At 45.4% G+C, this 144179-nt stretch overlaps 1 protein-coding gene across 2 annotated transcripts; it reads right to left on the reverse strand.

Moving 5' to 3' along the window:
• Nucleotides 1-39076: 39076 nt before the first annotated feature.
• On the reverse strand, nucleotides 39077-108809 carry SYT10 (synaptotagmin 10). 2 transcript variants are annotated; one of them, XM_084811719.1, is made up of 7 exons: nucleotides 108674-108809; nucleotides 89241-89601; nucleotides 64670-65234; nucleotides 50028-50148; nucleotides 46494-46665; nucleotides 42175-42304; nucleotides 39077-39148 (listed from the first exon to the last, which is right to left on the reverse strand). In XM_084811719.1, exons 1-7 carry the CDS (start codon nucleotides 108807-108809, stop codon nucleotides 39077-39079), a joined length of 1557 nt encoding a protein of 518 aa, XP_084667845.1. The 2 variants fall into 2 exon arrangements, with proteins under 2 accessions (XP_084667845.1, XP_084667844.1); XM_084811718.1 differs by having other exon boundaries at nucleotides 108659-108809.
• Between the last annotated feature and the right edge of the window lie 35370 nt (nucleotides 108810-144179).

Below are 144179 nucleotides of genomic sequence, written 5' to 3' on the forward strand. Positions count from 1 at the left end.
CAGCTGTCAACCAGGAATCCACAAGCAGGGCATGAGTGCAACAGCACCCTCCCACCCATGTTCCCCAGCAACTGGTGTACATAGGCTCACTGCCTCTGGTACTGGAGGTGGCACATAGCCATCAAGACTGGTAGCCATTGATAGCCTTTTCCTCCAGGAATTTGTCCAGCCCCCTTTTAAAGCCATCCACATTGGTGGCCATCACTACATCCCATGGTAGCGAATTCCATAGTTTAACTCTGCGCTGTGTGAAGAAGTCCTTCCTTTTATCTGTTCTGTATCTCCCTCCAATCAGCTTCATAGGATGACCCCGGGTTCTAGTATTTTGAGAGAGGGAGAAAAATGTCTCCCTATCCACATTCTCTGAACCATGCACCACTGGGAACATTTGGGAAAGAGACCCATGTGGGACAGGGAAACAATATGTTTTTTTTTCCACACCAGCTCTGCTGTGGGCTATGATTTACCTCTTCTTCCAGGTCCAATGTAAATTCTTACAGGCTTACCGGAAGGAAGTGCAGATGACCCGCATGCACTGAAAGAATATGCGAGGGGCATAATGGGGCTATGTAGGATCCACCCCTCTCTATGTGTTTGGATGATTGGCCCAGAGTCTGCCCTTGTGTGGAGTAGTTCTATGTAGATACATCAGTATGTATGTAGATCTCTGTCACATGTGGAATGAATGTGCAGGTAGTGTGTGTGTGTGTGTGTGTGTGTGTTAGTGGCCACTGAGTGCAGGGGTTGGGGCTAGCCCCCATGACCCTGTGGCACTCCTCACGCATGTATGTGTGTATGGGAGTGGGTCATCCGGACCCCCTGTAGGATTATATGGCTTCCCAAAACATTTCTGGAATAAAATGTTTCCAGTCCAGTTCACAAAATGTGAATGCAATTCTCCAGCAGGATTGACATGGGAATTCTTGTACCATCTCTAGATTTTCATTCTCATTTCCTATCTAAACATTCTATTTGTGCCCTGCTGAGTGATAGTATCCTCTTAAACGTGTTCAATATGAGTACAACGAATGTGTGGTGGGAGTGAGGAATGGCATTGCAACAGGCTCCACTCCTGACCTGTGCACATTCATTTGAACATCAGAAAAGAGTACAAGTATGTGCACTTTGGCTCTCTTCAGATGTTCAAATGATTGTGTATACGTCAAGATTATGGCCACCGTAACCTTGCTTGTTGTGCGTTTCTCATTTCCCAATTCAATGCCTGCAAGTGACTCAAGAAACAGAATGTTACAAATGGGGGTGAGGAAGAAATGAATCAAAGATGTGTTACCTCTTTTGCACCCACCCCACTTCAACTAAAATTTAACTTCATGTCAGGAGACAAAATGATTGTGTGTGTGTGTGTGTGTGATGTCTTCCCCAAATTCCTGACCACAATCCAGGGTTTAGCGTTGAAAAGATGGGGAGGTGGAATTAAGAGAAGCAATTTCAGGGAGCTGGAAGAATGCCAAGAAGCAAGGAACTTTACCCCAATCTACCATCATCCATGAACATTCATAGTCTTTTCCTAGTTTCTGAATAAGCACCAAATGCAAATGAAAAGGTAGCATTGTATTTTACAAGGAGATATTCATTTCTGTAACTTGTTTTAGAGATCTGTTCATTTGCTCACATTTCAAAATACTCACACCATTCAAAGAACACTTCTTTTCACATTCTAGGGGCACAAGGAATAAACTGCTGATTTTTAAAGCTGTGTTGCTTTTATTAAATTTAAATAATGTGAAGCAACACAGAACAGTGAAGGGAATTATTCTGACTGTTGCTGTAACCAAGCATTTCTACAGAAGATGGATGACAAAACTCATTGAATTTTCTTTCCAAGCAAAGCAGGTGCAGAAAATGTATCTGCACTTTTGTGCTCCTGCCCTAGGACCATTTGATTTATATATCGGTCTCAGCAAACCCCCTGCTAGTGAATCACAGGGGTAATCACATAGTGCCGGCGACTAATTGAATTCTGAAACACAAGGTAACGCAGAGCAAGATGACATTATTTTAACCCTTATTGGCTGCAGCTGGTACTCAGTCAGAGTTGTAAGCTAACCTACTATCAGCTACTACTTTGAAAGCTTTTGTATTGATGAAGTGATAGGCTCCTTTCTAGTGATTGGGCTAGTTACAGCTTCCCATGGAGCCTGCTTTCTTTTAACAATCGTGCACACTTTGAAGAAGCTCTTTGTGGAAGCCCTTGTTGACCCCTGAGGGATGACGCAAAATTAAGAAACAAAGTGAACCTTTGCTCAGTACAAACAGAATCTCCTCTCATCATGTCTGAGCCCAGATACTTTCCTTTTCTATTTTTATAGCTCCTCAGTTTGCTGCTTACTCTGGAGACATCAAACCATTTTTTCACAAGAAAAGCTCCTTGACAGGAGATACAAAGCCAAAAATGTACTAAGAATTTGTAATGCCCACTGACATTTGTGTGATTTTCCATTGTGAGCGGAGATGGGGAATTAAAGAGACTGACACAGGTTCTTGGGTTCAAATTGGGCCACATTTATTGATAAAATCTGCAAAGGGAAAAAACAGGATGGGCAACTCAACTGGGGCAGCCCTAGTTGTCCCTGAAATGGGTGAAAACATTCAAAGCCTGTGTGGTGGCATGTCATCTCACCACCCCACAGGGCTACCTCTTTTGGGGGAGGTAGACCTTCCCCTATCACCCCCACCTGTGCCACATAACACCAGGTAGATGAGGTGAGTTGGCCTCCCAGGTAACCCTTATCCCCCTGATGGGCCACGAAACCCATAGCGGGAGGCCCTCAGACATCACCTGTCACAATAACTGTGCCACTGAATGCTCACTGCCCTGATTCTCATCCCTAATGCCCATCCTAACAGCCACAGGGAGTGACAAACCTACTGCTTAGTCAAACTCCCCTCACCTGCGCTGAATTACTTTCCACAGTCCCCTTTGCAGATCCCACAGAAATATATCATTCCCTAAGTCAGACAGGTGCACCCCGTCTTGTCTATAGAGCTCCCCCTGCATCCGTGAAATATCGGGATGAGAAATAAACCCATCTCCCTGCTGGGATAGCCTCAGAGCTATTTCCCTGTTAACCTTCTGCCAAGCCCTTTCTCACTGGCAGCAGCTGGTCCTCTATTTCACTCTGGGAAGCAAACTGGTAGCCGAAGGCTCTTCCACCACATACTGTGTCAGCCCCACACTTAACTGTTGGCAAACCAGGGAAGTCCAAGCTGGCACCACAGCTTGACCTGGGAACTCTCTGCCCGGCCCCACCGTGCGTCAGCTGAATGTTGGCACCATCTGCGTCCACAGTGGCTCCTCAGTTCGACCTGGAAGCCCTCTGTCTGGCCCATTTCATTTCTGTCAAACAATGGAATGTTGGCACACTGGCTGAGTCAAAGCTGGCTCCACAGCTTGACGTGGACATGCCCTGTCTGGCCCAAACATAGTGCTGTGCCTGTGTGCGCGCACATGTATTGGTTCCCAACAATCCAATGATCCAAGGGACGTAAACCAACCACTGATCTTGAACACTACTTAATGTTGCATATTTATTGCCCTGGGAGTGAGTGACTGCATGTATAAATTGAAAGGCCTTGGAGCACCACCTGTCCCCACCTGCACTTTGTCATGTAGAAATGAAGCGAGATCGCCGAGGAGGCGGTCCAGGCATGAAAAGAATGCAAAGGCTCCAAGGCTTCCCACCTCCCAGGTCACCCCCATGATCACCAAATGAATACTTTAGTTAAGGGGGGAACCATTGTGAAAAAAAGGGGGGGCTTTCCCCCGCCCCATAACACAAATGGAAGCCACCACAGCCTCCACTGAGCCCAACTCTATCACCTGTATTGGCAAAAAGGACACTCTTACACCTGGACCCCACAGGTTGATCCTGGGCCGACAGAGCTGATATGCATGACCTGTTGAGAGAACTGAATATCCCAACTAGAAGGCCCATTTATACACAGTGTCCATACTGCCACCACTATGAAGAAAGATTGTTGTTGTTGTTTATTCGTTCAGTCGCTTCCGACTCTTCGTGACTTCATGGACCAGCCCACGCCAGAGCTTCCTGTCAGCCGTCGCCACCTCCAGCTCCCCCAAGGTCGAGTCTGTCACCACCAGAATATCATCCATCCACCTTGCCCTTGGTCGGCCCCTCTTCCTTTTGCCTTCCACTTTCCCTAGCATCAGCATCTTCTCCAGGGTGTCCTGTCTTCTCATTATGTGGCCAATGTACTTCAGTTTTGCCTTTCATATCATTCCCTCAAGTGAGCAGTCTGGCTTTATTTCCTGGAGTATGGACTGGTTTAATCTTCTTGCAGTCCAAGGCACTCTCAGTATTTTCCTCCAGCACCACAGTTCAAAAGCATCTATCTTCCTTTGCTCAGCCTTCCTTATGGTCCAGCTCTCGCAGCCATAGGTTACTACGGGGAATATTAAGAAAGATAGACCTCCCCAAAGAAAACTGTCAATAATGCAGCAGGGGATAATTTAGGGATGGTGGAGAATTCTGCCACGGACTCCAATGAGGCCGGATTCTTTAGAATCCTCTGGAGTCCATGGCAGAACGGAAAACTTACCTCTGCCTCCCCATGGAATCCTCTTCAGCTAGATCCTCTGGCTCTGAATTGCCAGCGATATGGCTGCCATGCTGTATCGCTGGCTGAAGGGACTGATTGGATGCAAATGGCATCCAGGATGTCATTTGCAGCCGTAAAGGCCTTAGTTTAAGGTAAATGCAGCCATTTGCTTCCATGCTTTTCATTAACGCGATAGGCTATGCAAATATTTGTGTAGCCTATCATGTTAATGAAAAGCATGGACGCAAATGGTGTCCAGGACGCCATTTGCTGCCACATTCAGTAGTCTCCTTCAGCCAGTGATACAGCATGGCAGCCATATCACTGGCACTTCGGAGCTGGCCGGCGGCTCCATGGAATTGCTGCGGAACGGAGCCAGCCAAAGAGGATTCCAGGGGGAGGAACAGATTGCCTCCCCCCACCTACGGACCCCGCCGCAAATAGCGTTGCCCTTATTTTCGCCGTAGTCTACGTAATCTTTACGTAGACTACAGTGACCAAATAAGGAACGGGAATGGCGGCTCCCTATGGGGGCCGCCATTAGCCGTACGCGCTTTTTTTTTTTTTATGTCATCCGTGATAGGCTACGTGACGATTTACGTAGCCTATCACGGCTGACTTTGCAAATCTAGCCGTGATAGGCTACGTTAATCGTCACGTAGCCTATCACGGGGGCATTTTTTTTTTTTTTTTTACTTTTCTTGGAATGGCGGCGGCGGCAGCCGGTCGAAAGACCGGCTGCCGCCCCCACCCCTGTCGAAGCTCTGCTGAACCGCCGCTGCGACCCGCCACCAGGAGCGACATTCGGGAAAGGTAAGTCCCATCCCGGGTGGGGTGCGGGGTGCGGGGGGGTGTGCGGAGAATTTCTCCCCGAAACTACTTCGGGGGGCCGAATACGTTGGCACTCGGCCCCCCGAAGTTTCGGCGAGAAATTCTCTGACACCCCTAATCCAAAAGGGGGTTGCACTGAGGGCTGCCGGACCCACAGATGTGGAGAAAAATGGGGTGGGGGGACATGGGTATCCTCAATAAAATAATCAGCCCAGATACCGGCCAAAGTCTGTAGGGTGCCCTGGACCCTAATCTCTGTGGTGTATGTCAAGCTGCTCTCAGACTTGACCAGAAGACAAATGCAGCCAGCTCTCTGCCCATATTCTAGGGTGGGAGTCCTACACCCCAGGAATGGATGAGAGACCATAACGTTAAAGTACAAAGATGGCCACAACCACCACAGTGAGCATCAGAGAACCTCTGGCATGTTATCTGGAAGTGCCAGCACCCAGGGAGCCCCTTGTACCATAACATTTGTGGCTGACTATGCCACAAAAACGCCAGCACTGGAGTTGCCCCGGTCCGTTACATGCTGCATGAAAAACCAGATATTGTGCAGGAGGCAGTAAAACTAAAAGCTATAACCAGAGCCAAAATTTCCAGATTGAGGGAGGACTGTTATAAGGACAGGAATAAAGGCCTTCTCTTCACATGCAAAAGAATTAAGCATTAGGCATTAAATTGGCCCATATAAGTGCTGCCATGTATAGCAGAAGGTCTAGTGAATGGGATCCCAAAAGATAAGAGGGCCAACCCTTGGGCCTGCCACTCCACACACAATGAACCTGTTAATTGACCCTAAAGCCCAGACCCCCAATGGCATCAGAGTATATTTGCAGCTCCTCCTTGATGAGCTACTCATGTTTCCAGAAAGGAAACACTGGCAAGCTCTGGAAAATTGAGGCCCAAACAGAAATCCTCTCTCAGAGTGGGAAAACCCCCCTAACTCAATGGTGCAGGAGTCAAAGCCCTGGTGTGGCACAGCACAGCCTCCACAGAAAGGCCAGCATGGGACAACAGCCCTGCAGGCCAAATAAGGAGTCCGCCACTTCCCAAAGGGCACGAAGTGAGACATTACGAAAGTGCCTGGTCACCAAGATCTTCTCTTTCAATGCCTGGACCTCATCCCTTGGGATTTTATGGCACTGACTAATGGAGTCCAGCACAATCACAGGGACATTAAGATGGTTGACGGGTCTTTGGTCATCTGATCAGGAAGGATATTCCAGTTCCTTGGTCACTGTTCTGAACATTTAGATTAAATGAGAGGATTGGGCAGCAACCCCCAGGACTCATAACAGAAAAACTCACCTGAATTATGGACCATACTCTGCATGCCCATCCTGTCTCTCACCCCCATTCAAAAAGGTGCCCCCTGCTGAGTCAAAAGGATCATAGCTCAATCTGCGTCCCCATGGGTGCCCTTTAGGCACTATCTCGTAGGAAGATACTCTCGGATTCAGAGCGGCCAAGGCCGCAAATGTGCCAGCCTTCCTGCCCCCATTTATCCATACTAAGGCCCTGCAACCCTTAAACTTGGGGGCTGCTGGGAGAAGAATATAATCCGCTTCCTATTGAGCCTTCCCAGTACAATAAGCACACCTGGGTGCGGGAAACCTGTAAACAGAGACCCCCAGCAGTGGTGGGATACCCTTGAATGAAGGGGTCAAAGGCCAATGCAATCCCTCTACAGAAAGTCCCTAGGAGAATACCAAGTAGCCCATGTACGACACAATCTTGTGTCTCATCCTATCCTGTCTACCATCCTCTGGCCTGTATTATCCTTCAACATCTCTTCACAGAAAGGGGGAGAAGTACATCTACCAACTCAACCCCCCTCCCCGCAACTTCTCTGGCAGCTGGCAGTAGATTAGCATCACATAGGTGGTAGTAACAACAATTGGAATTGCACTTTTATCAACCTTAACATATCGGACATCCTTCCCTAAGGTCGAGTGGGAGTGGGCCAGTGGGCCAGGGCACACCCGCTAGGGATGTACGAAAGGCACTTACCTTTCGGGGATTATGCTGATGGTGCGGGGGGAGGCATTCTGTCCCTCCCCCCGGATTCCTCGCCGGGGGGGGAGGCGCTCCGTTCCTCCCCCCTCCCTGGAATCCTGGCTGGCCGGCTGTGCTTCGCAGCGATTCTGCAGAGCCGCCGGCCAGCTCCGCCAGCAGCTGGACATCCGGCTGCTGGCTAGCAGGGACGCAAATGGCGGCAGCCATAGCTGCTGCCATTTGCGTCCCTGCAGTCAGCCGTGATAGGCTACGTAAATGTTTACGTAGCCTATCACGGCTGATTAAAAAAACAAACAAAACAATGCGTGTACGCAAATGGCGGCGGCCATGGCCGCCACCATTTGCATCCCTTATTTTGGCACATCTTAGTCTACATAAACATTTACGTAGACTAAGACAGTGAAAATAAGGGGAACGCAAATAGCGTAGCGTCTACGCTATTTGCGTTCCCCTTATTTTCGCCGTCTTAGTCTACGTAAATGTTTACGTAGACTAAGACGTGCCAAAATAAGGAACGCAAATGGTGGCGGCCATGGCTGCCGCCATTTGCGTACGCACATTTTTTTTTTTTTAAAGTCAGCCGTGATAGGCTACATAAAGATTTACGTAGCCTATCACGGTGTTTTTTTAAAATCTAGCCGTGATAGGCTACATAAATCTTTACGTAGGCTATCAGGTTTTGTTTTTTTTAAAACCTGGAAATGGTGGCAGTGGCAGCTGGTCGGAAGACCGGCTGCCGCAGCCGCAGCAGCCGCCACCGAACCGCCGCCGGAGCCGCCGCCGCCAGGAAGATCCGCCCCAGGTAAGTCCCGTCCCGGGGGGGGTGGCGGGGGGGTGGCGGGCCAGTCCGCCACCGATTTCGGGGGGCCGAATGCACTGGCATTTGGCATCCCCGAGATCTGTGGCGGAACTTTTGTACATCCCTAACACCCGCACCTGCTATACCACTGCCCCATGACATGTGCCCTGGTGGAGCACAGGCTGCCTCAGTCCCAGGTCATGTAAGAACATGACCCTTCTCACCTCAATCCTGAGTTACTGTGGCAATGGCATAAATAGCCTGGCATGGGTCTGCCACTGCAGACACCTGGGAGATGGCTGGTGTAGAGAGGGGAAGTCGATCCTGCAGGTACTAACACTGAAGTTGACAATACTAGGGAAGTATAAAACTAATGCACAGAATGGCTTGATACTGAAGGAACTGGGACCAAGGCCCAGACCGAGCCGTGCTGGAAGAAACTTCAGGACAGCCAGAGCTGAGATACCTGCAACCAGGTAGGTGGCATCACCCCTCTCATTGGAGCCTGTGGTGTCGTAGGCGTAGCGCTTTCCTTAACTGGGAGGGCTGGCCCTGAACACAGAAATAGGATCGGAGGCATAAGATGTTTTGACGGCATCTAGACGCACTGCAGAAGAAGGCAATGATGTATGCTGGGACTGCCACCAAGCTTGTTTAGGCCGCCAAGTGTAGGCAACGGACCTGATCCCGTGGACATGGGAGAGGCAAGCCCTTTGTCTTTCTAAACTGCCTGAGGCATGCAAGGATTGAAACGAAATCAGGACCCGCCTCCTACTCAGAGGAGGAGTCGCGCCTTCCTTGTGGCTTATTAACTGTAGGGCATGGTGTCTACCCTTTCCTTTCTTGCCCCCTTGTTGAAAATAAAAATGGGAAGGTGCCTTATAGTGTGTCAGACCATTTGGGACCGTCTAGCCCAGTACTGTCAACACTGCCTGGCAGCAGTGGCTCTCCAGAGTTTTGGGCAAGAATTTTTTCCATCCATACCTGGAGAAGCCGGGGATTGAACCTGGGACCTTCTTCATGCAAAGCAGGGGCTCTACCAGAGAGCCATGGCCCCTCCCCTAGCTGCTTGAGATAAATTTCCTTGGCCTGTAGATAGTGATGTATGAAAGTCACTTAACTTTCGCGGATTATGTTTATGGTTGGGGGGGAGGCGTTCCGTCCCTCCCCCCGGAATCCTTGCCGGGGGGGGAGGCGCTCTGTTCCCCCCCCCCCCGGAATCCTGGACAGCCGGCTGTGCTCCACAGGGATTCTGCGGAGCCGCCAGCCAGCTCCGCCAGCAGCCAGACATCTGGCTGCTGGCTAGCAGGGACGCAAATGGCGGCAGCTGTAGCCGCTGCCGTTTGCGTCCCTGCAGTCAGCCACTAAGACGGCAAAAATAAGGGGAACACATATAGCGTAGCGGATGCTACGCTATTTGTGTTCCCCTTATTTTCACCATCTTAGTCTATGTAAATGTTTACATAGACTAAGATGTGCCAAAATAAGGAACGCAAATGGCGGCGGCCATGGCCGCCACCATGTGTGTACGCGCGTTGTTGTTGTTGTTTTTTTTAAGTCAGCCGTGATACGTAGCCTATCACGTTTTTTTTTTTTAACCTAGCTATGATGGGCTACGTAAATCTTTACGTAGCCTATCACATCTTTTTTTTTAAACTGGAAATGGTGGCGGCAGCAGCCAGTCAGAAGACCGGCTGCCGCAGCCGCTGCCGCCGCACTGCCACCAGAGCCGCCGCCAGAGCCGCCTCCACCAGGAAGATCCTCCCCAGGTAAGTCTCGTCCCAGGGGGGCTGCGGGGGCAGGCCGTTCCGCCACTGATTTCGGGGGCCTGAATGCACTGGCATTCAGTCTCCCCGAGATCCGTGGCGGAATTTTCATACATCCCTACCTGTAAACTGTCAGGCTGTTGGAGGGAACAGGGCGCCATTTGGGCGCAGGGCTCAGAAGCCCCAGAAATCTAAAATGCAAAGCTCACAGCACCCAGTATTTCCATGCAGTCTCCCATCCAGGTGGCAACTCAGCCCAACCCTGCTTAGCCTCAAAGATCAGAAAATATATATAAATGGGAGTCTTGGTGGTTGCCCTTCCAAAAACAGACCTGACCCTGCTTAGCTTCAGTCAGGCAGCAGCCTCAAGTTCCTTCAGACTATGCTCTTCAATCTGGAAAGAATCCCTAAATTCAAAGCTGCCCCGCTGCTGAAAGGAGACCTTTCATGTAAGTCTGAAAAAGGAGGGGGCAGGAGAACCCTGGGGGGTGGGAATGGGGGAAACAACCCTTTGAATTGTCCCTCCCTGCCTCCCCGGAGCCCCCACCAAACCTTGGGCCAGCCAGCCCTAGTAGCATAAACTTTGTTCCTGGTGCTCACTTGTGATGCGCAGCCTCCTGCCACCGATAAAGCTGTTGCCCCTCAGAGTGGGAAAACCTCCTCCCCTGGCATTTGGAGCACTGCCGCGGCTGAAACCAGCCTATTCCCGTCCTGAGGGGAGGTGCACTGTTGAAAACCTCCACGCCTCCCATTTGGCCGCCACTGCCATGCCACTCTCCTCAGGGCTGCGCCGACACACAGCCCTCAGGCCGAGAGGCCTGAGATGGAATGTTTGTGACCACTAGCACGCCCGCAGCTGCTGCCGCGCTGGAAATCTCACGGCCCCACAGCCTCCCTGTGAGGGAAAGCCCGGGCTGGACGCAAGAGCCGGCCAGGCCGTGAGCCCTGGGATCACTGGAGTGGGCATAATCCAGGCCGCCCAGAGCCTGAGGGCAATAAAATCGGCCACCATCTGCCACCGCGGCAGCCGTGGCGGCAAGAAACCTTGGCCGCTCAGCGTCTGGGCCAGGAGAAGCCGCCGCCGCCCTCCAAACGCAGCAGCAGCTGAAGGAGAGAACAGCCGATTGCTGCCTGTCAGATGCAGCCACTCCCACTCAAAGGAGGGAAGGCCATTGTCGATAGACTCTCCAGGGCGAGGGTCGCCGCTGCCCATGTTCCTCCAGCTCCAGAAGCACGTGGCACCCACTCTGCAGCCAGCTGTGAATCAGAGAGGCATCAGGGAGTGGTGTGGAGAGCTTAAGACAGCTCTCCACCCCCTCCCATCTCAGGTGACTCCACCACAGATGACAGCCAAGCATGTCATCTCACCCAACCTGCCCGCAACAGCCCACCCAGAGGCCAAGCAAGCTGGACTCGGGATGTGGCATATCTGGCGAGGATCAGAAGTTGCATTTTAAAGGATCTGTACTGTTGCATCCAGGACAGGAAATCTCCCAAGAAAACATGCCCCAATACAAGAAAGACATTGGGGTCCTCTTCAGAGAAAGCCACGCTCACATTTTTGTGCATGGTTTGAAAATTGAATGCCACTTGATGCTGCAGTATTGCTGAAGCTAAGCAGCTGTGAAGGTGATCAATTCCTTAGATTGAAGACTATTGGAAGTGCCCCATTCCACCCCATAAGAGTGTGATTTAACAAAAATAAATAAATTATATTAAATATATATATTAAGGTTGTTCCTTCATGCCTATCTGAATGGCAGGGGACTTTTGATGGTTCAGACTTAAGAATATAAGGACAGCCCTGCTGAATCAGACCAAAGGCCTATCTAGGGATGTCAGAGAATTTCGCCTGGATTTTAAATGGGCTTGAATTCTGACAAATCCGGTCTGCGGAATCCTCCTCAGAACGGGGCAGCCAGGTCGACCCGGACCGGATCTTACATGGACCCATTTTTTTTTCCTCTGCCAAAGGGTGGATTTTTCAAAAATAATTATGAAAATAAAAACATAAATCGGAAATGGAGGAAGAAAGGCCGCCAGCAGCTTTACCCTTTTTACAAGGCATTTTCTGGAGGCTTTCTTTCGCTGAGGTTGAGTCGTCCATGGAAATCCTCCATCTTTTCTTTTTATTGTCTGTAGAGGTGAGGTCAGATGAGGTCAGGTGACCAGAAGTTTCACGGGGAATCCCCGCAAAAAGGCTTTACTCTTATGGAGACTGAGGGCACACGGAAAGGATTTTTCAGCAGGAATGATGACAGTATTTACGTAAGTTCTGGAGCCATAAAAAAAAATGGGGGGGGGGGAATCCAGGGCAGGCAGATGGCAGAATGGAGTGGCCCTCAGTTCTGTGGCATCCTTGTAGAGTGGAGCCACTCCGTGAGGATTCCAGGGGGGAGGAATGGATCGCCTCCCCCCCTGCGGACTCCCCACCGGAACAGACGGTGGGGAATCCGTACACCCCTAGGCCTATCTAGTCCAGTACCTTGTTTCCCACAGTTGATAACCAGATGCCTCTGGGAAGCCCACATGCAGCACATGAGCGCTCTAGCACTCTCCCACTTTTATTGTCCTATAGTTGGTATTCAGAAGCATGCTGAAGATTGTGTATAGCCACCATGACTAATAGTCATGGATAGCTGTATCCTCCATGAACTTGCCTAATCCCCATTTTATTTATTACATTTATTTATTTATTACATTTATTTATTTATTACATTTATTTATTTATTAATTACCTTTATTTATTACATTTCTCTCCCATCCTTTTTTCCTCCTTAAGGAACCCAAGGTGGCATACATAATCCTCCTCTCCATTTTATCCTCACAACAACAACCCTGTGAGGTGGGTTGGGCTGAGAGTCTGTGACTGGCCCAAAATCACCTAGTGAACTTCCATGGCTGAGTGAGGACTAGAACTTGAATCTTCCAACTCCCAGTCCAACACTCTAGCCACTACACCATACTGGCTCTCTTAGATGACTTTTAAAGTCATCTAAGCAGATGGCCACCATCATCGCATCGTATGGCGGTGAATTGCATAAGTTAACTATGCACTCTTAGGAAGTAATTCCTTTTATCTGTCCAGAATCTCCTCCTATTCAACTTTGTTGAATGACTGTGGTTTCCAGCGTTAATGACAGAGGAAGGAAAACATCTGTCTCTACTTAGGGATGTATGAAAGTGACTTACCTTTCATGGATTATGTTGATGGTGGGGGGGGAGGCGTTCCATCCCTCCCCCCAGAATCCTGGCCGGGGGGGAGGTGCTCCGTTCCTCCCCCCGGAATCCTCGAACGGCCGGCTGTGCTCTGTGGCAGCTCCGCGGAGCAGCCGGCCAGGCACGGCACGGCCAGGCCAGAGCCATCCGGAGCTGGATTTCTGGCCGCAGAGGGCTCTGGGTAAAAAAAAGAAAAACAAAAAACAAAAAAGAACCGCGTATGCAAATGGTGGTGGCTACGGCCACCGCCATTTGTGTTCCTTCTTTTTGGCCGTCTTAATCTACGTAAATATTTATGTAGACTATGACGGCGAATATCAAGGGGAACGCAAATAGTGTAGCGGGCGCTATTTGCATCCCTTTTTCATTCACCGTTTTAGCCTACGTAAATCTTTACGTAGGCTAAAACGGCAAATCAAAAGGGGACGCAAATAGTGCCCACTATGCTATTTGCATTCCCCTTGATTTTTGCTGTCATAGTCTAGGTAAATATTTACGTAGATTAAGATGGGAAAAAGAAGGAACGCAAATGGTGGTGGCCGTAGCCGCCGCCATTTGTGTACGTGGTGTTTTTTTTTTAAACCCACCCCCAACCATGATAGGCTACGTAAAGATTTACGTAGCCTATCATGTCTCCCCCCCCCCCCCCCCAAGCCTGGAAATGGCAGCAATGGCAGCCGGTCGGAAGACCGCCTGCTGCCGCCGCTGCCAGAGCTGCCGCCTCCTGGAAGATCTGCCCCAGGTAAGTCTCGTCCCGGGGGGGGATCTGTGGGGGGGGGGTGGCAGGCCATTCCGCCACAGATTTCGGGGGGCCGAATGCACTGGCATTCAGCCTCACCAAGATCCGTGGCGGAATTCTCTGACATCCCTATCTCTACCCACTTCCTCCACACCATGCATAATATTGGCAAGTACATTACTTGCATATTTGTTTGCTTGTTTGTTTAACCTCTCATTGCTGGATCTTCAGTGGAAGATTACTTTCAGCCAAATGTGTGAACCACTCCCATTGTGTTGTCTGAGCTGACTCTAGTAAATGGCAATTCGCCTGTAAGTTCGCCTGTTAATTCACACACACAATTTATTACTTGCATTAACACATCAGTGAGCCTATAGATGGGCACCAGCTCTTAGAGGTATGGATTGGAAGGAGCAGCTGGAATAGAGACAATGCTCTCCCCATGTCAGAATCAGTTAAAGCAACAACTCCATTGCTGTGGGCTGCTATAATCACGCTGGGAAATCATTGTGGCTAAAAGGCCATCTATAAATAAAAACGTATAAATCTTTAAGTAAATCAATATGTTTTTTGAACCGATGTATGTTGTAGACAGACATTGGCTCAGCTACATTGTGAGGCGGGTTATATGTGGAAGTGACAATTTCTATGCTATTTTGACCAACTGCCATATGTTATCTGTGTTTATTTTTACTTTGACTTGTGGAGAAGGACATCTCTATTATATAATGAGTGAATGGTGAAACTAGTGTATCTTATTCATCTCAATATACTGGTCCCAAGGGATGCAGACTCCTCTTTCTCCTGGAGAGGGGCACAGCAGTTGTTGCACCTAATTTTTTCGCAGCAAACTGAATCATCCATTTATCCACAGCAGTATGAATTCCTACAATAGACCTCTAAAGTAAATTGCATTTTGTTTCTTAAGTGGACAGTTTGATAAGAGCAGATTAATGTTGGTGTCACTGCAGATCAGAAACATGATTAGAATAGAAATCCAAAGCAATATATCAATGCTCTGTATTTAGGAACCTAATGAGCATAGTGTGGAGCAATGTATTGTACGTTTAAACAAATCACACACAAATTATGCATCTCTTTGGTTTTCGACATTCTGTTATGCCATCAGAAGAGTCAACAGCAGTAACTCAGCAGTCATTTTGCTTGGCTGCATCAGAAGCAGAGGTGAGGTGGCGCTGAGCTGCCCTCCATTTCCCTGGCTGGGATCAACTGCTATTTGTCTCTTCCCCATTCAGAACCATCTCCATCAGTGGCCATTTCACCTAGGGTGGTCAGGTGTCTGCTTTGACGGAGGACGTCTTCTGTTTGAAGGGTTGCACGAGGGCTGTCCTCTAATCTGAATGCATCCTCTGTTTGAATGGCTGTTCAGTCCATGTGAGGTTTAAAGATAAAGAACCATCAGACGGAAGAGCTGGGCTTTGAAGTTGCCCATCAGCACCACTTGGACAGCAGACTGAACAAGGCACACAGGTCACCTGGTCACAGTCTTTCACGCTACGGTGACGTATGCTGTATTTCTACATAAATTATAACAATTTCTAAATTTGAATCAATATACCCATAAACTAGCATAGACAATTTTATGCTAATCGGGCCCCTCTCTTGTGGTGATGCATTTTCCCTTTTTCGGTGATTCATAAGAGGCTATACTAATTCTACCAGGTCGTTATGTAAATGACAATATGGAAGTCTAATAGGCCCCTTCCAACCCTACTATTCTATGATTCTATGATAGTGTTGATACTCAAATATGCTTATTTTCCTCTTCCTTCCCCATTCCCCCCCCCCATCTCTTTCAACATGTCTTTTGGGGCCAAACTAGATGAGACACCATTCACGCAATTAGTAATTACATGAATGCAAATAGCAAGTGTGGGACCCCAGTCAGGATTGGGACCCTGGTGTGAGGGTAGGGGGCTTTTAATCTTTTGCCCCCAATCTGATCTCCATCTGGATTTGCCCATGTGTCTGCTATTTGAATTGGAATAAAAGCTCTCATATGATGCCATGGAAACTTTTCTTCCAGTGTAAGTAGCAGACGTGTCCCCTGCATCTGGATTGGGACTGTAGCAAGGGTTCAAGTCCCACTATCCCTAGCACCAGGGTCCCAATCTGGGTGCCCCCCCCCCCATGCCTGCAATTTAGTTTTAAAAAGCTACTCATGTAATTGTTAACTGGATGAATAGTGTCTCATCTATTTTGTCCCTTAGATTGTACACCATTATTTTAAAGTATAAACCACCTTGACTGCTTTGGAAGAAAGGTGGTGTAAATGTAGTAAATAAAGAAAATACCAGAGTGAATAAAAATACTTCTGAAATTAAAGTTACTTTTCTTTGCATGAAGATCAAAGCTGTGAGATGGCTGGTTTAAAACTAGAAAAGCCAGATTTAATTATCCTTTTCTCATGTTGTGAAATCCATTCTGACATCTCATTGCCTGCTTTCAGGCAAAATGTCTGTGCATTTTTTTGATAGTCAGACACCATTGCACTAACACACAGACACAAGCCATCACCCTAGCTTATATGCACACACTAATCATGGAAATGCATGCCAGGCCCAGGTCACACAGAACATTATCGGTGCTAAAACTAACCACTATTCTGTTCTTAGGATTCATTCACACACGCATGTGCATCGCTTGATGACTGGCAGCTGCACACGTGAACTAATGCCACTGGCAAATAATTGTGTTAGAAGTGAACGAGATAAAATGGAAGCTTTGTCTGTGGTGTTTGATCTATGACGGCTCAAGGAAGGTCGGAATAATACCCTAAAACTGAGCCTGCAGTTCTACATACTGAACACTGTGGGACATACTTCCAGCTCAATGTTTATAGAATTAAGCTGCATATCGCGACTAACAGAATACAGCAGGGGTGGGTAACTTGTGGCCCTTCAGATGTTGGACTGCAACTTCCATCAGCCTTGGGATGTACTGGTTACATAAAATACATTCCATTTGCGTTTTACAGATTGTCAGGCACCTTTCATTGATGGAAGCAGATATTTTTCAAGTTCATGAATTTGCGCAAATGTGAATTTGCACAAATTCACACATGCAAAAATGTGCAAATCCCCCTCAAAATGCATAAATCCCTCCAAAATGTCCATTTTCACACTTTAGCTTATGGGGTAAATGCAAATTTTTGGCCAGTGTTTTTGTATTTTTTGTTTTATCAAATTTGCACAAAATTCTGACAAGTAAAAAAAACACAAGGTCCACAAGTCCACCAAATCTGCATGACATGGGAAAAGCTGGTCCGCTGCAGAATCCACAGGTTGGATTCATAGAAGTCCAAACCCATCTGATTCCACCGTGAATTTCTCCAATATCCCTACATCAGCCCTGGCCAGCACAGCCAATAGTGAGGGATGATGGGAGTTGCAGGCAAACAACATCTGGAGAGCCGTAAACTTCCTACCCCTGGATTACAGTTTAAAAGCCATGAGAAACTGGCCATTTTAGAACTAACCAGATTAATATAGGCTGGCCCCTGGGGCATTAATAGTTTTGGTTACAGAACATTTGTGAAGATTCAGAAAAGTTATCTATTCATAGGAAGAAGGTTTCTATGTGCTGACATTATCACCATATGCATAGGCTTGCCTGAATTCACCTTATGCTGCTTGAATCCACTTTATTTGATGCATTTCATATCTCTGTAAATTAGCTTTGTTTGTCTTACTGTAGTTGTAATGGTTAGGTGGCCAGACTAGAACTTGGGAGACCCAGGTTCAGATCCCCACTCTAGCCATGGAGCTCACTCAGTCACCTGGACCTAGCCTGTGTCATGGGGCTGTTGTTAGAGGAGTCAGTGTGTTGTAGTGGTTAGAGGGTTTGACTGGGACTTGGGAGATCTGGGTTGTAGTCTTCACTCAGCCATGAAGCTCATGGTTGACTTTGGGCCAGTCATTGACTGTCAGCCTAACTACTTCATGGGGCTGTTGTGAGGATAAAATGAAGAAGAGGAGAAGGACCATGTAAGCCACCTTCAGTTCTTTGCAAGAGGAAAAATGGTGAGATATAAATGTAATAATACATTTTTTAAAAATAGGATAAAATGGGGATGGGAAACCATGCATACAGTCTTGAACTCCTTGAAGGAAAGGCAGGTTATAAAGGTAATACAAAATTCATGGTAGATTCTTCATTTGATCCTCCAAGATGAATAAGTTTGGCATCCTCACCCTTCACAATTGCTGAGGAGGACTTGGGCCAAAAATTATTTCCATGATTGATGGCTTATTTTTTTAAATGCTAGAAAGGATAGGTATATTTAGGTAGTGATCATTATTGTTCATTTAGTATGTTACGACCACAGAGATGACAATTTGATTTGTTTTATTTTTATTGTGTTTTTATGTTTAATATTCCTTCATTATTCTCTTTCCCTTTTTTTTTTATAATAGTTATGTTTAATAATGTTCACAAGCAAAATGTTTAAGCTAGTGGGTTTAAAAAATATATTTTGATTGCATTCTATGGAGACCTGTAAACATAATTAGATAGATAGATAGATAGATAGATTTGCTTTGAGATCTTTAGTGTCCTTAATAATTCTTATTAATATTTGTATCTTCTCTAATTACCAGATTTTAGTGAATGGTCCTTCTTAGCCACATTCTACATCTTTGTACTTACTATTTTCTATGATAAATAAATAACCAATCTTAAATGACTCAAAGAAATACAAGGTAGATAATTTTAGATCACTTTATTTCTTGTTCAAAATACATATGAAACAAATAGAATAAAATTCTATCAAATGTTTCTTGTTTTTTTTTAGATATAAAATTATCACAAACTGTACACTTCGTAACATGTCTTTGAGGTGTTGTCATTACATATTTTGATTTTTCTTTCAACTGACAAATAGATTTTCACACTTTCTAGATGATACATTGTAAAAATACAGAAACATGTTGTACATCTCTTCAAGGCTAGTGCAAAAAACAGTTACTATATCAGTAATAACAATTATATACTCTCAAGTTTCCACAAATGGCTGTTTAGCGCATACAAAAAGCCAGGGACATGTGTTGGGATGGGGTCGGGGACTGTGCTTAAAAAAATTATCTCTATCAAATGCAGAAGCCAAAGATACCGACATGAACATAAGTGCCAAATCACAAACTGCCTTGAAAAGTCACATAGTTAACACTGCATAAAGGGTACCAAACAAGACCCCATTCAGCCGACATCAAATAGCGAAGACTAGGCAGACAATTTGAAGAACAGTGTCATTCTTCATAGGCTACATTGACTTGGCTTTGTGACTTATCTTATTCCACAGATAGGCAGTTAAGTTGAGTTTGGGCTGTTTAGAGCCTGATACAGATGCACTTAAGAAAGTTAATGGCAAATCTGCCATTGGGAATAATGTCTGGACCAGCCTTGCTTCAGCTGTATTATAATAAAAGATGATTGTATGGGAGGAGGTCTAAATGGCACACAATTCAGCAAGTTTGAACTATATGCAAATCTATCATTCTCTGTGGGGAAGGGAATACTTTCCTGCAAAAGCAAGGCTTTGTGGGTAGTGTCTCTGGGCATATGCATCCATGCTAAAGGTGTTTGCATTTTTCCTAGAACCTCCCATTAGACCAGAGAACACGCCCAGATTTCCCTGGATACACCTGCAAATTGTGGCCATTGACTTTAAAGGTGAAAGGAAAATGGGGATCCAAATGTCTACTGAATCCATTGGAAGGATCTTTACTAATATCAATGGTGTACACAATAGACCTCTATAGTCTACAGTACGGACCGCATCAGGCTCTAATTTGTAACACAATAACTTTGTAACTTATTCTTAAAACTTTTTAAAAAGCGCATTCTTACACCTTTCAAGATTTCCAACAGTTAGCTATCCCTGATTGGTCCCCACCCTCTTTTTTGTATAGTTAACCCTTAAAATCACTTTTCTAAAAATAAGCATATATATAGATATATTCTGTCTCTCTCTGTGTATATGTAAAAACAACCCCCTCCCATCTCCGGTGAATAAAATATACTATCAAAAGCCAGACTCTGTCCACCTCATTCCCATGGAGTAGATTCCCTGAATACAATATTAGAAATAGAGGACAAGGGAGGTAATTATGCTTAAGAATCAGCAGATCTTTGGTACTCAGCTGCACTTATTGCCCTGTGTAGCTTAGCTGGTATGGCAACAGTCAGCTCTGTTCCTGCCAATGGGCAGAGGCATGCCCCTACCATACCCTAAAAAAGCGGATTGCCAAAGAAAATGGGTGACCCTGTGCTTAGTTGTCTGGGGCAATGAAATTCTGTTATGGTTGTGGTCTCATAATCTATTTGTTCTGGTCTTTAAAGAGCAGTTACAATTCCCCTTAAGGGACTTGGAATCCCATCTGCTGGACATGGACAGAAGATGAACAGCCCTATCCTTGGGGAATCTGCAAATGGGCAGAGTAGGACAAGCAGGGAAATTCCTAATCTTTTGACAAAGGGTGTTACTAGCATTTGATGTTTGCTACCCTTGGGTGACAAGAATGTAACAGGCCGCGAACCATGCGGAAAAGCTCCGCCGGACGACACTGAGACAAGCTTTACCAGTCTGCCCTCGGGTCTGGTGGTGCTGCTGCTGAATGCCAGGTCGGCCCAAAATAAGACCTCCCTCATCTATGATTTGATTGTGGATGAGGGGGATGACCTGGCATGTATTACTGAGACCTGGGTGGGGGAACTGGGAGGGGTCACTCTCTCCCAGCTGTGCCCTCCTGGGTACTCAGTGCAGCACCAACACCGACTTGAGGGTCGGGGAGGGGGGGTTGCCGTGGTCTATAGGAATTCAATCTCCCTCTCCAGGCTTCCTGCTCATTCGAGTGCAGATCTTGAGTGTCTGTACCTTGTGTTGGGTACCCGGGACAGATTAGGATTCTGTTGGTGTACCACCCACCCCGCTGCCCATCGGACTCCTTGCCTGAGCTGACGGAGGTGGTCTCGGACTTGGTGTTGAGGACCCCCAGGATGATGGTCCTGGGGGATCTCAACTTCCATGCAGAGGCCGCTGTATCCGGGGCGGCTCAGGACTTCATGGCCGCCATGACAACCATGGGGCTGTCCCAACATGTCATCGGCCCAACGCATATAAAAGGACACACGCTTGATCTGGTTTTCTCGACTGGGCAGGAGGATGGTGATCTGAAAGTAGAGGAATTAACATCTGTCCCTTTGTCATGGTCAGATCACTTCCTGCTGAGGTTTAGACTTCTGGCGGCCTTTCCCCTCTGCAAGGGTGGGGGACCTATTAAAATGGTCCGCCCCCAGAGATTAATGGATTCCGATGGATTCCAGAGGGCTCTGGGGGATTTTCCTGCTGGTATGGCTGGTGCTCCTGTCGAAGCCCAGGTCGCTCTGTGGAATGCAGAGAGGACTCGGGCGGTTGACACCATCGCACCCAAGTGCCCTCTCCCTCTGAGCAGAGCCCGGCCAGCTCCTTGGTATACACCTGAGCTGAGGGCAATGAAGCAAGAGGGGAGACGGCTAGAACGCAGGTGGAGGAAAACTTGTGCTGAGTCTGACCGAACTACTCTACTCTACTGCACAGGTAAGAACACAGGTAAGAGCCCACTATCGAGCCTACTGTGTGGCGGTGAGGGTGGCAAAGAGACAGTTCTTTTCCACCAGCATTGCATCCTCTCAGTGTCGTCCAGCGGAGCTTTTCCGAGTGGTTCGCGGCCTGTTACATTCTGGGCCAGGGAGAGAGACGGTGGAACCCTCGGTAGCACACTGTGACGAGTTTGCGCGGCACTTTGAGGATAAAGTCGCTCAGATTCGTCATGAATTGGACACCACTATTAATGCAGTTCCATTGGTAGAGGCGTTCAGAGCACCGTCTGGTCCAGTTTTATTGGATGAGTTTCAGTTACTGAGGCCTGAGGATGCGGACAAGGTGCTTGGCCAAGTCCGATCGACCACTTGTGTGCTTGACCCTTGCCCTTCATGGCTTATTAAATCAAACAAGGAGGGGTTGTCCGGCTGGGTCCAGGAGGTTGTAAATTCCTCCTTGAGAGAGGGAGTGGTGCCTGCTGCTTTAAAAGAGGCAGTAATTAGACCACTCCTGAAAAAGCCTAACCTGGACCCAGAGGATGCTAACTATAGGCCAGTGGCCAACATCCCGTTCCTGGGCAAGGTGCTTGACCAGGTGGTTGTAGGACAGCTCCAGGCACTGTTGAATGAAACGGATTATCTAGATCCATTTCAATCGGGCTTCAGGCCTGGTTTTGGAACGGAAACTGCCTTTGTCGCCCTGTGGGATGACCTCTGCCGGGAGAGGGACTGGGGGAGTGCGACCCTGTTGATTCTCCTGGACCTCTCAGCGGCTTTCGATACCATCGACCATGGTATCCTTCTGGATAGGTTGTCTGGGTTGGGAGTTGGAGGCACTGCACTACAGTGGTTCCGCTCCTACTTGGATGGCCGATTCCAGAAGGTGGTGCTGGGGGATTATTGCTCTGTGCCATGGCAATTGTGCCATGGGGTTCCACAGGGCTCTATTCTATCCCCCATGCTGTTTAACATCTACATGAAACCGCTGGGGGAGGTTATCCGGAGGTGTGGGCTGAGGTGCCATCAATATGCGGATGACACCCAGCTCTACCTCTCTTTCTCATCAAAACCAGGTGAGGCAGTGGCTGTTCTGAACCAGTGCCTGGGCACGGTAATGGACTGGATGAGGGCTAATAAACTGAAACTCAATCCAGACAAGACGGAGGTACTGTTAGTGGGTGGTTCGTCTGCCCGGCTAGGTGATATTCAACCTGTTCTGGAGGGGGTTGCACTCCCCCTAAAGGATCAGGTTCGTAGTTTGGGGGTGCTCTTGGATCCAGAACTGTCACTTGAGGCACAGGTGAACTCAGTGGCACGGAGCACTTTTTATCAGCTTAGGCTGGTATACCAACTACGCCCTTATCTGGACAGAGATAGCCTAGCTACAGTTATCCATGCTCTGATAACTTCCCGTCTGGATTACTGCAATGTGTTCTTACCTGTGCAGTAGAGTAGACAAGACGTTAGACAGAAAAACACTTGAGGGTTTTGTGTCTGTGCAGAAGGGTCCTGATCAAGAAACTCGGTGCTTTCAAGAGGCTCCCATTGTTAGCAGTGAAAGAAGGGTCTTGCTGAGCAAGTAGAGCTATTTCATACAACCAACTTAATAGCTTCTATAGCTGACAATGGGAAACCCTGATTGTGCAATCAGGGTCACTGTGCTATATTGTGTGGCCCAGAACTGTTTCTACTGCCATGGAAGTGAGAAGTGGACAAAGTCTGTCAAACAATTTTGAAGAGGAAAATAGTATAATTTATACAAAATCGATATATATTTTAATATATTTTTAAATTGAGACATAGTTTCATTCTTCTTATAGTTATCAAAACTAAACTTTGTTTCTTCATTTCCCATAGAAATATATAGATGTTTCATGTGCAAAGGGGTCAATATAAGTGCTCATGGTAAAGACAGACATGCTCATAACCTGTCTTCAGACATTCTCACAACCATATCGATAACTATACAGTACAGGGAAAATCCAAAAAGATTCAATAACACATCACATCTGAATTCTAAATCTGGCTATCCTATGACAATCTAATCATTTTTGTTACCACTGTAGGCAACCAAGGAATTGTTTCTCAGTTGATGGCTTGGCTGTGTCACATTAGTTCTGATGAATACTTAGGGATGTGCGAACCCACCCTGTCCAGGTTCTCCGGGCGCCTGCCCAGCCCCTGCACCCGCTCGCAGGTCCCTGAACCATGCCTGAGCCCCTCCTGTGCTTGGTGGGCAGCCCACACTCACCCTGGCAGTCTTGTCGATCTCTGCAATCACCATTTTTAAAAAAATAAAATGGTGATCGCAAATATGCGCATATTTGCGTATGAGCAGATATGTGCATTTTTGCGATCATCATTTTATTTTTCAAAAAATGGTGACCACAGAGCTCAACAAGGCCGCCAGGGTGCATGCAGGCCACTTGCCGAGCACAGGCCGGGGGCGAGCAGCTTGGCAAGCAGGGCTCGGGGGTGCAGGGGTGTGTGTGGTTCTGCTGGATTCCCAGATGGAATCGGGCACCCTCATCATCCCTATAAATACTATATGCACTGGAGATTATAGGCACACATCGGATCCAGCAAATTGTTCCAAGTGTGTGGATGCCATTGCATGCATGAGGTGGAACTCTGTTGAGTGTGGCAACACCTACGGTCTGCAGTTCAAACCCTGGCTGGTGATTCCTGCCTGAAACCCTGGAGTGTCAGCATAAATTAGGGATTGGCAACCTTGTGTCCTCCAGATGTTTTGGACTACAACTCCCATATTTCATGACCATTAGCCATGGTGGCTGGGGCTTATGGGAGTTGTGATCCCAAACACCTGGAGGCACCAAGTGGCTTGATACTGAGCTAGATTAACCAATTGTCTGACATGTGTAAGCCAGCTTCCTGCATTTCTTTGGGCAGTGTCCAGTGGCGCTGCTCCACTTCTGCTGGTTCTCTTGCACTCATGGGAGCAACCGCGTGCACCATGGGGCTTTTGCACTTCTAAAAATAGCTGCAGAGTCTCTAATTTCTGGATCAGGACAGGTCAGCAGAGCTTCCTTCTGTGAGCTCCATCGACCTGCCCCATTTTCGCTTGGTTCAGGTTATTTTTAGAAGTGAGAAAGCCACACTGCAGGAACTCACAGGTACAATAGGATATCACCCTCTGTTCCCAAGTCTTCCTGAGCCATGTTTCTCACAATATGTGTTTCAAATTGGGAAAAATCAGCAGGGTAGGGGTTAACAATTCTCTCTGACCTGCTTCTTCTTCAATTTAAATGGGCAACTCTCACCGCAACACTTTGCAGTGGAGAAGCAGCATCCAGGGTCCCCAGACCCATGTTTGTTGCCCATAGTGCAGTTCTGCCACAGAGGGCTTTTCTACATGGGGCTGTTAATCAGTTCTATCTACTTTCACTTTTGTTGCAGAATTGACTGAGCACTATACAAAGAGCTTTTCTTATCCTGCTTTTCTGCTAGATAACCTCTAGGTGGCACTGTGTTATACCAGAATAGTGAAAATAAACAAGAGGAAAAAGCATTTTCTTTTGCTTTCACGAATAATACCGCATTTCCCCTGCTCTAAAAATATTCCCCAAAAGTGCTCTTTAAAAACGGAAGTGAAACTGGTGGATCACATCATCATCTAAAGAACCCATAAACAACTGTGAGTAGGGAATGACAAGCGCACAAGAAATGCCTCATGTAGAGTTCTCTTGCTCAAAACTGCTTCTCATTCATTCCCATGGAGGCAGCCAACCCACATGAACATTCCACGGAGTGGAACATTCACGGAGAGGGAGAGGAGCTCCCTCTATTAAACTGAATGGATTGGTTTGCATCGACATGCAAATAAGCACTGTGGCAATAATCTGCTGCAATCTTCTCTTAAGGAAGCCTGTTTCATTTCAATGGTGCTTTCATGGAAGCATTTCCCAAAGCTCCATTAAATGAATGAGTGTGGCATAGGAACAGTTATTGTAATTTGAAATGTCAGTATTAAACACATCTATTAGAGACACTCCCCAGTTCATGCTTTCTTTTAAGCTCACTTTCTGAAAACAAAAATACCATGCTACTGAATTTTAACACTACAGTACTTCATTATATCAAATCAAATTCTTGTAATGATCAAACACATGGTGCTGTTTGAGCATCAGTCGACACAAGAGACAGTTATACTTAAAAAACAAAACAAAACTGTAAATGCCTGTTATTTGGCCAATCAGCACACATTCATTTTCGCTGCATACACAGAAAGATTTGTCGAGTGATCTATTACTATATACTTTTTTTTAAAGGCTCTCATTTTAAGTTAACACAAGAACAATTACTCCAAATAGAGAAAGCACAGCAGCTAAGAGACTTCAAAAGTCATCATTTTAAAAGCAATATTACAGTTTCTACACACTGGAAATACAGTTCTGTACCAATGTAAAATAGTAAAACGTATATGCTTTCAAAATGTAGTATTTTTCAAAAGCAAATGGAATATTTTGTGCTATGTTTAAATCATCATTTAAGGGTGCAATCCTATGCATGTTTAGACAGAAAAAAGTCCTACAGCTTTTCTGTCTAAACATGCATAGCATTGTGCCCTAAATTACAGTATTTGTGTGTGTGTGTGTGTGTGTGTATGTTGTTATTCTATTACAAATAATTTTTTGCTAGTAAATATTAGATGCAGTGTATAAGCTATTAATTTATGAGAAAGCTTCCCAAAGGCTCCTTCTCCCTCTTATCTCAGAATGATGTCACTGGAACTCTTTTCAGTTGTGTAAGCAACGATAACAACAGATAACGGAGGGGAGGGGAGGCCCCCTCCTCCCAGACAGAAGATTGGGACTATTGAAGACAATTTGCCTGGGGCTGTGTGTATGCAGCCAGAGCTCCTAGAATCTAGAACGGTTGTGTGTGTTATATGAGAGAAAGGATGTGAGTGTGTGGTAGGTGTGGATATGTATGGATGTGTGTGTATGAGAGTGTGTGGTGGCTCACGTTCAGTGAGTGAGGAGGGGCTGCGGTGCAAAAGTTCCAAGCTTGTTCCTACACTCTGCCACATTTAAAAGGTACACCTGTGCTCTGTATGAGCTAGTGATCAGTTTATAAGCAGAACTTAGAACAAAGCAAGCAGGAAAGTTTCTATGGGCTAAACCAGGCATTACTTTAAATGTGTGTCTAGTAGCTACATCTTTTTTCTTTCTTTTAATTTTTACTCTATAGTAGGTACAGGGTCCCAGATCTGGACTGGTTTGGGATCAGGGTCCCTGTGCCTACTGTAGAGTAAAAATGAGAAGTCGCTGCTAGACACATTTAAAGGAGTGTCTGTTTTGACCTCCATTCTCAAAGAATTCTGTTCTTGATTATCAATAAGGTAACAAAAGTTTTATTCAAGATGGAATGGACCGTTAACTGAAACTGTTAACAGGACTTCGGTTGTAATATCTGTGACTAAGGCCCAAATTAAATGTGATTTACTCTCGCAGGCAGGTTGCAGAAAGCCCTGACTCAGACCAATGCTGCATGTGGGAAAAGTGATATTTAAAAGCATGTAATGGCCACTCTGGGCCGATCTACATTGCGCCCGCCATCGCGATGAAGTCAGCGTACTCTCGGGTAAAACGCACTCATATTAAAACGTGATTCTCCACACTCACCCCCTTCCCCCGTTCCAGTACTTCGTCAAATGCGCAAGCACGGTTCACACCCTGGTTCTGCACTGTTTTCCAGCTCTCCAGCAAGGCAGCTCTCATTGGAGGAACGGCAGCTCTTCCTGTTTTAGCCAATCCCCCACCCACCGTCTCTCTCTTCCTCTATCCCTGTGTGTGCGTAGGGGTGGCATGAGCATCCTGTTGGGGCTCGAAGCCAGGTGAGAGCTTGCCAGTCTTCCCCCCCCACTGGACACCAGTTCCCTCAGCAAGAAGAGGGGAAGAAGGCAGCGCCTCTCGTCCCCCCTCCATCATTGCTACAGCAGCAGTGGCACGGGAGAGGCTGGTTGTTTTCCGTAAGTTTTCCTGGCCTTAGGGGAAATGACCAGCTTGTCCTTCACCACTGCTGCTGTAGCAGGTGGGGGTGGAGGGAAGAAGGAGGCACCTATTGCTGGAGGCCAGGGCGAGAGGCTGGGGGGTGTCTGCTGATGCTCTTTCTCCGCACCAGCCCTTGACAGCTGGTGTGAGGAAGAGGGGCAGCAGCGGCAGCACCCAGTGCTTGGGTTTGCGGGGGAGGCTGCTAGTGTCTTTGAAGCTTCGAAGCTTCGAAGACTGCCCCATGTTTGTCCGCCGCTCATGAGATGATGCTAAAATTGTCCACGGACATTTTTATTGATGTTAGTCCATGAGTAGTAATGACTGTCTGCCTGGATATGTGTGTGGATTCTTTCCGTGCTGTGAGCATGGTGGGTACTGTGAAAAAAATTAAGCTTGCCTGGGCTTGCCCGGGCAAGTGTGCAGAGAAATCGGTCTGGAGAAGCTATGATTCTTTGAAGATTTGAAGATAATGCCTTAATTTTTTTTTAAAAAGCCAAAGAAGGGGATAGAAGGAGGTAAAACTCAGTGTCATTTGAAGGGAGAGAACAACCCCCTGCTCAATGCAGGCAGCCTGATTCCCAGGTGGTCACCCTTCCAGTACTGACCATGGCTGATGCTGCTGACCTTCTGAGATCAGACAAGTGCATGCACATCCAGCCCTTTGATGGTTGATGAAGAAACTTTGAGTGCTGAGGAAGCTATGCAATCAATATCCGGAAGACCGCATGGGGGAGTTGAGAGCTGTGATTGGACAGGAGGGAAATACAAACATTGCCGTATATAGGCAGGTGTGGGAGGGGACTACGACCTTATATGGTGATGAACACAGAAGAGCAGAGCACACGAATGGGAAATACTGGAATATCAGGGTACTGAAAGTGGTAGCAGAGAAGCAGGAAATTGCAGTTCCAGTATGAGGTGTGGATGGCGTAATGTGAAACATAAGGGGGTGGGAACCTCGTTGGAAGTGTAAAAAACCATAAGTGTAGATTGGCCCTCTATTTCATCTGATCTATAGCCCTGTTCAGGTTAGGGATGTCAGAGAAATCCACTGCTGATTCAGGAATCCGCAGCGGATCGGGACCACTTACTTCTGCTCCAGGAGGACTGGAGGCGGAACGGCACTCAGCTGCTTCTTCCAGCCAGAGCTGTTCACCTCCTTACTGTCCCTGCCGATTGCCTTTAAAAAAATGTCTTTAAAAAAAAATGGCGATCGGGAGGATGTGCTCATAGACTTATACACAAATAGAGTCATGAATCTTGCGTATAAGTCTATGTGTCCATAGGCTTATACACAAGATTCACCGCTCTATTTTGCTTATAAGTCTATGGGCACATGCGATCAGCAGGATGTGCCCATAGACTTATATGCAAAATAGAGCAGTGAATCTTGCATATAAGCCAATGGACACATAGACTTATATGCAAGATTCATGACTCCATTTGCGTATAAGTCTACGGGCACATCCTCCCGATCGCCATTTTTTTTTTTTAAAGACATCTTTTTTTTAAAGGCAATCGGCAGGGACAGGGAGGAGGCAAACGGCTCTGGCTGGCAGGAGGGAAGGTAAGTGCCCCCAAGCCAGTTCCCTCCCACCAGAATCTGAGCGGAGCAGAACTGCTCTGGAGGATTTTGGGGGGGAGGAACGGATCACCTCTCCCCCGATTCCCCACCAAAACAGACGGCGGGGAATCCGTACACCCCTAGTTCAGGCATTGTGACTGAATAGGGAATTCCAATTCATGTCGGTGGCGCAGGGCTGCACATGCCAGCCCCACCCTTAATGTATCCACATGCACTGGACCTCCCCTCCGCAGTCCAACCTTCCTGTGTTCAGTGGGAAAGTTTAAAGGGGGCTGCTATGTGGGCTTGTTTGAATTCCTGTAGAAGCCTCCCCTTGATCGAGAACCCAGATAAAACAGGGTTCTTGATTGTGGGGAGGCTACTAAGAGCATTCAGCTACTAAGATCATTGAGGCCTTCCTGTTCCCAGTGTGGGTACATCAGGGGCGGAGTTGGGGTGAGGAGGGACGTTGGGGGTGGAGTACTGGGACTCACCCACAGCCCAGTGCTTCCTCCATGCGTTGGAATTCCCTGTCCAGACATAAGACTTGAACAATGCTTGTATCTGTGTCTTGCTGCCTGCTGCACATGTAGGAATTCCCTGTTCAGGCACAACATCCTCAGGGTGGCATACATAACGCAGTGCAGTAAAACAGCATCAGAGTAATGAATGAACAAATGAATAAAACAACCAAGGAAATAAACAAAGATGCCATTACAAGTTTGGGTGAACGGGACGCCTGGCATCTAAAACGATGACAGTAGTGGTGCTAGATGAATATGTCTAAGGAGACAATTCTCCAGCTGGGAGACTGCCAGAACTGCATGACCTTGGTGGTGGTGGCAGCAGTAGAATGCAGTCACTGTATGCAGTGTGGGATGAGTAGAGGGTAAGGAACATATATCGAGAGCCTTTGTGGTGTGATGGATAGAATGTCCAATGGTCTGTGGAGGTGTGTATTCAAATCTCCACCCAGCCTTCACAAAGCTGGATGTTGAGCCACACAGATCTCAGTCTAGCTGAGTTTTAAGGTGGGATTGGGGGATGGGCGGGTAGGCAAAAGAAAGAAACTATATACACCAGATGCAGGGAACTTTTATGGGCTGTGGGCACATTTGGCAACTTGAGAAATTGTCCTGGCGCCACCACAGAGTGGCTGCCATGGGAGCCGTGGCAAAAGACAAGTAGCCTGCCCAAAAGACTGAATATAAGGCAGGGGTGGAGGCTGAGCCCCAGCACACTAAAAAAACTCTTTTGAACCCACTGTTCTCAGCACTAACAGAAACCTATTTCACAGCAATCCCCACTGTTTGTAAGAAAATGTGTTAATTAAAAAAGTGGGAAGGGTAGGGTACCTTGGCAGACACCAAGTAAGGTGTCCAGGCACCATGTTGCAACCCCTAATCTATACCATTTTGAGATTGGGGGGAGACTGGAATAAGCATGAAATAAGTAAATGAAATAAGCACACGTTACTATCTGCACATGCTGCATCAGCATGAGTAAAGATTCTCCTGCAGCCTGGTTAGGTTAAGTAGCTTTTTCTAGTTAGAAGCTACATGGAATTTCAGGTTTGAATATTTATTTTTGCAGAGTTAATGTGTATAATCTGGGGAAAGATGGCATTACCCTACCTGCTCTCTATATTGGTGATAATTTCTTGGCATTCAAGTAAAGTATCTCCAAAAAGTACTTCTGCAGTACAAAAATATATGAAAATTTAGGACACTAAATCCGTTTCCTTTCACACAGTATAATTTACATTTTTATACATATATGCATTTTTCAAAGTGCAACTGTTCTCTAAAATAATGTGATAAAAAAGTATTTACTATCAATAATTTGTCCATTTGTGATGTATTTTAAAGATCGCCTTTAGAGCAGCACACAAAATGCAAAAGAAAAAAAAGGAATTCCATTTGATTTGTTTGCACCTCTCTACAGTAAGCATATTCAGGATTCAAATCAATAAAAGAAATGTTCATTTATCCACTAAGACTTGCTAAATTTTAGCTTTGGACAAGTGATGAGTCCTTCAAAAATTCTATGCACAAGCTGTGACCAGAGGAGCAGTTCCAGTGATATCAATAGACTTGCTCACATGAGTAAACTAGACAGATGCATATGCCTTTGCAGGACTAAGCTCAAAGTTCAGGTTTTGAAAAATAGCCACAGGTAACAGTACTGAAACACATCACTGATAAATGAACTGCAAGTAAATTTACAGATGGCATTTTACTTCCAAAGCTGGACAAAAAAGGGCCTTTAAGCCTGAAGACAAACATTAGGGGCTTCTCTACATGAGGCTTTCATTGTGTGCTCGTGATTGGTCACTCATAGTTTTTTACGGGTCCTTTACACAACATCGTCAACCTCCAGGGCCCCTCCCGTGCTTTCTGGCCATTATAGCGGCATTATTCTCAACAGGGAAAATGCAATAAGAAATTTTATTGCGCTTTGAGGCGCTCCAACAGCTGGTGCATTTCTGGAATCCTGTTACATTGCAGCTATACCACAGGGCCATCTAGTGGATGTCTAGTGAAACATATAGAAGTTTCCCAGAAAGACCCCTCCCCCGAAAAACCACATGTAAAGGAGGCGATCTTAATCCCACAAGGAATCTGGGAGCAGACGCCCTGGTAAGGGTGTGGGATTTTAGCCCCATGTAGAGAAGCCCTAGTTTGCAAATTGTTTGAGGGAGGCATCACTTCCCATGGTATACACACATTTCTTTTGTCCCATGCTGGTCAGATGGGCGCTGTAGGATTTTGAAATCATGCAGTAACAGAACCCTGCACACCTGTTTACCAGAAGTGAAAGTGGGAGGAATGTGTGCCCCAAGAGGAGTGATCCTTTTTCCAAACTGCCTTTAGCTTTCTGAAAAAAATTATGTTTCCAGCCTATGTTGCTACTAACACAACAGCTTCACTGTTTTAGAGAGGCATGCAATTCACAGTTCTCACAAAGGAGCATGGACCACTATAAGTTGCGATCCTATACACATTTATGTATATATTAGTGCTGGTTTACATGAGTTAGGCTCATAGGAGAATTATATGGCTGGGGGTGAGAAATGAGTCCTCTAGGGATGAGCCTTGGTCTTGTGCACTCTTCCCCACTGTGCATATAACTTGCAATGAAAAAGGGACCAATGCACATGGATCCTGTTTGAATTGTCACACCTAGGCCCAGTTACTACTACAGGTTAGAAGAGAGGGTGTATCAGCCCAATGCTTGATCCCATACTATACCAGATAGATAACCTGGGCTATGTGTGACTTTGCCTTTAGTCCCATTAAACCAATGTGGATTGATGCACATGCAGTCATGCACAGGACTGTATAGCCTTATGTCCTGATCCAAAGCTTTGTGGCGCTCTAATGTGCATACTGAGCTCACTGCAATCAGGGCCAACATTCCTGTATCTCTGTGGCTAAGAACCCTTGGTTTCAATGTGGCAAGGCCAGCCCTACTATTAGGCAGAGTGAGGCAGTCACCTCAGGCCACTGATTTGGGGTTTCATGGTCGAAAGGGCAGCAAATGGTTAGTTATTTAATTTATTATTATTGTACGTTTAGTGCTAGGGCTGATGAGAGGTGGCTGTAGGATTTTGTGCCTCACTTGCCTAAACAACACGGGTGGAATTGGGTACTATGTGCCATGACATGATTGGGGAGGGCACCATTCGCTGCTCTGCCTCAGGCGGCAAAATGTTTTGGGCTGGCCCTGTGATGTGGCTTAAACACATGTAGCTTTGTGCATGACTACAGCCATGCATATTTACATAATCCTATGCATATTTACAAAGACTGGGTTTAGACGCCTCACCTATGTGAAGATTCATTTGCACAGTAGAGGAGCAGATGTGCACCACCGCACACCAAAAATAGCATGAGATACAGGCCTTCCATGTGGAGGTCCATATGCACGATGACCCCATTTACATAATCTTTTCTGTCCAGTTGTTTTTTTTTTTTTTAAGAGGGAAGAACGATGCTATTTGGGCCATTGTGCATATGGTCTTCTGCACTGTTCCACCTCACATATTGCTTTAGATGTGTGGACAGAATTTGTGCATGCCCATTCCTCCACCATGTGAATTGATTGCTGCCTGGGTAAGTATTCGAGCTGGAGGAGGGAACAACACCCAAGTAAGTGTGCACAGGATTGCAACTTTAAACGAACAACACTGGTATGAGCGGTACAAACCGAAATATTATTCCTTTAGTGTTGGTGAATAATTTAAATAAAATGATAACACTTGAAATATCTCCCCAGTTACAATAAAAGCTACACCTTATTAATAGAAAACTATGACACAATAATTAAAAAATTAATACGTTCTTTACAGAACACTAATGCTACATTTGTTTGTGAACTTAATAGGGGTGTTTTTTGGGGATAGTAGGTGCAAAACAGTGCAAAGTATATTTAAGTTAAATCTTACAGTATTTCACTACAAAAATGTAGCATCAAGAGCATAAAGTCTCTCTTGTTATAGACTGTATGTGAAGAGAAAAGTCAGAACAGCTTGAAATCTTTAGAGAGTATGCAAATGTATGCACAGGTCTTGTGATAAGAAATATCAGTTGCACAATATTTGTAATATTTTTTTCAAAGTATACTCAACAAGCGCATTACAAGAATTGTGCAACACTGATCTACATATATGCCTCTCTGTTACAATGGAGTATTGTGAATTAGAATAGGAAAGAATAATTGTGGTACTTCTCCAGACTGTTTATGCTGTTTATGGTCTCACAAACAATATATTATTGTATACTGTTTGTGAACAGTATTTCTCCATATCCAACAGCGCATTAAAAAAACCTAGATAGCATCATATACTACCACTGGTAGGAGAGTATGGGTGTGGTGATGGTGGTAGAGCCCAGGTTAGCTCTGGGTCAAATCTGTTGTCCTCAGTTGCTAACCGAAGTTCCCTGTCCACCTGTTTCCTCCTCTCCATGCACTACAAAAAAAAAAAAAGACAGGAAGGCAAAATGAGGAGACAACATCTCATCTTGCTTAATGTTTCTTTCACATCATCTGTCCTTTTATTCTGCCTGAAACAGAGGAGGAAGAGGATGGGAGAATCCTAGGTTCAGGCATGTGTTACTAGGCAATGGCCACACATGTCCTCTGCCCCCCCCGCCCCGCTCCTTCCCTTCCCAAAATTAGGAGGAAAAAGAAGAGGATAGATAGAAAGAGGGAGGGAAGGATGTTGAGGCAGGAGGACAGGTGCACCTGGAGACCATTTTATGGTACTCTTGAGGTGGACAGGGAAGGAGACTCATGTGGACCTCCACCAGCCACTGCCTCTGTTGCATGTGTGGCATCATGCACCCGCCTGGCCCTTTTTCCATCCCCCACACTGCTGCCACTATATTTGCCATGGTGGTGAAAAACAAAGCAGTGGTTTTTTAAAAAACAAGGTGTGCGGGGAATGAAATTTTAGCAGCAAATTTGGTAGTGTGGCAGCGAGCAGGGCTGTGCCCCCCGGTGGAATCCAGGCAGGGAGGGAGAAAAGCAGGATTATCCCCCGGATCTCCAGAAATTTCCCCCTCTGCCGTAGAGTGGCCCACAAACAACACTAGTTACCAATCATGGCAGCAGAGATTAGAGAATAACTTCAAATATCTGTATCTCATATCTTATTCAAATGAACATCAAAAGGATGTGGTACAATTCTCCCTAAGCACGTTCCCCCATGAAGGGAGCTTTTAAACTAGATTCCTCATTGAAGTGATACCACACCTATACAAGGCAGTAATGTGTATGCTATGGGTTGGATCCAGACTAAGGGCGCAATCCTATGCATGTTTAGACAGAAAAAAGTCCTACAACTTCCAGCATAAATAAGTCAGGAAAAGGTGCACATCTCTTTGTGCAAGCAAAGTCCCAGCATGCTGGGAGTTGTACAGCTTTTTTTTTTTTTTTGTCTAAACATGCATAGGATTGCACCTTAAGTTACTAACACTTAAGTCCTATTGATTTGAATGAACCTAAATTAGTCATGACTGCTGTTTCATATCGATGGGACGTACACATCACTAACTTAATCCAGATCCAATGAATTACGTATACTATGTGGCTAGATGCAAAGACTAGATTTGAAAATAATTAATGATGGAAAGGAAGCATCTGCCTAGGTTCTATACAGGTGAATTACAGTGCAATCATATACATATCTACTTAGAAGTAAGCCTCACTGAGTTCAATGTGCTTACTCCCATGTAAGTGGGTATAGGATTGTAACTTTAAATTAGCAAATACATGTGATCAATAAACAAGTCAGGAAAGGGCGCACATCTCTTTGTGCAAGCAAATTGCAGCAAGAAGAATTAAGAAGAAGTCATCAAATCAAACCATCTCCAACCTCTAAGATTATCTATGTCTTTCTACCTCATGGCAAGACCAGCTCCAAATAAGGCCTGCTTCATGCCTGACATTTTTTTCTGTGTGGAGGTATCTTCACTGAAGCCATCACGCATGAAGAGAGGTACAAGAGTTCAGTTTGTTGAAAGTAGCAGGCCCCGGCAAATATCTCCTGCAAAAATATGATAATGCTGGAGCCACTTTCAGTGCTTCTTCTGAAAATACGGGTTCCTGGAGCTGTCCCCACACCTGTCGCCATAGCTGGTGCACTTGTATTGATGCAGTGACATGATTAATGCAATAATCCATACAATAATGTAATACAACCATCGCAAAACCAATAAAGGAGAACAGGGATCTACAAATATTGACTGGGCTCGGTAGCCAACCGCTGTATCTAGTAGACAGCATGTTTTGACTTCCTGATCCAAAGCAAAGTAGTAACATTTCTTTCTGTACCTGCTCCATGGGACCACTAGGCCATGTATGTGGTTGTTTCTCAAAATCTCCCCTCCAAGCCACAGCACTGATCCTGAGTCACAGGACACCTGGTGCCAATTTGAAAGAAACTCGCTGTTTTCCTAAATTAGTTGGAGCGTTAAAAATGTGTTACTCCTGTGTAACCTGACAGCCGTGGTTGTATCTGATGTTAGTCCTACTTAGAGTATACCCATTGATATGAACAGAACTTAAGTGAAACCAACAGTGGATACACCCATTGGGTACAACCCCATATTTGTGGATCCCTGCTGTAGAACCTCTATTATCTGAACTTCTGGGTGTCTAAACTTCTAGTGACTGATCCAGGACTCATCCAAATGTCGGATTCTGAGCCCTCCAGGTCAGTCACACCAATGGCATTGGGCTAAAATATAATAGCCCCAAACAGAATAACTTGTTAGAGTTGCCTTTTTGAAACAGCAAAGGAAGGCCTATGTATTGTCATTATTATTATTATTATTATTATTATTAAATTTATTAATCGCCCATCTGGCTGGTCACCCAGCCACTCTGGGCGATGTACAACATACAATAAAACAGTTTAAAACAATAAAATTCTACCATAAAAACATTTTTTAAAATACCCTAAGCCACCCCAAATGCCTGCCTGAACAACCACGTTTTTAATGCACGACGGAAGCTCATTAAAGAGGGGGCATGACGGAATTCCCTAAGGAGGGAGTTCCACAGAGTGGGGGCCACCACAGAAAAGGCCCTCTCCCTCGTCCCCACCAGTCTAGCTGTCCTGGCTGATGGGACAGAGAGAAGGCCATCCGAGGCTGATCTTGTTAAGTGGCCTGTCTGGTGCTGCTGGAGGCGCTCCTTAAGATAGGCTGGGCCGGAACCATATAGGGTTTTAAAGGTCAAAACCAACACCTTGAATTTGGCCCGGAAAACAACTGGTAACCAGTGCAACTCCTTCAGCACTGGAGTGATGTGATCTCGCCGGCGGCTGCCTTTAATCAGGCGAGCCACCGCGTTCTGTACCAGCTGCAGTTTCCGAACCGTCTTCAAGGGTAACCCCACGTAGAGCGCATTACAGTAGTCTAAACGAGCAGTTTCATAGCCCCAAAGCCTGAAGTCCCCAATTAAGGGCCAAAGTAGATGTGAAATTAAAGTATCTTTGCATTTAATCTGCACACTTAAAAAAATGCAAGTAGCACCTGCTGGGTTGGTGGGCTGATAATTATCAGGCGCTTGCCTCAAGATGCAAGGAGCAAGTTTGGAGGAGCGATTTTCATCTGGTGGAATGGAAGGGTGGCCACATGTCCGCTTTTACAGAGGACAGCCCACTAGTTGAAGGGCTGTCTTGGCCAATTCTGGTTTATTTATTAATTAATGAATTACATTTATATCCCGTCCTTTTTTCCTCCTTAAGGAACCCAAGGCGGCATACATAATCCTCCTCCTCTCCATTTTATCCTCACAACAACCACCCTGTGAGGTAGGTTGGACTGAGCGTCTGACTGGCCCAAAGTCACCCAGTGAGCTTCCATAGCCGAGTGGGGATTTGAACCTGGATCTCCTGACTCCCAGTCCAACACTGGTTTAAAGATAAAAAGATCATAAGAGCTGTTGCCTATCACCAGTTAGGACCTGAGCAGCAGACTGAACAGGCAGGCACACAGGTCACCTGGTCAGTCTTCCATACCATGGTGGCGTTTGCTGTCAATTATAATAATGATTTCTAAATTTGCATCTATACAATATATAAATTAGCATATACAACTTACATGCAAGCTTGTGCCCTGTCTTATCTTCTTTTTTGGTTATGAATTTCTTTTTTTGGTGATTCGTGAGTGGCCACTCTGTAGGGGAGCAAGAAAGGATTAAACTTCCCCTCCAAATGCTGTGATCTCAATAAGGATCAGCTCCTCCAGCAGCTGGTATTTGCACTCTAAAAAAACTGCAGTCGATATTAACTTCAAAGAACCATTTAACATACTGTCTAGTTTGACCCTAACTAGTGTTACTTCACATGTTACATTTTCAGATTTAAACCTAAGATGTTTGAGTGTACACCAGTGTTTCTTAAACTTTGGGGAGGATCTTTTGTGTGTGTGTGTGTGTGTGTGTGTGTGTGCGAGAGAGGGAGAGAGGGAGAGAGAGAGAAAGAGAGAGAGAGAGAGAGAGAGAAACTGCAGTAGAGGATGGAAGGTTTCCATCCATGGCCATCCATGGCTAAGCAGTTGCAGTTTTCCTCTGCTGAATGGATACCTTGGGGCCATACCAGCCTTTCCATCTTGGAAACAAGAAGGAGAGGACAAAAAGCTCATGTCTGTCCTAAGCTTTCCCTTTCTGCTTAGCTCCACTGCTGTGCAGCTGCCTTTCCTCTGTCTTCCAGGCTCCAGTGCAATACAGCAAACAGTGGAGACCTATTCAGAGGCAGGATGTTCCTCAGCTTTTTGCAGGAACTTTTGGAGGGGCCTGCAGAGGGAAGGGAGCTCCTTGGAAGTGCTGATGTACACATGAAGCTCCATGTGTCGTTATTTCAATCCCACCCTATATTAGAGGCCCAGGATGGAGGGTACATTCAGAAAGGATGGAGGGACTTCAGTAGGTTTAAGAAATACTGGCATACACTCAAAAATGCCATGTGAATGACAACAAACATGCAGTACACTCATCCGGAACCTGTGATTGGCTGCAGTTTCCTGTAAAGTATTAATCTAGTGGTTTCGCCTCTAAAATAGCCATAATTGAGAGGGAACTCATCCAAAAAGAAAAGAAAAGAAAGTGCAAAAGGAAATGTGATGCTGACACAGTTTGTGCTATCATGTAGATAAAGTTGCTTTCAAGACCTTGTATACATATACATTTGTTCTTCTAAATGCCTTGTTCATACAAAGAAAAAGTGATAATGACTGGTTTCTGTGACTTCCACATCCAGGGCTCAGGCGAAATACAATAGGAAGTTAAGCATTAGAAATAATGGTATGATATGGTAGAAATACAACAGATTATAATGCAAAAATATGGATGCAGGTCATCAGCTAGAGCCAACCTTCAGCTGTGTATAGGTATGGTGAACTTGTTTCACTGGTCATCAAGAGCCCACTGTTCCATCTAGGGCGTAAGTGGTGGTTTAGGTGAGGAACAAGATGCTTGACTGTCAAAACTGGTTGCTCGGCCTGGCAACTGGAAGAAATGAGAACTTTTGAGAACAGAAGAAGAGTCCCGCAGGATCCAAAGTTCTACCAACTCCTACACCCTGCCTTTCACAGTGGCTGACCAGATGACTCTGGAAAGCCCACCTTAGAGATGGGTGAATCTGTCACTTTTGCTTTCTCCCACATTCTTTTTTTTTTTTTTAAATCTCAAATTCTTTCTCTCCTGAATATGAAGACCATTGCAAATTTTGGCAAATTCTTATCAAAAATGAACTGAAGCAAAATTCTTGTCCACCTGCACCAGCCAAATTCAATAGGTACAGCTATGCCCAGCATGGAAAGATCATGATGTACCTGCTTGACACATAGCTGTTAAAGACAGTGTTGTCTTCATAGAAAATGGAGTCTCTTTATTTTGTATTGGAACGATAAAGTTCAGGTTTCAGTATAACCTTTTCTTTTTTTTTTTTTTTACTGTTAAAGGCAGGCCTAGAAAGGGGTGGGCTAGGGGAGCCTAGCCCCCCTAAATTTTCTTTGCCCCCTAATTTTTTTTTGCCGACAAATAATTAAAAAAACAGTTTACAATTTTGTCTTTAAAAGGCCTGAAAATCAGATGACCCCCCCACACTTTTTTGGAAGCTCCCCCCCACACTTTTAGGCTGGCTACGGGCCTAGTTAGGGGCAATTTACCTGTTATGAGTTTGATTATATTTATAACTCTTCTTTGTTATTTGTATTTATGAATCAATGTACGATGAAATGTTTTCCTTTATTTATCTACTGGGAGTTTCCTCTGGAATGGCAAGATAAGACAATAAAATAAGAAAAAAAAAAGACAGTGGTAAAGTGGTAAATTCTGAAGTGCAAGCGGTCACCATGATAGTTCCTACATCCAAACCTCCAAGGAGAGCCCAAAAATGCAGGCAGCTGTATTGATCCATGTAAACAAAGCAATTCTAGTGGTCTTCATCTCCACCAGGAGCAGGTCTTTTATAAAGCTATTGGGTCTTAAATGCCCATTCAGTATCAAGCCACCCCCAAATACTTTGCATTACAACAGGAATAGCTCGCAACTATATATTGTTCTTGAGAAATAAACCCCCACCCCAAAGAAATGTGAGGATTGCATCTAAGCTCAGGGGGAACAGGGAATTCTGAGTGGGGTGGCAGATGACGTCAGTGTCCTTGCTTATAAAAGTGCCACCCCTGCATCCCTGCAAGTCCTGGCTCTAGTACATCACTAGTTAAAGATGAGGAGCCTGCCAGAAAAAAAAGAGGTGGCAACCCTAATTCACCACTACGAACATGGTTGAATACACAGATATTCAAAGCCAAACTTTTGAAAGCAAAGCACTCAAAGCCCTGGATCTAGATGGACAGATCTGTCAGTTTGGGTTTCTTCCACTTTTTTTTTTTTTTTAAATCTCAAGTCCTTTTTGTCCCAAATATGGAAAACTTTATGAATGTTGGTACATTCTTATCAAAACCGAACTGAAAGGAAATTTTCACCCATCTTTGGCCCACATGCAGGATACGAAGACAACACATCTACCCCATTCTTGCTCCCCAGCAACCAAGATTCAGGGGCATACTGGATCCACCTTGGGCTTTTCTACACGAGGCTGCTAGTCTGCCGTATCTACTTTTGGTTTTGTCGCAGAATTCAGATCTGAGCACTACACAAAGAGTGTTTCCTTTCCTGCTTTTCCACTACATAACCTCTAGGTGGCACAGGGTTATAGTGGAATACACAAGAGGAAATTGTGGTTTCTTTCTCTTTTACAAATAATATCGCATTTTCCCATTCTAAAAAACTTTGCCCAAAGTGCTCTTTTCAAGCGAAACTGGAGGGCCACAATATCATCTAAAGAACCCATAAACAACCATGAGTAGGGAATGATGAGTGCACAATAAATGCCTCAGGCAGAAAAAGCTCTTAGCCATCGTAAGTAATAGCCATCAATAGGCTCTTCTTCCTCCCCTAAATTCGTCTAACTTCCTTTTAAAGCCACCCAAGCTGGAGGCCATCCTGACGTCCTATGGGAATTAATTCCATACATTTTTTTGCATTGTGTGAAGAACTTCCTTTTGTCTGTCCTGAAGCTATTGGCAATTAATTTCATTGGACATTCTATAGTGGGGATATAGAAAAAGGGTATCCATCTGTCTTGCCAAACTTCCTTCCTAAAGATACATGCTTGGGTCCCTCCCAACTATTTTTTAGATGAGCCCTGAGACATTACATTTTTTGATCCACCTTTGGTCAAGGTTGACTTCTGGGCTCTCCCCCCCCCCCCCCCCCGTGCTGCTATTTTTACCTTTGTACCTGGTTGGCTTTGAACTCTTTTAGCTTTTGCATTGTTGTGAATTTGATTGTTTTAAACGTTTGTGTTTTCTGCTGCTATTGTATTTGGTTCAATCTTTTTAGCTTTATTGTGTAAGCTGATTTGGAAAGCGGCTTATACATTTGAGCAGTAAATACCGTTTTCCTCAGTGGAACAAACAGCATATTTAAAAGGCAATTCAATTTGAAAAAAGACAGTGTGTGTGGGGAAGGAGTTAAAAAAAAAACCCCTCTCCTAGTGCTGTGGTCCTGATCCTGCCCAGGGGGCCCCCATGGCAGCTTTTTTTTTAAAGGAAGGAAACAGTGGGGGATTCATTTACAGACCTTCTGTAACTGAATCTAGTTTGGTCCTTTGTCTGAAATACATCAGTAGTGACTGTTGTTAGCAGGTGGGATGGAGTATAAAAGGGAGCCAGTGAACATTTGAATCTGCATTCTAGTCAATGGACTTTTCAAATGATTTAGTGAAATGGGAAATGCAAATCTCAGTTCCTAAGCTTTTTATGTGAAAGTGATTTTTAGAATCTTCTCTCCTACAAGCCTTCATATGGCGTTCTGCACTTACATTTTCTTCTTCCCTACCCTGCTCCAAAAGAATTTCTTACAAAAATACTGCTCTGTGAAATGTAGAGACCTATTTGGACACAAAGTATTCAACACAGAGGGATAATGAGGACTAGCTGGCTGCAGAGATATTGTAATTCTCTTACCTCTATTAAGGGATGCCAGTGGGTTATTGGTTTGCGGGGGTATGCCAACATTTCATTCCAGTGGTCTCTTCCAAGTCCTTCTGCATCAAGCCCAGTCCTACATACCCCAATCACCTCATTGTGTCCTACTCTAGGATTAAAGAAGGAGAAAGAAATGTCTAAAGGTTATCCACATTACTGTGTGTACTGTGCTCTAAAATAATACAACATTATGGGTAGAATAACCACATTCTGCTACAAGAAAAAGATAGATTCAGCAAACTGTATGAATTATACAAATGAAGAAAAAATCTGATTTCTCTTAGTTTGCAAAATTTATATTCCTTCTACTAGTCATGGGAAGGGGCATGCACATATAGGACACTGAAGCCCCACTCTTTGACCTTTGGAAATTTTATTTATCAAATTCCTCTTGCTTCTGAGATTGCACTCAACATTTGTCATGAACTTTCAAGCATATTTTCACATCCATAAAGGCTACACACTTGCTTAAACATCAAATCAAATCAATGAAAGCTGAGATTCTTAGGGTGATCAATTCTGCAGCCACTGCCATATGTTCTGCTTCCACTGAATTGCAATATACCCACAACTCTGTCTACTCACGGCACCATACGGAATCCTTGGTAGCTGTGGGTTTATGGGTTTGTTATTTGGTTTCTACTTTCAGGCACACTTCTAAATGTGTCCTTTCAATGCTTAACTAATCATCTCCGTTAACCACAAGAGCTAAACGTACTTTACATTGGATAATGGAAGTTAAAAATGCTGAAAATGTAAAGCAGCCCTTAAGTACTCAGGATTAAGGATACACTCATACATATGAGTATATGGAGGAACAATCTTTGGGGTGCGGGTGGGGATTCCAATAGCCTAAGGGCCCAATCTGCTTGTTTACGCACTCAATGCTTGTAAGACTCTGAACTTGGAGGCTTATGAGCATCTACTGAGGAGCGGCGGAGGTGATCGTCACCTCCTTGTCCTTCCACTCTGCATTTTTGCTAGACAGTAGACAGGCTTTTTTGCCCATCTAGCCAGGCTGCTTCAGAGGGGGAGGGAAGGAGACTGGAGAGTCCTTGGGATAGTTCATATCCTGGCCTCTCCAGTCTCTTCCCCTCCCCATCCATTGGAGCACCCCCTTTCCCACCCTCTCTGAGGCTGAATCCCTGACCTTGGAGAGGCAGCTGGTGTGGTTCTTTCCACGTCAGCTGTGAAGGGGAGGGGGTGGAGCACAGATTCCATCCTCTGAGGTTGGAGTGCTGTCTCTGATCTTGGATCTGGGAATCTGAAGTATCCTATGGCCCCCCAGACACAGTCTAGGGGCCATAGGATTGCTTCCTAACTCTGTTTGAGGGTGACATAAAGTAATCACACCTCTTTATTAGGGTGGCCACTTATGAATCACCAAAAAAAGAAGAATCACATACTCCCCCCCCCTTAAAAAGAGGACAAAAAGAGGACAACTTGCATAAATTTTGCAGATGTTACTTTCTATGTATATATCCAAATTTAGAAATAATAATTATAATTTAAAGAGAAATAGCTTCCAAATCCCGGGAAGTACTAGTTCCCCTCTACTCAGCACTGGTTAGGCCTCATCTGGAGTACCGTGTCTGGGCACCACACTTTAAGAAGGATGCAGACAAACTGGAGAGGGTTCAGAAGAGGGCAACAAAGATGATCAGGGGACTGGAAACAAAGCCCTATGAATAGAGACTGAAAGAACTGGGCATGTTTAGCCTTGAGAAGAGAAGACAGAGGGGAGATAGGATAGCGCTCTTCAAGTACTTGAAAGGCTGTCACAGAGAGGAAAGTCAGGATCTCTTCTTGATCATGCCAGAGTGCAGGACACGGAATAATGGGCTCAAGTCACAGGAAGCCAGATTCTGGCTGAACATCAGGAAAAATGTCCTGACTGTTAGAGCAATACGACAATGGAACCAATGACCTAGGAAGGTAGTGGGCCACACTGGAGGCATTCAAGACGATGCGGGACAGCCATCTGTCAGGGATGCTCTGACTTGGATTCCTGCACTGAGCAGCGGGTTGGACTTGATGGTCTTATAGGCCCCTTCCAACCCTACTATTCTATGAAATATAGTACATCTCACCAAAGTGTGGAAGTCTGTGACCAGGTAAACTGCATGCCTGCCTGTTCACTCTGCTGTTCAAGTACTAACTGTTCTTATGGAACAGTTGTTATGGTTCTTTATCTTTAAACTGAAATTGGACATGAGAAGCCCATCAAATAGAGGATGCCTTCAAATAGACGCCAGTCCTCTGGCACCCCTTCAAATAGAGGACTGTCCTCCGAAAAGAGAACAGATGGCCACCCTACAATTTATTTGTATGCTAAAGTATTGACATGTAACAGTGTACATTTTATCCAACAGTGTATGGTTAAAACATCAATTGATGGCGGTGATCAAATGATAAGATCGAGAGTTTATCTTTGAAGCCCGACATGGCTTAGGATCCAAGTACCTGTTGGACTGCCTTTACCCACACCAGTCTGCCCAATCACTGATATTGTCATGAGAGGCTCTCCTTCGGGTACTCCCACTTTCTGAGGTAAGATGGGAGGCAACCAAGAAGAGAACCTTCTCAGTGATAGAGCGACATAGGATTGTCACCGTTGTAATTCCAGTGTCAGGCAAATACCTTTTTTATTTTTTCAGGCTTCAAACCCCTTTTAAGTTATTGTGAATGTTTTTACTTGCTCTCGCTTATTTATTTATTGACCTTTTATCACAGAGGTGCCCAGCCTTTTAGGACCTGTGGGCACATTTAGAAATTTGAAAAATTGCTGTGAGAACCACTACAAAATGCCTAATCAGTAAATCACCGCTTTGGTGTCTATCTGTCCCATCAATGGATCTTAGGCTGCTTCTACTCACCAAAAACATTTGTTTTTCATCTATTGGATCTGACAACATCTCTTTAATAAGCGATTGTCTAATTTGGCTGATCACTGGTGGTGCAATACAGCTAATGCTTCTTTAAACATATGTTTTGGCAATGTCCAGTAGTTGCTTCTTTTGGGGAGGAGGTTATTACGCAAATAAATTTTGTACTGGAACAGTGTTTAATATTCACGGATGTATACATTCTTTTAGATTATTGCCCTGCTTTATGGAAATTAACAAATGGTCAGCGTAAATGGATCCTCCGAGCCCAATTGACAGCCAAAAGACTGATATTACAACATTGGAGGAATAAACACTCACCTCCTATAAAGCAATGGATTGAGGACCTTACAACACTTTTGATATTTGAATGGGTGGCAAAGAGACGCCACCTTCAAATGGGTACTAATTTTGATATTTGATCCACTTTTGTTGAAGCCTGTGTATAATTGCTAGAAGGTTGTATGTATTTCATTTGTATTCATTGCTATGGATATATACAAATCCATGTACACATATTAAAAATGGAAAAAAATAATAATAAAAAAGTTTTGTGGGTACCTGCGGGCACCATGTTGTGGACCACTTTGTGGGCACCATTAGAGGTGCCCACAGGCACCATGGTGTGTTGGGGACCCCTGATTTATCATATATAGCAATAGGAAACTCAGTTCTCTGAGTGTTGGTCCTTTTCAAGCCAAAATAACACCACCCAAAAACAAGAGGATGGTATTAGTATGCTTGGAGGAATGCTGAGCTTTGCAGAAATACAGAAAACAAATCAAAACAAAAGTTTAGATAAAAAAGTAAGTGGCAAAAACACCACAGCCAAATGAGGACTGAGCATGCTCAGTGGGCACAGAATGCTGACTGTTCGAAGGAGAAAAATAACAAACAGAAAACCAAGGGGAAGGAGGGCTGAAGTGGAATAACCTGGAAGAAAGCATGGTTGGCATCCTGGAACACTGGGCATGCTAATGCTTGGAGTGGGAGGAATGGAAAACCAGGGTGAGTGTTTTATCTGCAGTTCATCTTGTTTTAGTGATCTGATTGATCATATTTTTCTTTCATTTCATCATTGTTAGCTGTCCTGGAAGCATTATGTGATAAAGATTGTAGGATTCAGGAGGGTTAGAAGCAGACTTAATCATGCTTAGAGCAGACCCCTTGAAATTAATGGGACTTATTTTAATTATGACAAACCTGTCCCATTGATTTCAATAGGTCTACTCTAAACATGAATAAGGATGCAATCCTCTATGCACTTACATAATCAATGGGATTTACTTCTGAGTAGACATGTATAGGATTGCATTGTTAGTCTGGATCTAACCCAAGTTTTAAAAATCAAACAAACAAACAAACAAAAACTTTGCAAAAATTGATTTCTAGAAAGAGGAAAATGCGATATACCGGTCATAGTCCATAACAGCAATGGAGAGGCTGACTTGCTCCACATTCTCTGGAGGGATATCAAAGACAATGGCCTCGCTGTATACTGGATTGAGTGTGTTCTTCTTTGTAGTTGTTTTCCTCTTTTTTAATCGTCGACCATCACACATAAGGGATACTTTGACATATGGATCTGAAAAAATAGGAAGGGAGTTTAACAACCGGAAGCAAAGGATAGGAGTATATGAACAGTTTTCACAATGGGGGGAAGTATTTAGTTCCACCAAGGAAAGATATAAAATCATAGAGTTGGAAGGGGCCATTTAAGCCATAGAGTCCAATCTCCTGTTCAGTGCAGGAATCCAGTCTGAAGCATCCAGTCTTTGTTTGAATACCTCTGGTGACAGAGAGTCCACCACCTCCCTGGGCAGTTGGTTCCATTGTCTGACTCCTCTGACCATTAGAAAGCTTTTCCTGATCATCAACCGAAATCTGCCTTCCTATAACTTTGGCCTGTGATTTAGTGTCCTACAGTCTTGGATGATAGAGAACAGATTATGGTCCTCTTCTGTGTAACAGCCCAGAATATACTTGGACCAGAGTTATTTACCATGTTCACAAATGACATGGAGTCAAGAATAAATAGTAGGGATGTGGGACGAGGCTGGACAGCCATCTGTCAGGGATGTTCTGACTTGGATTCCTGCATTGAGCAGGGGGTTGGACTCGATGGCCTTGTAGGCCCCTTCCAACCCTACTATTCTATGATTCTATGATTCTATCTATGGGAGAAATACAAAATGGATTCAAATGACTTCCGATTTCTATGAATTCGATTCTACAGCAGACCAGCATCTTCTGAGCTGCATAGATTCCGTGGCCCTGTGAACCATTTTTTAAAAACTTTCCAAAAGTGTATTCACATTTACTTATACAAAATTTACTGGAAAATACACTAATATTTACACCTCCCTACTTTTTTAAAAGCACAACATTTTATACATCTCTGATCTCTCCACAGCCTCTACTGTGTAACCCTCTTTTTGTGTGCTCTGCTCACTGACTGTATGCAGAGCTAAGAAAAATAAGCATAATATTACATGCCAGAAAAAGTTAAGTAAATTGTGGCAGACATTTTCCCGTACTTTTCTGAAGGGGGAAAAAATCTGATTCTGTCAGTGAGTGGAAAACAGAAGGAAAGACACCTGACAAGCTGTGAAACACAGATGGAATGGATTAAACATAATCCATACATCCCTAATCAGCAGTGGGGTAACTAAATTTACCAATGCCACCAAATTATTCAGGGTGGTGAAAGCACAAGTAGTCTGTGAACAGTTCGAAAATGATCTCTCCAAGTTGGCTGTCCAAATGGCAAATGAGGTTCAATATAATTAAGTGTACAAGTGATTTACATTGAGGCAAAAATCCCTAACTTCACATATATACTGATGGGGTTTCAACTGGCTGAAACTCTTCAAGAAAGAGATGTTGTAGAGCTTCATAAGAGGGGCAATGTAGCTCAGTTGTAGACTACATTGTCTGTATGAAGAAGGTTCCAGGTTCAATCCCCAGCATTTCCCATTAAAGTACTTCAAATAGACCTCTGAGTCACAGGAGAACCCCATTCTGAATGAGCTAATGCTCGCATAACATAACAACGCTAGGGATGTCCGTTGTTTGAAAATCCAGCTCTTTGTGGGCCTGATGGATCCTGCTGCCCGTCCGGCTTGGCTTGCATTCGCGAGCTGAGCCACCGGTTTTGCCCAAAATCCAGGAACTTCTTTTGTTTTTCCCCCTCGTAAGTAGCAAGTTACACAAATTACAACTTCATGAGGAAAAAAAAGCCAGCACCAGAAAATCCATGAGCTGGCCCGAGCTGGGTCAATTTGCGGGGAAGCAAACCGAAGCCTGGTAGCAGGGGGATGGGTGAGCTGATGAAAACTTGGTGAACTCCACCCCTGAGACAGATTCCTCTGACATTCCTAAACAGAGCCAGTGAGGTTAGTAGTTAGAGTGTTGGGCTGAAACTCAGAAGATCTGGGTTCTAGTCCCCACTTGGCCATGTGGCTTACTGAGTGACTTTGGGCCAGTCATAGACTCTCAGCTTAACCTACCTCTTACCTTAAAAAAAAAGAAAAAAGTAAGTCCCACTAAATGCAATGGAAGTTAATAGCACAATCCTATATGTGTCTATTCAGAGGTAAGTCCCACTCAGTTCAGTGGGGCTTATTCCCAGGTAAGTGGTTCTAGGTTTGTAGCCTAACACCGAGTGAATTGCACGAAACACATTTTCAAGTGTGTATGCACAGGATTGCGGCCCAAAGGACCTGCTTATGTACACATAACCAGTGGAGGCTGGTGGCTCTGATATCAGTGGATGGCTCCTTTAGAGTTCTGACTGGTTCTGACTGAAAACTGGATGGAATTCACCATCCCACTGACATTGGAGCCACCAGCATCCACTGCACATAACATTAAAAACAATGCTTAACTTAATTAAGTTAAGAATAATTGATGTTTTAATTATAACTTTGTCATTTTTTCTGTATTTTATCGTTAGCCATCTTGAGTGCTATTTTAATGGAAAGGGGATATAGGGCAGTATCCAGTGTGACACTAACGCTAATGTAAATCACATTGCGGTAGCATAAAGGACCTCTAGTGCAATGCCAGTAGCCTTTGCTGGTGCAACGGGTTTTCTGGGGATACCCATCATGCCAGCAAGTTGCACTAGAGCTCATGTTCGCTAACACGATAATTTATGTTAGTGGTAGTTTCGAACTGGATACTGCTCATAGATTTAAATACATTCTGATGATGGATTGTATCCAATGTTAGTTTAACTTAAGCCTCAGTAATTTCGACAAGTCAACTCTAAGTAGGAGTAACACTGGATACAACCCATCATGTGCGTTGCTTTCATTGTAAATAGAACTATATTCATAATTGTGCTTATCAGGAAGATGGAAAGTTTCTGCGAAGAAGAAATAAAGCACTGAATAGTTTTCCTTAGTTTGCTATCCTGAAGCCCAAACGACATGTTATGCAGAGTTTCATGATCACACTTTTGACACAAATATCAGCTTGGAGGAAGATTCCATCTGAGTGGAAGAAAGGTGTACAAAGAGATTCTGCTTTGCCCTTTCCATTCTGGTCTTTTTCCTGCTCAAAATCACCCCCCCCCCCATATTGCTCATTCATCTGTGTAGGGAAAACACAGAACTCTTGTATCTTCTCTGTATCTTTCTCCATGCAGGTCAAAAAGCAGCTTGGGAGGGTGATTTCAAGCTGGAAAAAAATGACAGGAGGGGAAGGGTTACATAGCCTCACTTTGTGCTCCCCTCTTCCATTTGGACATAGATTTTTTTTTTTTTTGAACTTTGGGATAAAAAAAAGGAAGGAGTGAAAGAAAGAACCACTGAACTCCACATAATATATTGTTCAAGCTTCACTGTCTGTGAAGCCCACATCAAGTGCCTTGAAACCCTGATGGTAAGAGGGTTCCCCTATAGATTCAAGACACGTAGGCTAAGTGGAATGGTACATGCTCACCTGATGAGCCAGTGATGTCCATAGCTTTGAGATTTCTGCATTTGATGACTGTGAGGGTCATTCTCCCCGCTGTCGGCAAGTAACATAGGGAAAACATTATCTCCCCCAAATCAATGCTTTCCTGAAAAACAAAAATGTTGAAAGCTTTGTCCAGCTGTACTGCAGTGGAAACCAACTCTTGTTTTAAGCACTTGTTCTGAAATATTGACTCTCTTCAAAAACACACACAGCAGACCTGATTGTTATCACCTCTCCCAATCCCAAACTTTCCTAAACAACACCTTGTCATTTATGGGGCTGTAGGGGTGGGGAACATGGGGCCCTCCAGATCTTGTTGGACCACAACTCACATCAGTCTCGGCCAACATGACCAACAGTTAAGAAATTATGGGAGTTCATTCATCAACATCACCTGAAGGAACCATGGGTTCTCTTCTCCTGGTTTAGTAGATGAACTAGTTTTTTTAATTAAAACTATTGATTAACTAAAAAGGTTATCCTAGTTTATTTGGGCAGCAAGTTTTTTAAACTTGAAATGTTTATTTGCTGATAGTGAGCACCACTTTATAACAGAGGGAAGGGAGAAATGGATTTCCTTGCCCTTTGCCGATGCCCTTCAAGCATTCCAATCTAATACAGATGCATATTTTTTTCTGGCTGTGATTCAGCTTCATAACTCACACATCTGAACTCTCTCAGAAGTAAGTGAACTTCTGCTTAGGCTGATTTGCTTTAATTGTCCCCCAAGGTTACCCATGATATATACTAATAACCACAATCGATGACTTTCCTTTCCCCCTTAATTATTGGTCTTGCTGTATTTTTTCATTTTTGTTGCCAGTATTTTTAACTTTATTCCAAAACACAATGCCATGTAAAAATGAAAAATGAAAAAGCCCCTAAGAACATAAGAAGAGCCATGCTGAATCAGACCAAGGGTCCATCTAGTCCAGCTGCCCACAGGAAACTCACAAGCGGGACATGAGTGCAACGCCACCTCTCGCCCATGTTCCCCAGCAACCGGTAACAATTCCCTAATTGGAGAAACATGAAACCAGGTGTATGGGGAGTAGGCATGGGGGATTTTTTTTGTTCAGTTCACATTTTAAGGCAAACTCTCCTAATTTCACACTTTCTAATTACTACGCAAATCGAAACTCAGTTACCCTTTTGAATTCACACTCTTACAAATTTTGTTCTCCAATCAAGAAGTGTGCTCAAAATGTGTATATTAGAGAAAATAATGTTCAAATATGGATTTAATTAGGGAAACTGCTAGCAAAAAAAAAAGTATGTATCAGGTAAAAATGCATACAAAAATACTTGTATTAAGAGAAATGTGATCAAAAGATGCTTATGAATTTTCATGCAAACTTTTGAAATAGAAATTCTCAAAGTTTCAGATGAACCAAACTTAGGATTTGAAAAATGAACAACTGGGAGAAACTTAAATTGGCAGATTTATCTATCCCTAATGAGGGGAACATACACTTGAAGAACCATGGACGTCCTCTCAGTCTAGAGCAGTTGTTGTTCAGTCATTCAGTCGTGTCCGACTCTTCGTGATCCCATGGACCATAACACGCCAGGCCTTCCTGTCCTGCGCTCTCTCCCGGAGCGTGCTCAAGTTCATATTCATTGCATCGGTGATGCTATCTAGCCATCTCATCCTCTGCCGTCCCCTTCTCCTTTTGCCTTCAGTCTTTCCCAGCATCAGGGTCTTTTCCAGAGAGTTTTCTCTTCGCATTAGGTGGCCAAAATATTTGAGCTTCAGCTTCAGTATCTGTCCTTCCAATGAGCACTCAGGGTTGATTTCCTTTAGGATTGACTGATTTGACCTCCTTGCAATCCAGGGGACTCGTAAGAGTCTTCTCCAGCACCACAGTTCGAAAGCATCAATTCTTCGGCGCTCAGCCTTCCTTATAGTCCAGCTTTCACAGCCATACATTACTACTGGAAAAACCATAGCTTTGATTAGACGGACCTTTGTCGGCAAGGTGATGTCTCTGCTTCTTACTATGCTGTCTAGGTTTGCCATAGCTTTCCTCCCAAGGAGCAAGCGTCTTTTAATTTCATGGCTACAGTCACCGTCTGCGGTGATCTTGGAGCCCAAGAAAGTAAAATCTGTCACAGCTTCCATTGCTTCCCCTTCTATATGCCAGGAAGTGATGGGGCCAGATGCCATGATCTTCGTTTTTTTAATGTTGAGCTTCAAACCAGCTTTTGCACTCTCCTCTTTCACCCTCAACAAGAGGCTTTTTAGATCCTCTTCACTTTCTGCCATTAGGGTGGTATCGTCTGCATATCGGAGGTTGTTGATAATTCTCCCGGCAATCTTAATTCCGACCTGTGATTCATCCAACCCAGCATTTCTCATGATGTACTCTGCATATGAGTTAAATAAGCAGGGTGACAATATGCAGCCTTGTTGTACTCCTTTCCCAATTTTGAACCACTCGGTTGTTCCATGTCTGGTTCTTACTGTTGCTTCTTGACCCTCGTACAGGTTTCTCAGGAGACAGGTAAGGTGGTCTGGTACTCCCATCACTTTAAGAATTTGCCAGAGTTTGTTGTGATCCACACAATCAAAGGCTTTAGCATAGTCAATGAAGCAGAAATAGACGTTTTTCTGGAATTCTCTTGCTTTCTCCATGATCCAGCGAAGGTTGGCCATTTGATCTCTAGTTCCTCTGCCTCTTTGAACCCCAGCTTGTACTTCTGGTAGTTCTTGGTTCGCATACTGCTGAAGCCTAGCTTGTAGGATTTTGAGCATCACCTTGCTGGCATGTGAAATGAGCACAATTGTGCGGTAGTTGGAACACTCTTTGGAGTTGCCCTTCTTTGGAATTGGAATGTAAACTGACCTTTTCCAGTCTTGTGGCCATTGTTGAGTGTTCCAAATTTGTTGGCATATTGAGTGCAGCACTTTAACAGCATCATCTTTTAGGATTTTAAATAGCTCAGCTGGAATACTGTCATCTCCACTAGCTTTGTTGTTACAAATGCTTCCTAAGGCCCACTTGACTTCACGCTCGAGGATGTCCGGCTCAAGTTCAGTGACCGCACTATCATGGCTATCAGGGACATTCAGATCTTTCCTGTATAGTTCTTCTGTGTATTCTTGCCACCTCTTCTTAATCTCATCTGCTTCTCTTAGGTCCCTGCCTTCTTTGTCCTTTATCATGCCCATCTTTGCACAAAACGTTCCCTTGAGATCTCCAATTTTCTTGAAGAGATCTCTAGTCTTTCCCATTCTGTTGTTTTCCTCGGTTTCTTTGCATTGTTCATTTAAGAAGGCCTTCTTGTCTCTCCTTGCTCTTCTCTGGAACTCTGCATTCAGTTGGATATATCTTCCCCTTTCTCCCTTGCTTTTCACTTCTCTTCTTTCCTCAGCTACTTGTAAAGCCTCATCAGACAGCCACTTGGCTTTCTTGCCTTTCTTTTTCTTTGGGATGGATTGAGTTGCTGCCTCCTGAACAATGTTACGGACCTCCGTCCATAGTTCCTCAGGCACTCTGTCTATCAGGTCTATTCCCTGAAATCTATTCCTCACCTCCACTGTATATTCATCAGGGATATGATTGAGGTCATACCTGAATGGTTTAGTGGTTTTCCCTACGTTCTTCAATTTCAGCCGAAATTTTGCAAGAAGCAGCTCATGATCTGAGCCACAGTCAGCTCCAGGTCTTGTTTTTACTGACTGTATAGAGCTTCTCCATCTTTGGCTGCAAAGGACATAATCAATCTGATTTCGATATTGACCATCTGGTGATGTCCATGTGTAGAGTCGCCTCTTGTGCTGTTGGAAAACAGTGTTTGCTATGATCAGCATGTTCTCTTGGCAAAACCCTATTAGCCTTTGTCCTGCTTCATTTTGTACACCAAGGCCATGCTTGCCTGTTATCCCGGTGATTTCTTGACTTCCTACTTTAGCATTCCAATCCCCTATGATGAAGAGGACATCTTTTTTTGGTGTTAGTTCTAGAAGGTGTTGGAGGTCTTCATAGAACCAATCAACCTCAGCTTCTTCAGCCTCAGTGGTTGGGGCATAGACTTGAATTACTGTGATGTTGAATGGTTTGCCTTGGATTCATACTGAGATCATTCTATCATTTTTAAGATTGTACCCCAGTACTGCTTTTCCCACCCTTTTGTTGACTATGAGTGCTACTCCATTTCTTCTAAGGGATTCTTGCCCACAGTAGTAGATATGATGGTCACCTGAATTAAATTCGCCCATGCCTGTCCATTTTAGTTCGCTGATTCCCAAGATGTCGATGTTCAATCTTGCCATCTCATGTTTGACCACCTCTAGCTTACCTTGATTCATTGATCTGACATTCCAGGTTCCTAAACAATATTGTTCTTTACAGCATCGGATTTTCTTTTCACCACCAGACACATCCACAGCTGAGTGTCCTTTCAGCTTTGGCCCAGCCGCTTCACTCTTTCTGGCGCTACTTGGAAATACCCTCTGCTCTTCCCCAGTAGTATATTGGACACCTTCTGACCTGAGGGGCTCATCTTCCGGCGTCATCTATTTTAGCCTTGTGATACGTTCCATGGGGTTTTCTTGGCAAGGATACTGGCGTGGGTTGCCATTTCGTTCTCCAGTGGACCACATTTTGTCAGAACTCTCTGCCATGACCTGTCCGTCTTGGGTGGCCCTGCACGGCATAGCTTATGGCTTCACTGAGTTACGCAAGCCCCTTCGCCACAACAAGGCAGTGATCCATGAAGGGGAGTCTAGAGCAGAGGACTGAGCAAATAAGTATCCCTGAACATATTTGAATACCAAATCATAGTGGCAGGGACCTGCAATATAATATTGCAGGTCCTAAGAGGAGTGCTCCTGTTCAGGGCTCCAGACAGCCTGGAACAAGAGCCCTGCAGAGTTGTCTGGAGCTTTTTCTCACCACTCCTCCTACCTTGGTATATAGTATTAAATGCTTCATGTTTGGGGCTGATGGGAGAGGGGGAGTATAGAGTGAGGAGAGGTTCCTGATTGTGGAAGCTTTGTAAGACAGATGTGCTTACAAGTCCATTTTCAGATCTTCATGCTGAATGCACAAAGATCTATGATATAGCCAAGGGTGCGGGGATGCTTGGGAGTGGGGCATGACTGCATGCACATGTCCCATCCCCACATTATCCAACTAGTCTTGCAGGCCAATGCCTGCATAGGGCTAGAGTCTGCTTGACATCTGTGGTGGGGAAATTGTGGCCCTCCAGACGTTTTGGACTAGACTCCAATAAGCTTCAGCCAGCATGGTCAACGGAAAGGAATTATGTAAGTTTTAAGTTCAAAATACCTGGAGGGCACCAGGTTGCCTACCCCTGAACCTTCCCATGGGCACAGAAATGCTGCCCAAAGGAAACAAAAGAGAAATCTAAGGTTTTAGCATGGACGTGTGTCTCTCCCCACCCAACAGTAAGCAGAAAGAAACACAGGATACCTGTCTTTGGTATTTGGTGTGAACCCAGCATGTTTCTGACAGGTTACCTGAAGTATAGACTTTTCTCAGGTACACCTGCCAGACCCTAAGATCATCTTCAGAAGGCTTCCTCCAGGTGCCCCTGCCAAATGAGGTGATGCAGGTGGCTAATAAGGAGAGGGCCTTTTAAGTGGTGGTGCCCCTGTTGTGAAATACACTCCCCAGCGAGACTCACCTGGCATCTACATTGTGGCCTTTTTGGCACCAGGGGAAGACCTTCTCATCCTTTAGCGTTTAGTTACCTTATGCCCAGGTAAGTGTGAATAGCATTGCAAACACAGGATCCTTGACATCAGACACAGAAAGAAGCCTTGCTCCGTAATTCTAAGTATGTGAAGTCAGGCTGCAGTTCCTCAGTGGCACAGGATAAGCATTTGATATTATACGCTCAGAGGTTCTTACATAATCTTCATATATGTTTCTTTAAAGACGGAGCATGGCCAAAGATGGGATGGCACTAAATGGGCAAGGTTAAAGGAGGGGTGGAGCTACAAGATGCCAATAACTTTTTTGCACTGTAAATCATTAAATGCTTTCATCACCAGGCACCAAAGTCCTATCTTACAAAATGAAGTTTTCTTATAGAAAATAAAAAGATGCCTGTGGCATAATGCTTACGATTATTTTTTCAAACTATTTTAAGTCATTGTTAGTCTGGCTGCATCTTACAGTGAGCCTTTCATGACAGCCTTGTTTGTGTTATGCCAGATTCACATGAAACACAAACAGAAGCTTCTGGGGGTGGGGGGGAATTACTCTGAAAGTGGCTGTGGAACAACTTACCAACTGGGCAACTGCTGAGAACTGGACAAAAACATACTCCAAATATGGAATAGAGAAACTGCAAGCAACTGTGGCATTTTCACTGTGGTAAGCAGCACAAATATCCAGATGATTCATGCAAACATACATGGATATAAAACAAGAAAAGGGCATGTGAGCCAAGGAAGGAATCTTCTTTCAGGACATCTGCATGGCTGCTTGGGAGTTGTTAAGCAGCAGTGAGCATCCAGTGCCCATATAAGACAGGAGTCAATAAGGCCGCCTCCTGTTACATATGGGTGTGAGAAACACATGTTTGAAATGTGCATATTATACTGCAGGGTGCTCAACCTCAGGCCTGTAGGCCAAATCTGTCTCAGCGGGTTATTTTATTTGTACCCTGCCTTTCTACCAAGAAAAATGGTATTCAAGGGAGCTTACAATCAAAAACAAGACTAGATTAAAACAATAATAAAACAATACATTAAACACAATAAAAACGCAGCAACAACAGAATAAAAACAGCAGCCAACCCAACAGATCCTCTCACATGCTAAAGGCCTGCTTGAATAAAGAGGTATTTGCCTGCCAATAGAAGGACAGCAGGGAGGGAGTGGACCTAGCTTCCCTTGACAAGGAGTTCCACAGCCTGGGAGCAGCCACTGAGAAGGCCACCAAACACACTTCTGAAGATGGTGGTGCTGAAAGAAGGGCTTCTCCCAGAGTAGATTGCTGACAAAGGCGCCCAAAGCAGTCTCTGTCCCAGAACCAGGCCTGAAGCCCAATTGAAATGGCTCTAGATAATCCACCTTATCTCCTAGGGTCCCAATCCAGCCCCCAAATGGCCACATTTCCTGCCCCTGGCCCACGTCCTCCCCCCTAACTGACAATCGTTTGGTGGTTTCCTGGCTTTTGCACCCCCACAACCCTAAAAAGGTTGAAATGCCTCTCCTAAGAACTGGTAGTATGAGCTTTAGGCTCAAATAGTGTGGTGTTTTTTGTACTGTTCGTACTTTGGCCCCACCCTTTTTTCCTTTGTTCCTGCCCTCTGCGGGAACTGCGGCCCTCGAGAGCTTCTGTCATTGTTTGCCAGCTGAATGCAGCTGGCTGCAAACAGCAGCAATAAGTAATTGCCTGATAAGCTGGGTCGTAAACCTGTGCAAGGCTAGGAAAGGAAGAGGCTAGAACGGTGGGGGCAGGGGCAGGGGCGGGGGCGGGGGGGGGGCTTTACCAGTTCGACAAATCAAAGATGGCATGGCAAAGAGAAGTCTGTTTTCCTGTCCAAGGGCTAAACACAGGGATTCACAAGCAAGGCTGAGGTTCAGGTTTGGGGTCGAGGCAGGGCTAGCAAGCTTCGGAGTGTGGAAACAACATTGTTCTCCAGCAGCTTTGCCCCTGCCTGCTTCCTGCTTTTAACTGCAGCATCCTGGAGCAGCTGCTGGTAGGGATGTACAAACTGTGTACCTTCCATGCCACTTGACTTCCGCAGTTTGCGTCCAGTGCTCTGTTCCACTGTTCACAAGCCCCCAAGAATTCTCCTCTTTTTCTTCCACTCCGAAAATGACGTAGATAAATCCGTACTGACAAACGTAATTCCTGTACCCAGCTGTCTCCGTGAGTCTGCATAACTTCCGTAAGAATCGCTATTTTTTGTAAATATTTACGTATTTTTTCCCCCTGCCCTGACATGCAGTAATTACTTTCAGCCAAAACACTTCCTCTTCCTTGTAGGGGCTTCCCAAAAGAAGGCTGTCTTAGGTGTGCCTGAGAGATAAACTATTTGTTTAAAGCAACACTGTTTTAAAGAAAGATAAAACCATTTAAAATGACCACTCCAGTCCTGGAGCTTAGCAGGGAGAATAATACACCATGCAGGGCTCCAGGACCTTTTTCTTTCTTTAAAACAGCATTGCTTTAAACAAATAGTTTATCTCTCAGGCACACCTAAGACAGCCTTCTTTTGGGAAGCCCCTAGGAAGAGGAAGTGTTTTGGCTGAAAGTAAACTCCCCAACGGAGAAGGAGGATTTCAGTTTAAAAAGAACATCCACAAACAAGGCAGTAAGAGCAAATAATTTAAAAAGAAATCTTATGTATTTATTATCATATTACTATACTGCATTTTATTCACGAAAATTCCATGACTCCTTGCGAACAACGACAGAAAAGCCGCATGACTGCTGGCTCCGCAGGACCTCGTGGTGCTGTTCTGCAGAGCATTCCGTGGCACGGACTGAAGGGAATTTGATCCCATTTCACTCCGTGGTGGAATTCACTGACATCCCTAGCTGCTGGCAATCAATCCTCTGGCCTCTGGGAGCCTCTCTGTCTTAAATCACCTCTATTGTTCTTTTACATGTGGCCGTCTTTGCTCTGCTGGGGTCAGTGGAACTTTCCCCTCTGAATCCTCTGGAATGGCTGCCACCGGGCATGGATCATCCACAGGAGGTGAGGGGGCTTGGCTTCCTTCTGTGCTAGTCCCTTCCCCCAGGTCTGAAGCCTTCCATTCCCCTTCATCCTTGGAGGATTCCGAGGGGGCATGATAACTTCTCCAAATTTGGCCCTCCAGGTGAAAGAGGTTCAACACTGCTGTCATACCCACCAGAGAACCAGGATTGGCTGCAGATCCCAGAGACTAGGATCCCAGGTCAACCTTATTTGGCCTCCAGACCTGAGGTTCTGCACCCCTACTGTATGTGGTTGACACATGAAGAGAGCTCTTCTTCATGACAAATCTGGTTTTCCTGCTGGACAATGTATAAAAATGGCCAAAGCAGATGTGATGTGTGAAATATGGGATATCTGAGTCAAACCAAGAGGAATGATATCCCGACCACTCAAACTTCAATATAAAAAGGTCAGAACAAGAACAAATATTCCTCTATTTCACTTTTAAGAGCTGGGATAATCAGATCCTGTGTCTCCTGGATTTATTCTGAGGACGTCTGCCTAATCCTTCAATGTGCCAGTGAAGAAGACTGCAGGGTTGAAAGGTGTCTGGCAATCATTTATGCATATCTGTATTAGACTGTACATGTTGGTTTGATTATGTAGTCCTTTTTGTCCTTCATCTTTTATAGGCTGTGATTGTGGAGTTTTAAAGTTGTTTTATCATGGTGTTCGGTCACTGTATACGACTTTGGTGCGTTATGTTATGAACATAACGGCCCCCTGCAAGTCCTGATGTGCACTTCTAAATCTGGAGAACTGATCACAGATCCACCTGGAGATCTGATCACAGATCTGCTGTACAAAATCCCTTTTGACCTTCACCTCTTCAAAGGCAAGGTGCTCAGGTAAAGCCTGCCCATTAGGTACCTTTCCAAATCCCAGGTGTGGCTGTGATTTCCCAGTGGAGAGGGACATCTGCACAGGCTCTAAGGAACTTCTTCTCTTTGTTATTCACATGTTCTTTTCATTGAAAGTAGGCTTCAAGAATTCAGAGAATCCCTGGCTCAAATGACTCCTAGAGGACCTAGAGAAGTATGCAGGGAAATATCTGGGGCTCTGAGTGCCTGCAACTGTCTTGCAACTGGGATGGTTTAGCAGCTGCATTCTCAGAGGAGCAGCAAAGACAGAAGTGGGGAACCACTTTAAACTCTGTATGTGTGCATGCATGCGTGTGTGTGAGAGAGAATTGTCCTCCACCAGGCCCTCTGTAGACCTAATGATATCACGACCCCACACATTTTGCATTTCTCTGTGCTGTGGGTATGGATGTCAGAGGAATCTGTCCAAGGGGTGGAGTTTGCCAAGCTTTCAGCAGCTTGGTCCCCTGGACTTTGCCTCACTTACCTGCAAACTGCCCCAACTTGATCTGCATCATGTCAGGACATCTGGTGGATTTTTTTCTTGCCAAGAGAAAGTTGCGCAAAATGTGCAAATTGTGGCTGGAATTTGAGCAAACTGCACCTGCAATTTGCGCAACATTCTATAGGTGAGGGAAAAAAATGCTAAAACTTCCCAGATTTGGGGGAAAGCCCACAGCTCAGCTTGCGAATGCAAGCTGAGCTGGGTGGGCAGCAAGGATCTGTTGGGCCCCCAAAGGGCTGGATTTTCACAGGACAGACATCCCTAGCTGTGAGAGGCATGGAGTTCCATGCCTCTCTCAGCACAGAGAAAGGGACTCAGCTGGCACTGGGCGGAGCGGCATCTCCCAGAGCCGGCTGAATTGGGCGCCTCTCACCATCACCAGTGAAGGATGCCTCGGCCAGTGCAGGGAGCAGTCAGTCCTCCCAGTGCCCTCTGAAGCCCCAGTGCCTTCTGTATCTCCACAGTTATCTCTGAACTGTGATCAGATATAACAGGGGGGATTATCCTGTGCACTACTTGGCCTCCCAGTTGGGGGGGAGAGTGACACATGGGGGGATCCCTCCTGTAATCTCGGAGGCCAAGCTCTGCCCCCTGGAGGAATCCAAGGAATCTCTGTGGGCCAGATCCCTGAGCTATCCCTGACTTGATCTATCATCCTTTATCTAAGGTGATGGCTATTCCTTCTCCCATAGTTTCCCAGGGAAATTATCTACACTGCTGATCTTGTTCTGCAAATGTTCTTCCTAATTAGCAGAAGATGACTCTGAAAGCTTTGGAAAATAGGAGACCAAGCGGACACTTTGCAGCTCCTGTCTGAGATGCTGTTGTTACCAAACACCCCGATATTCTTCTATTTTTGAATGGTAGTCTGTGCCTGGAAAGAAGGCCTCATTCTGGCTTGGGGAAGCACAAGAGACGTCTGCGGTCTTAAAAGCCAAGCCTGGCACTCAAAGCAGAACTGTGTATATGGCACATGGCCATCATCACCCTTCTCCAGACTTAACCCCCTGACCCCTTCCTCTCCCTGGATATCACTTCCAAAATTGCAATGCTGCTCCAGACACCAGTCTTAGAAGAGTCAGCAGGTAAATGCATTCAGTTATTATTATTATTATTATTATTATTATTATTTTACCTTTCTGCTTAAGCAAGGAGGAAGAAGAATTGTCAGTTTAGGTAAGTCCCAAACTATCATGTTTTAAGCCATTCAACAGCCCATCTTAGTTCTGAGGAGCCCCCAGAGACAGGATTTTTGCCATTATTTGAGTTTTAATAATGAGACTCAGATTCTGGGCATATAAATAGCATCCACTCAGTCCAATAGCTAGAACTCTTTTGACCAAAGAAGCCTCTTCCTGCCCCAAAAGAGGAATCCTGTGGAACACCCCTTTCTCCCTCTCCCCCATTTCCATCTCTCTCTGTTGCTGGCCCTTCCATGTAGCAAGGTGAAGCTGGCTGCTCCAGGAAGCAACAGGTGAAGGCAGAACATCTTGTCTGAAGGGTGCAGTGAGACTTTTTGAAGTGCCCAGTCATTTGATGCTCCACTTCAGGCAGCAAAATGCCTCGGGCTGGCCCAGCAGTGCTCTGTCTACATTTCTGAACCATCTATTAAATGTTAAAAATCAGGGTGTGTTACAAGAGGAACTCGAAGCATCTGCAAGACCTGCCACAAATGATTTATGTTGGCACTATAGCTCAGGGGTGTTGAACCTCAAGCCCGGGGGCTGAATCCAGTCCTCCTGGGTTCCCAATTTCTGGGGCTTCCAGATGGTCATGCCCCTTTCCCCCAACCATGCTGGCTGGGGCATACTGGGAGTTGTAGGACTTTTTTCTGGCTAAGCATGCATAGGATCGCACCCTTAAATGCCTTTCCTAAGGCTTAGTTACTGGTGATAAGAGGTTTGAGCTAAAAAATGCTGGTATTTTTAAAAATAGGTTTTGCCTTTGGCCCCACCCCATTTTGCCTTTGGCCCCTACCATCACTGGAATGCAGCCCCTGAGAGCTTTTCCAAAATTGAATTCAACCTTTGGGCTGAAAGAGGCTCAACACCCCTGCTCTAGAGAGAATGCTAGGGAAAGGCCATATCCCCCTTCTTCTAGTGACGCAGTCCAAAAAAGCTGCTGACCCAAGAGCTGTTCCAGACATTCCCAAGAGGCTACAAGAACCCGAGGTCATCCCATGAAGCTGATTGGTGGGAGATTCAGGACAGATAAAAGGAAGGACTTTTTCACACAGCACATAGTTAAACTATGGAATTTGCTACTACAGGATGTAGTGATGGCCACCAATTTGGATGGCTTTAAAAGGGGATTTGACAAATTCCTGGAGGAAAAGGCTATCAATGGCTACTAGTCTTGGTACTTCCAGCACCAGAGGCAGTGAGCCTATGTACACCAATTGGTGGGGAACATGGGTGGGAGGGTGCTGGTGTGCCCATGTCCTACTTGTGGGTTCCTGATCCTCAGCTGGTTGGCCACTGCATGAACAGAATGCTGGACTAGATGGACCCTTGGTTTGGTCCAGCACAGCTCTTCTAATTTTCTGATGTTCTTAAGGCCAAAGAATGGCTATATCCCATACAACTCAATGGCACAAATTGGTGTGCCTTGGTGGCTGTGCTAAAAGCTCCCAGCAGCTGCATTAGAGATACTTTGGCCTCAGATGTTTTCCATGCAGGGATTCAGGGACAGCTCCAGAGGGTGGCAGGATCAAGCATTTCCCAATGCCTCCACTCTCGGAAGAACTGACTCACTGAGCATCCATGAAGTTCAGAGGCAGTCAGGGAAGTCTCAGATTGAACATCCTACTTCTCCCAGGTTAAAGGGGACTACTGAGGGGTAAGCTGCCCAAAGGTCCCAGAACTCTGGAACTGCTCCCAAAGGAAGCAGTCTGTTCCTGATGGATCAAGAAACCCAAGTAGGGTCCAAAGCTCAGTGGTAGAGCACCTGCTTTGTATGCAGAAGGCCCCGGGTTCAATCCCTGGCATCTCTGGGTTAAAAAAGTAAATCAGGTAGCTGGTGATGAGAAAGTCTGCAACAGATGTTGGAGCACCTCTCCTAGTATGAGCCTATCATATACTATGATCAACATCTGAGGCTCTCCTCTCTGACAGCCTCCTCCGAAGGAGGTTTGGAGGGTGGCAAAAAGGGAGAGGGCCTTTTCAGTGGTGTCCCACCATCACCTGATGGAATGCTGTCCCCATTGAGGTCCACCTTGTGCCAACATTGTCATCTTTTCAGGGTCAGGTTAAGACTTTCTTCTATTCCCAGGCATTTGATGGCATATGATGGGCTCCTTAATGCATCATTTGAATTGCTTATGGTTGTGGATAATTATGGTTATGGATGTTTTGGTGGCTTTATGGGGTGATGGTATTTTAGTGGATAATTGATTTTAGCTGTTTAAAATAATTTAATTTTCTGTATGTTTTGGTTTGTAAATTACCTTGAATCTTTTCTTGTTAAAGGCTTATAAGAAATGGTGATGGTGATGGTGATAGTGATAGTCCTCTGCCTATCAGTCAGAGTCATAGACAATACTGGGTTAATTGGCTAAATAATCTGACCTGGTATAAAGCAGTTTTCTATGTTCAAAAAGCTATAGATAAAGCCTCACTTGCTGCACACAGAAACTTTCCAGCTAAATAGAACCTTCAGTCCAGAGCTTTTTTCTCTCTTTCTTTTTATTTTTGGGAAGTGGCAAACTTATGATTTAAAATTCTAAAACAAAAAACGGAGAAACACAGTTCATTAACACCAAATCAGGATACAGCCACCATAAACCACACGCTATAATTGGCTTTGTGTGTCTCAGAGAGCTGAAGGAACTTGTCCTAATGTCAGAAGCCAAGAAAAGTATTATAGTGAAGCTGTATGCATATTAGCAAATTCCCTATTGGTGGCATTGTAAATTAGAAGCCATCAGTCTTGCTCAAAAGGAAGTGTGAGTCATCCCATGAGGGTTGAGAGTGTGGCTGCTCTGGACTATAACGTACATTGACTTGGCTGTTTGTGCATCCCAGTGGGCTATTATATTTCAAGAAGCATCAGGTGTAATACTAAAGGCACACATGGTTGTGTTCGGTGGTCTCATGTCAGAAGGGGATCAGTGGACACTGAAAACAGTTGGTGTTTTAATGAAACTTACTAAATAATGATAATGTTTTAGGCTGGCTTGGTTAAAAGAGCACCCATTTGTATGGTCTAGAACAGCCTTCTGCAACCCAGTGCCCAGCAGATGTGTTGGACTAGCTCCCAGAATCCCCCAACCAGCCAGAATAGGGATGGCAATCTTCTGGGGTGCGGGCAGGGGGCAGGGAAGGAACTCTCTTGTTTAGAAAGTGAACTGTGGCCAGATAATTTGGATTTTGCCTTGGAAAGCTAGTGCCTGACAAGTGGACAAGCTCCATAATAAAGTTAACAGCAAGGACTTTGCAGTTATGGAGGACATGCATTTTGGCCTAACACTACATACAAATCCATGCAATTATTACATATACAATTGACAGGAGAGATGTATCTTTATACTATGGAGTGCCTTCTTATTGATTACAACTTGAGAATGTGGTACTTACTGTAGTAGCGCAATGGATGTCTTTCCATACTGTGGCCTCTCTAGAGAGATCAGAGACTTCAAAAAAGTTATCAAGAATCACTTCCCCAATCATATCGTGTCTGGAAAACCTGTCAAAATCATAAACACTGAAATGCAGTTTCCTGTTGCAAAGCTGGTCGTAGACTACAGGAAACTGAAAGGTTTCATCAAAAACAGGGTTTAAAGTCTTCCTGTGAACCCGTGTCTGAAATTTCTTTTTTCTGTCTGGAAGAAGGTAGATTTTCACATAGGGATCTGATGTGCCAGTGAAGTCTTTAGCTGGTAGTTCCAAGGCTTTGACAATGGTAACCAAAAGCAGTTCATTTTCATAGTCATACTTGAGGGCAAAGTTAAGTTTCCCACAGGTTTTCACATCCTCTGCCTTGCCTTCTGAATCCACAGACTTCTGTTTGTAAAGCTCAGGTTTTATCCTTCCAATGCTGGTTGTTGTCTCCCCCCTTTGTAAAACTGGATCTGTCCCCATGTTGAAATCAATGCTGGACACCTGCATTTGCCTTGGCAAGTGTCTCCTGAAAGAATTGTGCCTGCATACACAAAGGAAAGAAATTAACATTGATTATCTTAGAGGGAAAGAAAGTAACTTCCATTATCACCAAAAATGAAAGAAGTAAATCAAAAGCTCACATTTAACAAGTTTCCACTGTTGTTATAACTCTCTTGAGAGAACAATGATCAACAATGCTAGGTTATCCAAAAAAAAATATAACTCAATAATTCAGTTCAAGAAGAATGTTGACAATTTGAAATAAAAAAAAAAATCCAGAGGGAAGCTACAAAAATATAAAGGGTTTAGAAGGCAAAGTCTATGGAGGATAGGCTGAAGGGGAATCATCATGTTTAACCTAGAGAAAAGAAATTGGTGGCTGTTATGGACTGGCAATGCCCTGTTTCATAAGTGAAAGGGAGGACAGACAAAAGAGTTTACCACCCACTCCTTTTTGCCCTGCCCTTCCTGTGGCCTTTTCCACTGCCACCAGGTAGAAATCTTTTCTTTTTCCTGGCTGCCTCTGCCAAATCAGTCTTAAATCTCTCTTGATGTCAAGTATCTACTTTAGGTAGAGGATTGGCAAGAGGTTGGCTATTAGATGTGGGGTGGATAAACCAAAAAGAAAAGAGCCCACAAAGTTTCCAACAGCAAAATTTAAAATTTTATTGAAGAAAACTGTTAATAGGGAAAAGTTTTAAAATCTGAATGGATCCATACACAACACACACACACAAAACAATATGAGCAATAGCATAATAAAATAACCAGGGGTACACAACCTAACTAGATTGTGTCCCTATTTTATCCATGCCCCTTAAGTCAAAGGTCCAGCACTCTCTCAATGAGTTCTCCAGTTCCAACAGCTCTGACTCTTTCGGGCCTTCCTTTTTTCCTTCCTTCTCTCTTCTTTTCTTTCTTTTCTTCTCTCTGTATTAGGCTTTTTATCTTAACAATATTTATTTTGCCTCCCAAACTAATCAGGAGGGTAATTTCTTATTCACGTTTGCTGACTATTTCTTTTCCTAAGCTCTTGCTCTGACCTTCAGTTGAGCCTTCTGTAAACCCTTTTTCTTCTTCCTCTGCAGACATCCTGGTTCCTTTTATCTAACTAAACATTTGACCAGAGCTGCTTGCAAACCTTTGAATCCCTAAGCACATATCCTGGTTCCTATAACCAAATTAAATTATTGACCTTTTGGCTGAAACTGATCAGCATACCCACACACTGGATGTGTGTGTATGCTGATCAGCTGGACTTGATGGTCTTATAGGCCCCTTCCAGCCCTACTATTCTATGATTCTATCACACCCACTCACACGCACACACACACACAGACCCAAATGGGAAATCTGTATCCTATTTTCGGCCATTCTGCAAATGGGCAATGAAAGATAGAAACTGGAGAGCGAAGTAGTTCAGCAGAGGTAGAGACCCATGATAGAGCCCTCCCTAACCTTTCAGGAAAATGGGGAAAAACAATATTATGAAATTCCAGCCCAGTGGATGCACAGGCATCACTTGAGGACTGGTGATATGTGGGAGAATATATCTGGCTTCATCAATACCTGACCCAGAGCCAACTGTCGCCAGCTACAAATAATTACTCTTTGTGAAATCAGGGATGTTCTTACGTTAAAGTGAAGTTATAACGTTTTTGCATGTTTTTTATAACAACAATATGAAGAGTGCTTTTAACTTTTTACATTCTGTTTTTCACAACTGATGATGACTATATAGATGTATAATGAAGGTAACGGCTACAGTCCATCACAGAATTAAGCACATTTCAATCTCATGTGTTGGATCCAAATGTGCCCTTCCATGAACATAAGGTTTCCTTCCATTTGCAGAAGGGGCTTGGATCAAGCAGAAGTGACCACAAATGGAAATGGCGGGGGGGGGGGGGGAGGCAATTTCATGGATTCCACTTTCCTCCTTCACCCCCTGCACGACATTCCATACTATTCCTAAGGATCTCCAAGAGCATATTTTGGGGGAGCTCAGGAGGCTGCATTGGTATGGCAGAACTGACATGGGAGAACTGACATTCGAGATCAACTCTACTCATGGAACACTGGATTCAACACATGGATTTTAATGGGTAAAGGCGCACATGTCAGATTTGGCTCCTAGATATGGGATTAAGTATGTTGTTGTTGTTGCTATCTTTATTATTTTTATGTGTTCTCAACAATCTGAGTGTCGAAAAAAAATGCACAAGCTCTCCTTCACACCTGCAGGTTAACAACCTAAAACAAAATAACGAAAGGGGAAGTCAGTAAAAAACAACCAACAATTAGGGGCACAATCCTATCCCGATAGTTGGCAGCCTCGGAGGCTGCCGAGGATCTGGTGTAGGGTGGGAGGAGAGCGGTAGCTCTGCGCTCCAGCTGCCCTGCATTTCTGCTAGACAGGTGGAGGGAAGGAGGCTGGAGTGGCCATAGGAAATGTCATACGGTCACCGGCCCGGTCTCCTCCCCTCCGCGCCCTGCCACTGGGAACGCTTTTCCCGGTCTCTGCGCTCTGTTTTCCAAGCATGGAGATGTAGCTGGTGCGGTTCTCTCTGTGCCAGCTATGAGAAGATGGGGAGGGGGCGGGGAGCAGTTTCCTGGCTCTAAGCCAGGAAACTGTACTATCCTATGCCCCCCCCCGATGCTGTTTGGGGGGGCATAGGATTGCTCGCCTCAAGGGTGAGAATGGAAGTAGGAGGAGATCAGAGGTGCAGGCTTGGGTGAAAAGGTAGATCTTCTGCTCCTGCCTAGCTGAACCTGAATTTAATATGACAATGGAGAAGGACATTCAAATGTCTGACTGGTCCTCGATCCTGGCAATTTTATTATTGTACTTATTCAATGTTTTCCCACCTTTATAAAATATTCTTTAACCAATTAACTAATGATGTTGCCTTTAGCTGCATCATTTAATACATACCAAAGTACTTGCGTGTCCACTGGTTTTCATGCTTAGAAAAGGCGGGTGTACATATGTCCTGCTCCTTACCATCTCCATTTTGGAGTGCATGAAATAAAGTTGGGAGCCAGCTGCGACAACCAGCTCTTTCATACCGGGAGTACAAATTGTCCATGTGGAAACTATTGTGTTTTACCTCATGAAAAAAACTATTTCTATTTACACCTAGAGTGTCTGGTAAATGGAAATCCCTCAAGTAGCCACCTTTTTCCTTGAATAGGAATGTCAGACTGAACTAAGTGTAAAGTGTTTCCTTGGTCACACTGCACTTGAACACACTGACTGCATTCAGATATAACAATAAATGATGGATTATCTATAGGAAATGTCATACGGCCACCGGCCCGGTCTCAACAACAGGCTCAACAACACTACAAGCAAGAAGGATCTTGGAATTGTTGTAGATCACAAGCTGAATATGAGCCAACAATGTGATGTGGCTGCAAAAAAGGCAAATGCTCTTTTGGGCTGCATTAATAAGCATAGCTTCCAAATCCCGGGAAGTTCTAGTTCCCTCTACTCAGCACTGGTTAGGCCTCATCTGGAGTACTGTGTCCAGTTCTGGGCACCAAACCTTAAGAAGGTTGCAGACAAACTGGAGAGGGTTCAGAGGAGGGCAACAAAGATGATCAGGGGACTGGAAACAAAGCCCTATGAATAGAGACTGAAAGAACTGGGCATGTTTAGCCTTGAGAAGAGAAGACTGAGGGGAGATATGATAGCGCTCTTCAAGTACTTGAAAGGTTGTCACAAAGAGGAAGGCCAGAATCTCTACTCGATCATGCCAGAGTGCAGGACACGGAATAATGGGCTCAAGTTACAGGAAGCCAAATTCCGCCTGAACATCAGGAGAAACTTCCATACTGTTAGAGCAATACAAGAATGGAACCAATTCCCTAGGGAGGTGGTGGGCTCTCCCACACTGGAGGCATTCAAGACGAGGCCAGACAGCCATCTGTCAGGGATGCTCTGACTTGGATTCCTGCATTGAGCAGGGAGTTAGAGTCGATGGCCTTGTAGGCCCCTTCCAACCCTACTATTCTATGATTCTATGATTCTATATGTGTGTGAGCATCAGGCTGGTGCAGCCCCTGCTCTTCCAGTGGCACAGCTGCTAGGAGACTGGAAGCAAGGAGGAGATAATTTCCATGTTCAATTAACCACAGCATTATGTCTGGACCTTAAACTATGGTTAATCTTAACTATGGTTTACTGAAACAAGTCAGCTTTATAAGCCAAGCTTTGAAGTTGGCTTGTTTCAGTAAACAGTGGTTAGGACTAACAAAAATTTGCCCAGGTGTGGACATAACCATTGTAGTGTAGTGGTTAGAGTGCTGGACAGGGACCATGGAGAACCAGGTTCTAGTCCCCACTTGGCCATGAAGCTCGCCGGGTGACTTTGGGCCAGTCACTGACTGTCAGCCTAACCTACCTCACAGGGTTGTTGTGAGGATAAAATGGTGAGGAAGAGGACTGTGTAAGCCACCTTGGTTCTTTGCAAGAGGAACAAAGGCAGGATATCAAGGTAATAGATAATAATAATAATGCTAAACTGTGGTTAGTTAAAAAAGGAAATGAATGTCCTTGATTTCCTCCTTGCAGCCATGGCAGAGGAGAGGGTGGAGGGAGTGCATAAGAGTACCCATACTCATTTTAGGGTGCAATCCTATGTGTTTTTAGACAGAAAAAAGTCCCACAACACCCAGCATTCCCTAGCCAGGATGGCTGGCTGGGCAATGCTGGGAGTTGTAGGAGTTTTTTTTTTTCTGCATAAACATGCATAGGATAGTGCTCTTAAGCTGTTATAGTTTTAATGCTTCCACATTTAACTTATGCTGCTTAGGATTATTATTTTCTCTGATTTATTTATATGACGATAATGATAGAATATGAGTCAGTCTGAGCATTTGGAATGGGACAGGCGGTATATTAAAATAAATGGTTGAAGTGTTATGATTGCCAACCCCCTGATGGCATATCTTGTCGCAATCGTTTGCAGTTGCTTTACTCTGAAACAGTAGCAGTAGGATATCTGATCTTTTTTAAAAAGAAAAGTGAGGTTTCTTTTTCAAGTTGCCAACCGCCTTTTGAAAATATAAATCACCTGTTTCAAGAACAGAACGTAATCACTAGACTGTAATCTTCCTCTTGCCCTCTATTGTTAGTGGTGTCATACCCTCCCATAGTTCTAACCGCTGTGTTACTTGCCAGTGAGAGCTACTTCCAAAGGGAGTAATATCCAGGAGCGCTTGTGCTCTCGTAAGCCAATGCCCTAATAACACAGTAGCTTGCGTATGTTCAGAGTCACAACATTTCAGTTAAGCAGCTAATTGATGTGTTAATTGCTTAAATGTGTTTTCGTTCCCATGGCAACGCGAGTATGCTTTGCTGTTCTGCAGGAACAATGGGATTAGCATGATCGCCGCGCTGAAGGATCAGAAGTGCAACCAGTTAGGTTGCTGGGATGCTATACGGTTAACGGCACGCACCTGCTGCACCGTTTCCCCGCGTCTGTGCTCTCTGATTTGTCGTACTGCCCAGGGCTTGGCTTCATCTCTTTGGTTCCTACGGTGAACTGAAAATTGTAACCCCTGCCAGCAGACGATCCTAGAGAACAAAAGCTTCCAGACAACAGGCAACCTGGTGTCAGCTGGAAGCTCCTACAGAAGCAGCCGCATTTCAAAGCAGGCAATGGAATTTCATTGCTGAGTGGGGAGAAGTGACAGAAAAGAAAATTACCAGCTGAATTCCTCCAGCAGGTTTTGAAAGGCCAGAGTCAAAGGTAGGCATGGTCGGGCACCTGCCGAGGGCCCACACCCCAGCAGGGCCCAGTGACAAGAGCCTCCTGGACTTGCTCCTCCTCTTCACCAATGCGACCATTGCATTATTCACCTGCCCCTCACTCTGGCCCAGAAAACAGTGGTGGTGAGAAAGAGGAACAGTACATGCCACTGCCTACTTGTTCGCTGCCTAGGGATGGCCGTCGTGGGGAAATCCGGCCCTTTTGGGGATGGCCGGATTTCCCTGGAGTCCCCAGCTTGGCTTGCATTTGCGAGCCAAGGGCTTCTCCCCCAAATCCGAGAACTTTCTCTTTTTTTCCTCCTTAAATTGCCATTTATGCAAATTGCAGTTGCAATGTGTGCACTTTACACAAATCTTGATTGTAATTTGCACCAATTGGGAAAATTACAGCTGAAATTTGCATACATGCTGAATTAAGAAAAAAGAAACACCTGAAAATCTGCAAGCTGGCCTGACTCGATACAGATAGAGTTGGGCCAGTTCACAGGTAAGCGAGTTGGAGCCTGGGGGGCTGAGCTGCTGAAAGCTTGGCAAACTTCACCCCCCAGATGGATTCCTTGGTCATCCCTATCTGCCTGACAAGCAAGCAAGCAAATGGTGAGAAATAGGGCAAACAGCAATGGCTGCTGGTGACAATGGTGGTGAGAAGGTAGACTTACTGACATGGTTCACATGTAATGAGAAGCCACCAGGGGTGAATGTCCCCATGGGGCTTCTTGTTGTGGTGGCAGTGGCCATTTTGAATATTCGAACCATGATGGAAGTGTGCAATAGCTTGTTGATATGTGTGAATTCGGCTAGGGTGGGTTGTTGGAGTGGTTGACAAGCCACCCAGAACCCATGGCAGGGGGTTGCAAAGTGTATTCCTTGGCTACTCTTTGTCATCACATTTATGTGAAATTGTGTGTGAGTGTGCACAACCAAAAAGTAATTTCCTCACAATTTTCCAAGGACCATCTCTATACTTGTCTTCTTCATTTCTGTCTGGGAATGTCAGACAGTACACCTGTACACTTTCTGATCAGCATCTAGAGAGGCTTCATGTGGGACTGCATAGACCCCGTGTTTGTCACTAATATTCTTGAACATCCATCAAGCCACCAAGGAAGATCATCCATTGTCTTCAGTATGTAGAGAATGACTAGCCTTAGGATTAGGGATGTCTGCTGCTTGGAAATTTGGCCCTTTTGGGGCACAACGGACTTCCGCTGCCTGCCTGATTCGGCTTGCATTTGCGACCCAAGCAACAGGTTTTCTCCAAACTCCAGGGACTTTTTTCGTATGTTTTGTTGGTGTCGGCCGCAATAGAGATTTGCAGAAGTGGCAGCTGAAATTTGTGCAAATAAAAAAAGAGGAACATCCGCTAAATGGCCCAACTCGCTGCATACCGAGTCGTGCCAGTTAATGGAAAACAAATCAAAGTCTGGGGGGCTGAGCTGATGAAAACCTGTTGAGATTCTCCCCACAAATGGATTCCTCTGACATCCCTACTTAGGATGATAATGACCTGATGACATTGGGTGGATGTGACTGAAGCATAGTAATTCTGCACTAAACACCTGATGTGGGACACCCACAAGCTCAGTTTTGCATGTTCCAACCAAGCACAGGGACAGAAAGCTCAATTCACTTGCCATTCACAATTCAAAATATTTTCCTGCAGAATTCTCTATTCCCATCCCTGGACAGATTCACACTCGTCTGCATATCACTTGATAACCACAGCATGAAATGATGACCTGTGAGTGAGCCATCACAGATTAAACACCACAGACAAAACACTCAGGTCACCTCCAACACAATATTTTCTACTGGCTCAGTTCAAACATTCAAATGCACCCATCAGTTGATAAATGGATTTGTGAAACAGACCTTAGCTGACGGTGATTTCCATTTACCAGCAGCAGGGGCAGAAATACAGTGGTGCACTCAGGGTAGGATTGCGGGGCAGAAGTCCAGGGTCCCACTCAGCAGAAAGAGCACGAGGGGCCCCAAATGCAGCAGACCCGGGTTGCCACATTTGAAGTCAGGGAAATAATATAGGTTATCATCCAAAGAGGTGGCCCCCCTTTTGGATGGCTTTAAAAGGGGGTTAGACACATTCCTGGAGGAGAAGGCTCTCAATGGCTACTAGTCCTGATGGTTATGTGCTACCTCCAGTATCAGAGGGAGTATGTCTGTGTACACTAGTTGCTGGGGAACATGGACAGGAGGATGGAGTTGCACTTGTGTCCTGCTTGTGGGTTTCCCATGGACAGCTGGTTGGCCAGTGTTTGAACAGAATGCTGGACTAGATGGACCCTTGGTCTGATATGTTCTGATATGTTCTTATGTCCCCCTGGAAAACCATGAAGTCCAAGGGTGGGGCCTATAAGACCATTAAGTTCAGAGCAAAAATTATTTAATCAGGAGTGGGCAAGACATGTCCCATGGGCTGCACATGTCATTCACCCCCCCACATGAACAGTTTTGCAGGCCATCTGCCACAACCACCGCTGCATCCCCTGCCACCAGCTGCTGAATTTGCTGCTGAAAGAAAATTTTACACTGAAAGAAGGAGTGCATGGAGCAGATTCCTTGCTTAAAAGCGGAATTGTGCACCCGGAATCCTTCCAGAAGCATGATTCTGCTTGGAAACAAAGTGCACCCTCCCCATGGACCTTGTCTCCCTGCAAAATCTCCATGATTCTGCTGGTAAATTTGTCAGCGGTGGCACATTCAGTGGTGGCAGGGATTGGGTGAGTCCCCAGGGGGTTCCAAGGGGGGGGGGCAACGTGGCCCACTGACTCCTGGATGTTGCCCACGCCTGACTTAAGCGCATCACTGCAGAAATACTTTAATAAATGATTTGCTCAAGTGAAGGCTGAACTGATTATGTTAAGCTGATGGTGTTGAGTGCTGCTGCTCCCGCATCACTCAAGTTTGAAATAAATAAACCTGGTTTTCTTGCATTTATTGAAGTGGTAAGCTTTTCGAGTGGGAATGTCTGAAGCAGTCATTTTGATTGGTTAAATAGTGGAGCTGAAGCAAATAACCTACTCAATTTGCATTGCCAAGCCTTTGAGCCACCCTTCTGCATCCCCTGTAAACTTGTATCGTTTGGTTTTTAATCTCGGTTTTCTAATAGTTGCTATCCATTTTGATTTTCATTTAATCCATCCTGGCTGTTCTATTAAGAGAGAGGACAAAGAAGTTCAACCAGTGTGCCATTACTTATTGCTTCATTCCCCCAACCCCCACTGTTGCTTTTTCACCTCATCACAAAGCCTGAAAACCCATTTTGACCTTTTATCATAATAAATAAATAAATAAATAAATAAATAAATAAAATGCCTTGGCTAGTAACTGCATCTGGAAATTTTTCCTTCTGTCTGGACCATGCTGGGGTTGTGGATGGCTGCATCTGAATTCTGACCTGGAAGGGTCTCTGAGGTTGGCACGCTGAACTGACAGCTGAAAGTGGGATTGTAAAACTTAAGAAGCAGAATTTACTGCTCTGCTGACCAGCTTCATTGTGTGCCCACACCTGGGTGCCACACTTGCAACACACATTTCATAGGAACAAAGGGAGCTGCCTTATACAAAGTCAGACTATTGTTTTCATCGAGTTCAGTATTATCTACAATGACCGACTGGTAGCGACTCTCTAGGGCAGAGCTTTCCAAACTGTGTGCCGCAACACATTAGTGTGTCGGCGGCAGTGTGTAGGCGTGTTGCGCGAAATGCAGAAAATTGTGCGGAAGGGCACCGCGGAGCTCCCTTACTCGCGTTTGCTTCCCTTGGCCCCTCCCCCGGAACTTCCTAAAGCAGCTAATGTTAAAGCAGCTAAGGCTTAGCTGCTTTAACATTAGCTGCTTTAGGATCATGTGGCGTCTTGATGTAGGACGCACGTGATTGGCGGTGTTGGAGCAGTAAGGCGAGGTAGAGGCGCGAGGTGAAGAGAGGGGAGGGGAGGCGCCGCCCTGGAAGCAGAGCTTGGCCAACGGAGGCGCGGAGAAGTGGCAGCGGCCACCAGCCCTGTGAGATTTCGAGCTTACCCTTCGCGGACTTCTGCACCGCACTCCTGTGCGGCTACGCCAGAGTAGCGCGTGGGTGGAAACGCCGCCTGGGACTGGGACTGCACCAAGCGGGCCGTCCGCCATCTTGGCCAGTCGGAACGGAGCTCAGTGGAGGCCAGAAGCCTCAGAATGAGCGTGCTCCCAATCACCCGGGCGAGCGCAGCTGCAGGCTGTCACCCAGTCAACCCACCTGCTGCTGGCTGAAGGGAGGCCACCCCCCCAAACCCAATGTGCAAGCAGCAAGCCACCCACCACGTGGCACTTATGATTCGATTTCTGCCATTTATTTTTATTTTTACTCTGCTGTAGTTGTGGATTCACCACCCACTGGCAGTGTACCACCAGAGAGTGCTGGAACTGGACTCCGAACTTAGGCATTGCAAATATTTACAGCAATATAGCCTTGTAGTGAGACATATATATATTTACACCATTTTTGTTCGACTTTTGTTTCTCTACTTCATGTGTTTTTGCAGCTGAGCAAAACCTGGGCCTATGTGTCCTAATATGTATTGTAAATACTTCAGTTAATTTTGTTTATTTTTCACATTTTCTTGCACATAGTTACATACTGTTACTCATAAATGACAACAATGTATGTTATTACCTTACAAATCATATATTTTTAAAAATATAAATGAAAACTTTTCATGAGATATGTTCTGTCCCCATACATTTCGTTATTACAATTTATGTATGTGTCCGTATCTCTTATAACGGGTTAGTTTAACCTCCAGTTTGCTAGTAAAACTGAATTACCGTGTCACGAAATGATGCATGTCTAAAAAGTGTGTCACCAACATGAAAAGCTTGGAAAGCTCTGCTCTAGGGTTTCAGAAGTCTTTCCCATCCTTACCAGGAGATGCCAGGGATTGAACGTGGGACCTTCTGCATACAAAGCAAGTGCTCCACCACAGGGCTATTACAGAACATAAGAACATCAGAAGAGCCCTGCTGGGTCAGACCAAGGGTCCATCTAGTCCAGCGTTCTGTTCACACAGTGGCCAACCGGCTGTTGACCAGGAACCCACAAGCAGGGCATGAGCACAACAGCACCCTCCCACCCATGTTCCCCAGCAACTGGTGTCCATAGGCTCACTGCCTCTGGTACTGGAGGTGGCACATAGCCATCAAGACTAGTAGCCATTGATAGCCTTTTCCTCCAGGAATTTGTCCAACCCCCTTTTTAAGCCATCCAAATTGGTGGCCATCACTACATCCTGTAGTAGGGAATTCCATTGGTTAACTATGTGCTGTGTGAAAAAGGACTTCCTTTTGTCTGTCCTGAATCTCCCTCCAATCAGCTTCATAGGATGACCCCAGGTTCTAGTATTTTGAGAGAGGGAGAAAAATGTCTCCCTATCCATATTCTCCACACCATGCATAATTTTGTAGACCTCTATCATAGCTCCCCTTTCCCTCCTTCTTTTCCAAGCTAAACAATCCCAGTAGCCATTGGTAGCCTTTTCCTCCAGAAATTTGTCCAACTCCTTTTTAAAGTCATCCAAATTGGTGGCCATCACTACCTAAGAGGAGCCAGGCTGGGTCAGACCAAGGTTCCATCTAGTCCAGCATTCTGTTCACACAGCAACCAACCAGCTATTGACCAGAAACCCACAAGCAGGACACGAGTGCACCAGCACCCTCCCGCCCACATTGGGATCCCTTCTAAACATACTCCTTATTAGTTCATTCAATAGGAGAGCAGTTTATGAGCAAACTAAACCATGCTTCTGTGTGGAGGAAGAAACCAGCAACTGGTTATCTGAAGGAGAACTTCCTCCTATATGGACCCTAAGTTCATCTTCAGGGGTCCTTCTCTAGAAGCCCCTGCCAAAGAGCTAAGGCAGGTGGCTACCAGGAAAAGGGCATTTTCTGCTGTGGCACCCTGGTTGTGGAACAAACTCCCTAGAGAGGTTCGCCTGTGTATTGGCCCTAGGAGTGTAGCCAAGTCATTTGAAGTGTTAGGGGGCCTAGAGATCCATAATGCTTGTTTAAGTTCATTATTGTTGCAATTCCCTTGCTAGTAAGCCTCTGAGCATGTGAAGATGATTCAAAGGGCCGATAGCGCAGCCTAGCACTTTCCATACTAATGAGTGAGGGTGTTATCAAGCACTCTGCCTGGGAAGCAAAGTTTGTTTACAGGTGGCTGTGCTTGAGAACCAAACACTTCTAGCCTATGCTGGGAATGGATGCTACTTGCTAGTGTCATGCTGCCTCATTGCTGACATGTATGGTATAAAGCCCCTTCATGGATCACTGCCTTGTTGTGGCAAAGGGGCTTGCATAACTCAGTGAAGCCATAAGCTATGCCGTGCAGGGCCACCCAAGACGGACAGGTCATGGCAGAGAGTTCTGACAAAATGTGGTCCACTGGAGAACGAAATGGCAACCCACTCCAGTATCCTTGCCAAGAAAACCCCATGGAACGTATCACAAGGCTAAAAGATATGATGCCGGAAGATAAGCCCCTCAGGTCAGAAGGTGTCCAATATACTACTGGGGAAGAGCAGAGGGTATTTCCAAGTAGCGCCAGAAAGAGTGAAGCGGCTGAGCCAAAGCCGAAAGGACACTCAGCTGTGGATGTGTCTGGTGGTGAAAAGAAAATCCGATGCTGTAAAGAACAATATTGTTTAGGAACCTGGAATGTCAGATCAATGAATCAAGGTAAGCTAACCTCTAGCTTACCTTGATTCATTGATCTGACATTCCAGGTTCCTAAACAATATTGTTCTTTACAGCATCGGATTTTCTTTTCACCACCAGAAACATCCACAGCTGAGTGTTCTTTTGGCTTTGGCCCAGCCGTTTCACTCTTTCTGGTGCTACTTGGAAATACCCTCTGCTCTTCCCCAGTAGTATATTGGACACCTTCTGAGGTGGGGGACCGCAGTGGCTTAGTGGTTAAGACGCTGAACTGCAGACTGGAAGGTCGGCAGGTCAGCAGTTCGAGACCCGAGTGCTACGTGACGGAGTGAGCTTCCATCTTCAGTCCCAGCTTCTGCCAACCTAGCAGTTCGAAAGCAAGAAATTGCAAGTAGATAAATAGGTACCGCCTCAGCGGGAAAGGTAACAGCGTTCCGTGCACCTCGGTGTTCAGTCATGCCAGCCACATGACCACGGAAGCGTCTTCGGACAGCGCTGGCTCTTTGGCTTAGAAACGGGGATGAGCACCGCACCCTAGAATCGGACACGACTGGTTGGGGACACCTTTAACTTTTTAAGCTAGAGATGGTCAAACATGAGATGGCAAGATTGAACATCGACATCTTGGGAGTCAGCGAACTAAAATGGACAGGCATGGGCGAATTTAATTCAGGTGACCATCTACTACTGTGGGCAAGAATCCCTTAGAAGAAATGGAGTAGCACTCATAGTCAACAAAAGGGTGGGAAAAGCAGTACAGGGGTACAATCTTAAAAACGATAGAATGATCTCAGTACGAATCCAAGGCAAACCATTCAACATCACAGTAATTCAAGTCTATGCCCCAACCACTGAGGCCGAAGAAGCTGAGGTTGATCGGTTCTATGAAGACCTACAACACCTTCTAGAACTAACACCAAAAAAAGATGTCCTCTTCATCATAGGGATTGGAATGCTAAAGTAGGAAGTCAAGAAATCACTGGGATAACAGGCAGGCATGGCCTTGGTGTACAAAATGAAGCAGGACAAAAGGTAATAGTTTTGCCAGGAGAACACGAGCCTCTCAAGATCTCAAGAGCCTCTTGTTGAGGGTGAAAGAGGAGAGTGCAAAAGCTGGTTTGAAACTAAATTTTAAAAAACGAAGATCATGGCATCTGGCCCCATCACTTCCTGGCATATAGAAGGGGAAGAAATGGAAGCAGTGACAGATTTTACTTTCTTGGGCTCCAAGATCACCGCAGATGGTGACTGTAGCCATGAAATTAAAAGACGCTTGCTCCTTGGGAGGAAAGCTATGGCCAACCTAGACAGCATAGTAAGAAGCAGAGACATCACCTTGCCGACAAAGGTCCGTCTAATCAAAGCTATGGTTTTCCCAGTAGTAATGTATGGCTGTGAGAGCTGGACTATAAGGAAGGCTGAGTGCCGAAGAACTGATGCTTTCGAACTGTGGTGCTGGAAAAGACTCTTACGAGTCCCCTGGACTGCAAGGAGGTCAAATCAGTCCATCCTAAAGGAAATCAACCCTGAGTGCTCATTGGAAGGACAGATACTGAAGCTGAAGCTCAAATATTTTGGCCACCTAATGCGAAGAGAAAACTCTCTGGAAAAGACCCTGATGCTGGAAAAGACTGAAGGCAAAAGGAGAAGGGGACGACAGAGGATGAGATGGCTAGATAGCATCACCGATGCAATGAAGATGAACTTGAGCACACTCCGGGAGAGAGCGCAGGACAGGAAGGCCTGGCGTGCTATGGTCCATGGGGTCACGAAGAGTCGGACACGACTGAACGACAACAATGGTATAAAACCCATTTGACCCCATGGCTCTGGGTTCAGAGAAGCTGTCTGATCCAACCATTGGGTACGCCTGTGTGCTGTAAGTTACCCAATACAGTCTCCTTGTAAGTAAACCTTTGGATCTGATGTATCACTATCTTGGCACCTCTAACCTAAGAGTTCAATGCCCACTGCAGGGGCAACACAGCCTGACACCTGCGTTATACTCCTTCCAGCGCCAGGTGAAGACCTTTTTATTTTCCCAGGCATTTTTAGCATTTTAGCATTTCAGTGTGTGTGTGTGTGTGTGTGTGTGTGTGTGTTTTAGCTCTGCTGTCTTAAATCCACGATTGCGTTTTAAATATCTGCACTGCTGCTAGCTATTACTCTGGTTGTATTTTTATTCTGTATTTTTAATCCATTATATTTTATATTGTATTTTCTGTTGTGTTTTTGTGGTTTTGAGTCTGTGAACCGCCCAGAGAGCTTCAGCTATTGGGCGGTATACAAATGAAATCAATCAATAAATAATAAACTGTGAGACGTATGACAGAGGGGATTCCTAGCACCCTCCTGAATTCTCTGATGCTCCCCCCACCTTTCCAAAGTTCAACTTGTCAGATACAATATTGACATTTCCTAGCTAGAAGAATCTAATTTTGACCCAGTCTCAGTGACATCTTTCCAGGGCCGGCGCTAGCATTAGGCAGAGTGGGATGGCTGTCTCAGGCAGCAGATATTGGGGGGTGGGGAATGGCAACCTGGGGTTAGAGGACAGGACTGTTTGTGCACCATGTTCTCTGCTGCCCTCAGGTGCTTTAGAAGATGCTGTCCGACTGGAGTCCAGTTCAACTGCCAGTCTAGTGGACTTCTGTACATGGAAATGGAAGGACACACCATCTTGTCTTTTGCCTTGGACCATCCCTGCATGTTTTCTGGAATGAATGAGGTAGGAATTCATCTCTAGCTGTGTCCAAATACTATGGCTACAGTTCTGGATTCTTTCTCATTGTGGCATAACATCTTAATGTTCTGAAAAACGTCACCTTCTGTCTGATTATGTCAATGAACTAAGGGCCCAAACAGACATTGCTTTAAATCCATATCTAGCAACTACATCTCTTTTTTCCCACTTTCACTCTAGAGTAGGCACAGGGGGTCTGATATGGAGCTTAAAAGTCTTCTACTCCCATGCTAGGGTCCCAATCTGTATTGGCCCTCCTGCACCTACTCTAGAGTAAAAATGAAAAAAGACATAGCTGCTAGGTGGTGGTTTCACATGGACCCATGGCCCATCTGGAGTCTACCAGAAAAAGAGCCTTCAGTGTGGTGGCCCCCTTCCTATGTGGAATTCCTGCTCTCGGAGGTCAGGCAGGCGCCCGTGTTGTGTTGCTTCTGGCACCTCCTGAAGATATTGCTATTTCGGGAAGCCTTCCTTGAGTGACCAATTGGTCTTATCAGAACTTGTTTCTTTTTAAAATGTTTTAATTGTTTTAACATGGTGTTTTATTCTTTTATCTTTGTTGTTCACCGCTCTGAAATCTTTTGATGTGAAGTGGTCTATAAATATTGCAAATAAAATAAACAAATACATAAAAATAATAAATAGATACAGGTTTAAAGTAATGTCTCTTTTGGTGCAGTACGTATGTCATATGAAGGACCAGATCTACCAGACTCACAAGAAGTGACTGAAAATGAGTGCAATGACTTCAAGAAGGTCGTTAACAGAGTTCTGCAAAATTATACGACAACCAGAAGGATGTAAATGTGGCTAATTTTAACTAGAAGTTGTGCTGCATCTACTGATTGTAAAACATTCTTTTTCATTTTTACTATGGGACCATACAGGCAGAATTCACAGTTGCTAAGGGTGGATGGGGGGTCTTACCCCCTGAAAATTCAAACAGCTCACTCCTAACTTCAATTCCTGAGGGAAATACTATAGATCTTGCTGTGGGGCAGTGGACTAAACCATATGGCACCAGAAGCCCTTTCCACTCACAAATGTCTCATTCTCTCTCTCTCTCTCTCTCTCCTCTGCCCCTTTTCCATATCAACAAGGATATTCTTCTGTCAGGCATGGACTCTCGAGTGAAGCTAAACTGCACAATGGAGGTAAACAACAGTGATGTGGAAACGCTTAGTCTGGTGTCATTTATTGCCTGTTTGGGATCTGGAGAGTTGAAAAATGACTTATTCTCCTAAGCAGACCCCTTTCGTAACAGCAGAAAAGGTAAAGAGGATGTAAAATGTTCTAATTAAGATGCCTCACATTCACCCCACTCCCCCAAGCCTCCACATTAAACGGTGAATCTTGAAAATCAGGACACAAAGTTATCTTTGCCACTTGTCTTTTTTAGCTGGAATCACTTAGCTTCAGACAGTTTTATGATTAAATCAGGTTAATTCAAAGAGGCCAAAAACACATCTTTCCTACAGACACAGTAATTCCAGTGTGAAAATAACAGGAGAGGACTTCAAAAAGTTACAGGGAAGAGGTTACAGACTGGGGCATTGGTCCCACATTGCTGTTTCTTCGCATTCTTAGCATGCAGGTGTAACACTTGGCAGGCAGAACATCCAGGCTGGATTGCAGGCAAGAGATCAGCAAAAGATTATTATTATCCAGTAAAAGTTTCTCACAGAGGAAAACAGTTGTACCGATGAAAGAAGTTTTGGTATGGAATTGGCAGCCGTGGCGGGGAACAAACCAACCGCCTGCCAATAGAAATACTACTGAGCTTCATGTTTCTTGGCATGGAATATGCATCTTGGGAACTCATAATGCTTGTCTCAGATATGAGGCAAGCATTTGACGCCCCCACCCCCCATGCTCCAAGAATTCTTCAGCTTGGATTTTAATCTGAGCCAGAGATAAACTCAACTCCAGGGGCATTGCTAGGCATTTAAACAATTTTGGGTCCAGACAAAGGACCCAAATGTGCATACAATTTCCATATGCTAGTGTGTGTGTGCGCATATGTGTGTGTATATGCGTGTGTGCATGTGTGTGTGTGTGTGTATATACACACACACAAACACACATGCATACAAATGTTGAAATAATTCCTAGGATTTATTTAAATTTAACAGGAACCAAATTAATTTATATCCACATCATCTCAAATAAAATAAATTCTTCCATTAATTTTTACCCTGACTCAGATCATCCCAAACCAATGGGAAAACATTTTTCTAAGCATAATTGTCACAAAGGGGAAGATTTTGTGGGTGTGTGTTTGTTGCAGCATGTGGGAAGGAGAGAGTTGACCTTTTCTTCCCCAGCAGCAATCCCCCTTGAAAATGTGTCCTGCATGGCAATTAAGCTGAGAAAATAAGCTTTCATTGGCACCAAGAGACACTCAGGACTCTGTAGAACAGATCTGGGGCCCTAGGAAATTGATTTGGGTCTGGGGCCCTATGGACTCCGGCTTAGCAGCTCCCCTGCTCAACTCCTTCTTCCCTCTTGCCACGCAGTCATGAACCTTCAACTACCTTCCTGCTTTTACCAACCCACCCATCCACTTACCTTGCTATACCCCTGATTCCAGGGTTGACTGATTCATCCATCCATGCCCAGGATGAAAGACCATCTTCTCCCCTACGAGCCTGCCTGGGTTTTAAGATCCTGGGGGGAGGGCCTTCTCTTGGTACCGCCACCTTCAGAAGTGTGTCTGGTAGGAACCCAAGAGAGGACCTTCTTGTGGTTGCTCCCAGACTGTAGAACTCCCTGCCAAGGAAGGCTAAGTTAAGAACATAATAACATAAGAAGAGCCATGCTGAATCAAACCAAGGGTCCATCTAGTTCAGCATTCTGTTCATACAGTGGCCAAGCAGCTCACCATGGGAAAACCAGAAGCTGTCTTTCTGCTGGAGAGGTCAGCTCCCTCTCTGCTGTTCTTCCACCAGTAGGCAAATATGTTTTTATTCAAGCAGGTAAGGGGCCGCGGTGGCTTAGTGGTTAAGACGCTGAACTGCAGACCGGAAGGTCGGCGGGACAGCAGTTCGAGACCTGAGTGCCGCGTGACGGAGTGAGCTCCCGTCTTCAGTCCCAGCTCCTGCCAACCTAGCAGTTCGAAAGCAAGAAATTGCAAGTAGATAAATAGGTACCGCCTCGGTGGGAAAGGTAACAGCGTTCCGTGCACCTTGGTGTACAGTCATGCCGGCCACATGACCACGGAAGCGTCTTCGGACAGCGCTGGCTCTTCGGCTTAGAAATGGAGATGAGTACCACATCCTAGAGTCGGACACGACTGGTTGGGGACCCCTTTACCTTTTTTTTTTTATTATTTGGCATGTAAGCTCTTGCTGAAGTGGGTTCTCTTGGGTTGGGTGCTGTTTTTATTTTGTTATTGTGGTTTTTCTCAACTGTCTTTTTAATGTATTTGTTTTAGTATCATTTTTACCAAGTGTATATTTTAAATATTATTATCTTTAGTCCCTGTGATTGTTATCTGCCTTGAGTGCCATTTTCTTGGTGGAAAGGTGGGGTACAAATCAAATCAAATCAACCTATCAATAGCTCTCAAAAGTCTGGCTTTAAATCCCTATATATTCTGCCATGCTTGTGGTGCTGAAATAGGGATGCCACCTTTTTTCTGACAGGTGCTTCACCTTTAACAGCTATTTGGCAGGCAGTTGGAACATGGTTGACTTCAGTGCTGAGAATAGCCATACCTACTGAATTTGGCCAGTGCAGATGGGTAAGAATTTTGTTTCCATTCAGTTTTGATAAGAATTTACCAAAATTTGCAAATTTCTTCAGATTCAGGATGGAAAGAACTGGAGGTTTATAAAATTCAGATGTGGGAGAAAGCAAGACTGACAGAATCATCCATCCCTACTGCTGCAGCAGTAAGCCAGAGGCCATGAGCACTGGGAACTATAGTTTTGTCTGCACTCCTGATAGATGTTTAGATGTGGAGGCCCACAGTGGTGAGGGTTAGACCCCATCAGCAACAGAGTCTGATTTAACTTGGACTGGCTCAGAATAAATCAGCCTTCCCCAAACTGGTGTCCTCCAGATGTTTTAGACTTCAGCCCCCATCAGCCCCCAGTCAGCTTAGCCAATGGCCAGGAGTCCAAATGGTCAGGAGTCCAAAACACTTGGAGGCCACTAAGTTGGGGAAGACTGGAATAAACCAAGCACCTGGATGGAGGAGCTGCAGACAGACAAGCAGAAGGTGGAGGGTTTCACCCATTTGCCCCCTTTGCTCTTTGAAATGGATCTTTCCACCATCCACTTTTATATGCAAGTAGGGTATATTTAAGTTAAAACACATGTATGTTTGGTCATCATGTGGCAATTGAAACTTATTCACATCTCCCTGACATACATTATGCCAACAATAACACAGAAGATCAGTGCATTAAATCTGCCAGAACTGGTCCCTTTCTGTGCGTATACTGGCTACACAGCTGAAATACACAACCTATACAAACTTGTCTTCCTCTAGGGTCTGGGACCAACTTATGTCCCATGCATTTCATTCATTTATTGTGTGTGAGCCTGTTTCGAGCAACTGCTTATATCAGCCTTCCCCAACCAGATTTGTTGGACTGCAGCTTCCATCATCCCAACCTCACACACCCATCTGAAGGGCACCAGGATGGAGAAGGCTGGCTTATTTCATAGAGGCTACCTAGGCCACTGACTGCTTCCCCACAGAGACACTATGCCCTTGTTAAGGGGGCCATCAAGGCATTTGGTACCTATTTGTTGGATACATTTGCACTGGTACATTCTGGTGCAAATACAAAAGGAAAATGTATTGTATCAATGCAATAAGGCAAATAATTTGCCAAGCAGAAATGCAGAACTTCACCTTTGGCATCTATGGTTTTCTGTTTGCTGCATGAGTCATGACACTTGTCACTCCCTCGTCGTCATTTTCTCTGTGTCTAAAAAGACATTACATTCTTCCAGGCACAGAGGAGGACATGTGTATTTCATTCCTTGATGTTCCTGGCACATTAAAAAACCTTGATGCTTCTGTCACTCCATTCGTTAAATCATTATTTGATTGATGATACAGGTAACATTAAGTGCCATGGCATTGTTCTCCTCGATATCTTGATGCAATACAGAATCTCAGCTAGGGATGGAACTGTTCACTGTCACTGTTTTTCAAATATACCTTGATAGTTGACAGCAGTTAAGTTTGGTGTTGCTGCTGACTATGTCTCATCTTACCTATTTTGTGTCTCAGCTATTATGGGGCTATCGCAAAAAACAAACAAACAAACAAACAAACAACAACAACAATAACGCTATACCACATAACTGACGTTTGTATTTTTATGCACTCCTCACATTCCCAAATGGTCAGAGGTTCCAGGGGCAGTGTTGCAAGTTTAACTGTACAATCTTAGACATGTCTACTCAGATGTAAGCCCCATTTTCAACATGGCTTACTCCTAGGTAAGTGAGTATAGGATTTCAATTTAATTGGCTTTGGATGAAAGAGTACTGGATGTTTACAGTGTCTTTGAAATATTTGCTGGTGATGCCACCCAAGTTTGTAATTAGTCATCTAATTTGAATCATGAATTTGTCCCATTCATAATGGTTGACTTATGATTTGAGCATAATTTCCCCAGTGTTCTTCTCCAGAGGAGATCGTTCAGTGGGATTCTGCACATGTGCAGTCAGCAGACCAGGCACCCCAAACCAGCTGCTTTGTAGGTTTGTGCATGATGATGCATGCTGTTTAGTTGATGCTCTTTTCGACAGCTGTGAAAACAAACCCAGCTACCTTGTAGGCACATCGTCAGGGGTTCTGTAATGCTAAAACTTTACTGATTGCTCTGAACTATGGGATCAGACCATGTGGCCAGGCAATCTTTTGTTTGGTGTGTATATCTTCTCCACTGGGTCCCTTTCCTCTTGATTGTCTCTGGGAAATGTTCGATGTGATTGCTGCCTCTCATCCAGATCAAAAACCCTCTCTTGTGTCATGTCTCCCAAACCTTGGCTTTTTCAGGGTACAGGAGAAGATTGCGATGCACATAAGGATCAGGTTGCTTTTCCAGGGGAGGGACAGGTAGTCCCATTTTCAGTCCCCATTGGCCAGAAGAGATGGCATTGCCATCATCCTCCGAGTCAGAGGAGGAACCCCCAGCAGAGCCTCCAACTCCCCAGCCTCGCAGAAGTCTGAGGTCCTTTTACAGTTCAGCCAGCATCTCCAAAGGGGGTGGAGCTACCCATGCTACAGATTGTACCTGTCTAAGTAAAGCTTCAGCTTGCTGCTGAAGGCAATGTCCTCCTATGCTTTTAGTAGGAGAGAGCTCCAGCCTAAAAGCTCCCTCTGAGATATCCACAGTCCAGCTGCAGTTGCCTTTTACACAATAAGGGTTCTGCCATTACCTAGCTTGCTATGCCTGATGCACTTACCTTGACTGGGCTCTACCTAAAAAGCCTCAGCTGCCTTGACCTGATTGTTCTACATAGACTGGGTCTCCTTGCTCAGATCAGACCTGCCAGATGACATGAGCCTCAGGCGACCACAGAATGGGAGATCTTGGTCTCATGTGTACTTGTTTTGGGTTTCCAACTGACTCTCTACTATACCCCTGTTTACATGTTGTCCATGTGAAGTGCTAATAAGGGGAAGTGGGGCTGTGCTGCTGGTCCTGCCCCCGATGTTGAGCATGCCTGGCTATGCCCTCATCCTCCAGGTGTTGGGCTAAGGTCTGACAGAGGAGTTATCTGCACTCGTGTTGGGCCCTCTCCATGATCAGAAGGCTCGTGCTCATAGAGAGCTCTACATGAGTGCAGCCAACTCTCCCTTTAGTTCCTAACTGACTACATGGAGGATGCGGGGGGGGGGGAGGGATGTGCGTTACACTGGTGTACAATAGTGAAAGTGGGCCTGCATGCCCTCCACACATTACTTATTTGTGTGGAGTGCTAACACCTGAAGAGAGCTTATATCTGGGTCTGGGAACAATAATTCCCAGATAAGATGCACGTGCGCAGCATTATCTGTGCTCATGTGCCAACAGTACAAGCTAGAACAGCATGTGTAGGAAACAGCTACATTCTTTCTAAATGCTCACTTTCTTTACAAATGTACAAGCAGAACATAAGTAGAGACAAACAGAACCTCTGACAAGACAGCAGATCCACTACCCCACATCAGGTCACCAGAGAGAGAGAGTTCCTGAAACTCTAGACGCTTCACTCAGCTAACTCACAGTTTTCTCTATCCCTTTATTTGTGCTCATTAAAGCTGCAAGAACTCCAGTTTCTGATATGTAATCTGTCAAGCACTTGGTTCAGACCTGACCTCTGCAGGTGAATTGCGTATTCAGAGGACCATCCACAGCCATTAAAGGAATGTTACAAATCCCTGGACTTTAATCAGTCATCATCTGAAGACAAAGCCACAGTGATAGATTCATTCACAGTAATCAGACAGCAAATTCACAACAGCGTAGTAGAATATATGGCTACTTTCAAATCCCCTCCAATATTGACCTGGGTTTTATAAAGCAGGGTATGAAGCTGAAACTGCAAACCTATGCACCTGGAGAGTAACGTGCAGTCAGCCTAGTGGGACTTACGTGTGAATAACATGCATAGGACTGGGACATAAGCCAGAAAAATGCAATCCTTTATGAACTGTGCAAGTAGAATTTGCACACCCCTATCTGAATCACAATGATGTAAAAAGGAGAGCCACTGAAATCACTGGGAGCATCTCTACACCAGACTAAAATCCTACATTTCAATCAGGGCTTTCTGCTTCCATTTTAAGTGCAGGATCACAATGGACTCCAGTTACACGTGCTTCCTTTCCCCGTCCTTCTCCCCCTTATCTGAGTCTTCCATATGCTTCATTGATCTAGCTCCTCTTCTTGCGGCTTTTCCTTTTTCATGGAGGGAAGTCAAGTGGAACACATGCAGGGTAATTTGATAGCTCATTATCTCTGATCTATTTAAAAATGGAATAAAAGTCATTCAGTGCGGAAGACGCCCCGGAGGTTCACGGCGTCATCTAAAGGGCCCGCAAGTGTCCACGAGAGAGCAATCTCGATAGCAGGATAAAAGCTCCGTGTAAAGAAGCCCTGGGTCAGAGGGTGAATACAGGTGAACATTTGCCAAGAAATACATTCCTGTGAGCAGGTAACTACCTTCTAAGCCAACTGCAGCACCCTGCCAAGAAGCGAGGAGGATTTTACTGCTGTCCCACTGCTTCCCCAGATTTCTCATCAGACGTTGGAAAAGCGTGTTAAGATTTTCCTCGCCAAATAGCATGAAGATGCAGATGTATGGTTTACCATATGGTTACGTGTTTCACAACGTGATTAAGTTGTCACATGGTAAATAAATAAATACTCATCTATTTTATGCAGCCTTATTACCAAATTAACATAGATCAGGGTGTAAAAGAGCTTTGCCCTTCATTATAGCTTTGGACCAACCACCCTAAAGCTCATTCTTGTGTTAAGTTTCCTTCCTTAATAAAGATTAGCATGGAGACACACAGAAGAACAAACTTATGCCTGGGAAATACAGACTTAAAAGAAATGACCTACATAAACCTATCGTACACAGATTCACTTCCACTATATGAAACTTACAGGGATAATATTTATTGAAATCTTCAGAGGGATTCTTTCTGTATATTGCTATGGTTATTGATCATCCTCCCTCTATTATATACTCTGGCATCAGGCTAAAAATCTGACTGTGTCGTTCATGTTTTTCATCCCTTATTCTCAGCTAGATGGTCTGCCTTAGGCCTATGCTCTTTTGCGGGTTTGTTTGAATTTCTCTTACCTTGACGAGGATGCAGGTTCTGTGATTTGCCTTTGCATGCGTGCATGTTTGATGAGATGCTCTTTCAGTGCGTTCTGGACCTCTGCTGGAATATCAGGTGAAGTGTGGCTAATTTTCATTGCTGCTTCAAGGATCTTGGCGGAGGGCTTCCCATTTTCTTTAATCAGTTCCTTTTTCTCGTTAGTTTCCAAAACCTCAGGGGGAGCACTGGAGGTGTTCTGAGGGATGCTCGTGGTGTTTGAAGCCATTGGTTTGCTCCTCCAGCATGGCCAACACAACTTCCAGAAGACGAAGAGTGACACTAGCAGCAAGGCGAGCCCGCAGAAGCTGACGACGACTGCTAGCAGGCTGACGGAGATGTCTGCAAATAACAAGGAGGCAAAGCAAAATCATCCAGGCAGCTTTAATTGTTTAACTGGTAGATTAATCCAAGATGTAACTGGTTTAATTGGTAGATTAATCAATTTACAGCCCAATCCTGATGCTGGTTTACTCAGAAGTAAGTCCAACTAATGTGTGGGCATATTGCAACCTTCAGAGAGGTAGGGCTCCATTTTTTTGTGGGAGGTCTGTTAAGATGCCTTCAGTAAGCTTCCATGAAGCACAAGGGGTGGAGGTAGACCTCTCCCACAGGGCCAGTACCAGCTTAAGATGGGCAAGTAGTAGTGGATGCTGCTATTACTGGTCCCTCTCACTGTCACTGGCCACCATCGCATGGTGGGAAAGTATAAGGCAAAGGGTGACAGGCTGAGAAGTGGTTGGGACTGAGCACAGAGGGCAAGGAATGGGTGAACATAGGGACATATGTGAATTTTGGTTTTGCTCACAAAGCATGTGAGCATGCCCTGTTCAAAGCCCTAGATGCAAACACAGGTCAGCGAAAACATTGCCAAATTGTCAAACATGTGCTCGTGTTTGTCTCCTTCCTGATTCTCAGTTTGATTTGTGCAAATTTCCTCAGTAGACTGATTCAGCCCCGCTTTAGTCTATGAAGGAAATTTGTGTAAATTAGGAAATTGGTGCAAATTTGGGGAGATTTGCACAAATCTCCCATTCGATTGTTGCTCAATTTGTGCATTTCCTGTTCATGCAGAATGAGCAGTGACTACAATCACAAATGGGAATCAGGCACAAGATGAGTGGAAAGACAACATTCGGAAAAACCTGGTGACCTTGAACATCCCTCGATCGCCTATCCCTTGGTGAAAATGGTGGGTATCGCTACATCTTGTGGTGGTGAATTCCAAAGTTTATATGTGCTGTGTGAAGTAGTACTTCCTTTTGTCTATCTTGAATTGCCCACCGTTTCGCATCAGGAAATGACTCCTCATTTGAATATTATGAGAGAGGGAGAAAAACCTCTCCCTATACATTTTCTGCACAACATGCATAAATTTATACATTCTAAGTGAGTAGAGAATGGTGCCCACCACAAAGGTGAATGTGTGCTGAACTGTGATAGGTTCACTTGCCTGATATGTAACTGTCCACATCCAAAAAGACAGGAGAGTAGTGCTGAGGGCATCTGTACCTGTGGAGATTGCACTGCTCTTCTGTCCTTCTCTAAAAAGGTGGACTTCCTGCAGTAAGAATAGGGATGTCAGAGAAATCCGCAACACACTCGAATGGGTCCAGATTTCTTACAGTCTGGTCTGCGAATTCCTAAGTTTGCTGGCTGGGAGTTTGCCTGCATCTTTCAAGGAAAGAACCCTTTCTTGCCATGTTTTAAAGATGCTCAGGCAATCTCCTAGCCAGCAAACCTAGGAGAATGACCATGAAAGGACCCCAAGTCCTTTTATAGATATAGGAACTGCATGAACTCAGAGACCTCATTCTAAAGAAAAACACACACACACACAACACTTACTGTGTTACTGCCAGTAAGCAGAATACCCTCCCCACCACTCCAAAACTAAGTTCATATAAAGAGGTTGCTTGTTCTATAACTTTTTTCAGATGTATTTCCCTATTTTTCTGGATGGGAAAAAAATAATCCGAGTCCACGGGTTTGTGGACCAGAACATTTAACCCAAACTGTGGAACTCACATGGAGCGGATTCAATGCAGTCCTAGCATCCCTATGTAAGAAAAAAAGATGGAGAAGCACCTGTTCTTTGCTTCAGGCAGCAAAATGTCTTGGACTGGCCCTAAATGTGAGTGAATGGTACATTGCAATTCCATATGAAATGTCTTGGGTGGAAGCAGCCAGAGCCTCTGCACATTTAACAGCTGCGTACCATTCAAGAATCAAAAGACAATGCTTTCCCAGCCCGGAGGTGCAGTGACGGAGAAAACGTATCTGTTGACTTCTGCAACTTCTGCAGCTATAAAAAGCACAGAGTTCTTTTTGTGTGAACACGCACAAAAAAGATGGCATCCCTGTGCTGCAGCTAGGGTCTTCCAGGGGAAAAGGGTGTGACCTCTTCACAGGTCATTTCTTAGGCTCCTGGCTGAGTGCTACGACACCCAAGTTGGAAGATGAGCATTTGGCACACTAGGAGATAGCAGTTCATCCCTCTGTGTAATATTGGATGAATAATGATGCAATAACAGCACAAGCTGTGTTTCTAACAAAGAGAAAATAATGTTTCATATCTGGCAGGGAGTTGGGTAACAGCAAGATAAGGACTAGAGAAAATAAATGAAGTAAGAAGTGGAAATTTAAAGGGAAAACGTTATGCACACAACTTTTGATGGAGGGGACACCCGCCTCCCAAATTGACTTCTGCCTATCCCTGATCACCACTGACAACGGTTACTGACAACAGCAACGCATTGCAAAGCAATTCCTTTTTCCTCTTCCCTTTCTGGACTTGTAGATGGGCTCAATTTCCCATTGAAACCCTGGTGATAGACCAGTGCCTGTATTTATTTACTTATGGTTATTTCTAGGTTGTCAAATAAGAAATGTTTTTTTAGGCGGTTTAGAGTGTCAAGCACATTTTTAAAATCACAACTGCAATAGAAGTAAAAGGCAGCACAAAATGCAACTATAGATCCAGATGTGTCACTTAAAAACAGAGAACCAAAGAATGAAAAGAGGTGGCACTGAACCAATTTAAAACAGAGAACGAAGGAGTAAAATCCATCGAGCTAAAACAATGTTACGACGACAGCGTAATTTAAAAGGCTTGGGAAAATAAAGAAAAGGTCCTTGGTGCTGAAATGACATTGCTAGTTGCCAGGCAGACTTCTCTGGGGACACTAATCCATCACTTCTTTATTGAGAAGGCCTTTGCACACCCGCTGTTCCTTACTTGGCAGGGCACTTGTAGAATGTCCTCAGATAAATAAAAGAATGATGACCTCAGGGATCTGGTAGGTACCGTGACTTTGAAACTTGATTTGAGTGGTCTACCCAGTGCAGTCCTGATAGAATGGGTAACTAGGCAAGGTTAGGGATGTATGAGAAATTTGTTTCAGTTCATTTTTGAACAAGATTTACCCAATTTGCAACTTCTGAACTGAACATGGACTCTGATGCAAACTGCGATCGAAGTCCATACATTTCTGAGCTTGTAATGTGAGTTCTGGACAACGCCCCCCCCCCCCCGCCCCAGTGTTTGACAGCATGAGTACCTTTGAAAACTGCAAACAAATGTGCTTTAATCAATGGAAGAAGAATGTGTACAGTTCAAAGATGCATGCAATTCATGTGTACATTTGGAAATATACACATGGAAATACACATGGATTTTCATGTGAAAAGAAAAAAAGAGCTCACAAGCTGATATGTGCTCAAGTCAGAACGAGCAGTCCCTAGGCAAGATGTAACTGAGGTGGTCTTAGAATTTCCTTTGGGTTCCTTGTGCTTCACCGCCCCTGTATTTTGTATTATGATTTCTCTGAGAACATATGGACATGGCTTGTGGGCTTTTTAAAAACATTGTACAGCATCTAGATGCTATAAGGGCATAACTTTTTTTTTTTAAACAACATATTGGACCTATACAAGGCTTAATGGGGCTTTGATGCTCAGAGATGTACCCATTATTGTCTGCTCTTACATGGAATATGGCTGACTGTGATGGTGTTATGTTTATGCCTAGGGTAGGCAACCTGGTTCCCCTCCAGATGTTTTGCACTACAATTCCCAGAAGCCCCAACCAGCATGGCCAACAGTCAGGGATTGTGTGAGTTATACTCCAAAACATCTGGAGTTGGCTTATGGGGACTTTGGGATGGGCCCAGATTTAAGCTGGATCACCTGTGCTTATGGAAGTGGGCTTTCTCACCCCCTCCTCACCACATCTGCCCCCCAGTCCCCAGAAAATGCTACATGGAGAGCCAGGAGACCTTGCTGAATGGGGTGAGCTGTGGTGTGTGTGGGGAGGGGGATCCCTCAACATTGGATGGAGAGAAGGCATCTTCCTCTTGTGGAAGGAAGATCCTGGATCCATATCATCAGCCTTGTTCACTTATGCATACTCATCACTTGATGGCTGCAACATCAAGTGATGACTTGCATGTCTGTATGGGCCACCTCAGATTGAATTTTCACATCTCCTCACACCACCTCAGATAGTTGTAACTGTTACTGTTTCCTTTCTTAAATGCCCCTCCCCCTCCACACACACTTCTGCCCTTTTCACTCAGAAGATAATAATAGTAATATTGGGTCAGGCTGATCTTTCCTGCACCCCCAATTCAGGATTGTTTTGTAAGGAATTGGTGGACCTCTGGTACAATGGTTCTGCAGTGTGGACTCAAGCTGTGCATGACTGGCATTGAAAAACAAGAAAAAAAAAAGGAATGGACCAATTTCAGCATCATCCGACAGCTGCTCCCAACTAAACAGAGTAGCCAACAGTTCCTTTTTCAACCTCAGTACAATAGTGCACTGCTTGGAGGCACATCCCACACAACCATTATCTTTCTGGAGGGCAGATGTTGTCAAGGCACCTGTGATTATGTCCTTAAAAAAAAAAAAAAAGGATTTCAGATGTTGTGTGTCTGACATTATCTACATCCATCCCCAACCTGGTGCCCCCAGATGCTTTCGACTGTAACTCCTGGGATGTAACTCCCCTGACCATTGGCTACGTGGGGCTGGTGGGAGCTGTGGAGGGCTGGTCTGTATTTTGGACCCTTAAGAACCCCTCCATCCTACCGGCTTTACCACTTTGAACTACCCTTGGGAGAAAGTGTTACTTGTACTGCTATTAAGCAAACGTCCCTAAGCATCGAGGCTAAAGATGACGTTGATCGGGTGTCAAGTCCAGATTTTGGGAGATGCTCACAGTGCCCCCTCCCTCAGTGAGCCCCCCTCCTTGACACTGCCCAGAAGGAAAGGGCCAGGCAAGTAAAGGCTGCTGCTTTTCTCATTCCTTGGAGAAGGGGGCAGGTGAACAAGTAGCAAGGGTGGGGAGAAGCGGGGCTGGGGGCCTCTGGGGGAGTGCCAGCAGAGGGGCCCCTGGCAGTGGGTGGACCCCAACAGATGCCCAGTGTTGTTGACCCCTTATGTGTGGTCCCTGTGTTGAGTCATGGGTGACAGGCAGTTCAAAACCCTGCAAACAGTAAGCAGAGGACCATTAAGTCAGGGACAGTTTTGCCCCTTCCCCTTTATCTGGAATGGGGACATGTAAGGGGCACACCAGTGTCCCAATGCTGGGGACATACAGCCAACAGGGGGTGGGGGAGGTTGCATGCCCTTTTAAGGTGGTGCTGCCCTCTTCTCCAGCCTCTTTGGACCATGCAGCAATCCACCCATCCCAGTGCAACAGTACTGGATTTTCCAGTCACACACACAAAAAAGGGGGTGGGGGTGGTTGTGGCTTTCCTCATTGGCTTTGTGGGAGCATCTTTTTTGGCGGTGATAATCCACACTGTTTAGGCACCTGAAAGATGGTTCATTCTAATGGCTAACTGGATTCTAACCTTTCCTTGGTCATAGCTGGCAGGAAGTGTGGGCGAGGGACAGGTAAGCTAGGCTACCCCAGTGAACCCTCCAAGGCACCTGGAGGGTGAAGGGCTGGTTATCTAACCTGCTTCTCATTGCTTTCTGGCTGAATGGGGAGTGGGAAGGGAGCTGCCCTTGGGCCCTGGAGGTTTTAGCTCAGGGGACACTGACCAAGTGGGGGTGATGGGGCAGCCAGGTGCCCCCTTAAGTTGCGCAGGTAAGGCACAGATCAACAAGCTGGCTGATCTGGTACATTCAGCCAGGGTGGAATTGCTCATGGGGAGGCAGAGGAAGGCTGTCCCAGCTGCCTCCTCATGTGATAGGGTGCACACATGGATACACAATGTTAAGCATTTGAGGCTCCTTGGAGACCCTTCTGCTTCATACGGATGTGACCGGGCACCCACACAGCTGTCTCGTGTCTTCATTCTGATGTGGGGGCAAAGAGGAAGGGGAGGAGCCATAGCTCAGTGGTCAAGCACATGCTTCCCATGCAGAAGGCCCCAGGTTCAGTCACTGGCATCTCCAGTTAAAAAAAGGGTCAGGAGAAGCAGGCGATGGGAAAGACCCTTTCCTGAGACCCTGGAGAGTGACTGCTGGTCAGAGCAGATCATACAGAGGTGACAAACAGTCAGACCAGGCATAATAGTTTTTGTGAACTACCCAGAGAGCTTTGGCTATTAGAAATATAATAACAGAATTCTATAATTCTATTAATACAATAAATTAAAATGAATGAAGGCAGCTTCTTATGTTCCTAGATCTGGACACCGTGTTCAGCTCAGGCTCTCTGAGGTCAGGAACTGAGGACTGAACACGTAGGCCTTTATAGCTTGCTAGACTTCAAGTCCCAGGGGTCCCTAACCCCTGCCCTGTGTAGCTTGGCTAACCTGCATGTTTAATGGTGGATTACCTGCTCCGCGTGCATTTGATACGTTCCTACTTGGTGTGTGTGTCAGGGCTCCAGTGCAGGGGTAGAACCACTTGCTTTGCACGTAGAAGGTCCCACGCTTGATCCTCCACATCTCCAGGTAGGGCCAGGAAAAACTCCTGCTGGAAACCCTACCAGTCAGTGTTGACAACAATGGGCTAGATGGACCAGTGGTGTCGGGAGCGCCTTGGCGGCCTCTCTCAGTAGATCCCAATAGCCAACTCAAGACACGGACGAAAGGGGATTATTTTCAAAGCTTTAATCCCATTACAACTTAATGACTCTTGCAGATGCTATTCACCAGCGTCTAAGCAAGGAACAGCAGAGTAGCCTATGCTCCAAGTAGGCAGTTGATCCCCGTTTGAAGGAGAGTCACTTGAAGACCCAGAACTTATGGGCTAGGGAGAGATCCTCCCTCTTTCCCTTGGGTCCACGGGAGGCGGCTGTTGCTTGCGCGCCAAATGGGTGCTACACCTCCTTTCCGCACCCTCCATCGCTCATTGCTCCCTGCGTCTGCGTCGAGCGTCTAAGAAGCCCCCCTCCTGCACTCCCGCACTACCCGGGTGTCTAAGAAGCCCCCCTTCCACACTCTCTCACTGCTAGGATCACTATCTATCTCAGGAATGCCGGCAGGAGGAATCTCTGCCAGGTGCTGAGCCTGTGAGGGATGAGCTGGCTCCACTCCCACGGATTGCTGTTCCTCCTCAGAATCAGAACTGCTCTGGGGCTCTCTGGGCTCAGTTTCCACCCTGACAAATGGCCTGACTCCATAGAAGGCAGCTTCCTCCTTTCCTAGGAGGAGGATGCAGTGCTGCCACCGACAAAGGAACTGGAAGTGACGGGGGCATGGAAGAGGAAGGTCAATGAATGGCAAGGAGGTGGTGCTGGGCCATCAGCGGCTGCCCACCCAAATGTGCCACCAGTTGCCACCAAACCTGAGGGTCATATAGGCATAAATGGCCCTTTAGATAGCGAGCTCCCAGACCACTGAGGGATTTAAAGGGCAAAACCAGCACCCCAGTTTGAGCCTAGAAACAAAATGATAACCAGCGTAACTGGTATAGGATAGGTGTTATAAGATCCAGCCACCTTGGTCCTCCTACCAACATCCTGGCCACTGCATTTTGAACAAACTGACATTTTCAAGTTGGCTTTAACGCCCACAGAGAGTGTGGTGCAGTAATCCGGTACGGATGTCACCAGTGCATGCTTAACTGAAGCCAGATCTGCTTTCTCCAGGCAGGGTCTCGACTCGCAAATCAGCTGGAGACGATAGAAAGCGCTCCTGCCACTGATGCCATCTGAGCATCTGGAGTTAGCACCAGGTCCAGGAGAATTCCCAACAAGAAACCTTGTTCCTTCGGGGGGAAGGGGGTATAACCCCCATCTTGAACAGGTCATATATGCAATTAAGCAGAATTCTCCTGTTGCTTGGCACGGTGACAAAATCCTACCCTACAGCTGGTAATAGTCTTAGGCTGTGCTGTGTCCAGAAAGTTATCATGGTACACTGAACAGGGAGGGACAGGGGAGTATGGCTGTTCTATCTTTGAAAATATAAAGGCCAGCAGTACAAAGTAGGTCCAAATAAGAGCAGGCTCTTATAATTTCAGAGGAAGACCAGCTGCCCTTCTCTGTCCATCAATCTCAAGTTTAAAAAAAGGCTCAGGTCGCAAGTGGTGTGAAAGACGTCTGCCCAGGAGTGGTTCAAGGCTTCCCTTGGGTAGCGGGAAGTCCTGCATCCTTTGCCCCTCTAAATGTCTGCTATCAGGAGGCAGACAGCTTGGCAGAGGGCGGGGCGGGGGAGGAGGAGGAGGACAAAATGGCATCATCACCCACCAGGGAAGTGGAAGCTGCAGCGCCACTGACAGATGAGGGAGAGCAGCAGCTAGGGGCAAGTGCTGGGTCATCGGCAGCTGCTCAGCCCTGTGTCACCTGGGGCAACTGGCCTGCATTTATATATCCTGCCTTTCTGCCATTGTCGAACACAAGGTGGCCTAGATAGGGTTCCCCAAGCAGACTCCCATCCAGACATCAACCAGATCCATACCTGCTCAGCTTCAGTGAAGTTGCTGTATTACATGCCTTCAGATCATACCCTGGGAGAGCTAAATAGAACCCCCATATTTCAGAAGCAATATGCCATTGACTACCCAGAACAAATGACGATGGGATGTTGCCTTCATGCCCTGCTTGTGGTTTCCCAGAGGTATAGCATCTGTGGCCAGACAGATGCAAGATGCCCCCCCCATCTGATCCCATGGAACCTCTTCCTAGCTTTTTGTTTTGTTTATCTGCAGCTGATCTGAAGGGTGCAGTCCAAGACAAGGTCTTCTAAGAGTTTTGTAGGTGTCACATGATCCAGCTCTAATTACGTCTGGTTGCTTGTGACTATTTGCGCCAGAATGTGGATGCTCATAGGAATGAACTAGATGAGCTGCGTCCAGTTGGTATAGATGAATACTCCTTAAGTATGTTCCTGTTTCTCAGATTCTTAGTATTATAGATGGAGGAAAAGGGATGGAGGAACCACTAAAAAGAAAGCACTGTGTCAAATCCTGTTTCGAGATCATCAGCTTTCCACTTGCTTAAACAACTGTAAAGTTCTGGATGTGACTGTAACATGGGGCTGTAGAAATTTCCTCTTGAAGATCATCAGAAGATTTACACGCACAGAAAGCAGGGATCTGGACAGATCATTTGGCACAATGTGCCCACTCACCGTCCCCTGGAGTTTGGTGTGCTGTAGTTGCCAAGGATGCGAAGAGAAAACTCCCTGGAAAAGACCCTGATGCTGGGAAAGACTGAAGGCAAAAGGAGAAGGGGATGGCAGAGGATGAGATGGCTAGATAGCATCACCGATGCAATGAGTATGAACTTGAGCACACTCCGGGAGAGAGCGGAGGACAGGAAGGCCTGGCATGCTATGGTCCATGGGGTCACGAAGAGTTGGACACGACTGAACGACTGAACAACAATAACAAAGTTGCCAAGGAATGGAAGTGTGAAGCAGGAAGTTCCTGCTTCAAAGCCTTGCCTCTGCTGTGCACTCCTTAGGAACGGGGAAGACCATAGCCAGTGGTGGCTTGTGCCATTTGTGGATGATGGGGCAGAGGACAGGGCAGATGCTCCGTATTCTACTGAGATTGCTGGAAGAGTGCAAGTGAAGACCACCTGTGGCACTTGGAAGCAGTGGAGCAAATGTACCTGGCTGGGGGGGGGGATCTCTCTGCCACAAGTAGATGGGGGAAAGGAAGGGGGGTCACTGCCCCATTTGCCCCCAGTACAGGGCCCCCTCTGAATGAAGCACATATTTTGCATGCAGTTGGCCCCTGGTTCAATCCTGGACATCTCCACTTGAACAAAGAAGGAAGAGGTAGCAGCCAAAGTAGACAATACTGGGCTAGATGGACAACATGTTTGACTTGGTATAAGGCAGCTTCCTTTGTTCCTAAATGGCTTTAGGGAGGCCACCCTACATCTGCCTCACCCTACATCTGCAACAAGGGGATAGCAATACAGACCTACCTTACAGGGTTGTTGTAAGAATTAGGGAGAAAATGCATGTCAAGTGCTTTGAATATTCTGAAGTGCTAGATTTGTTGTTGTTGTTGTTGTTAATGGGTATTTATAAATCACTTACATCTAAAGATTTCAAAGTGGTGTATACAAATCATAAAGAGCTTTGGCTATTGGGTGGTATAGAAATGTAATAAATAAGTAAGTAAGTAAGTACCAATGCATAAAATAAATCACATCTCCATAAGGCACTGCACAGGAAGGGATTGGATAAAACAGATGGGTCTTTAACATCTGTCTAAAAATAAAAAGTATTGGTGCATGTCTAATCTCAGACAGAAGATTATTTCACATAGTGGGTGCTACGCCCTGCACCAAAGAACTGTGGAGTGGATCTCAGATGATGATGATGTTCATCAGAATCATCATTTTTATTATTATCATTATTACCAACCCAACCAATCCAATGACAGACCATGCTGTCTGTGAGCCAGTAACACATGAAAAAATATGAAACATTTGTTAAAGGGGATCAAAATGAGTTTTTTTTTTTTTAATTGAGCTGAAAGAATCTTTGATATAACTCATCCACATTTAGGATTTTGAAAAACAACAGATTTCCCGGTTGGGTGATTTAACTTAGTACTTCTGCTGAATTTATTGGGTCCTGTTGGTGTTCACTTTTCCTGAGAGGCAGGCTTTTAACCTTGTAAAGAAGCTATGTAATCATCAAGACAAGAAAAGTGTAAATGTGCTCTGGCTTTCAGGACAAGAAGAGTGTAAATGTACTTTGGTGTTAAGGATAACTCCTTCTGACTAAGCACTATAATTACTCCAGTTCGGCACACATTAGTCAGGCACTGTGAGGACATCTATTGCTAACTAAGTATTTTGTATTGATTAAATGCTTTTAGACAGTGATATCTATTCAGGTTTTTGCATTTGTATCCCCTATCTTGTGTAATTTAAATAATTCTGTTTGAGAGGCAGCTTCTAATTCAGAGGATTTGGCTTTTAAATACTGTTGACAACTATCATCTCAGAGTTCTGTTTTGAATTGGAAAAAGTGTGTGTGTGTGTGTGTGTGTGTGTGTGTGAAAATAAACCCAAATTCTTCTTCAAGTATAATTAGAAATCAATGTCATTAAGGGAGCAATCCTATGGCCACTAGACACCGTCTAGAGGGCCATAGGATATGGTCTTTTCTGGGAACCGACCTCGGAGCCTGTGTGCCGAGGTCGGTTCCCGGAAAACTGACCTCCCCCCATGTTCACGCTGCCTTGGAGGCAGCATGGAGAAGCCCTGTCCTCCGTGCTTGGAAGAGAAGCATGGAGAGACTGAAAAGGGGACGGGCTGGGGGTGTTCTGGCATGGGGAGAGCGGAGCTGCATGTATGACACATCCTATGTGTCATACATTCAGCCTCCTCTCCCAGTTGGCCCACTGCGGCTAGACAGCCAAAAACAGCTGTCTAGCGGAAAATAGCAGGGCGGGAGAGGCGCAGAGGGAACAATCTGCCCCGTGCTTCTCCTGCTTTGCTTTGGATAGGCGGCTACCTACGAGTTCAGAGGCGGCCACCTATTAGGATTGCGCCCTTGAATGCACACTCACGTTCTGAATTTCAAAGGTTTTCCACGAATCAAATTGTACACTGAGGTGCAACTCCTAAACGTATCACTAGCTGGGTGTAATAAGTCACGTAACGGATGACATTATATAGAAAAGAAGAATGCACATTTTAAATAAGTGGGGAGCAGGCGGACTAAAATGATCCTAATTATTGTTTGTTTCATTGAAGAAGTAAGGTAAACTTCCAGAAACTGCAAGCAACATTCAATATAATTCAATATAATTGAGCAATACCTCACATACTTAGGGAATCTGGACTATTTACAGAGATTAGATCCCCCTGTCTAAATACTAATAAAAGTAACGTTGCTGACATTTAACTAGCATTGATCTCTGTGAGCATGGCTGCTTATACAAAAATATACGTAGTTCAAACAGGCCATGTGCAGCTCCATTATCGCTTGTGGCACTGGAGCAATGATATTTAAGAAACAGCAAGGAGAAAACAATTCCAGCCTGCCATTTGTGTCCGGGCAAGACCCCGCCCCCCAAAATGTTATGGATTTATTTCACCAGCCCCAAATTGGGCAGCAATTTGAACTCTTTGGGTTCAAAAAGCACTGAAGGATAGCATACAAGAGCCATATGAGAGCCAGTGTGGTGTAGTGGCTAGAGTGTTGAACTAGGAGTCAGGAGAACCGGGTTCTAGTCTCCACTCAGCCATGAAGCTCACTGGGTGACTTTGGGCCAGTCACAGGCTCTCAGGCCAACCTACCTCACAGGGCTGTTGTTGTGAGGCTAAAATGGAGAGGAGGAGGACTATGTACGCTGCCTTGGGTTCCTTAAGGAGGAAAAAGGCAGGCTATAAATGTAATAAATAAATAAATAAATAAAATGATTAATTTATAAAATGTCCTCAGGGTCAGTGGAGGCTGGTGGCTCTGATTTCAGTGGGGCTGTAAATCCATTCTGGGTTTCAGACAAAAGCAGCCAGAACTCTAAAGGAGCTATTCAAGGTACAGAACCTATTTTGGGGATAGGGTTCAACATCTTGGATAGCTCCTTTAGAGTTCTGGGTAGTTCTGATGGAATCCAGAATGGATTCACAGCCCCACAGAAATTGGAGCCACCAGCCTCCACTGCTCAGGGTAGAGATCCCTGGAGTTCACACCTCATTGCAGGGAAAGTGTAGTAGGCCAGCCACTATTGGGGTCTGTTGTAAATCAAGCTTACCTGGTGCCTGCTCTCCAGGTGAGGCATGAACTTGGTCAGGATTCTTCAGGCCCTTTTGAATCCTTCCCCGATCAGTAGCCTGAAGAACTCAATGCAGAGATGCAACAGCAGAAATTGGTCCCTTTCTTTATAAAGATGGCTTCCCCACAATGATTCATGGCCTGTTCAGCAGCCAGTTGCTTCTCTGATGAACCCTACTTTGCCTTTGTCTCCCATTGACTGGATCCCATTGATTCCACCCGCCTTCCACCACCTTCACTGGAGGCTGATGGCCCTGATGTCAGACATCAGAGCCATCACCAGCCTCCACTGAGGACCTCCTTGCGTCATCTGAATCTTCAGCCACAGCTGAGATCTCCTAACTTATTCCTCCCCCCGCCCCATGTTCTCCAGCGCATTCTTCTGCTCTCCACCCACACTTGTTATCCCTTTCCAAGGGACTGGCACTTGGGAGCTTGCCTGTCCCAGTTTTTGAATCCTTTTCTTAAAAACAGAGAAGTAACCACTTCATTCAGATCCGATTTAACTTATTTAACTTAATTTAACTGCCCTGCCAAGGATGCTTTTTTATGCCAGAGGCCACATTTAGGTGGTAAAGGATGAGCAGCCATCCACTGTATATTGCAACCTTCCCTAAGCTGATGTCCTCCAAAAATTTAGGACTACAACTCCCAGAATTCCTGACCTTTGACCATGCTGACAAGTGCTGATGGGGGAAGAAGGCAAAAACATCTGGAGGGCACCAGGTTGGGGAAGGCTGGCATGTAGGATGTCCTTTGCGGGGCAGTGGGGCAGGGGGATGATTGGGCTAATTCTCTCTTGCGCCTCTTCCTCCACCTGAACTACCAGTAATAGCCTCGGTTACTCTGGATCAGCCTTCCCCAACCTGGTGCCCTCCAAATGTTTTGGGCTTCAACTCCCATCAGCCCCTGCCAGCATAGTCAATGGTCAGGAATCCTGGGAGTTGTAGTCCTGAACATCTGGAGGGCACCAGGTTGGGGAAGGCTGCTGTGGGTGGTCATGCTCTCTAGGATGTTCTCCGTGGTGTGCATATGCAGCCCTAAGTTAGAGACATTTTTGTAGTTTGTGGGGAGGTGAGGGTTTTCTGCTGACTCTTGTTAGTTTACTATGTTTCTGTTGGCCTCACATGGCTCCAGTGCAGAAGCAGAAGATTTATCTACAGGCATATAGTTCAATATACTCTATGTAAGAGGCAGGTTACATGTTAAAATCCTAGTATAAAAGAGGAGCTTGTTCTTCCTGTCTGTCTAGCTGTGTCTATTATTGTATTACACCTAGCATGTGAGAGATGTGTTGTTATTTTTGCTTATCCTCACCAGTGGTAGGCTGAGATGGAGAATTTCCCAGCCAAAAGCAACAAGCAGATGGGCCTTTCATATCCAAACCCAGCATCCACAGCACCATTCTAACCAGCGCACCATCTACCCTGACAATAATGACAACAAAATGTTGCAGCAATACTTTTGCATAGTTACGTAAGATTTCTCATCTCAGAGTCACCAATAAAGAGTTGAAGCAGCACACAAACCAACAATTAAATCATCTTGGCTGAAGGTAGTTTCTGGTAGTTGGACATTGTTCACATGCTTATTACTATATAGATCTTTCACTGCTGCTCCTTCCTAAGTAGTATTAGTTTTGTTTTCCTTAATAAATTCATGAAATGAAACCTCCATGCTCAGAGTCACTGTACCTCTTATACAATAGATGCTGGGAACATACAACAGGAAAGGCCATCACCTCCAGAGAAATAAAGTAAGCTGCCTTACATGAGGCCAGACTATTTGTGCATCCATTCATCCATCATCAGAAAGGTTCACATGTTACGTTTAAGGTAAAAAACCTCCCAAAGCAGCTTCCAAAATTACAAACAACAAAACTGTAGCACAATAAGGGTGCAATTCTATGCATGTTCAGAGTCCTACAAAAAAGTCCTACAACTTCCAGCATTCCCCAGCCAGCATGACTAGCTGGGGAATGCTGGGAGTTGTGGGACTTTTTTCTGTCTAAACATGCATAGGATTGTGCCCTAAAACATTAATTAAAAAACCCAGTGCTAAAACAGCCAAATTAAAAATCCAGCCCAGAACAAAACTACAATCAATCAAGAAATGTAGATAAAAACCAGTAACAGTCCAATAAAACCTTTCTTCTAATAAGGCCACGGAGCACAAATGATCTTTTAAGGCCCTCCTAAAAGCTTGTGATGAGCGGGTTGCATTTCGCAGCCCTGGGGCACTGCTGAAATAGCCCTTTCTCTCATGCCCATCAGCCTGAGTGTTCTTAGCAGGGGGCACATAAGAAGGACCTCAGTTGCTGAACTTAAAGCGCAGGCTGGATCATATGGGTGATGGTGGTCCTTCAGTTAACAAGGCTCCAAGCCACCGAAGCCTTGAAAGGGACAAGCCAGCACTTTACACTGGGCTTGGAAATGAGTTGGCAGCTAATGCACGGGGGGGGGGATGGGTGTCACATGATCTGCCCACCCACCCAGCCCTCACCCGTGCTCAGGTGGCTGCAATCTGCAGCAGCTGAAGTTTTCGGAGCACCTCTAAAGGCACCCCACATAGATCGAATTACAGTAGTGTAGTCTGGACGTCATCGGATAATTAAGGCAATGTCAGGCCTCTCTGTGCAGCGCTGCAGCCAGGGCATGGGCCTAAGCTCGTAAAAAGGACTCCTGGTCACTGCTGCCGGTGTTGGTGGGCCGGTGAATCCGCTCTGGGTTTCAGTCAAACCGACTGGTTCTGACTGAAACCTGGAGCAGATTCACTGCCCCCCGGACATCAGAGCCACCAGCCTCCACTGCAGCTGAACTTCCCAGTTAGGGCTCCTTCACACCGAGCTTTCATCCTGCCACTTGAGATTGCTCCTTCACGGAAGTTTGCAGGCTCTTTACATGACGCTGTGATCATTCAAAGCGTCTCCTGCACTAAATTAAATTAATTAATTAAATTAATTAAATGATTGATTAATCAGACTGCAGTCCATCCAGTCCAGCTTTTTGCTTCCAGTAGTGGCCAGTCACATGCTTCTTGAGCCCACAGGGGAGGGGGCATAGCTCAGTGTTAGAGTGCATGTTTTGTGTACAGAAAATCCCAGGTCCAACCCCTGGTATCTCTAATTTTTATTTCAGAAATGGATAAGTTGATGTGAAAGACCTCTGCCTGAGACCCTGAAGATCTGCCGACAAATCAGCCTCCCCCAACCTGGTGCCCTCATTTATCATTTAATTAATTAAATGATTAATTAATTACCCCGCTGTGTTCCGCTTCAGTTTCCTCTGTGAAAACAGGAAAAGTGGCAAGAAGAGGGGTGAGATCAGTGAAGGATAATGGAAGACTCAGATATGGGGAGAAGGGGTGGGGGTGGGGGTGGGGGGAAAGGAAGCACATGAAAAAGGGAGTCGTTATGATCCTGCATTTAAAACGGAAGCAGAAAGCCTCGTTTTAAATGCAGGATTTTAGGCTGGTGTAGAGATGCCCTAAGTGCAGAATCCAGGAAAACTTCCAACTGTTTACTTGGTTTTTTGGTGGGAGTGGAACCCCATCTTGGACCACTTGCAAACCTCCATCCAGAACAGGTCAATTTCCTTGCCCAGAGCACCTCCATCGTGTCTTGATTCAATTGCAGCTTGTTCATCCTCATCCACCCCCAAACTGCCTCTAAGCCAGTGTTGTCTGCTCCAGCCTCCCCTGACTTCGTACCTTCCAGATGGTTTTGGACTACAACTCCCAGCATTCCTAACCATTGGCCATGCTGGTTGGGACTGCTGGGATTTGAAGTCCAAAATATTTGGAGGGCACCACGTTGGGGGAGGCTGATTTGTCAGCAGATCTTCAGGGTCTCAGGCAGAGGTCTTTCACATCAACTTATCCATTTCTGAAATAAAAATTAGAGATACCAGGGGTTGGACCTGGGATTTTCTGTACACAAAACATGCAGTCTAACACTGAGCTATGCCCCCTCCCCTGTGGGCTCAAGAAGCATGTGACTGGCCACTACTGGAAGCAAAAAGCTGGACTGGATGGACTGCAGTCTGATTAATCAATGCAATTCTTATGTTCAGTGCTATTAAAAACAGAATAAAACACCTCTCCCTCCATCAGAACGAGGAGAAAGACAAATGCCCCCCCCCCCCCGGCCTCAAATGCATGGGCAAAAGTCCTTTCTTCACATCCCTCTCTCTTCTCAAAGGGAAATTTCTCTCCTTCTGCATCAACAGGTAGTTTGAAGCTCTTCGGATTCCTGCTACCTGTTGCCCTATTGGCACGCTTGAGCAAGGCGACTGTTTCAAGTATTAAAAAGATGTCAGGTTTAGTGGAACAGGGAGAAAGATCATATGCTACTTAAAAAAAAAAAAATCCATTTCTACACATCCAAGTCTTTCTTTACCATGATTGACATATATCTATACACATCCTTCTGCAGAGTTTTATAACAAAAGTAACCCCCCCCCCCAGGCAACTAGATAATTCTCTCACCTCCCCCTCCATTTTTCTTGTATAGAGAGGAACATATTAATACAGAGAAGGCAAAGTTCTTTTTTAGGATTAATTAGTAGGGGAGGATGGGAAAGAAGGTATTGGGTAGATAATGAATGCCTGTAACTCTTGAATGCCTTTTGCCTACCTTGCCAAAGACAAGATGGCATTTGCTTTGGAGATGAGTGATTTTAAGCAAGGTGGGGAGCGGGGAAGGAGAACCTAATTTCAGCCTGGATTTTGTCCCAGATCAACGTCCATGTTGAGCTCCACAATTCAGCTATGCAACAAGTGAAGCAATGGTAAAGGACCATTCCTTAGGGACACACAGAATGCATTTCATAGGAACACAGGAAGCTGCCTAACACCACCGCAGACTTTGGTCTATTCTGTTCACTGTCAACGGCTGTCCTGGGTTCCAGACAAGGATCATTGGGATTGAACCTGGGACCTGTTGCATGCAAAACATGTACTCTACCACCGGTCCACAGCCCCTCTTATAAAGTTACCATCTCCCCTCCCTCCATAGGGGCACTGCACCTTTCAAGAGTTGTATGGCAAACCAACATTCAAGTGCAACTTTCCTCATCTGCATGCCTGGGAAAAACTCTACCTGTTGCATTTCTGCCTTCCACACAGTGGCTGAAATCACAGACAAAACCTCTGTGGTGAAAAGGATGCTAACCAGACTCACATGATGGGGAACAGGGCTTTTAGGCAGGTTGAGCCCCTGAGCCTCTCTTTTACAGAAATGAACCACTCATCCACAGACTAGCAGCCTCTCTCCTTTTTTAATTGAACCGGATCCTTCTCCACTTCTTGTTTTTAATAGAACAAAAGAAATGACTAGTGGAAATCCATATTCATAAAAAACTGCTAGAGATCAAAGGTCTTTTTTTGTCATTATTAAATGAACTAGTACCAGATTTGTGGGTTTTCCCCCCTGTTCTTTTGGGAGGATAGAGAATGAAGCATAGGACATAACCAAGTCCTTCTCCTATGTCCTCCTCCCCTACCCCCTTCCCCAATCTTTACCAAATCAGCGACAATTAGGTCCTTAAGGGTGCAATCCTATCCATGTTTAGACAGAAAAAAAGTCCTACAACTCCCAGCATGCCCCAGCCAACCATGCTAGCAAGGCAATGCTAGGAGTTGTAGGACTTTTTTTCTGTCTAAACATGCATAAGATTGGTCCCTTACAAACACTTCCAGCCCGCTTGCCCTCCCGCGGATCCTGGTCCGGCTGGATCCCCGTGGGTTCCTCCTCCCAGAGACGGGGCGTAGCAGCCACAACAGACACCGTTTGTTTAGTCTGGGACTCTTAGGATCTTTGCGCACGTGGGTCTCTTTTGGAAGACACCCCCCCCCCCCCGAAACAGCAACAACAACCACAACCAACAACGACACAACCCCAAAGGAGCGATTTCCTTTGTTCAGGCTGAAATGTGGAAATGCGCCCTTCTCTTTCTCTGGGGGAATGAGGAAAAGAAGGAAAGAAAGTTCAACTTTCCAAACGCCCACTCAAACCCGCTGCCGCAGCTGCCATTAGTTGAGGCAGTGTGTGTCCCCCCCCTCCCTCCACTAGCACCCCACGCCTCTCTTTTAGTCCTCCCTCCTTTCTTGGGAAGCCAGGCAGCGACAAGGATCACCACGAGACGGACTTAAGGGAGAAAAATAAGCCAGGAAGAGAGACAAGAGTGGCGGCGAGAAGCGGCGGCGGACCAGAGGGGAGGGGGGGAGGGGAGAGAGAGATGCGACTCTACCTGTGCTGCTTATACCTTGGTTGGTGGTCTCCAGAGGAAAGATACCGGAGCATTTCTCCAGCTCCACTTTCCCTCCCAGGCACAGCTCGGAGATGATCTGCAGAGCCTTATGGCACAAGCTGCCCATCCCGTCCTCTTTGTGGAAACTCATCTTTTTGAGTGTGTCCTCCCGCGCCCCCCACCAAAGAACCCTTCTTTTATCCTTCTCTTTTCTCCCCCTCTCGATCTAAGCCATGGCTCTTCTCCTCCTGGGCAAAGGATGTCTTTATTCTCCACCTTCTTTCTCCTGGATGGTCATCAGAGGTATGATTATTGAGAAGCATCCAAAAAAAAGGGGGGGGGGAAGAGGAGGAAGAGGAAGAAGAAGAGGAAACAGGGTACCAGTTCTCAAGTCATCAACAGAAAGAGGGGGGGGGGCAGACTCCGGAGAGGGAAGAACGCTCCAACAGGCACGTTGCAAGTGAGCCAAGATTTACCATCAGAAGAACAAGGATGGATAATTGGGATGGGGGGGGGGGATAGCAAAAACAAAAAAAAAACCTGTTAGCAACGTCTTTTGTGCCTTGTGGGCATCGGTAGGCAGTTGGTCCAATGGCAGCAGAGCGCGGGTGCTTGGGAGAGCTACAGGTCCTCGCTTTAGGGGATGGGGAACAAAGGGGAGGGAGGAGCCGCGCAATTCCGGGGAGGGGGTCGGGGCGGCGGCGAAGTCCTCCTCGCGCTTGCACGCCAAGGCGAGGCCAGGCGCTTCTGCTCAGCCTCTAGGTGGCACCCCGCGAGCCGGTATCGGCAACTTGCAACGGGGTGCAGGGTTGGAGGAGGCGCAGCTCCGGCGGTGGGGTGGGGAGGTGGGTAGCTTTCTACGTGTGCGTTTGTGTGGCGTGGTCTCTGCACCTTTAGGAGTTTCACGCTAAGCACAAAAAAAATCATCAGGAGTTGTTTGCCCTAGCTTGCTTCCTCCCTCCCTCCCTCCTTCTTTCTTTCTTTCCTTCCCTCAACTCTCTCACCACAAGGGGGAAGAAAACACCGTGATTTTTAAAATTAATTTATTATTATTAATAATAATAATTTTGCTTGAAACGTTTATTTTGCAATAAAGTTGAAAATACGGGCAGCAAAAAGGAGGCAACCCCCTGCTCCCGGGGGGCGGGGGCGGGGGAGGGTTAATGCGGTGCGATCACTAATGAACAGCACAAATCTACTTCGAAGTAAGTCCCAATGAGTTCAAGAAAGCTGACCCTCAGGTATGCGGATATAGGTTTGCAGCCTAAGAGAGTGAGTGGGGGAGGGGGAGAGGGAAAAGGCAACTCGCAGGTTATTTTCAGTACACCATCATGGGTGGGCTTGTTGCAGGATGGAGGAAAAAAGCTCAAGGGAGGATGGGAAACCACTGCTCTGGTTGTCTCTGCTGAGGAGCTGAACCTAAGGGGGGTGCGGGTGCGGGTAGGATATGCCTCTGCACTTGTTTGGGATGAGGGCAGAACAGCCGGCTTGAAGGGTTTTCTGTCACTTAGGAGATAGCTGTAATTCCACCCCACCCCACTTCCTGTGTTATAATACTGGAACTCAAGGGCTGTTCGATGAACTTGTTTATCTAATAGGTTCAGGATGGATGAAAGGATGCTGTTCTTTACACAGCAGAAAGTGAACTCATTGGATTCACTGCCACAAGATGCGGTGGTTTGTTCCTGTTGTTGTTGTTTTAAACTATTGGACAACTTCACAGAGCAGCCCTCCCCACTCTGACACTTTGCAGATGCTTTGCACTTAAGAACATGAGAAGAGCTGTGCTGGATCAGGCCAAGGGTCCATCTAGTCCAGCATTCTGTTCACACAGTGGCCAACCAGCTGTCGACCGGGAACCCACCAGCAGGGCATGAGCGCCACAGCACCCTCCCTGCCCATGTTCCCCAGCAACTGGTGCAACTGGTGTTTAGTATCAACCACCCCCAGCCAGCAGCAGCATTCTGGCTGGGGATGATGGGACCTGTAGTTGAGCCCATCTGGAAAGCACCAGGATGAGGAAGGCTGAGTCACAGGGGATGGGGGCTGTATGTAGCCATGATAGCTACATAGAACCTCTGTGCGTAACATGGCTGTGGATCTGGCGATCAGATGCTGCTGAGGACAAGCATTCTGGCATGCCTGGCTTGTGAGCAGTCAGAGGCATAGATTTGGCTGCTGTTGGAAAGGGAATGCTGGTGGATCTTGGGTGGTCCAGTAATGCTATTTTTATGTACCTGTTGAATTGTTCTTAAACAGCTGCTGAAGTCCAAGGGCAGCCTCCCCCAACCAGATATTTTGGACTACAACTCTCAGAATTCCTGCCCATTGGCATACTGCCTGGGGCAGATGGGAGTTGAAGTCCAAACCATTTGGAGGGCACCAGGTTGGGGAAAGCTGTCATAGGAGCTCTCTCATAGCACAGTCCTAGACTACATGGGGTCTTATGGAAAGTGTCTCTGTGTAGGTGTAGAGTGCATTTTCCTTCACCATCAAATAACCACAGTCAAGCTCCTCACATGATTATGGGGGAGATGGTGGAGGGCATGGCTTGAGCCCTGGCATCTTTGCTCCTCTTTTAAAGAAGCAAACCTCTGGGCAGAGCTGAATTAACCAAAGCAGGCATGTGTGGGTGAAAACGTAAGAAGAGCCCTGCTGGATGGATCAGACCAAAGTGCCAATGAGAAGTCCACAAGCAGGAAAGGAAGGCAAAACCTGCCCCATGCTGCCTCTGAACATGGAACTTTCCATGCAGACATCATGGCTAGTAGCCATGTGAAATCTGTAAGTGAGATCTCTAACTATAAGTGAGATCTGTAAGTGAGATCACAAGTGAGTTCTGCAACAAAATCTTGCAGTGTAGAGTACTCATGTCCTGGTCAGGGTTTAGCCAGCCAGCCAGTTTTGCCCTATTCTGGGATACTCCATTCGATTCCCCTCCTGCCTGGTTTTCCATTTTTACCTCTCCAACGGTCAACCAACTTCTTGTGGCCACAACTGTGCTGTTTTTGAGGTCCCCCACCCCCTTAGGCTGCAATCATATACACACTTACCTGGGAGTAAGTCCCATTGTATACAATGGGCATTACATCTGAGCAGACATGCATAGGATTGCACTGCTAAGATTTTTTCCCCTTAAAGGTTTTTCTGTGTGCACTTTTGCAAACCTTGGGGCTTCCTTTGAGCCTGCCGGTGTGTGTGTGTATGTGTGTGTGTGTACATACGTGTATGGTGCTGTTTTGGCCACATAAGGATCTACAGTTGGAGGAATAAGCGCACTATTTATACATAGCAAGAACAGGCAATCTGATGTCCTCCAGATGTTTTGGTCTATAACACCCATGGGCCCCATCCAGCATGGCAAATGGTCAGGGATTATGTGACTTGTATTTATGATTTATTTGTGATACTTATATACCACTAAATATAATAAAATCCCTAAGTGGCTCACACATTTAGACTTGTAGTCTGAAACATATGGAGGGCATCAACTTGCATGCCTCTGGTATATAGGACTCATCCTCCATTGATCTGTCCCATTTCCTTTTGAAGCCACTGAAGTTAGTGGCCATCACCACTCCGTGTGGCTGGAAAATCCATAAATTAACTCTGCATCGTGTGAAGACCCACTTTTATTTGTTTGTCTTGCATCGACTGCCAATCAGTTTTATTGAATGACCCTGGCTTCTAGCCTGGCTTCGTGAGAAGGAGGTTAAACTTCCCCTATTCTCTTTCTCCACCCAATGCATTCATGAATAAGCTACTTCTTAAATGCAATATAGCATTTTATAATTTAATGGCAATTTAATGACAAGCAATTGCTCTTGTTTTCTCCAAGCTGTTATTTTACTGTTGCAAACCTATTCCAGTCTTGATGGTTGAGGGCAGGCAGCAATCTAAATGGAAAAGCATATCATTTGACACAGAACTTCCAGGGCATCAAGCCCTGCCCCTGTTTTGAACGTCGGAGCTCATCGACTTAAAGTGAATGCTTTGCAACATGTTCTGAATTTACTTTTCCTTCACCACTGAGGAATCAGAGGGTCAAAATGTGAGACCCAATGATTCACAAGAACATCAGAAGAGCCCTGCTGGATCAGACAAAGTCTATCTAGTTCAGCATTCCATTCACACAGTGGCCAACCTGCTGGTGGGAAACAAGTAGGACATGATTTCAACAGCCCCCTCCCACTCGTATTCCCCAGTGACTGGTGTACATGAGCATGCTGCCTTTGATTCTTCAGGGCAGGGGAAAGAATCCTGCCTGAAACTAGGGATGGATGGACTCATCTCCATCCGTGCTCGCTGGGTGCTCACTGAACCCTTGCTGCTGCTTGCTCTCACTTGCTGTGCTGTGTGAACTGGATGATCTGGTGAGTGCCTGGCAAGCTCTGCCTGGCCACCAGGTCTCCTAACAAGTTACCATTTTGCATAAAAATGGCAGCTCATTTTTTCTCGCTGGGTACTCGCTGGGCCATCCAGCGGGTCATTCAGCAAGTGGGGCCGGCTGGCCGGCAGAGACTGCGAACCCCAGTCTGGCAGGTCGAGTGGGGGTGGGGGGAGTCCATCAGACTCCACCCCCTATTGGACACCTGAAACATCCCTACCTGAAACCCCGGAAGGCCATGGCCAGGCAGTGTTGACAGTACTCGGCTAGATAGACGAACGGTCTGACTCAGTAGAAGGCAGCTTCTTATGTTCATATGAGTAAGCCCCATTGAACTCAGTGGTACTTACTTCTGAGTAAGCATCCATAGGACTAGGATGTTAGGCTCTGAAACACTTGGGTGAAATTGGGTCCACCTTTCCCCAGAAACCCATTTGTTGAATTTTCTGATCATGCATGTGGTTTTGCACATTATTAAAGGTCTAGTTTACTATACTTTGATCCTCCTTCAGTCAGATGTGGAGCTGGCTGGCATTTTGTGCCCCATTGAATAAAGTGCTAAGACCCCTAATGTTTTGAATGGAACTGAACTGTGTCCACTGTTGTTAATTTCATGGACCAACCCTGTGTTTAACATGACATAAAGCCGCACAGAACAATTCACTGAGTGAATCATGGCAAATGGCTCTGGGGGATTCTTCTTACACATAATGGTACACCACTGGGATCAGCTGTCAATTTCATTTACTCACTAGTAATTTGGTATTTCTGCTGAAGAGTGGATGTTGCAAGCATTGTGGTGGAAGCATCCACAAAATCGCTGGGAAGCTTTATTGACTTCTTGAGGTTTTCCATTCAGTGGTACTAAAAATGCTTGACAGGATCGGAAGCTTTTCCCAAGCAGGTGCCCTCCAAGTGTGTTGGACTGCAACTCCCATGGCTGGATGGGGGCTGCTGGGAGTTGCAATCCAGAACATTGGGAGGGTGCCAGCTTGGGAGAAGGCTGGGGTAGGAAGCCGCCTTACGACGAATCACTCAGTTGGTGGACCTGTAGGGTCTGTGTTGACAGGCAACAGCTCTCCAGAAACGTATGCAAGGGTCTCTCTCAGTCCTGGTACCTGATATCTTTTAACTGGGAGATGCCAGGGACTGAACCCGAGACTTGATGCATGCAAGCCATATGCTGTACCACTGTATCATGGGTCAGATTAGATTAGGAAAGAATATAGGAAGCCTTGTACTGAGTCTGACCATAGATCCATCTAGCTCCCTACTGTCTACAACAGCCTTCCACAACCAGATGTCCTCCAGGTGTTTTGGACTACAGTTCCCAGTATTCTTGACAATTGGCCATGGGAGCTGGGGCAGATGGGAGTTGAAGGTTGGAGAAGGCTGACTGGCAGCATCTCTCCATAGTTTCAGACAGTGGAGGCCAATGGCTGCTATTTCAGTGGGGCAGTGTATCCGCTCTGGGTTTCAGTCAGAACCAGTTAGAACTCTAAAGGAGCTATCCAAGCTGCTGAACCTTATCCCCCAAATGGGTTCAGAACCTCCAAATGTGTTGGACTGCAACTCCCAGCAGCTCCTTTAGAGTTCTAACTGAAACGTAGAGCAGATTCACTGCCCCACTGAAATAGGAGCTACCAGCCTTCACTGGTTTCATTCAGACAGGAGTCTTTCCCAGTCCTATCCAGAGACAACTTTGCATTCCAAGCACGTGCTGTACCACTGAGCTACAGTCCTTCCCGAAGGGATACATTGGCTCTCTTCCAATCCTACAATTTTGTGAAATGTTTCATTCCCTCTTGTGCCAGTGCTTTTCCAACAAATGCTATCTGTATAATATTAGGTTTGTTTTTGTAAGCTATTAAAAAGTTTTGCTAAGTGCTAGACTTATAGCAGAATAAGCCAGATCAAGGAAGCACATGGTTTAACTTTCAGCTAATTGTAAAATGTGTACCAGTAAAACATGAAATTACAAAGTACACCAGCTCAGTGATTTTTAAACTGTGGTCTGTGGAACCCAGCAGCTCCTCAATGGGAAGATCAGTCATGGAGGACAAACACCCTTCAAGGAAAGCTTTCTTACCAAATCTGGTCTTCTTTGGCAATGCAGACTCACAGGGGAATACTGTGTGTGTTGTGTTCTAAGCTGTACTCTCAGTTCACAAATAAGAGACTGAGCAGTCCCCTGGGTGCACTGAGTGTGCATTCTAGGTGTCCTGTTTCAAGCCAAGGGTCCTGTGAAGGCCGTGAACTGCTTCAATGGTGCTAAGTGCTTCACTTTGCTGCATATTGCTGTAGTTTGGGTGGCAGAGTTCTGCTATGGGTAAGATCTTGAGCAGGGATCTGGGTGGGTCAGGTTTTACAGCAAAGCTAGACAGGAATAGATCAGCACCATGGAAAGCTCTGCAAGATGCTGAAGCCAGACAGGTTGTCTGTATGATGCTCTAGTAAGGAGCAGAGCAAGACTGAGCCTTAAATAAGAGTTTGGCGGCATTAAGGCTGGTTGACCCCACCACCACACTGACTGCCTTTGTCTTTCAAAGGGGCCTAGCTTGTTTTAGCATTTCAGGCTGTGACAATCTGGGAATGGCTGTGGAATGGTAGTTTCTTCATGGATCGAGACCACCCAATGGTAATGCAAACTCCTCTAGATGCAGGGGAGCCAACCCCTGGGGTCTTTCTAGAGAACTGGGTCCTAGGGAGGAGGAAGCCTCATGACACCTTTCTGTGGAAACATCCTTTCCCAAACCATTAGCTCTGGAGTAGGGATGTCAGAGAAATCAACAGAATCAAATTAGTTTGGATGACTATGAATCTGACATGCAGATTCATCAGCAGGCTGTCTTTTCCTGAGTTGCACAGATTCTATGGACTTGCGAGCCAGTTTTTTTACTTTTTGGAATTTTACCCAAATTTAGTCACAGAAAAATATGTAAAAATAATTAAAAAGCCACTGGCTAAAAATGTGCATTTCTGCCATAGGCCCAACCAAGCAAAATGACAATGGAACCAATTACCTAAGGAGGTGGTGGGCTTTCCCAACTGGAAGCATTCAAGAGGAAGCTGGAGAGCCATCTGTCAGGGATGCTTTGACTTAGATTCCTGCATTGAGCAGGGGGTTGGACTCGATGGTCTGATAGGGCCCTTCCAACTCTACTATTCTATGATTCTATGAAAATGTGCATGGGGGGTTGCACATTTTGGTGGGGGGTAGCACATTTTCACAAGTGTGAATTTGCACAAATGCGAAGTTGCACAAATTTGGGAAATTGGAATAAATGCATTTCCATCAATGAGGGGATGATGGAATGAAAGGCACCTGGCAATCTGCAATATGCAGATGGAATCGATTTTACAAAATCTGTACATCCCTACTCTGGAGCCTCTTCTTCTAAGGACAAGGGGTTGGGATCATCTGAGGACAAGTGTTCGGGGTCCTGGCCCATGACACTAGAACAGGGCTGGGGAAATGGTCCACAATAGTCCAATGGTGGATCAGTAGTGTGTTTGGAGCACATCTTCTGGTGCTCGGGCCCTTGCAAAGAGTATTGAGCTAGATGGGAATGGCTCTAAGCCAGCAAGGAATTACTAATATTCTTAAGCAAGAATGCATGAATATTAGGCATGTGTGAGAAGTTTCAGTTCACTTGGATGGAATGGAAAGGGATGGAAAAAAATTGAGGTTAAAAATATTCAGATGTGGGAGAAAATGAAAGGGATGATTAGAATCATAGACTAGTAGGTTGGAAGAGGCCTATAAGACTGTCAAGTCCAACCCCTGCTCAGTGCAGGAATCCAAGTCAAAGCATCCCTGACAGATGGCTGTCCAGCTTCCTCTTGAATGCCCCCAGTGTGGGAGAGCCCACTACGTCCCTAGGTAATTGGTTCCATTGTCGTATTGCTCTAACTAACAGTCAGGAAGTTTTTCCTGATGTTCAGCCGGAATCTGGCTTCCTGTAACTTGAGCCCATTATTCCGTGTCCTGCACTCTGGGATGATCGAGAAAAGATCCTGGCCTTCCTCTCTGTGACAACCTTTCAAGTACCTGAAGAGTGCTATCATATCTCCCCTCAGTCTTCTCTTCTCAAGGTTAAATGTACCCAGTTCTTTCAGATTCATCCATCAAGGTACAAGACTTCAAGTAATTAGCTCCTAAAAGTCTGAATTTGAATCCCTGTGGTTTCAACCATGGTAGTGCTGAATTAGGGTTGGCACCTCTTTTTTTTCCTTGGAGGCTCATCATCTTTAACAGCAGGCAGGTACACCATGGTCCTCTCCCTGCTCAGAATAGCTGCACCTATTTGGCCAGTACAGATAGGTGAGAATGTTGTCTCAGTTTGGTTTTGATAAGAATTTACCAAAATTCACAGATGTCTTCATATTTAGGTAAAAAATTAAAATGTGGGAGAAAGCAAAATTGACAGAATTGCCCATCCCTAATGTATAAAGATTAGTTAACTGTAAAGGATTAACTGTAAGAGATCCTGAGTATGCACTATGTATTTGTGAACACTAGTTATTGGGCAGATTAAAAGTCTAATAAATAAACAAAATAAATACATTTATTGAGGAATATATCCCCCCCCCATTTCAATAGCAATAACTGAAATGGGAGGTTATATATTCCTCCCAATAAGGCAGAGTAAACAATTAAACTGAAATAAATCAATAACATTAATAAAACCAATCACAAAATGGAAAGACACTCAAAGGGCGTTTGTGTATGGTTTTATTGTGTATGGATGGGGAGTGGGATCATGTCTACTCTTCCTTCACCTAATCACATGTTAAACAGGAGGTGTAAACACAGAGCTCTACCTCCTTACACCTGTACTGGGGTATTGACTCTTCCATGCAATGGAAAACCTGTACAACTGGCATTCCATGAGTAGTCTTCATACCTTCTGTTGAGGATGCAGAAGTCAGGGGCCAGGCTCACAGGCTCAATCCCCCTCCTCCTTCTCACATGTTCAGTGAACAGTTTGGAAATCAGTATAGGTCAAAATAAGTAAAAGCAGATAACTTTGAACAGCTCTGAACAAGTAAGTGTGATTGCTATAAAAAGCCTGCCTAAATAAACAGGTCTTTACAGCCCATTGAAATGGACCAAGATTTCAACATTCAATGAACCTCAGCCAAGAACTAATTTCATAACTTAGAAACTAGAGGCATGCACTGACACACACTTTGACTTGGAACCTAACTGAGTGCTTTGGAAAAAGACCCACTTCTGCTTGGACTGATTGGAAGTCAGCCTTTTCAACTTGGTACTGAACCCAAGCTGAGGTCTAGAAACCAAGGCTTTGTGCTTCCCATTGACAACCATGGGAAATTAAAAAAATGGCTATAACTTTTTTCTCTTGGTCAGAATTGGATGATAGTTGCAAGCATAGTAGCCCCTTAGGATGGTTTTATGCTACACATCTTTGTATTTTGATTTTTTTTTTTTTAAGGGAACTGCTGATATATATTTTTTATTTCTTGGCAGAATTAGATGTAAATTGCAGGGATAGTTGCTTCTTCTGAGGTGATCAAGCCTGTCAAACTTTCAGTATTATAGGCACAAGGGTTTTGTGGAAGGGCAGCATTGACATTTTGAGGGTCTCCAAAGAAGATGCACTTATTCCCCTATGTTCCCTATGGAACATTTTACTTAAAATTGCAACCATCCTAAATTACAAGTGTCCCTAAATACAAAACCTGCAAAGGTTTAGAAATGTATGTGTGGGGGCAATTATGATGCTTGAAAACCAGTTTAAGGCTTTTTCATAGTGAATCATGATGTGATTTGAAGAATGGCTCTCTCATTCCATTTATCAGCCGAGAAGGATATCAGAGTCAACATTATCAAAAGCTGCTAAGATGCCCAGGAAAAACTACAGGGTCACGCTACCCCCACTTATCTCCTGGTGAAGATTTTCAGGCAGGGTGGGAAAGCTGTTCTCACTACTAAAGCTTGGGGGGGGGGTTGTTAATATAATAAAATATATTAGTGGACAATCCTGGGGATTTCAGTTAAAAATAAAAGTAGACTACATAGCCAGATGCCCATTCCCTACAACGTGTGTCCAACTTCTCTGCAGTACACAGAGAACAGAGTTTCTATTCTGCAAGTGGTGTCCCTGCAACAAAATGGTGCAGCGTGGGATGCTGTCTGTTCAGGATTCCAGTCACTCCATTCCATCCCCCCTCCCCCTGGTCAGCATTCTGTACCCACCATCCTCATTTAGACTCAGTCCTCATTTTGCTATTTTGTTTTTCTCCTCCTCCTTCAGCATTTCTGTACTTCTGCTAAGACTGAGCATACCTATACCTTCCCTCTTGTGCATGGATGGTACTGTTTTGGCCACATGAAGCCTGGCATTTAAGATGAAATGGCTTAGGGTTTTTCTTTCTTCTTTCTTCTTCCTTCTTCTTTCCTTCCTCCCCCCAAAAGATAGAAAAACCTTACCACTAGTTCAAGCAGCAAATTGGTTGCCTATGGCAGCCTAGTAGCATTCCTAGGACAGAATTTATTTATTTATTTATTTATTTATTTATTTATTTATTTCCTACATTTCCATATCACCCTGAAGGTCTCTGGGCAATTCACAAAACAAAAGTTTAAATCACAAGATAACACAAATTCAATAAAGCTTAATGTAAAATCCTAAACGAATTAAAACAGCCTCAGAATTAGACCAAAGCAAAACCAACTGCAGAGAACCACAGCACTGCAGGGAATTAAAAGCCTTGCCAGGGGGCGGGGGGACACAAGAAAGAAAGAAAGAAAGAAAGAAAGAAAGAAAGAAAGAAAGAAGATCCCTCATCCACCTCATCTTAAAGGTAATATTAACCCCCACCCCCAACATGCAATTCTTTCCTCTCCTGAAGAGTAATCCAATATTTGGGAGTGGTTTTGCCCCACCCCTGAAACTTCCAAAAATCACTGTGCTGAATCAGCCCAGCATTATGTTTCACAGCTATTCACCATATATTTACTCAATTGACAGCACAGTCCTATATATGTCTACTCAGAAATAAGCCCTATTGAGTTCAATGGTACTTACTCCCAGGTAAGAATGTATATGATTGCAGTCTGATTCTCCTCCCCTTAAACTCTCTTTTCTTTCTTCTCTAATGTGTCATGTCTTTAACTTTAGATTGCAAATCAGAGAAGAGGACCGGTTGTATTTCTGTTTTTTGAACAGTGCCTGGTAATTTAGCAACAAGCCAACAACAAACCCAAAACAGATCTTACCCAGTCACTCAAAATTAAATTAAAAACTAGTCAGCTGACAGAAAAAGCCCAAATTCAAATTCAGGAATCATCTCCAGTTTCACAAGTGACAGATGAACAAAGTGACTGAAACAGACAAAATTAGAGTAAAAAATTGTGACCAGCAAGTAATGTGATGTCATATTGCTATTTGTCAGGAAATAATTCAAGACAAGACCAAACGTTAGTCTAGATTAGTGTTTGAAATAGGGTGAGGAGAAAGGGGCAGGATCAGGAAGGAGAACTCTACGTGGAGCTACCATTCCCCCCTCCAAGACATCTTCTGGGAATACTGCTAGACCATCATGTAGTCTTGTTCCTAGATTACTGTGGGATGTGGGGAACAGCATCAGCCTACTAGTGTTCTGATCTATCCATCCATAGCAGGTACCCTCAAAGCAAGACAAGGGATGGGAGAACCAGCGATTTTCACCTAAATTCTCCAGAAGATCCCTTTGAAGCTTGTTTTGGCTTACTCCCATTTTCGTTTTCCACATTTTTTGGGAAACAAAATTCTTGTACATCCCAGCAAAGCCAGTGGTTGCAGCACCATGGAAAGCTCCAAATGCACAACTTACTCCAGCAAAGTCTAGTGGTGAACTGAGACCTTATGAGTCCTTCCGTCCCATCTGTTTTTCCCAAGCTTCATCCGTTTGTCTGAAGAGTGTGAAGGAACAGCCCCGCAGTCTGAAAGCTAGCACTGTTCCTGTTTCTGTGGCCACTTAGCTGGTGTGCTCCGTGTTTTGTTAGGGAGGCACAGTAGCACAGAAGTACTTTCTCTTCAGGTGAATTGGGTTTGGGGGAAGGCATCTGGCTCGGGTCCTGGCTAGAGTTCCTCAAACTCTTGACGGTTAGCCTCAGGTTCAGTTCCCCAGCCAGTAGTACACTTGCCCCAGACTCGACAGCTCATCTTAGTCATACTCAACACAGCAAGGTCAGGAACAGGGAGTCAGAGCCAGGGCCAGCACATGTGAGGAACATTTGGGGCAGGGCTTGTGCATTTTAAAAAGTTTAAGACCATTTCAGTAATCAATGTTTGCCCTATGCAGGCATTCAGCATGCACAGGGGAGGGCTGAAAAGGTGGTTCACTGAAGCTAAAACTGTTTTTTTTTTTAAAGAGTATATGATTATACTTGGACTCCTGAGTCCTGCCTTGAGTAATTAATCTGCCTGGGAATTTCCAAGTTAGCAAAACTCTCATACACCCCAAGGGCAGGGCATGCATCATGTAAATTTGACCTTTACCAATGCAAATCATGAAGTGGGAAAACAAAAATGTCCACATTTGACCATTTTGAAGAACCCCGCAAGATGTTGTGTCATCTCAGCCAGTTAAAAATATTGCTAAACATTAAGCATTTGGCATGGCCACAGGTACAGATGACCTACAACAACCAACCATGTGTGTGTGTGTGTGTGTGTAGAGTGAAATCACAAACCATGCGAATGTGGCAAGTTTAAAAATCCCAGTTTTGGGAAGGATCCTGGGAAACCCATTGTAGTGTACTATTAATCTCACACAAACATTGGTTTCCACCAGTGTAACATAATACATAAATAGTGTTAGAGGCTGGACAGTGTTGGATCCTTCCTGTTGTTGCTACTCCCATATAGCAAGTGGTGTACAAAGGCTGAGAGGACATTGCTTACAACAGCCCTACAATGTTGTCCACAATCACAGCACAGATAGTGCACAAGTAGGTAGTTTCATTTGGAGGTTAAGTATGACTTTTGGGATCTAATTGATTGTCCTTAAGAGCTTGGTTCCCCCCCCCCCCTTTTGCACTGTCAAAATGTGTTGGGAATTAACTTCAATTTGGTCTGGTTGAGTTTATTCAGCTGCCTAGACTGAAAAAATTAATTACTACAGTTGACTATTGAAATGCTAATTCACAGATTAAAAATACATCACATCCCTCTCAAGCACAGGAATTACAGGTGCAAATTCACGTTGTCCTTTATAAATGATGGAAAGGCAGGGCTGGTGTCCTCTGGATCTGTTGGACCACAGCTCCCATAATTCCCAGCCAAATCACCATGCTGGCTGGCAATTATGGGAGTTGCAGTCCAACCAACCTGGAGGGTAACAAGCTGGGGGAGGTTAAACTGCAAACTCCATTTTGAATACCAGGTGGAGACCACAAACATGACCAGAAACCATCAGGAAGATATTACAATTGTAAGTGAATTTCTCTTACCACTGCTTAGCCATGGTCTGCCCACACATATCTGGAATTAAAAGGGCTTCCAGATTGACTTGTAGGATGGTCTGAGCCAAAGTACTTTTTCTTTGGGAAATTAAGCCCTGTTGACTGATACAAATTTGGGCTCAAGTTGATTTGTGAGTTAACTCAGGGTTGGGTAGAAGGTAGGGATGTACAAAAGTTACTTACCGTTTTGCGGATCTGCTTCACGGTGTGGGGGGGAGGTGCTCCGTCCCTCCCCCCGGAATCCTCGACGTGGGGGGAGGCACTCCGTCCCTCCCCCTGGAGTCCTGCCTAGCCGGTTCTGCTCCGCAGGGATTCTGCGGATCCGCTGGCCAGCTCCGCCAGCAGCCGGATATCTGGCCGCTGGGTAGCAGGGACGCAAATGGCGGCTGCCGTAGCTGCCACCATTTGCGTACACATTTTTTTTAAAACCAGACGTGATAGGCTATGTAAGTCTCTACATAGCCTATCACCTCTATGTAAAAAACAACAACCAAAAACAAAAGACCAGACTGCAAATGGCGGCAGCTGCAACTGGTCGGAAGACCAGCTGCAGCCGCTGCTGGAGCCACCGCCATACGGAACATCCACCCCAGGTAAGTCTCATCCCGGGGGGGATCCACAGGGGGGCGGGGGGGTGGCAGGCCATTCCGCCACGGATTTCAGGGGGCCGAATGCCAGTGCATTCAGCCTCACTGAAATCTGTGGCGGAATTCTCTGCCATCCCTAGTAGAAGGTAGTTATGGATCTAATGGAAGATCTACTCAGCAGAAACATCCAGAGCACAGGGGAAGAGACTAAACCCCATCACCCTTGTCTCTGTTGGAGCTTTGAGAGTTGCACCAGCATGACCGAATGGAACATGGGAGAGATCAGGTGCTGTAAGCTGTAAGAAATCTGGCTGCTATTTTCTGCACTTTGTTCTCCTGGGGTAGCTATTTGCAGTTTGTATTGTTTGTTTATGCCTCAGTGCATTGGAAAGTAGGGCTGTGCAGCGCTTCAGTCCAATGCCTGAATAATGAGGCAAAGCAGGATGATTCGGAGGTTTCTCGTCTTGCTATAAAGCAGATCAGGACAGTTCTGAGGAACCCCGAACTGAAGCAGGTCACCTACAAGGTACCTCGGTCCGCCTCATATTTTTGGAGCTCTTCTTATGCCTTCTGAGCAGCCCAGACAGGCTGTCTCCAAAATGTATCAACTTCTAAAAGATCACACAGAAGGGGGGGGGAGGAGGAGGAGGAGGAGGAGGAGGGGGGAAGGGGAGATTTGGAGGCACCAAATGTATGAATTTGATAGAGATCTGGCCACTGGGAGGGGCAGAAGATGGGGGAGAAGGGCAGAGGAGGAGGAGGAGGGAGGGAGCTTTGCTTTGAGTCAGCCTCCATTTACTCATTGTGAGAGAGGTGGTGTTACTGGGGAGGAGGGGACTAGAAGCTAGAGCACCCTTCTCCAAAGTGGGGTGCACACACCCTGGGGGAGAGCAAGATGATCCATTGGGATGTGTGAGCCACCTGATAATTGAGCAGCCTCCCTCCCGCTGTCCTGATGAGCTGCCGTTGTGTGTAATGATGGTGGTGGTGGCAGCTGCAGTGGCAGCAGCAGGATGGGACAGGAGCCGAGAGGAAAGCTCCATGGTATTTCTCACTCCACTCCAGTCCTATCCCGCCTCTGCTGCACCCACCCAGAGCACCTGTGCTAGCCTCTGCCAGGCATGGCAGAGGAAGCCTTCATCCTTCCCACTCTCCTTTGGCAGAATGAAGCCACGAAGAAAGCACGGTGCATGAGAGCTTTGTTAGTGTCTCCCCACCCCACCTTCTGTAATAGGTTTACCAATCATTCTTGTTGTTTGTTTATTTAAAAATCCAGAAAATTTCACTGTCGTTGCTTATCCCCCCCCCCACACCTTTTCAATTCTCTCTCAGCCATTACTTTGGCCTTATTTAGATTCTGTCTAGATTAGATAGATAGATAGATAGATAGATAGATAGATAGACAGACAGATAGACAGACAGACAGACAGAAAGACAGACAGACAGACAGACAGACAGACAGACAGACAGATGGATAGATGATGGATGGATGGATGGATGGATGGATAGATCTTTCCTTTCCTTGTTCTTGGCTCCCCTCCACCTCCCCTTCTCAATACCTGTATTCCTCCCCTTTCCATTTTTGATCTTTTTTCACTAAATAATAATAATAATAATAATAATAATAACAACAACAACAACAACAACAACAACAATAAATTTAACCCCCCTTTCCCTTCTGTTAGGATTATAGTTAGTCCCCCCACCCCTGCTTGTAGTTTAGTGTTTGCTTTTCTTTTGCTGGTGTATGGGTGTGTGTGTGTGTGTGTGTTTGTGCTGTGTAGACAAGCAAACAGTGTGTGTCAAAGGAGTACACACAGTCCACATTTCCAGAAATGGGGCAAAGCACTACACACATCAACAGCTATTATTTAATAATACTACACTGTGTATTGCAAAGCGACCAAGCCCAATATGAGGCATCTTCGGGGTCTTCGCAGGGGCAGAGGTGGGTGACGTGCTGCTGTGCCCTCCTGGCAGGGTTGATGTGTTCCTTCCTGCCTCTGTCAGTCCAGCAGACAACTGTCATTGCTCTTTGTTCATGTCAATGTGCCCACCTGGCAGGGTTGCTGTCTTTGTTTGCTTCCTGCCTACCAGCCAGTGTTTACCCAGGCAATTCAGCCAAAAAGACCCTGAGCTTATTGACTGTGAATAGGAAAGTAGTACTGTTTGCACTTCAAAGAAACCTACAGCAGAGTTTAGGGATAGTGACCTCCTTATCACTTCAACACCTAACTTGATTATCCCTTTATGAACTTTGGTTTGAGTTTCTGAGAACAGCCCATTTTACCTGGACCTTGCACAAAAACTAGTTGGCCACACTGTCTGAGATTTGGCAGATGGGATGCCCTCCAGGGGGGCTGTGTATTCCCCAAGTTTCATGCACTTTTGTGCAAGCAGTGAAAAGTTATAGCTATTTGCTTTGAGAGTTTTTGTTGAAACAAACAAATTTCTCCTGCACCTAGTAGAAAAACTACTGTGCCAAATTGACTGAAATTTGGTAGGTTGACATCTCTCCAGGGGGGCTGAGAGTTTCCTGCATTTCATATATATATATCATGAAGAGGGAAAATGTTATGGCCATTTGGTTTTCCCATGCAAGTCAATGGGAAAATGCCAAAAACTAGTGATTCAGATATCCATATCTTGCTTTGGATTCAGATCCAAGTTGAAGTGGATGGGGTGATTGGGGTCTGAATTGGTCTGAAGCAAGGTGGGGCTGCTTCAGAAGGTCCGAAGTGGCATCCGAAGCAAAGTGTGGTAGGCATGGTGGAGAATTCCGCCACGGATCTCGGTGAGACTGAATGCCAGCACATTCGGCCCCCCAAAATCCATGGCGGAACGAAGCCCCCCGCCCCCCCCCTGCGAAATGGGCCTGGAATGGAGCTGACCTTTGCCGCCATTTGCATCTTTCAAATGGCTGTGATAGGCTACGTAAATACTTACGTAGCCTATCACGGCTAACGCAGGGACACCATTTGCGTCCCTGCGGAGTCTGTGATAGGATATGTAAATATTTACATAGCCTATCATGTCAAAAAAAGGGAACGCAAATGGCGGAGGCTATGGCGGCCGCCATTTGCGTTCCCTTTTTCACCGTGATAGGCTACGTAAATAGTTAAGTAGCCTATCACAGCTAAAAAGGGAACACAAATGGTGGCCGCCATAGCCACCACCATTTGCGTTCCCCTTTTTTTTGCCATGATAGGCTACATAAATATTTACGTAGCCTATCATGGCTAAAGCGGGAACGCAAATGGCGTAGGGGATGCCATTTGCATCCCTGCTTTAGCCGTGATAGGCTACATAAATATTTATGTAGCCTATCATGGGCTGGCGTAGGGACACAAATTGCGTCCGCACCAGCCTGGCAGCGGCTGGAGGCCCCGCTGCAGGGCGGGTTGGCCTGGCCGGTGGCTCTGCGGCCTGGCCACAGAGTGGAGCCAGCCAGGCAGGATTCCAGGGGGGAGGAACAGATCACCTCCCCCCCGTCGACGATTCTGGGGGGAGGAACGGATCGCCTCCCCCCACCTGCGGAACCCGGCGGAGCCAGATAAGTGGGGTTTCATACACTCCTAAGTGTGAGGTCCATGCACATTGGAAAGATTTGGTGTATTCAGTTCTGGCTTACACTATACTAATTAATGATATTAGATGTTGTGTAGTAATGCTTGATATTGCCTATTTTGTGATTAATTTGAAATGTTGTGATGTTAGTATTAGTCAAATGAACTGTTTGGGCTGTTTATTATTGCAATGATGTACTACTGTAATGGATGTATTGGCATGATTTCTTGTTTTTGTATTGCTGTCGTGTTGTTAGCTACTTTGGGCACTTTTTGTGAATAAGTGGCATATAAATTAAATGATATGGTGATCATGATTTGCACTAAATCTGTGAGGATTTCTGACTCACAATTGCTTAACAATTACATCAACACAATGACTCTACCCCTCCCTAACCTAAATTATATTGCTGAAATGGAGAAAGCTTGGGGTAACCAGGAGTGGATTTGTGTGTGGAAGGACTATGAGCTCCCTTCACTTCTGGTACTCATAACAAATTCCTGGGCTGCGAATGCTTTAATTTTAAGCATTTGTCTTTTGTACCAGGCTCCAGTCATTGGATTCCAGGCCTCAATGGCACACTGCATTAAATAAGTAGCGTGCAGCTGATCCTCATCATTTTGTTTAACTTAGTGTAAGTGCATGAAGCCATGATCCAGATCAGGACCACTGCATATAGGTAGGGGAGGTTTAAAGTTCCCGCCCAATGACTCCCCCCCCCAATTTATCCCCCATTCCACATCAGGGACTAAAAGAAGGGGGAATAAACCTTCCTGGGTGCCAAAGGGGTCCCTCTGTCAGGGTCCAGTTTCAGTATTGCAGTGGGCCTTGCAGGTTATCGCCAGGATTTGATTAGAAGTAGCCTGGAAGGGCTTGGGCCTATTCAGCTTCTCGAATGTCAGAGTCTGTGTGAGCTTATCGCTGCCAGTGTTCTCAGAGCAGAGCCAGGGGGAGTCACCAAACTCCCTGTCCGCCTGCTGGTCCGGCCTTGGCAGGCAGGGAGGCTAGAAGCTGTCTGTGAGAACCTGACAGAGTTGGGGTGGGGTTTGCAGAAAGGTCACCCAGGTTGAAGTGTCACTGCTGGAGGGCTGAGCAGTGCTTCCCTGTTTAGACAGGGGTCTTGCTGAAAGGCTAAAGGCCCTTGTCTGTCAAGGGATCTGGAGGGGGTGTCCTACAGTCACACCTTCCCTTTTAAGCTGATGCCAAGAGCCTTTGCTAAGAACATCTCGTCTTCATTGCTTGAAGCCTTCTCTGTTTGGATCCATCATTGTCTGGGCTTTTGGAGGCACTCTGCAGATGGGCTGGAACCTTGGATTGTTAAGGACTTGCGATGAAAAGTACTGTGAGGCTTTTCATAGACTTGAACTCTCGTTGCTGTGGATTGTGTGTCTGTGTTTGTAGTCAGCTCAATTTACAGCAGGCTGGGTTTGATCTATGACTTTTGGACTTCCCTCTGCGAGAACTCATGCGGCATGGAGTTGCCAATGCTAAAGCGGTGGCCTGGAATTCCTTGCATGTGTGGGTATGCCCTTCCCTTGATCTTGTATGGGCCTTGACCATGTAGTCTAGAGTTATCAACAAAAGATTCAAAGTTGGACTCTCTATGGGTGTGGGTTGTTAGGCCTTTCAAGAAGTTATCCCCTGATTGCCTGATGGGTTCATTCCAGGAATCATTCCCTTTCCATGTCCAGGGTTGGAGCCCCATGAAAGGATTGTCTGGGTTAGGTACCCAGGAATCTAGAGTCCCTTCCCTTGTGTTCAGAACCATGAAGATGGCAATGGAGAAACCATGTTCAGGATCTCAGTCACGGTAGTAGTGTTTAGCTTTGGACTGTTCTGGAATTACATAGAGCCTATAGCTACTGACCATCAGCTATATGATTTCTGAAGAGCGTAACCATTAAGCTTTTGCTGTGGGATTCCCTGCAATAAAGAAATCTCACTGATTTAGGTGTCTGGTGTCAGATTTCCTGAGTGTGTGCACTGGGGGGATTGAGAAATCTGATACCCTCCTTCTTTTAGCCCCCACTAAAAAAAAGTGTGTGTGTGGGAAGAGACTGAGTGGGAATGTTTAAACTTTCTCTATCCACGCACAGTGGTCTCAATCTGGATTGGGGCCTCACACATGTACACTAAGGTAAACAAAATGGTGAGGATCAGCTGTACACTATGCATTTAACTTAGTGTGTAGTTTAGTTCTCACTCAGGTAAAACACAAAAATAGATCCTGCAAGCCTAAAGTCCACTCATCCCTGAGTTAACTCTCCTCTGGTCTTCAAGCAGAGTCTGGACATCCATCTGTTGGGGATGCTCTGGCTTCAAGCAGGGTGTTGCACAGCACTAGATGCCCTCCAACACCCGCTCCAACTCTATGACAAGTTGCATCTGAGTCTGTACATGGTTAAATCCTTGTGTCATGCTATTCACAGTGTGATCAGATCTTGAATTTTCCATGTATGCAGTATTTGCAATAATGACTGATACCAATCAGTATCAAAGCACATTCAACTAGTATTTCTGTTATGAAATACTCTCCCACCCATATAGCTACATAGCAATAAAGTGTTCAGGTTCAGGGCTTTCAGCCGGTCTGAATTTTGTATAGCCAAGGGGGTGGGGTGTCATCTGCAAGGTTCAAGCAGCACCACAGGGCTCCTCTTCTAGGCTGGCTGGAGTGGAGCCCTGAATAGCAGTACTCATGTTGAGGACTGAGGATTCACTATGCCATTTTGTTTGGGTCTCCACTTGTTTACTCTAATTTCAGCTGTGCATCTTTGAGGCCAGGAAGTATATCTGTTCTGTATCCTTCTATATTGATACAATAATGTACCTACCCAGAGCTCTTGAAATGCAGAAGGGTACACAAGAGGATAAATGAACAGGATGTGAAAAAAACCCTGTCTTTTTGCAGTACCCATTGGATAAAACCCTTAAATCTCTTACCAAGCCTTTAATTTCTGTGTGATAGAACTATAGACAAAGAATCCTGGATATTGTCAAAAAAGGGATTAAAGCTGATTTGTTTTTTTAAAACCCAAATCCATTTCTTTTGCTTTGACATTTTATTCTTGAGAAATGAACTGCACTTCACATTTATAGAGCAGCAGGATGCCATTATCCTGCTACATTGTTCTAGTCCACTGACATTATTTCTTAATTATCTCTACTGCCACAAAGTCAGGCACCCTGCATATGGTAGTGGCCAGATATAGCTTGATTCTTGCAGGCATCCCTCCTGCATTTTCAGTGGGAGCTAAGCTTGCCTATTTCAGGCTTGGTTTTCAAATTGAATTTTGAAAGATTTTCCTTTTTCCCCCCCATTTACTGCACAGTCCGGAAATGAGTATAGGAACACAAGTATGCCTGCTGCACATTTTTTTCTCTATACATCATATATATATGGTGAGGCTTGGACTTCACTGAAAAGTTGGGGTGTGTGTGTGTAGACGGTATTTCCACAATATATAGAAAGTTGAAATTTAGGACACACATAGTCCAAAGTTCTATCCAAATGTTACACATAAATGCTTGCAATGAAACCCAGAAGAACAGAGAATAACTTTGAGAGTGGCTAATTTGGAGCAGGGAAGGGGGGAGCAGGGGGAAATTAGAAGCCTTTTCTCATCCGCAATATCTTTGCATCAAATTGTGCCCCCAAGCAGTTCCCTCCTCCTGCGCAGAGTTCCAATTTTCCCCTTCACGTGCAATTTGGGTTGGGGAAGGGGAAATTGCAGGGCAAGCATGACAAGTCATGCCTGTGCAATACAATGGAGGCATTTGAGAAGGTTTCCCCTTCACACCTGTTAACAGTCCTGGAATTCGAAGATGGAAGAGCTTTCTGTCAACAGTCAGAATCCATTTAAACATACAGGGTTGGATCCAGATTTAGTCATATTTAGAGTAGACCCACTGAAATCAAAGGAACTTAAGTTCACCAGCTTAGTTCCAATTGATTTCAATGGCCCACTGTAAATATGACTAAATGTGGATCCAACTCACATTCTCCATGTCAATGCAGCTTGTCAATATGTTGTAGACAAGGGGTGGGGAATTCCCTTTTTGCTTGGCTATTGGACATGCTGGCAGAGGCTGATGGGAATTGTAGCGCAAAACATCTGGAGGGCACCAGGTGGGGGAAGGCAGCTGTAGCAGGTCATTGCCAAGAACTACACAATGTGGAAAAGCACAGCTTGTGTTGCTGTTGATTATTAATAGAGTGCCATTCATGTACACGCTGCATTACAAAGAACAGGTATGACAGGTCAACATGAGAACATAAGAAGAGCTGTGCTGGGTCAGACCAAAGGTCCATCTAGTCCGGCATTCTGTTCACACAGTGACCAGCAGCCAGATGCCTGGAGAAATCCCACAAGTAGGACATGAGTGCAACAGCACCCTCCCACTCATGTTCCCCCGGAACTGGTATACAGAGGTATGCTGCCTCTGATATATTGGAGGTAATATTTAGCCATTGTGACTAGTAGCCATTGATAGCCTCATCCTCCATGAATCTGTCTAATCCCCTTTTAAAGCCATCCAAGTTGACAGCCATCACAACGTCTTAGTTTAACTAAGTACTTTGTGATGAAGTACTTCTTTTTATCTGCCCACAGTCTCCCACCGCTCCGCTTCATTAGATGACTCTGGATGTATTTATTCTATTTGTACGTTTAGTGCTTTTCTACCAAACATTGCACTTAAGGCAGCTTACAGAAACAATTAAAATGGATTAATGCAATAAAACAATACATTAAAATACAATAAAAACATAACAATTGCAGCAAAAAAATAAATAAAACAGCACCCAACTCAACAGACGCACTTACAGCCTAAAGGTCTTCCTAAATAAAGCTGTCTTTGTATGCCAGCAGAAGAACAGCAGAGAGGGAGCGAACCTAGCCTCCCTTGAGAGGGATTTCCACAGCCTGGGAGCAGCCACCAAAAAGGCCTTCTCTGAGGTCGCCAGCAAATGCCCCTCTAAAGGTGACGGTTTCAAAAGAAGGGATCTCCAGATGATCTTATGAACCCAGGCAGGGTTCTAATATTAAGCATATTTTATACACCTCTATCATGTCTTCCCCATTTTACTTGCTTTACTTAGGGGGGTTGGACTTGATGGTCTTATAGGCCCCTTCCAACCCTACTATTCTATGCAAGTATGTGTTTATTTCAATTACACCTGCTTTAAGTTGGTTACGCTAAGATATAGAGCAGCCTTCCCCAACCTGGTGCCCTCCAGATATTGTGGCCTATAACTCCTAGCATTCCTGCCCACTGGCCATGCTGGGTAGGGCTGATCACCTACCTTTTTCCAGCAGTTTTACAGGACCCATCAGGAAGCAAGCACTGGCCACTGCAGCTGTACTTCCTATGGTGTTGGAATCCCGCAAAGACTTTCATGCCACCATCTATGAGCCAGAGCACTATCCCAAGAACAGAACACAAAATGCCACTTGCTAAGTGTCTAGCAAACCATTTCGCTCAAGCACTAAAATGGCGAGATGATGCACCAAGCCCCTGCATTATCGGCCCCTGCTCCCCCCTGTCCTGCTGTCTGCTCAGCACCTGAAAGTGTTTGCCCATAGTCCTGACAATCACTCCTCAGCACAGCTGACCACTGTCACCAAGAAGCACCTATTTCTGAGCAGAATTGATTATAATTTGCAGCTGTAGTAGCCCCTTCCCGGGGGATGAAACTTGCCAAATTTCAGTCAAATAGGTGCAGAAGGTTTGTGCCAAGGGCCTTTAAAGTTTGAGGCTTTTTCAAAATGGGAACCATCTATAACTTTTTCTTATTCTTTGGCAAAATTGGATGACATTTCCAGGCATGGACAACGTAGCCCCTTTGGAAGAGATGAAGGCTGCCAAATTTTGGACAGATAGGTGCAAGGGAGGGGGGCGGGTTGTGCTAGGTACCTTTAAAATGGATTTCTGTGGTAAGGGAGAACTGATTTTGCCACCTCTGCTCCCAGAAACTGCCTTGGAAGCATCACAAGCTTTGCCACACTCCTGATTCATCCTTGATGGAGTAGATGACACTTTACTGATGTTTGAACATGTGCTCTAATGTAGCACACAATTAGGGTGGAGAACTTTGAGAGGCCATTTGCACACAGCTCTAATGCACATTGCCATCTAAGCCTTCCTTCCTTCCCTGTAAGAGCATTAAGACTACAGTCTAAAATTATCTAACGGCACCGCTGGGTGGGAGTAGGGAAATGTGGTGAAATGACACTTAAAAGTCTGCTTAAACATTATGGGGGGAGAAGGAACAATTTGAAGGTGCTGCCACTTCCTGCAGCAGCCCCCTTGTGAAGCATTGCATCTTGTTCCATCCTGACACCAGGTAAGAAGGAGTTTGAGCTGCCATTCTGGCACTCGACATTGTACAGTGCCTTTTCCCCAGCACAAGATGACAAGGTCAAGGGAGACATGACATGAGGTCCGGATTTTATAGGCACAGCATTTCTGATTGCAGGGCAAATGAGAAGGTTTTTATAGTTTAATGTTATTAGCTTGGAGCTATGCATGAATACATGAATAATGATTTAGGCAGCTGTTAAACATCCAGACTTTATATGTTGTGTTGCAAAGCAGACTAATTTTCTGGGTAATAATTACAATAAATAGCAAGGGTAGCCTTTTCATTTTACATTAGATAGATGGAACAATTGCACATAATAATTTCTCAGGATGCAATGCTCAGCAGTGCTGTATGTCATTTTCATTGTTTCTTCCCTAATCAATTATCATTGCACAAAACGATATTACTGTTTTGCTGTTCAGCCTCAGCCAGGGGATTGCTTTGTCAGGCCCAAGCTATACCACTCCTGTTTGCAGAGACATAGCTGTTTTTCACCGCGTATCACTAGGGAAGGGCTGTAGCTCAGTGGCAGAGCAGCTGCTTTGCATGTGGAAGTCCTGGGTCCAATTTCCAGCATCTCCAGATAGGGTTAGGAAAGAGCCATCACTGCCAGTCAGTGTAGACAATACTAGGCTTGGTGGACCAATAGTCTGAGTCAGTCGAAGGCAGCTTCCTGCATTCCTGTTTATTTATTTCATTTATCAGAGCCAGCCCAAGACATTTTGCTTCCTGAGGCAAAGGACAAGATGGTGCCTTCTCCTATTCCACATGCAAAGGCTGACTGGACTGGCAGTTGAATCTTTCCTCAACACTGGCAACGAGACAGCATCCTCCACCACGCTAGAAGACAGCAGGCTAGCTTATGGGGTGCAGGGCAGGCCATATGGCCCATAGCTCTCTCCTCCAACCTTTTGCTGCCACCTCCCAGCATCTGCTGCCTGAGGTGACTGCCTCACTCTACCTAATGGTAGGGCTGACCCTGTCATTTCTAGCTCACATTTATCTTTCTTTTTCTATGAAGAAACCCAAGGCAGCATGAACAGGATTTTCTTACCCAGGCCTGTTAAGCTTTAGCAAGATCGGTGCATGGTGGGGCTTCAGAATATGGGCTCTTGCAGCTGTCCTATGCATTTATTTGGAGACAAGTTTTATTAATTTCAAAAGAACTCAATTCCAAGTAAGGGTAAGATTACCGAGTGTCCATATACCGCAGAAGGCATGCATTCAGATGGAAGAAGGTATGTGCTGTTTACCAGTTGGGCAAAGATAATTTTATATCACATTTTCACCCAACTAAAAAATTATTGGGGAAATGGGGGAGTGAATTTCAGGGCGGGTGGGGCTGAAGGCAAAAGAGGCAGGGCCAAAGAGAGAGGGGGCAGAGTCAAAATAACAAAAATAAGCAGCATGTTTTAGCTTAAAGCTCTTATTGCCAGCCACTCAGCCTTAGGGGAGGCATTTCTCCCTTTTAAAATGGGGGAAAGCTGCAGAAATCCAGGAAATCACTAAATGATTGGTGGATGGAGGACAGAGGGGTGGCCATCTGCGACCTCCAGGAGGACCTGAGGTTCTGTGCCCCTGCTATAAACCTTGTGAGATTCAGGACCAACCTTTAGCCCAAGCATGCTTTTGGGGATGCACTCCTTCACTTTCTCCTTCTCCTTCCCACATATTTGTATGGTGGTAATAGTGGTGCAGCTAGGTGCTTTTAGAATCTGGACTTAATAGTCTTTGGGCAAAATCCTATGCATGTTTAGACAGACAAAAGTCCTACAACTCCCAGCATTCCCCAGGAACATGCATAGGATTGCACCCTTAGGGGGTTCTCCTTTTAGATGGCCATGTGTATTGCTTCAGTTGTGAAGTGCACAACTAAGATTTCTCTTCCCTCCCCCACCCGCCCCCATGATTCCATGCTTTACAACTCCTTCTATATTCCTGATAAACAAACAAAAGCAAAACAAGCATTAAAAAAGAAAATACTCTGAGCATGTGCAGTGTCACATTTTAAACTCACTTCAATCATAGTGCCATCATATGTTGTACTCCTTTTGGCACCAAGTGAAGACCTTTTTTAAAAATTTTCCCAGCATTTTGGCACTCCAGTCTTTTAGCTCTGCTGTTTTAAATTTGTATTTTAAATTTCTGAATTACTGTTAGCTTTTATTCTGGTTGTACTTTTATATTGTAGTTTTAAACTTTCATATTTTATATTGTTTTATGTTGTTCTTTGTGGTTTTAATTTTGGTGAACCACCCAGTATGCTTCAATTAGTAGGCGGTATAGAAATAAATAAATATCATGATTACAGGAATAAAACGGAGTTTGTTTCTGCTGTCCTGATGCTAAATGTAGTCACTGGGGCATCAGCACCATTTTGTTGTAGAAAAGGAGGATGTATTTGTAAAGTAAAAGTAATAACATGAGCATCAGTAACCATGTACATGCCTGGCCAGCTGCCTCTTAGCTACAATTTAGAAGATGAAGAAGATTCTTTGTACCCCACCATGCGTTCACCAGGCCTGTTTGCTGCTACCCTATTACCCACCACTTTCTGACATTTGCCCCCCCCTGGAGGGGGGCTGTGGGGCCCTGGCCTTCAGCCCCAAGGTCCATCCCTGGTTGCCCCACTGAATAGTAGTGCTGCACTTGCTACCACACTTAGGTAAGGCTGCAGTCCAGCCATTCGTCCTGACCCACCAGTTGAAGACCAATGCTATAGACCAGCAGGACATCTTTCAGCCCCAGGACCAACTTTTATTTCAGGGAAGCTTTTGTGGACTACATTCAAATGGTGAGCATGGCCAAATGCAAAAGGGGTGGAACAAAAATACCCAAAGTACTATAATATATTAGCTTAATGCTCTTACTGTCAGCAACTAAACTTTAGGAGGGGCATTTCAACCTTTTAGAATGGGGAACACTGCACAAAAGCTGTGAACCCACCAAATGATTAGTGGGAATCATTTGGGGAAAGGGGGTGTGGCCATCTGGGAAACACTGGAGAACTGCATTGGGACCCCGGGCCTGAGGTTCTGCACCCTTGCTATAGACAACCCACACTTCATGAGATTGTCTGACCACTGCAATCTTATCACTTCTCAAGGCAGCATCCAACGGTGTCATTCCACAAACTCAAATAGCACTAGCGGAACTCCGCTGAATCTTTCCATTGCACAACTGGTTGCATGAGTGGAATGTGCAACCGTTTGTGCAATCCATTGTACAAAGGGTTGCACAATGGGTTGCACAAGCATAATGCACAACCACGTGTGCAACCGTAACTTTAGTTGGCTTCTTCTCTTGCACATAGTTCAGAACCTAGTTTCCGCTAGCGCAGTGTCATTTGCACTGATAGAATGACACAGTTGGATACTGCCCTCAGTGTTCACCTTAAGGAACCCTTCATACAGTACCACAGTGGTACAGGGCCTGCCTTCCTGCAGGTTGTTTCCATCCTGTCCCATTGTCTTCCATCTGGGCAAAAGAGTAACGACAGGCTAAACCATGTGTGTGATGGCTCCTATTACATGATTCTGGGCTTCCAAATATTACTGCAGTGGCCTGGAACAAAACCACAGTAACATAGGAAGGGGCTCTCAATACATTAACATTAGGATGTTGGATTCACAGAAAAGCTGCAGACCTTACATTTAGATAAATGCATTCATAAATGCAGGGGAGGGAAACTGAAACAATTCTTATCAAATGTAGCTGTTATTTGAAAAGAATATTCTGCTTCAAATACTGCAAATGTCGACAAATCGCTTCTTTCATCTTTTAATAACAATCTGCCTTCAAGCATCAACTCTAATATATTTTGTAAGGATTGCTCTTTTGGGTACTAAATAATTAACAACTTCATCTTATATTTCAGCAGAGGGCACTCAGTACAAATTCTAGATCAAAATTATGTGATGAAAGAAAAGAAGTGTATTGCACAGTATTATACTATACAGCATCTTCCTGTAAACTAGTTTAACATACAGGCATATTCCCTTTATATGGGGGAAAACAACAAGAAGTGGTACACAAAGAGTAAAACCTTCCATTTACAAATTGGACCATCACCTGGGGCCCACCAGATGTGTGGTCTGGACAATATACTTTCTCCTCTTGTGTCAGGAGATGCTGCGATCTGTTGATAGCTGCCCCTTGTGGTGATCCACTGAACTGCAGGTAACAGTTTCTCAGTGAATACGCTCAGGCCCTTGATTTACTCTGCCCACTCAGGCTTGTCATTGGATCCTCCTGGACAGGAAGGAGTATAAGAGGGCTTCCAGTTGAGCCTTGCTTGAGCAACAAGGTCTTCTTGTGCTTGGGTGTTCTCTTGTATTGTTGGTTGTTCTTCACTCTTGACATCTGGGTTGCTTCTTGACCCTGTTTGGTTCTGACGTCTTCTTCTTCTTCTTCTTCTTCTTCTTCTTCTTCTTCTTCTTCTTCTTCTTCTTCTTCTTCTTCTTCTCCTCCTCATTTCTATACCTCCCAATAGCCAAAGCTCTCTGGGTGGTTTACAAGGTTTAAAACATTACAATACAGTATACAGAGATCAAAAGGCATTTACATAAAAACACATGAACAGACAATATACACAAGAGAACATATATCTAAAACAACTTCAAACATGCAGTCTCAAGCAAACAACCATAATCATAAGACAATCCAGGATCAATTAAAACTTATCATATGCTGCCAAATACCTGGGAGAAGAGAAAGGTCTTAACCAGGCACTGAAAAGATAATGTTGGTGCCAGGTGGGCCTTGTTGCGGAGATCATTCCATAATTGGGGGGCCACCACCAAGAAAGCCCTTTCCCTTGTTGCTGTCTTCCAAGCTTCCCTCAGAGTAAGCAGCCAGAGGAGGGCTTTAGATGTTGAGGGTAGTGTATGGGTAGGTTCGTGTTGGGAGAGGTGCTCTATCAGGTATTGTGGTCCCAAGCCATGTAAGGCCTATTTTAACTGATAGGTTAAAAGCAGCACCTTGAATCACCTTGAGGCTTGGAAACAGTCCTGACTTACTCTTCAGTACTGACTAATGTCTTTATTCCACCACTCCTGGCCCAGCTCAGATTGCTTGGTCTCACCACCTCTGCACCTTCTCTTGTCTTCTCATACTATATCCTCTTCAAACACAGAACCAATGCAAACATTCCAGAACTGCATGGCTTTCAGTAACCTGTCAGCTTTCACATACAGTTTGGAATACAATGGTAAATGATAAATATTAAATAGTGAATGCCAGTATTAAATAGTGCTGTCAAACATTGTCCAGATTGGGTTTCCTTTAAATCTATGGAGAGGCTGATTGCTGTGAGACAGCAGAGTAGAAACTGGAGGGGGGACGGGATTTTAATACCTCATGCCTTTGTGTTTCTGAGAAGTACGCATTCCCACTATTAATTAAAGTGTGATTGTGCACATTTTTCAAAAGTATACACTTGTTCATGTGTATTTTTTAAGATACATGCATTTTTAATGCTTTTTCCCCTGGTCTGCGAATTGTGTTACAAGCTTGGACATGTATACACTTTTACGGCAGCTTGCAATTGAGTCTAGGAGTTGTAGGAGTGTTTGGCTCTGTATAAGGGCTGGACTGTGGGCAGCAGTCAGAGGGGAGACAGGACAGGTGCCACAAGGAATCAGAGCTGAAGGACCAAGCCAGGAGCCGGAGCCAAGTGTCAGGGTGGACACTAAGCCCATAGAATCCCAGAGTAGTTCTGATTCTGAGGAAGAGGAGCCACTCCTGGGAGAGGAGCACGCTCATCCTTCCCAGGGCCAACAGCTGACAGAGATTCCTCCCACCGGCATTCCTAGCATAGATAGCAGTCCTGGGAGTGAGAGAGTGCGGGAAGCAGACTTGCTGGACACACGACGCTGATGCAGGGAGCGGCGCCAAATGGAGGGCACGGAAAGGAGGCATTAGTGCCCAGTTGGCGCACAAACAACGGTTGCGCCCAGAGGATCCAAGGGAAAAAGGGAGGGACTCTCCCTAGCCCATAAGTTCAGGGTCTGTCAGTGATTCTCCTTCAAACGGGGACCAGCTGTTCCAACTTAGGGCATAGGTACTCTGCTGCTCAAATCTAGTTGCTAACAGTAGAGTTGTTAAGTTGTAAAAGAGGAATAAAGCTTTGAAAAGAATCCCTTTGTCTGTGTCTGGACTTGGCTACTGGATAAGACTGAGAGAGGCCTCCGAAGAGCCCTTGACACCAAGGAACACACCAAAGCCATGCTGAAGCCAGGAAGTCTGTTATTGCTAAGCCAAAGTCTCGTGAGAACATAATGACCCAAGAAGAGCCCTGCTGGATCAGACCAAGGGTCTATCTAGTCCAGCGTTCTGTTCACACAGTGGCCAACCAGCTGTCGACCAGAATCCCACAAGCAGGGCATGAGCACAACAGCACCCTCCCACCCATGTTCCTCAGCAACTGGTGTACATAGGCTCACTGCCTCTGGTACTGGAGGTACCAAGACTAGTAGCCATTGATAGCCTTTTCCTCCAGGAATCTGTCCAACCCCCTTTTAAAGCCATCCAAATTGGTGGCCCTCACCACATTATGTGGTAGTGAATTCCATAATCCCCAGCCCAAACAGGGCTGTTATAGCCCTTCCTGTCTAGGATGGCCCATGACAATCATGGACCTGTCTCAATATACATTACAGCCAGCACATGATGCAGGTCCTGTTCTCAATTTGGAATTCAATTCAGGTTGGGCTAGGATGGCTCTGGAGTGTGGGGTCGGGGAAGCTTTCTCTTACTCCTTCATGATGGTCAGATGATCATTCAGTTAGATTTGGGGTCGCTTGTAAGAATGAGAATCAAATTTGTATGGGCCGCTCTTGGCTGATGAATCTAATTGGTTTTCAACCTGCACTTGGAATTGTTTTCAGTTGATGCTGAAGGCAATTTTGCTGACAGGAACAGGGAGTGTATTCAAGTGCTTGAGATAGTCGCTCCTAGGTATTCTCTGGCTAGATCCTGTGCAGTCCCCAGTTTGATGATGGGGGGCTACAAACAATGAAGTGACAGGGGTAGGGCATTTGTCAGTTTTGGTTCGCCCAGTTTCTCATCTGGTTTTTCTCAGTTTCTCATCAGGTTCTTTCTGTCCTGTTTCCACATCAGTTCATGAGTTTTAAAAGAAAAAGCCTGATCAAAAATTCCTATACACTGTTGTGCTTAATGTATGCATTTTTCTACACATCTGACTGATGTACACATTTTTCTGTGCAAGTTTGGCTAATATATAAGCAATTTTTGCAATCAGTTTTCCTTAATATATAAGCACTGAGCAGGGGGTTGGACTCGATGGCCTTGTAGGCCCCTTCCAACCCTCCTATTCTATGATACTATGATTCTAATATAATGCTTGTTTTGGGCAACCCCCCACCCTGGCTAATATACATATCCCTGTGACACTTTCTTCAATATATGCCTTTTTGTATGCACTTATCCCTAATATATGCATTATTTTTTTGTGTTCAGAGAACTGTCTTGTAAAATTCTGAGTACCACTATTGAAGGGTAAGTGCATTCCAGTTCGTACTATGATTCTATGACTATGACTATTGATTCAAGAAGTGTGAACTTGGTATGTTCATATCAAAATGCAAACTGAATGAAATTCTCCCCCATCTCTAGAAATAGATGATGGTTGAAGGGCCAGTGGTAGAAAACACATGACAAATCTGAGAGAACACAAAGTTAGAGTTCATCTGAGACCCCCTTTAAGGTGAAAAATTATTATTTCTTCATCACTGTTTTGTCAGTGCAGTGTCATTCAGTGGAGTCATTCTGAGTTGTCCTTGTTGTTGTTTATTCTGTCAGTCGCTTCCGACTCTTCGTAACTTCATGGACCAGCCCACGCCAGAGCTTCCTGTCGGCCGTCGCCACCCCCAGCTCCCCCAAGGTCGAGTCCGTCACCTCCAGAATATCATCCATCCATCTTGCCCTTCGTCGGCCCCTCTTCCTTTTGCCTTCCACTTTCCCTAGCATCAGCATCTTCTCCAGGGTATCCTGTCTTCTCATGATGTGGCCAAAGTACTTCAGTTTTGCCTTTAATATCCTTCCCTCAAGTGAGCAGTCTGGCTTTCTTTCCTGGAGTATGGATTGGTGTGATCTTCTTGCAGTCCAAGGCACTCTCAGAATTTTCCTCCAGCACCACAGTTCAAAAGCATCTATCTTCCTTTCTTCGCTCAGCCTTCCTTATGGTCCAGCTCTCACAGCCATAAGTTACTATGGGGAATACCATTGCTTTAACTACACGGACCTTTGTTGTCAGTGTGATGTCTCTGCTCTTCACTATTTTATCAAGATTTGTCACTGCTCGCCTCCCAAGAAGTAAACGTCTTCTGATTTCCTGGCTGCAGTCAGCATCTGCAGTAATCTTTGTGCCTAGAAAGACAAAGTCTGTCACTGCCTCCACGTTTTCTCCCTCTATTTGCCAGTTCTCAATCAAGCTGGTTGCCATAATCTTGGTTTTTTTGAGGTTTAACTGCAACCCAGCTTTTGCACTTTCTTCTTTCACCTTCGTCATGAGGTTCCTCGGCTCCTCCTCGCTTTCAGCCATCAAAGTGGTATCATCTGCATATCTAAGATTGTTAATGTTTCTTCCAGTGATTTTAACTCCAGCCTTGGCTTCATCAAGCCCAGCACGTCACATGATGTGTTCTGCGTACAGGTTGAATAGGTAGGGTGAGAGTATACAACCCTGCTGTACCCCTTTACCAATCTTAAACCAGTCCGTTGTTCCGTGGTCTGTTCTTACTGTTGCTACTTGGTTAGGGATGTCAGAGAATTCCGCCATGAATCTCGGGGAGGCTGAATGCCAGCGCATTCGGCCCCCGAAATCGGTGGCGGAACGGTCTGCCCCCCCACCCCCCGGGACAGGACTTACCTTGGGCAGATCTTCCTGGCGGTGGTAGCTCCGGTGGTGGCTCCAGCAGTGGTTTGGCGGCGGCTCCGGCGGCCCTTAATAGCGTTGACCTTATATTCGCCGTAGTCTACGTAAATCTTTACGTAGACTACCCATGCCCAAATAAGGAACGCAAATGGCGGCGCCCATGGGCGCCACCATTTGCGTACGCGCTTTTTTTCCCCCCAAAGTCAGCCATGATAGGCTACGTAAAGATTTACATAGCCTATCATGGCTGACTTTGAAAATCTAGCTGTGATAGGCTATGTAAATCGTTACGTAGCCTATCATGTTTTTTTTTTAAACTTTACTTGGAAATGGCGGCGGCGGGAGCCGGTCGGAAGACCGTCCGCCGCCGCCAAACTGCCGCCGGGACCCGCCGCTGAGAGGGACATTCGCACGAGGTAAGTCCCATCCCGGGGGGGGGGGTGTTGGAGAATTTCCCCACCAATTTCGGGGGGCCAAATGCGTTGGCATTCGGCCTCCCAGAGATTCGTGGAGAAATTCTTCAACATCCCTATCTAGATTAGGGGTGTATTCTTGACTGATGAAGGACTAATTCACACAGGAAGGTATCTCACTTTATTGTCACTCAGAGGATCATTGCAGAATCTGTCTATTTTTGCTTTCAGTCAGAAGTAGGGATGTATGAAAGGCACTTACTTTTCACGGATTGTGTTTATGGCTGGGGGGGAGGCGTTCCGTCCCTCTCCCCGGAATCCTCGCCTGGGGGGGAGGTGCTCCGTTCCTCCCCCCCTGGAATCCTGGCCGGCTGGCTGTGCTCCGCAGGGATTCTGCGGAGCCACCGGCCAGCTCCGCCAGCAGCCGGACATCCGGCCGCTGGCTAGCAGGGATGCAAATGGCAGCGGCCATAGCCGCCGCCGTTTACGTCCCTGCAGTCAGCCGTGATAGGCTACATAAATGTTTACGTAGACTAAGACGTGCCAAAATAAGGAACGCAAATGGCCGCGGCCATGGCCGCCGCCATTTGCGTACGTGCGTGTTTTTTTTTAAGTCAGCCGTGATAGGCTATGTAAACATTTACGTAGCCTGTCACAGATTTTTTTAAAAACCTAGCCATGATAGGCTACATAAATCTTTACGTAGCCTATCACTTTTTTTTAATTGGAAATGGCAGTGGCGGCAGCCGGTCGGAAGACCGGCCGCCGCCGCCACCGCCGCCGCACCGCTGCCGGAGCCGCTGCTGGAGCCGCCGCCGCCAGGATGATCTGCCCAAGGTAAGTCTTGTCCGGGGGGGGTGGTGGGGGGGTGGCAGGCCATTCTGCCACCGATTTCGGGGGGCCGAATGCGCTGGCATTTGGCCTCCCCGAGATCCGTGGCAGAATTTTCATACATCCCTAGTCAGAAGTATTGTTTTAGGTCAGGGGTGTTGAACCTCTTTCAGCCTGAAGGCTGAATTCAATTTTGGAGAAGCTCTTGGGGGCCACATTCCAGTGGTGGGTGGGGCCAAAGGGAAAAGAGGTGGGGCCAGCATTACTAAAAACACCAGCATATTTTAGCTTGAAGCTCTTACTGCCAGTCACTAAGCCTTGGAAGAGGCATGTCTGTCAACCTTGTAGAATGAGGGGAAAAAAACCATGTAAAAGTCAGGAAACCACCAAATGTTTGGCAGTCAGGTAGGGATGTACGAAAGTTCCGCCACGGATCTCGGGGAGGCCGAATGCCAGCGCATTTGACCCCCCGAAATCGGTGGCAGAACAGCCCTCCCCTCGCCCCCCCTGGGATGGGACTTACCTTGGGCAGATCTTCCTGGCAGCGGCAGCTCCGGCGGCAGCGGCAGTTCGGCGGTGGCGGCGGTTCGGCGGCGGTTCGTCAGTGGCCAGTTTTCCGACTGGCTGCCGCCGCCGCCATTTCCAGATTAAAAAACAAAACAAAAACAAAAAAAGTGATAGGCTACGTAAAGATTTACGTAGCCTATCATGGCTAGATTTTTAAAAGACACCGTGATAGGCTACGTAAATGTTCACGTAGCCTAACATGGCTGATTTAACAGAAAAAAAATGCGTGTGCGCAAATGGCGGCCCCATGGGCGCCGCCATTTGCGTTCCTTATTTTGGCACGTCTTGGTCTATGTAAACATTTACGTAGACTAAGACGGCGAAAATAAGGGGATCGCAAATAGCGTAGCGTCTACGTTATTTGCGTTCCCCTTATTTTCGCCGTCTTAGTCTACGTAAGACTTGCCAAAATAAGGAACGCAAATGGCGGTGCC

Source organism: Heloderma suspectum, chromosome 7 (genome assembly GCF_057233095.1).
Source record: "Heloderma suspectum isolate Gila_16-S chromosome 7, 16-S_ref, whole genome shotgun sequence".
Taxonomy (NCBI): Eukaryota; Metazoa; Chordata; class Lepidosauria; order Squamata; family Helodermatidae; genus Heloderma; species Heloderma suspectum.

What these genes read in the sequence shown, in the direction of transcription:
- SYT10 (XM_084811718.1), bottom strand. Translation starts at nt 108,809, where the DNA reads ATGAGTTTCCACAAAGAGGACGGGATGGGCAGCTTGTGCCATAAGGCT. An exon ending in GAACCTGCATCCTCGTCAAG is followed by an intron (nt 65,235 to 89,240) that starts GTAAGAGAAATT and finishes TTGTGTATGCAG; the next exon opens with GCACAATTCTTTCAGGAGAC. An exon ending in ACTGGCATCCCTTAATAGAG is followed by an intron (nt 39,149 to 42,174) that starts GTAAGAGAATTA and finishes CATTTCTTCCAG; the next exon opens with TTGCCAGGCCGAGCAACCAG.